Source organism: Mesoplodon mirus, assembly GCF_964341445.2.
Source record: "Mesoplodon mirus genome assembly, chromosome: 4".
In the NCBI taxonomy this organism is placed as follows: Eukaryota; Metazoa; Chordata; class Mammalia; order Artiodactyla; family Ziphiidae; genus Mesoplodon; species Mesoplodon mirus.
In genome coordinates this window covers 26,588,301-26,732,479 of record NC_138979.1, presented here as the reverse complement: position 1 = coordinate 26,732,479, position 144,179 = coordinate 26,588,301, and positions in this window count along the sequence as shown.

The window sequence follows — 144,179 nt, the reverse complement described above, 5'->3', positions numbered from 1 at the left end:
AGATTAGTCAGATAAATCCTGTTACCTGAATGCAGTAAGCTATCAGGCCCCCATAAATGACCAGCTAATCCAGATCTGTATTTACGGACATATAGCAACATACAGAGCACAGCGCTGCTTGATGAAAGGAAGCAATAGATCTCAGGTAGTCAGTCCCATTTCCGTAGCAAAACCACACACAAAAGGGACCAGAGAGGGAGGTGTGGGGATGGTGAGAAGCCAGGGGTGCAGTTAGACAGGAACTGTTCCCCATTGTGGAATTACCAGTGGTTTCACGTGTTTATAGCTTTTTAAAGAAACGATTTAATATTTTGAACCAAAGATTTATTTTTTTGTTGCCACTAGTGTGGCTGCGGTTCCTAAATGCCTGCCTCCAGAGGAAGTTTTATGGACATTTCCAATCGAATATTCATGAAATCTCCTGAGGTGGGCATCACTGTGATCCCACCTATAAATGAAGCAAAGTGAATTGGAGCAATTTGCCAAGTTCATCAAACTAGTGACCCCTGCAGCCGGGATTTGATCTGGCCGTCTGGTCTGACCACAAATTATCCTTCGTAATCAAAAAATGGGATGATAACTATATGTATAAATATGGATAAATATATATACGTGTATATATTTAAAAAGAAGAAAAAATGTATTCTCTAACCTTCATGAGTATTGGACAGAACTTAACCTCTTTATTCATAAACTGTCAAAAACAAATGCAAGTGAAACAGGGGTTTTGCTTTTTTTTTCTCTCCTATTGGCAGTTGAGCATGCATCACAGTTAATTGTCTGGTTATTAAAGATACCTTCAAACTGAACAGTCTTTCCTTACGAGGAATGATTGACTGATTTCTCTGTTTTTCTGCTCCGTTGGAAACATGCTTGCAGAAAGTGTCTTTCCAAATATACCCATGAACATATTAAAAAGAAGACGTGTTACCCTTACGACAGTGGGCACTGAGCAGGTGTAAGGCCACGCATATCAGGGGAGGCAGGTGAGGCTGGGATGAGGGCTCTGTGGTCCCTGGGTCCCCTAGGCCATGCCGAGATAGAAGCATGGATCAGCTCCACAGCAGCTCCACACCAGAGCATTTACGGTGAGAAACAGATATTTACTGTATCTCCAAGGACACGGAAAACATTGACAGATGCAGGAAAAAAAGTGCTTCCTGCTATTCATGAGCTTTCCCCCACTCTTGAAAGAAATACTCCACGCACGTGTACACACACAAACACACACAGATGCACACAAATATGATCTCATCTTCCTCCCTGGAATCAGAAGGCGCACAGCTACACCCCCATTTACAGTGAGGCTGGAAATGCAGGACGTGTGGTTACCTAATGATGGAGCTGGGATTAAAAGTGAGGCCTACCTCCTGCCAACTCATCAAGGTGAACCCTTCATGAAAAGAGCACAAGATAACCCCCAAACACAGAGTTAAAACAGGGGCAACATGAGCTGGACGTGCTCAGGAGGGAAGCTGTCCAGAAACCGTGGAGAGGATTGCACATGGACACACCAGGTGGCAAGTCTGTGCAGGGCACCCAGCAAGGATCGATAGACCACTGGAGGGAAGAGGCCACCTGGGGATCCCACCAGATGCCCCTTCTCATCCTCAGATGTTCATGACATTACTGGGACCTAACAAGGCCCTATGGACACTTGCCCAGAGATTGGCCATTTGAAAACTTGGTGTGTCCTGTGGGAAAGAGCCTCAGATTTGTATTTGCTTCACACTCAATTGAAAGATTTGAATCACCAGACACTATAGCAAATCTAAACTAATCTAATCTAAATCTATGGAATTATATGTGTATAAATAAAAATTACATATATATTTAATATAGTTAAATATAGAAGGTGACTAAAAATGTAAGTGAATAATAAGGACCCTTAAAAATAGACTAGCACATTAAGGATTAAAAATAGAATGTTAAGAAATGATAAATAAAGAGCTAAAATTAAAAATAATCAGTTTAATTCAATCTTAACTGTGAACTGCACAGCTGAAGAAGCAATGAGTGAACTGGAAAATAAATGTGATACAGTATTACAAATTGTAGAAATAGAAAAAAAATGGAACAGGGCAAAGAAAATTCAAGGGACCTAATGAAGAACGTGAGGCATCTTAAAATTCATCCATCAGAATTCTAGAAGAGAAGAGAGACTTTGAGGAGTGAACGTGTGAGGATTTCCCAGATTTGCTGAAAGACACCAAACCTCAAGTTCAAAAGTTCATTGTCAGGCAGGATAGAGTAAAAAAGTTCCACAGCTGGACCACTCAAAATGAAATTTCAGAGAAGGAAGTTACTGAAGCCTCTTAGCAAGAAAAGTCAGGGTCTCTTCAAAGGAATGACAATAAGACCCAGAGCTACTCTCAGCTACAACAATGGAAATCAGAAACAGCTGAAATTATTTTATATTTGCAGCAAAATAAAAATAATCAGCCTAATTGTATCCTCACTAAAACTATTTTTCAAGAATAAGTGTAAAATAGAGACAAAAACTGAGAGCATTTGCCAACAGAACCTAAATAAAGGAAAATTTTGACTCAAGAATTTTAAAAGTTTAGCTTAAAATACTGGACAAAAAGATGACAGACATTCCTTGTTGCTAAACCTTGGTATTGTACTGGAGGAAAGAAAAGATACTGATCACACTTTGACTTCTTTATGAAAATCATTTAATAACACTAAAATGATAGAAATTAAACTTGATAGAAATTTTTTAAATGGAGTGAGAAAAAAATTGCAATAAATTCAAAAGAATTCAAGAAAGAGGAAAAACAAACAAAATAAACTGGTATAGTGCAAGTGGTAAAAATAGAACAGCACAAAATCAGAGGGTAAGTTAAGATCACATGTACCGGTAAATGGAACATACCGGATGAGCCTCTTCTCTACAGGGCACAGAAGGGCATCTCTCTCTGTCCTAACAGTCCTGGGGGCCGGGGCAGGGCTGGTGGCAGCTCTGACCTCCTCTCTTCTTGGCAGCATCCCTGGCTCCAAGGTGCCCCCTCAGCTGTCAGGATTTTGGAGTCATCTAAGACAGGGGATGCAGTGGAGACCAAGTCTTCCTTTTTTGAGGCTGTGACCCAGCTCTTTGCCTGCTTTCCTTTGCCCACACCCTCTTTCCCTGGGCTCAGTCACACTCAGCTGCAAGGAAGCCTGGGGACAGTCAGCTCTATACAGGGATGAGAGAGGGTATCATGGGTCGAAAGAGGAAGTGGAGAAGGGATGCTGAGCGCACGAACTAGCACTCCCCACTGCAATAGTCAATGCAAATGGACCAAACATTCTGGTTAAAGTGTGCGTATTTTAACTGCATTTAGAAACACCTAGCTAATTGCTATTTACCAGAGACACATCCAAATGATGAGAATTTAGAAACTTTGGGCATTGAAAATTTTTCATCTTGTAAACTGATGCATGTATATATAAACTTCTAAATATGTCTATATATATATATACACATACATATATGTATATATATGTATATACATATATACGTGCATATATGTGTGTATACTATTTTTTTGCATTTACTTTAAGTCCACACACACACACACACACACACACGCAACAGACAGATACTTAATAAAAGAAAGCTGGTGTAATGCTATTTTATCAAGCAGAAGAAACTTGAAGTCCGAAAGCATTACTAAAGGTAAAGAGAGTCATTATACAACATAAATGTTTCAATTTCCCAAGGAAAATATAACTAAGCTTAGGTGCACCTAATAAAAAAGTATTAAGAGGAAACATTGTCAAAGCTACAGGGAGAAATTGACAGCTTTCAACATTATATTAGGAGGTTTTTCAGACAGCAGAGCTGGGTTCTACTTTCTAGATATGTGATATTTGGCTGTTACTTTAGCTGTCTATGATTATTAATGGTAAAATGGTACAATAAAATAATAAAAGCTTCCTAATGTGGTACTAAATAAACAGCATGGATAATGTACTTAGCAAAGTATCTAGTGGGAAGGAAATGTGCCATAAAATTAAATACTATTATTGTTATTATTACAGTGTTCTTGATGAAGGTGGAAACATGATAAAGCAATATTGGAGAAAAACAATTCTAACTGCATTGTGTAATAATAGACAGGAGATAGGAAACTCTGGAGGAAGGGTAACTGGAGCGGGGGCGGGTATCTGGAAGCTATTTCCAAATAGGAAATAGTAACCTTTTCATTTCAGGTTGTGGCCATGACTACAAAAAATAAATAAATAAACAATGAAGGCAATGATGAAAAACAAATAAACAAAGAGCTATTTGATGGTAGAGCTTATTGCTCTATTTGCCTTGGAGGCAAAACGTATTGCAAAAAAATGTATGTGTCCAGAGAAGAATAAGAATCCTCCAAATTCTTCCAATTTTGTCTTTAAATGTTTAAAAAGTTACCGCTCTGAAATCCTACTTTTTTTCCCTACCTGAAGAATATTCTGGAAGGCAACTCGCCCCTTGGTCCTGACTCGTTACCGTGAAGATTTTTAGGCCTATGTGGAGATGTACCAAAAAGATGTGAAAACCTGAAGCATGGCATAATGTCAGCTAAAATAAAACTCATCCTCCCCGTCAGCGTTGCCCATGGGATCCAAAATATGTTCCCTGATTTAGTGTGGAAACATTTACTCTGGTCACTGGCTTCTAAATTATCGTGTAAACAGGTAATTCCACGCTGATTCCTTAGGTTACAGCAGTGATGGTGCTGACTTTTCCGTTTGCTTTAAACGTCTGGGCGTGACAAGTGGGTTCAAAAGGAGCTCAGCCATCTTTGATTCAGTTACATGCAATTGTCTGGCTAAGGAACTAGCATCATCAATGTCACTTAACTTCAGATTGTTTCTAAGTATCTTTGAAAACCTTGAGGCACACAGAAACACTACTTCACGCCCGAGGTTTGTCAGCTAACAGCCTTACTGCTTTACAAACAGAAGGTGGTTAAACAAGCATTTTTCGAAAAGACATATTTGGTGGCTCTAAACCAGAGCAATAAAAATTGCACAATCTAAAGGAAGGAACAGTTTGTTTTGCCCTGTTTATTGCCAGTTAAATGCCAGAAGACTTTTAAAGTAACAGCAACCAGTATAAAGGAGGGAAAAAAATCAAATAAAAATTTTATGACCTTAAGAGAAACCTATTGCTCTCTCCCCTTCCAGAGTTTTACAAAACTTTCTACACCTTTTGGCACTAGAAACTATGTATAATGTTTTACTCTGCAAATGCCAGCAAGGCATCATATAAAATTATAGCTGTAGAATAGAGGTGCTGTAAAACTGAACAGGAAAACTGAAAATTTCCATGTAGAGTGAAACAGTTGATGCTACATTTGCTCCAATAAAGCAAAATTTATTCTAAGAGGAAAAGAGTGGAATTGAATGTATGCTTTATTTTCCCCTAGATAAAATGCTTTTAAAAGTAGCGTTATAGGTGGTTCTGGTTGCCTCTTGCAACCTGAGTCTGATGGGACACTTTCCTGTAGGTTTCAGCCATGGTTGCATCTATTCATCTTGGGGACCAAGGGGACCCTGACTTAATGGGTCTGGGGATTCTTCTTGGATTTTTCCTTCTGGAAGTTTCCAAATTTCTTCAGGTGATTCTGAAGGGCAGCCAAGGTTGAGAACCACAGCTTTAGAGCCAGGCCAACAGCAAAGAGTGCCCTTGGATGAGAAGGGGAGGTCGTAAAGTGAGACATCCCCCAGAAGCAGCCAACAGCCTGCTTGTTGACGGCCAGCATTAGTCCTGTGGCCCAGGTTCTAAAGCGCTCTAAAGCTGTCCCGGATCACCTGGCCAAGATTCCACTCTTCTGACCAGCCCCAAGTGAGCAGAGACCTGGTGATTTGGGAAGAGGGGAAATGAACATTCTGGTTGCCATCTTCATCCCCATCTGAAAAGCTGACCAACCCTCGAGTTTCTGGACTAGTCTCTGGGTGCCAGCCAGTGGGGTCTGTCTCACTTGCATTGTTTCATATTTCTGTTCACTTCTGCTGTGCAGCCAATTGTATCTTCTCTCCCGGCACCACAATTTTGCTTTGTTTGTGTTATGTAGGACTCACAGCAGAAAGGACAGACTGTGGGTGGAGGAGGTTGGGGAGAGAGGGGCGGTGAGATGGGATGCAGGGGCTCTGGGGTGATGTAAAGGCTCATCCTACCCAGGCCCAAGGCTGCGGTGCAGGCTGGCACAGAGTTGGAAGCTGATGCATATTTGTGACTTACTTTGAGCCTCATCTGAAACATGGTTCTTAGCATGCAGCAGACCTGGGGATATCAAACTGACTAGAGATTGGAAGTATTCTTAGCTGAAACTTAATGGAATACAGAATGTGTCTGTCCTGCATCTATCTAGAAAACTGTCATGTACAAACCAGAAATTAACTTGGCACCGGGTGAACTGATCCTTTCAGTTGAGAAATGTCACAGCTAAATAATAAGAGGTGCTGTTTGCTGTCCGATTCAGAGAATAGCATTTGTAAGTTATTAATAAAAATGGAACCCCAGAATAGTGATGATAAAAGCTATGACAGCGATCATCACGACAGTATTTTCTAGGTTGTGTGGAATCATCTTGATTTACTCATTCACTCCCTCCTCACGAATTCTTCCAACATGCATTTGTTACCTGGCTTCTAGGTGTTAAGCACTGTGAAGTGTGTTAGGTATATGACAAGAAAAACAGATACGGTCCCGTCCTCAGGGAGTTTATGGACTAGCAGAGGACAGGTATTAGACAAGTAAAAACCCGCAAGGATATATTATTGAAAAGTGTGTTAAACTCTGTGAAGGACAGGACGGGTGCAATGAGGTCCTTTACCAAAAAGTCCGCCTTTGATTTGAGTGTCCTGAGTACACTCGTTAAGGAAGGGACATTTAAACAGAGTCTTGAATGATGGGTGGGAATGATTTTGGTTAGTGGTGGAAGGAGTTCATTTTGTGCAGAAAGAAGAATGTGCTGTATGCGAGGTGATACAAATATTCTATAAAGGAGGCATATGGTGTGTTCACACAGGTGTCTGCTCACACAGACACTCCACCCGCTGTCTTACACAGGCCCAGCAGGGGAGCTGGATGTCACCCTAATGGTGCTGCCCCCTCCCATCCAAGATGGGACAAACCAGCTGGGTCACGGACCACGAGTTTCAAGACCAAACAGTGAATCACTGAGCATCCAGGCAGATAGCCTACCCTGTCCAAGGGCAGGTGAGTTCATTCCAGAACATTCACCTGGAGTGTCTCCCTGGGCAAGCGTAAAGTAACCCTGGCTGCACCGAGATGGCCAAGTCTAGACGCCCCCCTAGCCTTCCAGGGAGGAAGCGACACGACGGAGGTGGGAGGGAAGGGCCGGGTACGGGGCGGGGGCGGGGGGTGCGTCCCGAAGGACAGGCTGGCCCAGGTGGCCGCTGCTGCAGGCTGGGCTCTGTTCTCACCGGAGAGAGTGTCATGGCCTGAACTACAGGTTCGTACTGTGATTTTGGGTACGTGTTTCCTGGGAGAGACAGGCTCCTGAAGATTTCAAGGAAGATATGTGACTCTTTCTCTGCAAATAGCCATTCTGCTTATAATGACAAAAGGAGAAATGTCTCTCTTTGGTCACTGAGGATTTTGTTGTAATTTTGTTTTTCTGAAGTGTTTTAAAAATCATGTGTATATTTTTCAAAGGATTTTGAGCTGTGCTGTTTTCCTACAAGGAAAAGTTCCTCTCATCCCCAGAACCCTGAAGTCTGTTATCTGGATATGAAAAAGGTCGTTCCTTTGACCAGGAGAGAGGGCTGGAGGTGATGGCTTATCGTTAAACTGAACTCCATGCTCCATGGGCCACTTCATCTACTTTGTTTTATTTTTCCTGTTGGGAATACACGGCTGTCCTTTTCAAAAGATTGTCTTTGTCCAAATGCTAACTCATTCTCACCCCAAATCTACATTAATTCATTAGTTGTGACTGTCTCCTGCCACCAAGCCCATTCTCATTTCCTCTCTTCCTTGAGCCCTTCCTGGTGAATGTATCCCTAAATTTACCTTTGTCTTTGCATCCATGGCAACCTTAGGTCGCGTCTGGTTGGGGTTATTGGGATGGTTGCAGAATACGTAGGAGTTTCTACTTTTGCTGTGTCCACCCCAGGGTTGATTGCATTCCTGGTTCTAATGCCAGAACAGATGCAGTCCCTAAAACTGCCTTCAGACCTGTCCGCCCCACAGACCTGCTTCCTCCCTGTCCCAGAGCCTAGGAACTCCTGAGTGTCAAGTGGCTGACTGGCACCCTTTTGGCTTGAGAATTAATAAGGTCCCTGGGCTAGTTCTCATCGGATGAGCCCTATGGTGAGATCACATTTTACTCAGGGAATAGAAAGTGGCTTGTACAGAAAAAAAGCCTTAACTGTAATTGCTTTAGTGCAAACAAGTCTTAGGCTAAAGCTCTTTTTTACACATTAAATAATATTCCCAGCCTTTAGTTAACAAGTGAACATGCCTGAAAAAATTGGACACATAATTCAAGTTGAATGCCCTCCTACTTGTATGGGCCATGGACCAGTAGCCCTGGCATTACCTGGGGACTGATTAGAAATGCAGATGCTCAGACCCCACCCCTCCTACTAAATCAGAAATCTTTTTAACAAGATGGCTTAGTGATTTACACGCACGATAAAATTTGAGGCCCTCTGGCTTAATGCATGTTAAAGCGTCTTTATTTCTCTCTGAATCCCTAGCACGAAGCAGAGTGATTCTCCTTGCCTGTGGTCATGGTTGGGGCTGCGGTGGGGTGAATGGTTGTCTCAGAGGCATGAATCCTTATGGGAAACATGTTTTTGTGTTTTCTGTATTTTCTGGCATTTTGACATCTTGGGTGTTGACCTGGGAGAGACTGCCGCTCTCAAGTTGGTGAATTCTTTCTTTTATTAAAAATTTTTTTTATTGGCGTAGAGTTGATTTACAATGTTGTGTTGGTTTCTGCTGCACAGCAAAGTGTATCAGTTATACGTATACATATATCCACTCTTTTTTAGATTCTTTTCCCATATAGGTCATTACAGAGTATTGAGAAGAGGTGGTGAATTCCTAAAGGTAGCAAAAATCCCCCTTCCAGCAGAGGGTATCTTTCATATGCAAGCCAACCAATTGGGGGCCCCCTCCAATCCCCTCCTCTAGGGGGTGCTCACACTCATGGCTGCTGTCCATCTACCCGGGTCACCCAGGGCGGGTACCAGGCAGCTGGGGCGGCCCCTGTGCCTCAGAGCTGCTGGAGCTACTTAAACCAAACAATCCTACTAAGTCTGCCCAGCCGGCCTCCTGCAAAAACCATAATAAAGCCTCCTGCCCAAGTACCCCCTCCCTCTCTCTTCTAACTGGCCCCGCTGTTTCCCCACCTGGTCTCAAGTGCCTCCTCATCTTGAGAAGTCTGAGGGACAGGATATCTTCTCAAGGGCAGTTGTCTCCTGATCTGTTGGCCTCCGGTCCCTGAATTATAGTGAAACTTGCATTTTAAATCAGGTGGTGCCTGGGATGCTCCCTTCTAGGACAGGAAGATTCTGACTGCGGCAGGGACGTGACTGGGGTGGAGAAGGGGCTCCTCCCACACCCCAAAGGGAGAGGCTCCCGTAGGGTCACTAGGAGGGTGACCTTGTTCCTCTCATGTGTTGGGAGAGAATTAAATCTGAGAACAACTGACTAAGGGAATGCAAACTGTGAGGGATTTGCAAAGGAAGAGGGAGTGGTTGGGAACTTATTTTGGAGGATGGGATGGTACCAGAAGGCAGCTCAAGGGCCTGAGGACTGGAGGGCAGGTCTGCACCTGTAGGGTCTCCACCAGCTTCCCCGCCTGGAGCACAGAGGCTCTTTCTCCAGGGCTTGTCGTGTATGAGTTATCAGAAGGCAGGGACAGTTTTCATAGGTTTGAGGAACCTGTTCCTGGTACAAACCAAACAGTTTCAATGGGCCTTTCATATATGTACATATAATTCTGGGTGTGTATGACTTAAAGAAAAGAATGAAGAGTAAAGAATTTTTAAATAGAGACATTTTACTTGAAAGGGCTATCATCTGATCACAGGACACCGGTGGCTAAGAGCTACGGAATAATGTTTGTTTCTGCCTGGAGCATGTGCTAGCCGCCATCACATGATAAAATGCACCAGTAGCTGGGGGGCCCATCAGCTGTTTTTATCTATTTTCTTTGTCCTCCAGGGATTTGGCTGAAACTGGAAGGCAGACTGCAGACTGTGAATTTTTTATACCCTTATCATCTCTGGGAGCAATCATTACTTCTGAGTTAGGAAAAAGTTGAGTCATTTTCCTTAAAAATTTTAAATATGTAATATATATATTAATTTGAAAACCTATTTTAAAAGACAAGTAGATATACCATTTTCAGATATTCCTTTTAATGGAACAAGAGTCTGAAGGGGACAAGAGGGTCATTCTTCTTGGATATTCCATGTCTGTCTCCACTGGCTGCATAGATTCCAGTCATGCTCCATCCCAAAGTGTCTGCAAGGCTTCCGGGGGGTAGTTATTAAGTTTGGGAGAAGAGACTTGAAAGGGAATCTCTTTCTGCCTCAGAAACATCTCTCCTGGGTAAGTCCTTGGTGACGGATAAACAAGAGGCTCTGCCTTCCGGGAAATTGCTTTATTTTGACTTGAGAAGGACTCAGGGCGTGTGGCTATAAAAGCCTGGAAATTCATGACCTGTTTTTCTTCCGGCACCGATACTGGGTGATTTGAGCCCCTCACGCTCTGTAAGATGATGACAAACGTTAGATGTGTGTTACACCTTCACAGGATAACTCTCCTCCTCCCTCTCTCTCCTCTCCTCCAGCTTTCGGTCCTGCGACGTCCAGGGGCTCATGGAGCATCTTCTCTCCAGACGGGACGCGTCAGCCCCGTCCCCGCTCACGGTCACACCGTCTCCTGGGGGCCCAGTTCCTCTGCCTCCTTGAGGGTGAATCTGCTCCCCACCGTCCACGCATGTTTAGCAAATTCAGGGGGAGAGTGTAATGTGGCAGCCTGTGAGCAGGGCGCGTGTTCTGTGTGCAGGAGGTCGAGGGCACCGTGGGGACCGTGGGCATCACAGTGGACCTGCCTCATGTTCATAGTTTTAGTTATGTATGAATATGCCTTAGCTTATTTCACAAAATGTAGAAATTATAAGCAGGAAAACATAAGCACGCAGAGCCTGCATTTGCAGATCTTTAACCGAAATGCTTACATTCGAGTGTGATGCTTGGGTAAACATTAGACGTGTGACTTTGGCTGGTTCTGGTGAACTGTAAATAAGAACAGTTTTCAGCTGAAAGAGCACAGGATGATCATTTTACTACTTAATATCCCTGCTAATTTGACCTTTAGAGGTGTCAATGGTTGCATCCTGTATTCTAGCTTGCAGGAACACAGGAACGGTTTTCTTTCTAATTCCTTTGGTGGCTTGACGGTCTGTGTTCATATAACTGGATTGAGCTCTGGAACCTGGCTGAGAAATACTGGACCGTGATTCATCAGAGGCAATATCGTTGGGTCAAAAGTCCACGGGCTTCAGATTGAGAAGGATCCAGGTTCAAGTTCAAATTCTGCAGTTTACTGTCTACATGAACTTTATTGGACCATTTCTCTTTCCTGGTCCCTGAACCCAGGACAAATGAAAAGACTCAGAACAGGTAGTTCAGGGGTTGGTTGAGAAGGTAGAAGTACACCCACGGGGTAACAAGGAAGGTGCCACAGTCAAGTGGTGACACACGGGGCACACTGACTCAGAGAGAGAACAGAACACCTTGGGATTGTGAGGAAGCTTACACACTGCTCCTGAGATGATACATCCACAGCGGTTTGTACCATCTTTTCATCACTGAGACAGAAATGGCCACAATGCAGAAGATTCTCATATGCTGGGGCATTGCTAGCATTTTCCTGCATTCAGTATTAAAGACACTTGGTGTTTTAAGTAGACCAAGGACCCCTGAATATTCAGCTTCCTGCTTCTGGAGCGCTGGCCTCACTCTGGTTCCCTTGCCTGGGGGCCTTGGGCTCTCAGGGGAGATGCTAACAGTGGGTGTCTGCCCTGCAGAGGGAGTTCCAGCTAATGAGGGTCGGGCAGGGAGGGGTCTGGGCAGAGGAGGGGTCCGGGCAGAGGAGGATGGGATGGGGGCGTCTGCCTTCACTCCCTCCAGCCCCATCCATGCAGCCCTGAGCACGTAGAGAAGAGAGAGCCCACCGCCCCATCCTGAGGGGTCTCCAGGTTGGGGGCAGCAGCTCCGGGAAGGTGGTGGCCTGAGCACCGTGACCGGACACGAAGCCCCTTTGAGAAGTTGCCACCATCTGAGAGGACACCCTCCTCTGACCTGTTTCACAGCAGAGCTGACTTGCGGTGACTATTGCAGGACTCGGGGACTTCCTGGGAGAGAGAAGTCTCCAGGGCCGACTTCCCTGAGCTTCTGTTTTCTCACTGCAGCCTGGGAGGGGACATCTTTCCACAGGGCTGTGGTGAGGCTTGATCTCAGGTTCCCCTCCTGCCTTGGCTGCCTCACCCCACAGGTGCCTTCCTGCCCATCCCCAAAGCTCACCACCTCCTGCTCGCCCTTCCACGTTTGGGGTTCCTCCTCTGAGACCCCCAGGACTTCGGGCCCGACTTGGTTTTCCTCCAGTGGTTCCTGCCCTGCTCCACCGTGGCGCCCGTGGACCGCCCTCCCTACACCCACATCCAGGCTGATGGATTGCTTGCACCCTCCCGGCCCTAACCTCTGTCTCACTTCCAGAAGCCAGTCAAGGACACACCCGGGCCTGAGGGACTGCTCTCATTCAGGAAGGCCCCTTGCCAACAAGACGCCCTGTCCTCCCCGTGTCCTCCACGCCCTCACCGAGCACAGCGGCCACTCCATCCTGTGTCTGGGGCTTTGATCAGCCTGGTCCTCATCTCCACACCCCACGCATCTCACCTCTGTCCTTCCAGCCTGGACACAGAATATAATTAAAATTCACTCTCACCACCCCATCAATGTTCTTAACTCACTCACTCTACAAATATTTACTGAACGACAAGGCTGTTCAAGGCCATCTCTTCCACTTCCTTCTCTTGCTTCTTCACATCCACTTACAGCTCCCTCTCCTTGGCTTAGTCACTCGTTATACGCCCATGTTTTATGAACTCTAAGCAATATTGATCATAAAATGTACCATTACATTATGAGCCACAGAGAATGAAAAAAATGCTGCCAATAAACATTGAGAACTGCCATCATTGTAAGATGCGTTCTGTTTTCAGGGCTGCTAAAATATGAAAAAATAAGCATCTGATAACATACAAAGCAACGGTGTTTTTGAGATCAGTGCTGAGACACCTCCCAGTCTTCCTTTCCTTCAGACATTAAACTTCTAGAAATAGACTGAGCTGTCAATTTCTGCTTTCCTTCTTCCCAGGTATTCTTTATCCCACCACAATTTATCCCTCTCCTAATAAAATCACTGACTTAAAGGTCACGAGTCCTGTTATAATCACCAAATCTAAGAGACCAGTTCTTATAACACTTTAGTTCACCTTCCTCAGTTTTTCAAACTAATTTTTTTGCTGACCATTGTCTGTCTTTGTTCTTCAAGGTCCCATGGGTGATACTGCCCCTTCCACACCTCCCCTGCTACTTGAAAGCCCCAGACAGCCTTCCCCCAGCAGCTCTAGCTGAGGTCACATTTCCCCTCTGTCCCCAGTCCAGCGGTCAGCTCCCTATCACCTCACCTGACCTCACTGGCAGCGGGTGCAGACACACATGTCTTCCTTCAGGAGATGTATCCTTTCCTGTCGTCCGGGAAGCAGGCCCTCCTGTTTTTCCTCCCAGTTCCCTGGGCACCTTCCTCATACCCCTCGTTCCTTCTCACGTCTGACATCCCTGGCTCAGGCCTGGGGACTCTTTTCTTGGTGATGCCATCCAGTCCATGGCTTTAAGGATTGCCCGCCTCTCTTCCAAAGCCTCTAAGCCTCTATCAACAGCCCAGACCTTCCCTTGAACGCTCACGCCTTGGTACCCTCAATTCCGCTGGTTATCTAATTGGCATCCCAAGTGCATGATGTCAAAAGATAAATGCCCCACTTTCCAAACTTCTTCTCAGAAAATGACAGCTCTCCCCTCCTGTTCCTTGGGGGGTTACCTATGACCCCTCTCCTCACACACTCCAGATTCTATTCCTCCGAGTGAGTGGCTCCTACTATTAAACTATGCCCAGAATCCAGCCACTTCTCTCCACGTCCTCAGCTGGGAGAGGGTTAAGGGGCCCTCACTGAGCCCCTGAATTGTTGCCACAGCTCCGTCCTGTGCTTCCTGCTTTGCCCCTCCCTACACACCTCACCACCAACTTATTCTCAACATCAAGCCCAGAATAAGTGCTTTGAAACATAAGTGTGGTAACATGTCATTCGCTTTAACCTCTTTAACCACGTCGCATTACACTCAAGGAAAGCCAGGGTCCAGTGTGGAGCTGCCCCGCATCCATGCAGTCGTGCCCCCTCCCTCGCCCTCCGAGATGCTCTTCTCTCTGCCAAGAATTCGCTTCGTCCAGATTCCCTCCTTCATATGTACTTCTTATTTCTCCTTAAGCAGCACATTGTTTTATTCCCTGACTCTAACCGTTTTTATTATCTTTAGTGTCACAACTATCTCATCCCTTCATTTCTTGGCACTTATTTGAATCCTTGGTCATCTTAAACTTTTACTAGTAACTGCCTCTGGTCATGTTTTAAAGGTGTGGGCAGCAATTCTAAATGCAAATCTTTGAATAAGGATTCTGAACTGTGTCCATCAATGGACAGGGTAAGAATATGGCTGGGATTTTAAATTTGGGAGTTCACATACATTTTCAAAAAGAAATTCCATAAAGAATTCTCCCTTTCAACTGTCAAGTTTCAAATTTCAAATGCTGGACCTCACCCAAGGTCCTAAGTAGTGAACGTGGGAAAATATCCATTGAGTTTTTCTCTCCAGTGACTAAAAATGCCTCACTAATTCCATGGAGACCGATCTTAATGTTTTCATTAAAGCAAAGGATTTGTGAATAAAAACTTGTGATAGAATATATATTTAGAGAGTGGAGCAATTTAAAATCATACTAAGTGAAGTAAGTCAGAGGAAGACAGATATCATATGATACCACTTATATGTGGAATCTGAATAAATGAACTTATTTACAAAACAGAAATGGACTCACAGACATAGAAAACAAACTTACGGTTACCAAAGGGGAGGGGGTGAGATAAATTAAGAGTTTGGGATTAAAATATACACATTACTATATAGGTAACCAACAAGGACCTACTGTATAGCACAGGGAACTATATTCAATATCTTGCAATAACCTATATGGGAAAAGAATCTGAAAATATATATATATGTATAACGGAATCACTTTGCTGTACACCTGAAACTAACATGACATTGTAAATCAACTATATCTCAATAAAATTCAGAAAAATAAATAAATAAAATATTAAATACTGACAGATCAAATACCACTAAGTGGGAACTTTAAATACTGGAGGTGCTCTGACATTTCAGAATAGGAGAATGTGCCCAAGAAGAAAATCCTCCTTAAAGAATACATTCTGTTTTCCAGTTATTTCAGGTGATTTCAAACCATGTTTCTCTCAATCTATCCACTCTTGATGTAAGATGGATTTGGACACGTCAGTTTAAGTGGGGGACAAGCCTCCAGGGGTCACGCAGAGCGCTTGGCGGTGTCCTCCAGGGAGCCCTGCAGGGTCTTGGGAGAGGATGTCTCTGCAGACAGCCCGGGGGCCCCTTTCATCTGCCTCTCTCGATTCTGGTCGAAGACCCTTCACCACTTTCAAAGGCCAAGTCAGTGAAACTCTTAAGTGTTGACAAGGTCTTTAATCAGAGTATACAAGACATCTCCACCAAGCTTTGGAGGTGGAGCAAACCTCTAGAGCCACAAGTGACCATCTAAGCAACCCCTAAATCTGTGTCTCAGTCACGTGACTAACTGCCTCCACCTGGGGTCCCAGTGTGGACGGTGGGAGTGAACAGACTCCCTGACAACCACGTTCCCATCTCTCTCTGTGCTTTACTGACTGGCAGGAAGTTAAATGATCACATATTCCACTGCCCTTTCATCAAACTGTCAAAAGACTATGTAAGATTGTAAGAGTTACATAAAACACCCACATGTGTATTTTTAACATCTTTCTGTACAGAAAGCAGTGCAGGAAGGTATGTTAGTGTCATCACTGGGAATTCATAAGGTCTTAGCAGAAACCTCAGAATACAAAACAGACTGTTGGGAAATTCCAGAGATGTGAATTTCTTTTCCCACATTTTCTCTAGAGATGCTTTCTATGTTTACTCTGTGTGTGTGCGCGCGCTGTATGGCAAGGGAAGTTCAGTCTCCTTCGAATGACTTTCTTTTCTGTGCTCTGATGGAATGTCGGCCACTCATTCCCAACGTGTGCCCTGCTCTTCAAAGAACAGTAGAGAGACAAATGGGGAAACTTTCCATCCAGAAGAACGTTTGTCATCATGATGTCTGAGTTCTAGAAGCCCACGCATGGCCTTTCATCACGTCTTCTATGAGACACACCACATAGTCCTTGGTGGTCTCCTCATGATATTTAAAATTCTACAATACAAATCCTTAGCTGTTTGTAGAGCCAGAAATAGAAACCTGGCTGAAAAGACACTCCTTTTGGAGTTCTTCATTTTTTTTGCGTTGTATCTTGAAACATTGTCATCAAAGTTTGCAATTGTTCATTGTATTTGAAACAGTTTTCCTCCCCAATAATCCCACCCTCCACTATGACCAACCAAGAGACTCAGAAGCAACTGGAGCTCAGGTGTGCAAACCAACCTGAATAAATCACAGATGCGTGTGGCTAAAAAGGGATCGGAAATGACAAAGCAGGAGGTCCTACTTTCTAAAATCGCAGGCATACGCCCCATGCACCGTATATATCTGTACACGTCTCCACATTAGAAAAGAATCATCAAAATTTGTTTAAGTTCGACTTCTCTCACTTCCCCTCTTCTTTCCTCTCCTTCAAAAGGGCATCTGGTATAAAAGCCTGACGTGTGTTACTCTGTGTCCTGTTTATCTGACTGACTTCTTATTCATTTACTGTCACTCATACCCGTCCCCAAATTTAGAGGGCCCTTCTGGTTTAAAAAAAAAATCCCAGGATCATAATTAAGTTGTCTCATTAGTTCCATAATTTCAATCTAAAAGGGCTGCAGATAACAACTGAGAACATGTTTTTGTGAAGGTATCTTATATCGAGAGAGAAAATAACACAAATGTTAGCAGAAATGGTTTAATTTTCACTCAAAGAGAATCTAAAATATTTTTGTCATGTGCTCTTAAAATTATGTAACAATAATTTCCCCACTGATTTTCTAAATTTTAGCCACGATAACTGAGGTTCAACTGTCCACTTTTTATCCGGGACAGATTGGAATTTAGAATTCCGAGCTTTATTAACTCCCTGGTACCTGGCAGCCTTCTAAGTGAGAGGGGAAAGTGCCTCCACCTCCCATTAAAGTCAGAAATGCTTTCCTCTCCTCGCTCGTATCAGAGGCGGGGATAAATATTTATTTTGATCTGGTTCCCTGGGAAGCAGGCCTCGAGAGGCGACGAGAGACAGAGGTTTGCAGGCAATTTCCGCTGCCCCAGTAGCTTCGAGGCAGAGCTTGTGGGGGGCTCAGGAAGCGAAGAGGTAGGAAGGAGGTGGGATCCCCGCAGAAGGAGAAGTAGAACAGGGGTTCGGTCACAGCGAAGTCCCCACTGGTCCCACCGGCACTCAAGCCAGATGCCCTTCTGAGTTGCTCTCACCTGAGGCCCTTATGCCCTCGCGTTGGCCAGTTACTGGACCCGAGTTGTCCCAAATGGGGGACACATTCTTGGGCAAGGGGGCTCTCTGCAGCTGAGGGTGATTCTCAGAAAAGGACAAGAGGGATCACTGCCCCGGGGCGAGTCTGGTTAGCAGGGCTCTGGAGGGTGGGCATCTAAGGAACACACCATTGCATCTGTTACACATACACACACAGGGGTACCACAGATCTGTGCATACGTTCGTGTGGACACACGTGTGTGCTGTAAATCCATCCTTGTATCTGTTGTTTGTACTATTGCGCTATGGGACTGTTTCCTCGAAAAGAAGAGGATGTAGAAGGGATCAGATAGGCTTCTGGATTGTGCTGCTTGTTCCTTAGACCACATACTGTGGTCCCATCTCAGCCTCCTGTGGCCCCCCAGCCGCATCCCCCCCACCTCCTAGGAATGATCCATCGGATGGAAACTAGTCTTTAGGAAGAATAACATTTTTATCCTCGTGTGCAGACTATTAATAACAATTCCCAATGCCGCCGTGTTCCTCATCCCAGGGACGCTCTCTCCGGGATGTGGATTTGATCTGCTTTTGGCCTCTGCATCCCCTAGTTGTGTTCTGGGCCGTGACTCAAGCCCTGCCGTGTGGCCACTTTTCTAACTTCTGTTCTAGACGTGCGGGCCCACGGCAGCCGATGACTATGGGCAATTCAGTCTTATTCCATCACTGACAGATGTTTTCATTTGCTTTACCAAAACCCTTTTGTTTTACCTCTATCTCTTTCTAGATGACCTCTCCGGTAATAATCGATTCTCTGTAGTCCCCAGACATGCTTTGTTCCCATCACAAAAGACACGTAAAAATATGTAGGTTGGAGCGATTCTTTGTGTCCCGTGGAAGGTTGGATTCAGCTCCTTCATTGGAACCATTAACAGTGTTTATAATCAGGAGAACTTCAGCGATGACAAAGAAATACAAACGTCTCACAAGGAAAGTCAATACTTAACTATCACTGACTTATAATTTATAAAGCACCAGAAGCAATTTTGATGTAGTCATGATTTTTTAAAAAGATAAAAAGAATTCAAAAAAAATTCTGTAGTTGGTCTCAAGGCAGCATGAAATTGTGTTGAGGACCTTAGACTCTGGAGCCTGACTGCCTGAATTTAAATCTCAGCTCTACCCCTACTGGCTGTGTGACCTTGGGCAAATCACTTTACCTCTCTGGAGTTCATTTTCTTCAGGTGCAAAAGGGAGATAGTGAGAGTATCTACCTTATAGTATTTCTGTGAGGCTTATGTGCATTAATATATGTAAAGTGTTTAGAGCATTATGTGGCATAGAGTAGGCATGTAAAAACATTAGCTAATTTGTAAGAACTATTCTAAAACTATTCTAAACTATTCTTTTTACAGGAGTGTTTTGGCCTTGATAGACATATATCCCTTCACATTTCTTCTTACCCTGAGAATCTCACTGACAGCAAGGATGAAACAGCCATGGAAGGAAACCAGCAGGTCTTCAGCACGTGGTGTGTGGACGTCATGTATCCATAATAACTGAACTCTCACCTCAAACAGCCCTGCAGGCAAGCAGTGGGGAAGATCAGAGCAAGTGGCTTCTCGGAGAGCACGTGGCCTCTAAGCGGCAGAGTCAGATTTGAACCTACCTCCACCTGGCTCCAAAGTCACTTTATCAGATGACCTTGAACAGGCGGAGGTTCATCCCGGGCTGAGATCCCTGGGATGGCCCTGCTCCCTTCTCACCTCCCAAGTCTCCTCCGAGTCACTATACCAAAAAAGAAAGGGTTATCTTTGAACTAAGTGTGCCTCTAGGCTCAACATATTATGAAATTTGGTGAATTCAATGCTGTCTCCTCTGTCCTGCCCCCAAGTAGAAGGGGCGACCCCAGAGGCCCAGTGATGGCTCAGCGGCTTCCTGTTTTCTTGCTGCTGTTGTTTCCGAAATTAGCAAAATGCATGTTGACCATTTCCGTGTCAACACAAGGAGAAATGACGTCCCACATCCCGGCTTCTCTGGCGGCTTTCGGTTTTGTTTGTCTACCTGCCATTGTTCTGGTGACAGAATCTACCTTTTGTAGGAACTGCCTCTCACTGGTCCACAGGTTTTGCTTAGGTTGATTGGCCTCCAGACCCAGGGAAGCTGCCCACAGTCATGGCAATCTGCTTTCTGGTCCTCAGTTTCTCATTCTCGGATGAGCCCATGGCCCTCAGGGGTCATTCAAGGCCAGTCTTGGGGCTACTGCAGAATTATTGGGAACACTGGACTTTCTAATTGTGAAAAGAATAAAGACCAGCCCTGCCAGTGGCCATCTGGTGACCCTGTGAAGAAAGCACTTAGAGGAAACAAGACAGGAGTGTTTCCTGTTCTGAATCTAGTCAAAGACCCGAGACATCACCCTTCCCAGGAGGGTGGGAGTCACAGAGGCCTCCTGTTCTTCCTTTTTACCTAAGCTCCTTGAGTGAGATTTCCTTTACTTGCAGCCAGCAAAGGTGGGCTGAGCATCTTACCTCACCTGATGTTTTGCCCTCTTTGAATCCCTTCAACATTTAGGGCTGGGCCCCCCACCAGCTCATTCACAGTAAGAATTATGCAAGGATGTAAAATCATTACAACCACCAGGCCCCTGAATTCTCGTTTGGTAAACAACACCATGATATGTATTTATGCCTCATTCTTCCTTTTCCTTAAATACGGTTGAGAGAGATTCTTTGCAGGGGGTATGTCCCCTTCATAAATGAATGGCAGTAGGCTGACTGGCTCAACAGGGTGCGCCTTTCCTCTAAAAATCTCTATTTGAAGATTTTTAAAGGGTTACTTAAACCTCACTGATTTGGCTAAAATGGTGAGGTGTCTGTGTTGGCTGGGAGACATTGGCTTGTTGTTAGTGCTTGTTTAGTTGATACAGTTTTCTTATAGCTCCTTGGGAAACTGTGCAATATCAAGCTGCAGGTGCAGGTGACCTGTCTTGGTGAGTTCCCTTGTAGAGAATGAACACTGAGCAAGAGACCAGACACTGACTCAGGCAAAAGAGATAAAGCACAACTCAGAGGGGCCAATGGGAGTCAACACTCCAATTATTTCGCAAATGCAATCTGATAGTAAGTGGAATCATTTCCTTAATTGGAACTGGAATTCACTGTTCCCAAAAGTATGGTGAGTGGAAGGCTCAGTAGGCGACTGGGGCGTTCTCTGAGTGTGGCGCCTGCTTCGGCCTATGCAGGCTGCTGTACAAACACCATGAGCTGGGAACTCAAACAAGGCATGCCATTCTCACAGTTCTGGAGGTTGGAAGTCCAAGATCAAGGCACTAGCAGATCCAGTGTCTGATGAGGACCCACTTCTTGGTTCATAGATGGCAGCAGCTTCTCACTGTGTCCTCACCTGGAGGAAAGGGCAAGGGTGCCCCCTGGGGTCTCCTTTATAAGGACACTGATCTCGTCATGGCGTCTCCACCCTCATGACCTCATCACCTCCCAAAGGCCCCACCTCCCAACACCATCACATTGGGGCTAGGTTTGAACACAAGAATTTTGGGGAGACATAAACATTCAATCCATAGCGATGCAGATCAGCTTTGAACCCTGATGGGTGTTGGTCTGGGAGCTGCACCAGAAGTGAAGTGAGAGGGGTAGTTTCAGAGGACACATTGCCAGGAAGAGCTGCTTGCAAAAGCCACAGCTACGGATTCCAGAAGCTTCCACAGACAGCAAATACATTATGAGGCTGGCATGGGTGGGGAAGCATAGAGAAACACAAATACTGTAAAAATCAATATTAATTTCTTTCTAAGTGTCCTATTAGATGAGTTTTGACAATTGCATAATTCAAAGCCCAAAATAAGATGAAAGCTTCCCTAGAAAACTCTCTCCTGTGACCCTTCCAAACACCTCCACCTCACACCTCCAAATCTGATTTTATCACCTTAGTTTCTCCTGCATTTAGATTTCATATAAACAGAATCATGCAATATGGATATTTTTGTCCAGCTCCTTTCTTTTAAAAAATGTACTTGAGCTTCATCCAGGTGGTTGCATGTGTAAGAAGCTGGGTTTCTATGCGAGTTGTACCCCAGGTTGCCTGTCTAGTAACAAGTTGATGGCTCTCGGGGGTGTTAGTTTGGGGCTTTGATGTGTGAGCTTACATCCTGTTCAAACCTATCTACAGGATATCCAACACTGTCATCATCCACTAACCAGGCCCCGAGCCCCGTCTACAGATGGTTGGGGGAATCACAAAGATATTCCTTTTGGTACGAACAGTGTAAGCCACATCTAAAGCGCAGGGATGCTGCAGGGGCAGAGCAGGTGGGGAAAGCGTGTTCCTGGCGGAGGCACCAACGTGCTCCAGGTCAAGAGGCTGGACAGGTCAAGGCCCATGAAGCAGAAACTAAAACAGTCAGTGCTTAGCTGGCAAAGCAGGACTCAGGAGAGAGGGGGCTGGAGAGGAAACAGGACCAGGTCATAAAGGGCCAGTCAGCAGAAGGCGTGCAAAGGCATTTGAACTTTATTCTGAGGCAGAAGAGAAGTAACCCAAGTGCTTTCAGCAAGAAACTGCTTGACTGGATTTTCCATCATAAAAACCTCTCTGATTTTAGTGCTACTTTCTGTGTTTATTCTCCATTTTCTCTGGGTGTATAAAGGTGTTTTGTTTCTTTTCCTCCCCTTTCATCCCCCTCCCCCTTCCTTTATTTAGGATGACTTGAGAAGGAACAGCTCTCATGAATACAAATTCTCTGAAATGATGGCCCTTTACCAGTAATTATTTCCTGAGCTCCTGCTGTGCTCTTGGGACAAGCCTAGCCCCTTGGTGACTTCATGTGTTAGAAAGATATTTATGCTTTTAGGTTTTGAGCTGCATTGGAGAAAACATGTAAGATTTCAACGATGTGAACAGGTTTAATATTTAGACATAGCAAGTGTTTTTCTGGACAATATAGACCCCAGGAGACCTTAAGGTGATATTGAGTTATTAATCTTTACACAGATAAGTGTGAGGCTCAAATCTCCTACATCATATGCCTAACAATTGACTGTCCATCTCAACTGAAGTGTTCTTATGAAGAACTTGAGGCCTTCTGGAGGAATTTAATTTCATTTTCAGGTAACTCTACCCATTATAGAAAGTGCTTTCTTGTATTAGCCAGAAAATCTATTTTCTACAACCTGAGCCATGACCCCCAGTTCTGTCTTGTGGCCCGAGAACAAGCCTGACCCATCGTTGTCATGACAACCTGTCTGTTATCTAAAGGCACAGATCGTGTGCCTCTAAATCTTCTCTTTCCTAGATCAAAAGCTGGGATTTTCTTTAGCCATCCCTGGTGGCCCTGTTCCCTGTCCCTTCCTTGTCCTGTTTTTCCCTGGACATGTTTCAGAGTCAGGCTTCTGGTCAGAGTGTGCTGTTCATGAATGAACATAGTACTTCACTGGCTGGTTGAGCGGTGCTAAGTGGAGCAGTAATACTACTTCTCCTGTCCTGGCTCCTACATTTCCATTAACAGACTCTGGCCTGGACTGCGCATTTTGGAATGCACATCTCAAGGCTGACCTAAACTGATTTTGGAATGATTGTAGTAGAACCCAGACATAGATGTGCAGTTACAACTACAGAGGTAACACTATCTAGAATCTAAGAAGCAAGTCTCATAGTTCAGGGGGTAATTCAGCTGCTTGTGTACAGTAAAATAACTTCTTTATTTAATATTCAACCCATTCCTACCAAAAATCTAGAACAGGCTAGAACAGGGCTGTGAGGTAGAACTTTCTGCACAAAAGAAAACGTCCCATGCCTGCACTTTCCAACATGGCAGCCACGGGACACAGTAGGAATGAAAAAACTAAATTTTAATATTTCATTTAATTTTAATGAATTTAAATGTAAATAGCCGCATGCGGCTAGTGACTATTTTATTGAACACTGCAGGTATATAAAACCACCTTATTGCTAAAAGGGAGGTAGATGTTGGGGTGATGAGAATGATGGAGAAAGAGACGGAGAACAAAAGAGAAAGAAAAAGTGTTTCTGAGATAATTGACTGTGAGCCTATTTTGTAGAACAAAGAAGAAGAGAATGAATTCCTTACTTCCTAGTATTAATAGATCTCATAGGCTAATGAAGGAAAACACTATATCTATACAAATAGAATTATTTTTTACAAAAATCTGTGAGTTAAGCAGTGTTGATTATCTTCTTTATACATAAGTATAAATGTAAGAAAATTATCTAATTGCATGTACATATTAAGTAGGGGAACCTGGATTTTAACCCAGATTCATTCGTATGTATATTTGCCATATATTATATTATTTTAATATATATTTATTTATATATAATTTGTCTCACGCTGCTGATAATATCTAGTTGTCTGTGATATGCTGATCTTAATATAGTATATACCAGCTGTGTGCATAGACCTATACACATATTTATGTGTACAGATATATGTATTTATACACATACATCTGTATACATTTCCATGCATTTTATATCTATTTAACTGGGAGAGTTCATTGGTCAGGAAGAATATTTTCTAAATGAGAAGCCATCTTTCTGTTTGAAACTCTGATAGTGAGTGAAGTCCTATGATAAACTTTGATAAAGGTCTCAGAACAGCTATAGAAATGATGATATTATATGCATTCTTTTCGCTTTGGAAATTGATCATTAATTAGCACATTTTTTTCCCACAGCACTTGAGTACCGTAAGGTTAAAGAGTCGCCGACAATCCATCTTCTGTGTTTAATTCTGTCCGGTCTTTGAGCTTCCTTTTGGGTGTGGTCACCACTGGAGCATCAGAAATACCAGCTGATATTTTAATTTTGTTGTTTTAAGTGAAGACTTAAATATTGAGTCATGAATCAGAGATTGAAGGGATTAAATTACTCTGTAATTTAGAGATGAGGAAGCCGAAGTTCATTGCAGCGGGAAATGATTTACTAAGGTCTTGGAACAGCGAGCCTCTGAAAGCTCTGAGTCAGTCCTCAAGAGCTCACGTGCTGAGTTTATGCTTTTATGATATAGTTGATTTGCTTATCTGTTGGCTCAGATTCTTATACAATTTGTGATTGATATTTGTCTTCCTTGTTCAATTTTACTTCCTTCCTCACTAAAAGAGAAAAATAAAGTTGAAGAAAAATACCTCTGTAGATAATAATAATAAGATTTCTGCAAAAACAGGAAACGTTTAAATGTGACACCCTTTGCAACGATGGAATAAACAGGAAGTGAATAAAATAAGTTACGACGTGAGGGGCATGGGTCTCTCACCTCTGCTCGTTAAACATATATTTCAGGGCCCATGCCCTTCTGTACTGATGTAGAGGTGGTAATAGTAAATATTAAGATAACATCTCTAAATATTGAGAACATACTCTGTTTAAGGCTACGTGTTAGTTTGCTCAGGCTGCCATAACACATACCACAGACAGGGCCTTAAACAACAGACATTTATTTCTCACAGTTCTAGAAGCTAGAAGTTTGAGATCTTGGTGTGGGCAGGGCTGATTCCTCCTGAGACCTCTCTCCTAGGTGTGTAGACACCACCTTCTCTTGCATCTTCAAGTGGTTGTCTTTCTGTGGGTGTTTGTATCCTGATCTCTTCTTATAAGGGCACCAGTCATATTGGATCAGGGCCCCACACACATGACCTCACTCTAACTTAATTATTTTTTTAAAGACCCCATCTCCAAACATGGTCACATTCTGAGGTACTAGGGGGTTAGAGCCTCAACATAGGAATTTTAGGGGGCACAATTCAGTCCATAACAGTCTGTATTTATCTCTTATGTATCATTTTTACAATAAAATAGTAAGATACATAATATTACCCTCATTTTTCAGGAATTTAGGTTTAGACAGGTGACATGTCCAGGAGCACACGACTCTGTGGGTGGAGCTGGGCTTGAATATCACCTTTGTCCATTTTCTCCCCCATATCAGACAGACCACCAGGAGGGATGTGTATTTAGCATCCGACTGGGCAGATGAGAGGCAGAAAGTAAGCCTCAGGAGTGGTCCCTGGGGATTCTTCACTCTGCTTTAGAAGAGTGTTGCATCTTTTAAAGGACATCTCCACACTCCCTACGACTTCAAGGTCAGATTTTCCTCTAGTTAAAATTACATCTCTGGAAATTTTGCATTTATTTCCATTTTCCAAATAACATGTAGTCTTAATAATGAATTCTTAGAGTGTGAGGTGAGAGCCTTTGTGTGTGCTGTGGGTGTGCATTTGTGTCTGTGTGGATCCACCTGCCCATCATTCATGGTGTTTTTAAGAGGCATTTAAGGAGTAGACCTGATCCTGTCTCATCCCAGAGCCTTTAGGATCTTCATCGGTGACCACTGCACAGAAAGAAACCTTGAGATTTGGAGCCAGAAGTGTTGCACGACTTAGGTCAAGAGCCACGGAGTGAACTACGGTCCCCGACTTGAAAATCGGGCAGGTCTCTGGTCCCCTGCATCCTAATTTTCACATTAAGGAGGTTTGTGTGATGCAACTTCTATCTTTAAGATCTAATGTGCTTGCATTTTCATCATGATTAACAACATTTTATTTCCACTTAAGTAGTAGACAGAAAACAAAACCAGAAATCTTGTTTTAAAAATAAAACAGACAAAAACCTAAGGCTAGAAAGATGATATTTTTCAGAGTAGTATTTGGTTAATTTTAAACATTTGGCTATGAATTAGAAGTTTCATTATCCATTTTTTGAATAGATGTTTTATACTGTTTCTAGAAAACATTTAAAGTAAATTGTGATGGATCAATTATTCTAATTTCCATTTCAAATTTTATGTTCCCATTAAAGCTTCAGTTTAGATGGGTTCTCTTCACATATCTTTAGTTTAAAAAAACAAATATTTTCAAAATAAGAATTTTCCAGTGCTTATTTATTATAGGAAATTTGGAAAATACAGAAAAATGTACAGAACTTGACGAAGTCCACCCCAGCTCTCAGTGCTCTGAGATGAAAACCAGGCACATTTTGATGTTTGTAGTCTGTGTTGAGAGATACGGTCCTGTTATTTTGCTTCATCATTTAGCTTTGTTCTCTGTACGTCTTTCACTCTGAGTTTTCCCATCACAGACCCTGGGTCACATAGGCTTTGGCTCAGAACAATAATCATGCCAAAGTTAACATGCCCCCTCACCTACTTTTTTAAACATCCTTGATTATTAACCATTAGTCTACATGGGGGGTTGGGCGGGATGAAAATGGACCTTTTAGAATCAACTTTCCCATCAGTGGATCAAAGGCCTGGTGGAGAAAGGAGAGTTTAGGAGGACCTTCTTCGGTCTAGACAAGCAAGTCTCTCTGAATACCTTTTCCCCTGTGACTCTCCCTGTGGCTTCTGTACTTTTCTAAGCGTGTTTGATGGCTTTTGTGAGATGGAAATTAAAACTACTACAGACAGGGCAAACAAAGGATGTTAAGGAACAATAGTGATACGAACCTCGTCGTTATTACTATTTAAGAATATCACTACTATTCTTACTATCAACAGTAGTGATGGGGCTTGAAAATCGAGGTAGTGCCCCGTCCAGGCATGTGAGTCCAAGTTGAGTGAGCTTTTGCTGGTACAAGGCAGAGTGGCTGAGCACGGAGGCAAGAAACTGGCCGGCAGTGCAGACTTTGTCATCGACCCTGGAATCTTGGTTTTAGAAGCTGCCACAGTCATTTGCCGTTGACATCCAGATGAGAAACTGGCATGGAATGGCAGCTGACAAATCGCAGACGCCTCCGGAGTAGCAAATGCTGATATCTTGTGTTGATATATCTTTATGGGACTTCACAACATTCTCCAGGCAGAGGGCCAAGAGATAAGCCCCAGAGCCTTGACAGGAGAGTGGGACTGGGGTGGGCTGTGTGATTTTGAAGTGCATGTTCCTGGCACACTTAAGGGGTCCTTCTCACTCTGCCATCGGGAGTTCTAAGAGCTGGGCGTGGAGAGGAGCATGGTGTCCTGGAGGTTTGGGGCCGTGGGGTGAGATGAGCTCAGCTCCAGCCCGAGGACTCTGAGGTTGCTGACTTGCCCGGCACCTTCTCAGCTCTTCATAGCTCTTGGTGTATTTTGGTGTCATTGGTAGCATGGGAGCCACTGGCTTAGATAAACATGGGTGCTCCTGCCAGCGCAGGGATGTGCCATGATCATCTTTCACTCTCTTGGCTTTTCCCTGGACACTTCATCAATCATTTTGAGAGCTTTCGTAGATGTGGGCTGGGCTGACATTTTGCTGCGTCTGTCCACAATTACGAGATGTTATGGTCACAAAAGAAAATTCTCCTAGGACACCTAAGGTCCGCCAATTGCTTATAATGTGACAGTTTTTCACTTTATCATCACTAAATATTTGGTTGCTTGAAAACTTTTTAGACAACAGAGCAATGCAAATGTTACTTGAATTTCTTAAATTTCTTTGGCTTTCATGTTGTTGGTTTACTTCTCCCAATTAATTTGCAAGCCTCTTGGCTCATTTGTTGAATAATTAATGAAATAAGAAGTAGAGATTTGGGTAAGTTAGTGAATTTAGGGCTTATGTTTTTCAAGGCTAATAATTTTTTTCTCTTATGTTTCTTTATCATTCTATTAGCACCATGTCATGAAGAAAAGAAAGAACAGAAAAATACATTGGCTTAAAGAAGAAATTATGTTAATTAAAAGTGTCTTATTGGTCAGATATCCTTGAAGGGAATACAGATTTAGGATATGTCTTCAGAAGTAACCCAGCTTTTCCCACTATCTACGGCAGAAGAGCTCACCATAAAACACTTATTAAGCGTTTTCTCTATGCCAGATACTGTGAGAACACTTTCCATGGATTCATGCTCTAAAAATAAAATACAAAGAATTGAGACAAGAAAGATGGTATTTTAAGAGTAATAGGTGGTTAATTTTAAGCACTTGGTATGAATTTGAAGTTTCATTATCTATTTTTTACTAGATCTTGTACATGGTTTCCAGAAAACTGGTTAAGTGAGTCGCAATAGTGTCACAGGTTTGATGCTATTTACTCCTTTTTCAACTTGAGAAACACTGAAACCGAGTTTCAGAGGGAATCAATAATGACCCTATCCTCACGCAGGGAGGGGTATAGCAAGGGTTTGTTTCCTGCTCTGTGTCACCCCAAAGCCCTCACTTCTGTGTTTCCTGAGCTCTGCCTTGTGTGCTGTGAGTCCAAGGCTGGCAACAAACCTGATCTTCATTTGAGATGATGGCGCAGGTGAAGTCTTACTTGTAGTTTTAAATTTTATGCAGTAAAATGCATGAACTTGATATACAGAAATAGTTGGCTTTGAAATATTCCCTGGAGGGCTGTGGTACCTCGTCTTCCTCCTATAACCAAGGCCCTTAACAATGTCACTTCCTTCATTAGATTTAACGATGCTATAAAAATTCATGGAAATGAAAAATGCATCCATTCACGTCAGCCTGAGACTTACCAATGTTTATAAATCAAGTAACATCTGGAACTGGACAATTCAGATGATTTGACAAATATTTTTTGTGCGTTAGTGTTTGGCCATGTGCTAGGCATTGAGGGTTATGCAAACAGAACACAGAACTGTCACTGGCACTCCTTCCAACTATTCGGTCTTTTCTGAAGACTAATGTTTTATGAAGATTTTCATAAAATCTTCAGCGGTGTGTGATTCCATCCTAGAAGAGGAGGCGTCCCTCCAGGCTACCCGCACGGAGAGAAGGGGTGGGTGCACAGAGGTGTGGAGGCTGGGAGGATGGGGACAGAGCGGTGGCCAACAGTAGGACACTGCACAGGTGACTGGGGAAGAATGGCATGTGGACGAAGCTGTTCCTCTCCTGCTACCACTTCCCTTCTTGTAAACTGCCCCACGCTGGGCATTATTCACCATGCAGCCAAGCCTTAAGCAAAACTTTTCATGGGTTTGAAAATTCAACCCTCTTCCTGACTCTGGTACAGTTGGACCACTTTGACATTTCCGATCTTGTGGCAGATGTGTCCCCTCTACGTTCGTATGACTCCTGTTTGCTTTTCTCCCGCCTCCCTCTTCAGATCAACGTTCTCCTTTCCTCGCGGCCCAAGGTCGCTGTGGTCCAAGCTTTCCTCGTTCCCCGCTGCTACACAACCTTGGCCCTGGTCGTCAAGCTCCCATGAGTTTCTATTTTTACTTCCCCAATTCCCTACTTTCTGTTTCAAAACCATCTGCTTTCTGTCCCCAAATAACCTCCTTTCCTCCCTAATCCTCTTTCTCTAATTGTCCCTCACTCATTACCTGCCTCTCACCTGTCTCATCTCAGCCTTTTATTTCTTGTTTGAGCCTCAAAAAATCCTGAGGCTGCTCTGCTTACCTAAACTGCCCTTCCTCTTCCTTCCATCGTTATCATGTTTCTCAAATGGCTTTGTTCTCAGCCAAGACATTCTAGATCATTTAAAAGTGGGGTGACCATTTCTCTGCTTTTTTAGCCCATCTAAACTTGCCAATCTATGGCTCTCTTTTAGGAATCTCATAATTAAATGCACGAACTCCTCTCTCTCTAGATAGATAGATATAGATACATATAGAGATAGATAGATAGATTACATATTATACGTACCTATATCTTTAGATATAGATCTCTCTTTGTAATAGATATATAATAGATAGATACCCAATATATAGACAGCTGTATCTCTACTGATGAAAAAATACATAGATCTCCCTATATGGATGGATACATCTATCTATATATCTGCATATCTATATATCCATTACATATCTAATATATATGTATATATGTATGAGAGAGAGAGAAAGAGAGAGAGAGAGAGAAACAATAAAACAAAGTTTGCTTTAAGAAAACTGAAATACTTTAACTATCTGGTGGAGAAAGGGGACGGGTTAATAAAGCAAAGATAAGTAAGCTCTTGCGGGAATGGTATGTAGCAATTATAATTAATAGTTATAAAGACAGTGAGTAAAATGTTGAGAGACGAGGATGGAGCAGGAGAGGAAGCATCTTGGCTCCGACGTCCCCTTCGCTCGGGGACTCTGGGTCCTGATCGTGTAATGCCTGCTTCTTTTGGACAAGCCTGAGTGTGTCTCTACTGCCTGAAGTCCTGAGACACAAAAGAGGCCTGGCTGGAACAAGAGTCACGCTAAGTGAAAAATCATGACATGAATTTGTTTCTACACAATTTGTTCAATTTATGAAGGATGAGCACATGAAAAAGGAGAAACTCCTCCCTTGAGCTAACAGACCAGAGACAGAACTATAAGTTCTAGTGGTTTTGGAGGAAAATGGCTCTCTGTGTGGTCGTGAGCTTTTAGAAGGCAAAGATTGTCTTATTTGTCGCCAGCACCCAAAGGAATGCCAAGCATTTGATTGGCACACCATAAATTCTTCTCGAATGGATGAAAAAATGTAAAACGTATATATGTGCAGGGTACTATCAGTTCCTGTGCCCAACTCAGGCCACATTTATATTATTTCCAGAAAGCAGCCTTTAATGATAGATATTGTTAAACTTCAAATCTTGAAGAAGCCTTGCAAACACATAAATACGCTCTGGGAAAACTGCCATTCGAGAAACAGCTCAGAGTACCATGATTATACGGTCTAGAAAAGTGGAGACTCTTAAGAAGAGGATGGCGTCCTTCCTACAATGAAACTGGCTTTTCCACATCATCTATGTAGGTCTAGACTGTAGAACTAAACCACTGAGTAGAAATGACAAGGAAGCTTAATTTAATCATTGATAAACACTTCCTGATATTCAGAGTTTCCAACAATGGGAGAGGCTACCTTGTGAGGTAGGGAACCTCACTGGAAGTTCAATAAAAACTTGTTGCGAGTAGAGTTGTTGAGACCCTCTCGTGTCCAGTGGGAAATGGACTCCCTGCAGTAACAGGGAAACCACAGACACAGTGTCTTATAAAAGGAGTCTCTCCACTTCATAGCCATGTTGAGGTGGGCTTTCACTAAACGCACATTCTAGGAAAGGAATCGAACTTTTAAAAATAGTTATAATACATAGAAGTGCAGTTTGTAAGCAAGTTTAAGGTACAATGAGCACAAAAGAACATAATTTCAAAAGGGTCTTGGGAAGAGACAAGACATTTCAACTGTCGTGAACTGAGGGAAGGAACCTCCCCAGCCTTTAAGGAGAAACAGGAATATTCTGGGCAGAGGAAAAGTGCAAAGCCCAGAGACATGAGATAGCAGGATATACTTCCAGAAGGGAGATGAGAGAGAGGAAACCAGGTGGTGGGCGGTGGAGGGAAGCTGAGCAGCCGGGCTTGTGGTGTCCTGTGAGAGAGTTTTATCTTCAAAATGATGGACAGACATTCAGGAGACCTCTAAGCCGAATCAGGAAGGATTTGTGTAGATAAAGGTAGTGGAGTAAGGGGAGTGTCACTCAGGTGAGAAGGATGAAGATGTACTGAAGACAGAGAGAAGGGCAGACTTGCAGGAGGTTTTTGAGGCGCGATTGACTTGTGTTAGAATCCGTTGTCTCGTGGCCTTTTTGTGGCCTTTGTGTCTGTACGTAAACCCTGAGCTGGGGGTTTGAGACCTCGCATGACTTCTGTGCCCAGCGCGTTGCAAACCCAGTCAGTATATGCGGAATGACACTGTAGACCTTGCCCTTCTCAAAGCCAGCCTGAAAAAGTGCAATAGAAATAATCACTAGATAAGTAGGTTAAGATAATCCATATGAAGTTGCGAAATATGGGCCAAGTTCAATTTTCATAAAAACTTCATGTTGAAGTAAGTAGGATCAATTAAACGATATGTGTACCTCCCTCTCACAAAGTAAAATACCAGTTCGGTTCAACAAACATCTTTGAGCCCTTTTTATAGTCCATGCAAAGTCCGTCTATGACCCTGAACGTCCACAGCTTTGCCCACTTCTTGGTTGTACCTTAGTTAAACGCTGCATGGGACAAGCCAAGTGGATTTGGCCCCTTTTTCTGGTCAGATAGATCAGCATGGCTGAAGGAATGGGAAAACTTGCCAGAAGTCTAGCAGGGGTAGGGGTCGGGGCACGTTTGTAACCTCACACAGACAGCCAAGACAAAGGCCTCCTCCTCTCTTCTCCCCTCCCCTCCCCCCCCTCCCCAGAAGAGCTTTGCTTACCCTCCCGGCTACCAGAAAGCACGTCTCTCCAGAGGGGAGGATGGGCAGGTTTGCCAGCAGCCCCCCAAACAAGACTGGGGGGCTCATCAGCAGTCATGTAGAACCCCACATGTGCAGCACCCATCGGGACCACCTTGCATCCCCCTCGTGGAAAGTGAGGGCAAGAAGAACCTGTGGGGGGTGTGAGGCCCTTGCTGCCGGCTGTGCCCTGAGTAACAGACGGTCCAGCCCAGTCCTCATGGACTCCTGGCCCTCCCCCAGCTGACTGGATGGACCTGCAGAGAGCAGCTCAGCCCCAGCCTCCCCGAAGCCCAGGGCCCGCTCGACCCCTTGACGGCTCCGCACTCACTTAATTTGTGACTTTGCACAGGCTGGCCTCAAGCGACCACTGGGGGACCCAAATTTGTCATCTGTCAACAGGCGAGCAGCTCTTCATTTTTGACACAAGGAATTCTGCCCCCCCCCCAGGATTGTCCTTACCTTGTTACTGCTCAAATCCTTCAATCCCCGGTCAAGCACAACTCTCAGCCATCTCTACTAAAGGTCCTTTTATTCCAAAGGCTATTATTTATTTATCTCAGGATCAGAAAAGTATATCCTATCACTATAGACTGAATGTTTGTGTCACCCCAAAAATTCATATGTGGAAACCTAGCTCCAAAGCGATGATGTCAGAAGGTGGGGCCTTTGGTGGGTGATGAGGTCATGGGGGTGGATCCCTCATGATGGGATTAGTGTCCTTATAGGAGAGACCCCAGAGAGCCCGGTGCCCAGAGTGAGAAGACGCTGTCTGTGAACCAGGAAGTGGGCTCTCACCAGACAAGGAATCTGCCTGCACCTTGACCTTGGATTTTCAGCTTCCAGAACTATGAGGAATAAATGTCTTTTCTAAGCCACCCCATCTGTAGTATTTTTTAACAGCAGCCTGAATGGACTAAGACACCTATAATTATTCTCTTGCTGCCCATTCCACATGAATTAACTGAAATTTATCTTTTTAATGCAATTTTAGTTGCTCTACACACACACACACACACACACACACACACACATATATATATATGTCATGAATTTGTGCAAGATTTGTCACTATGAAAGAAACAGATGAATTTGATTTCAGTTTTTTTCTAAAATACATATAGAGCATCCCTTTACTTGGAGGTGCAATTTGAAAATTCTGTCTTATTAGAGACATAAAAACCTGTCGAGAGTCTGACTTTCGTGTGGAATCCCTGCTACTGTCATCTGAGTTTTCCTCAGAGGGCAGCTGTTATCTCTGTGGTGGTTCCCGCGTGTGCTGTCTGGATTCTCACTCTCCTTAAATGACATCGACCTGAAGTTTCCTCCTAAGAACTATGTGAAGGCAGCAGAGCAGGTGCCCATGGAGATGGAATGGAAGCCAGCCCTCTTTGCCTGTTTGTGCAACAGTCATGAAACCAGGACTTCCCAGGGGCGGGAGGCAGAGGCTGGCCACAGGGATGAGATGGACAGAGCCAGATTTTAGTTTTGCATTGCGTAGTATCTAAAACCTTGATGCTTTGCCTGCTGGTTATGTTTTTTAAAAATTTGATTTCTTATTCTACAAACATGAGATCTGTCCAAACCTCCCTACTTCACCAAGCTCTCATATTTCCAAATCCTTTTCCACTCTATTTTTTTCTTTTTGCCTGAGCACTTATCACCTTCTAACATACTGTATAATTTACTTGTTTAGTGTTTTTTGATTATGAACCGTCTCTCTCACCAGAAAGTAAGTTGGACGACGTTGGGATCTATGTCTCTTCCGTTCATGATACAACCAATGTGTCTAGGGCACTGCTTTGCATCCAGTAGGTGCTCCCTAAAAATGTGCTGAATGAATAAATGACTCCTGCTTTTATTCTGGGAGGCATGTAGAGTCATGTGCATAAGCAATGCCATTGATTAAGGGCATTCAATGATCAACTGAAGGTGGTATCAGCATTAAACAGAGCAGCCTTGGTTATTTCTCTCAGAGGGTTTCAACAATAGCATCTGTGGGACAGCATTTTATTCTGTGGACCCCTGTCCCCTACGGACTGGATCACAACCCAGAAGTTCATGGAAAACGGGATCCACAGTAAAGCGCTGGAGTGTGTCATGTGTTCTGTGAAATAACACCGTGGTGATGTTCTAGCCACGCCAGTACCGTCAGAAGGTACCTCGGCAACAGGGACTGTGACAGCTGTAACTCTGAGTCCCAACCTCGCCACCACCTTTGCTGCGTTAAGTAGTTCACGTGTGCCTTTGTCAATGTTCTTTTTCCCAGCTTCCTTCTCATTCAGCAGATCACAAGCAAGCCTGGAGCTTTCACTGGTTTCCAAGGGACCTGGCTCTCAGGACTGTCTGGACAAGAAACCCCCAGTGGCGTCCTAAGAGGAGGGTGGTGAGTTAAATGTGGTAGCAGAGAATTCCAACTCTATAAAGCCTTTCCCAGTAGCATGATTAGAGCTTGTGGTCTGGCAAAAATAGTGACTCCTTATTTTAATTTATTTTTAAAGGTAATGTTGATGCTCTGCTTATGGTGATTCCAAGGTCTACAGGAAATCACTTATTTATAATCACTTTCGTAATTGCCAAATGTGGTAACGAATAAGGTTCAGAAGAGGCAATATTGCCAAGATTTAACTTGGATAAGGTCCAAGATGACTCATGAGCAGGTGGATGAAATGTTTGTCTCTCCCACAAACCCCTCAACGTAACATGTCACTGCTTATTAGGTTATTAACTCAATAGTGGTTTTGTTTTACATAGTTTTGCTTTCAAGTCCAGTTCGGTAAATATGTCATTCAATAATCCACATTTTAAGAATGGGCTGCAATTGAGAAATAAAATGTAGAAAACCAACAGTGCTGACATCAAAGTTTTAATGAGATTTCTCATTCAAACTGGAAAAAAACAAGTGCAGACAGTCCCTAGAACCTCTCTAATTTAAGAAATTTTTTTGCTCATCACCTTGTCACTTTTCTGTGCTTTGAAATTTTGCATTATCTTGACTTAAAGACTTCATTTTTGCTGGACACATACCACTTGGTGTTGTTTTGGTGCCTTGGTTATGTGTAGCCACAGAGATTTGAGATGGGTTGGACCAATTCAGATCCTTTTTAAGGCTGTAACTGAAGCCCTCCTCAATTTGAGGACGGAAAAACGTAAAAGTCCCTCAGAGGTTTTGATTCTGGCTTATGGTGCCAGAAAGTTCTAATGGTTCTAATATTTTTCATAGGAGTATTTAAAAAATATTGAAATAAAATTTCATCTATTTTTATTTTTTTCCTTATCATGGCTAAAGTGTCCAATTAAATAAGAAATAAAAATTCCAGAAAATAAGAGAGCCCTTTGTTAACTTTGGAAAAAAATTATTCTGGGCACTTTCTCTGAGATAAAATACTTTTCTTGAACCAACATAATTATGGGGAATTTATTGGAACTTGAGAATTAGAGAGATGTAGATTTGAGGTTCAAGACCCAGTGAGTACAGCAACTTGCAAACTATCTCAGTTTCGCCTCTTAATAGGATCTTCTGAACCTTACTAACTTCTTTCTAAGCCTCATATTTTGCATTTTTCTCATAAGTGGTACATCTCTTACACGGGTTCTTGTGGGGATTAAACGAGATGGCATATGTGGCGCGTTTACCACGATTCTTGGCAGAAGGAATGCTCCTCTTCTTACCACTCCGGAAAGTTGTTTGATAAGTTTATTGCAAGGTATTTTCATTATTGTGAGGCTATTGTTATAATACGGTAAAGATTATAACAGTATAAACATTTCCAATACGTTTCCCAGTGGCCACAGAGGAATAATAAAATGACTTTTATGCCAACATATAGGAAAAATATTGATTTTTCTGCATTTATTTGGCAACTGGCCATCTTACTGAACTCTCTCATCACCGTTTCTATCATTTTCAAGTGCATGCTTTCTTCATATTTTAATGTCTCTGGTTTATAATTCATGTCAACCATAGTGCTCTCTACAGCTGTCACCGGGGGTGGGGTGGGGAGGGGGGTTGGTGAGCCCCAGCAGAGCGGTCATTGCTGGCAGATTGCTTTCATCTGGGCTGAGATGACATCAGTCCATTTGGCTGTCACATGGGCTCTTTGCATTAGTAGCACTGGATGCAACCGAAATTTAAATTAAATTTGGATCAGCAATTGTCAGTTGCCTGAGAAGTGGTTACAGGTGATAGAGTATAGAAACATAAACGTATTAGTATGTACAGACAATGCTTCTACATACCACTTTAATGTGGTATATAGTTTTTAAATGTCTCCAATAGATCATGCAATTCTTCAACTCAGAGAGGTTGTGGTAACAGATTCATGCATCATGAGAGATTATCACTAGGTACTAAATACCAGTCTGAAGTTTCCATATGTCTTCCAAGAAAAAGTTCATTGACTTTTATCCTTATGTAAATAAATAAAGAAAAAAACAAAGCAACTATACTCCAATAAAAATTAATTTAAAAAAAGAAAAAATAAAACCACAATTATGACCAAACTGGAAGTATAAACTCTGATCTTCTCTATAATCCTTGAAATTATAGTGTCAGCCTGCAAATGATGAGTGCAGCTTATCAGAACCAATGAGTCCCCATGAAGACATACATAATGGCCAAATATCTTTCAGAAGAAAATCTAAACTATGAAATGAAGATCACTAAACTTAAATACAGATTAAATCTTACAGAAGGACGCAGTATATAATTGTATGAATAAAAATGTCTTACTGCCTCCTTAGAAAAAAGTATAAAATTATTTCAGTGTTCTGTTTTTTCTGTAAATTGCTATAAGTAAAGTGATTTTAAATATTCCAATTGATTACATTTTAGAATCAAAGAACAACAGCAGTTTTAATAGCTTTCTTTTTTATTCTCTTCATTTCTGCAGACAGATTGTCACAATATCAGCAGGGAAGCAGCAGCCCTGCAGATAGTTAAAAACATGGACTTGGGAGTCAGAATGCTTGCATCTGAATTCTCTCTCCTCTCTCCATTATTCATCGTCATGTGCCATAAGCAGGTCATGTGTTGTTTCATATGGTTCGTATCCCCTGCTACCTAGTGTTGGTGACTCCTATGTCCTGGATTACTGAGAGGGCAAGTGAGGAAATGTCACATCATGGGCACTCAGTAATTGCTGAGGACTTTAAATATTTTTATCTACTCTGGATTTTCAGGGGTCTTCCAGTTTCAAGAAACAAAAACTGTCTATCTATTAAATGAGCTCACAGGAATCTAAGAACCAAAAGCTGAGCAGAGATTTTTATTTCCCAGGGACAATGGAAGATGTCAAGAACAAGGACTGCTTTCTCAGAGGGGCACCCCCATTTTTCTCTGCCTTTCTCTGCTCACAACTCCCTTCCTTCTAGTTCCTCTTGCTTCTTTATCTCTCTCCACTTTTAGTGAAAAGAATCATCTCTATTTTCCTGGGAAGCAAATACGATTGGCGCAATTATTTTTTGAACAAAGACACGTAAGTCAGATGCTGCTAGCGAGGCTGTGGGTGGCTACTCTCATGGCAGGTGTTCAGTACACCTGATCAGTAACTAGTGGTGTCAGAATCAGGCTCAGTGGTGGTGTCAGCGGGTCAAATGTCTTATAAAAGAGATGTTTGAAAGATGGCCATCAAAATGTGTTTATAATATCTCCTCTCTTTTATTTACATTTAATTTTTCTTGTCTTGTTGCATTTACTATAACTCCAAAATCATGTTAAATGATGACAGGAAATGGGTGCTCTTGAGAGGTACTTTTTCTAGGTCATGAACAGACATTCACTATCATTGCTTCACAATAGAATGCCCTTTTTGGTTCCAGAAAGATTTAGGTCAGCTAGATTTATTATCTTACTCTCTGGCACGGTTGTACAAATACCACAGTAGTTTTATTTCCTGAATCTTCCTTGTCTAGTCCCCATAGTGGCCACCCTCTTTTTACTAATTGAAGATTTCACCAGGTACATGAATATAATTCATTAGATTGTCAGCTATGTGAGTTTTTTAAATAAATAAATTTTATTAGATTTTTCAAAGCTAAATCTTCCTGTTTCAGACTTGTGAGAAAATAACTTGGGGTAAATTTTAGAGATAACTAATCTCATTCTTTTTGTGTGTGTTGGGGGAAGGCATTATTTGGATTAAATGAACTATCAGAAGAAAACCTCATGCCAATATTCCTAAGAAGAACATTACCATCACCCATTTTCTCCCTTTTTTGGATAAAAATACCACTACACTAATTGGGAGGAACATGGGAGGTTTTGTGGGTAACAGACATTCTACCTAATGCCTCACCTCATCCTCCTTCGAACTTACTCTTTGGAGGTACTAAGCTGTGTTTTTTAACTTGTGTAGAAGGAAAAATAGAAGGAAGTCAGTCATTGTCAGATTCACACACAGAAAAGGTGTCATACTCCTAGAAACATGGACTATAACATTTCTTCTCCCACAACATAATATGGTATCACATAGTCAAAGCACTCTTGTGTGTATATCTGGATAAATTAGCCTGTAGGATATAAGTGTATCCTTCATCGTGGCTGAAACCTCACCACTTTCATAAACAAAGATAAAACAGATGGGACTGCAAGCCGGTGAGAGTAGAAATATGACAGGCACATTACTGCATCATTCTGCTGGGTCGGTTTCATACAGCAAGTGAAGGATAATAGCAGGGACCCACACACAGTGGCGCTTAAGTCATTCTGGGCTCTGGGATGACATCTAGCCACCTGAGTAATCTGCCCAACGCAGGACAATGGTCAGAGCTGAGCTGGCCCAAGCCTTGACCAACGGTCCCCGTCTTTATCACGTGTACAACTTCTAACATGTGCCTTGCAGGTGCCAGCCTCCGGCATTAAGAACCAGGAACCTCCACTCCCATCCTGCCTTCAGCATGTCACGTCCTCCTCACAATACGCTAGGTGGTCCAGGAGATGCAGTTTCTTGCTTTTGTGGTGTTCATCTCTCTTGTGAAATTCAAAGTTTGGCAACCACACTTGCTTGGGTAGCACAATTTTGAATACATCTTACTTCTCTCCATTAAATGCCTCTGTTTTTCTCAATATAGAGTTATTGGCAAGCTCTTACTCTCTGCCAAGGGAAGAGACCCCTGATTATATGTTGCACCTCAAAGAGACTCTTATTACTGAGTGAACTGGGTAAAAATCGATTGAATCAGATAATCACATCATTTCCTTCTTTTTAACGTTTGCTATAAATATTTTATATTACACATTTTTATGAGCTTATATCTGAAGTATGAAACTGAGATAGATTTCAGGTTTGAAACAAGAAAATGTTACAAATATTCTTCAAAGTTACATCAATATGCCAATCCTCCATAGAGTTTCACCAGTGTTTTTGAACTAAAGTTGAAAGGGAATTGCATTTGTCTGAGCTTTCCAAATTAGGTTATCATGTCTATTTATGACCGTCAGTTCCTGTCATGTAACATGATTACGTGGGCTTGATCAGAAGTGACACATCGGTTGATTTATATGATGTGTCAGCCAGCAAGATACAAAGGCTGATAATTTCCTGTAATTACTTTTAAAAGAATTTTGAAAATGGACTTTAAATAAATAGTATGGGGCTTCTATTTGAAGTCATGTTTAAATATCATTCCAAGATATTACAAGGAATGAAATAATCAAAGATGCAGAATGTTAATAAGAGTTTCCTAACTGAAAAATTGAAGACTGGATGTTGTTTTTTTCTGGCATCTTCTTATGGCAAGAGGTTGGTGGGTATGACCTGGGAATTGCTCCACCCTCAACCAAAAGAGAGGGATTTTGCTGCATCTCTCACTTTCCCGTCTTGTCACTGTTCCTGAGATCCCTGAGTCATTTGTGCCCTTCGCTTTGAATTCACCTCTCTGCTCATTTCCTACCCAAATTCTTTACATCTTTCACAGCCAAGGGGAAGAAAAATGCTACTGCCAAGAAACCTCTCTTGACAATACTCACTTCCACAGATCCCTGTCATTTTAGTAACCCCGCCTGGGGATCCATGCCAGTCTGTCCCCGAGGCTCTGAGTCACCGTGACTGTGCCATCCTACACTGCCCGGCGGGGCTTGGGCAGTCATGGGTTTCCCACGTTCAGATGTGATTTCCTGTTACAACACGCATCAACGTGCTACGGCCTGTTTTGCAGTCTATTCCTTGACATTTCCTTGGTCCTACCTTTTGACCTGGTGACTTATTTCATTTTATAGTTCATTTCTCCATGAATCTGGCATAAAGTCAGCACAGCAAGAAGGGGAGACAACAGGGGCTTCAGAATGTCTGACACATAGGCCTGGGTTTAAACTGAGTTCACCCATCTATTCTCTGAGGAATTCTGAAGAAGCTACGGACCCTGTGTGAGGATCGTTTTCTTAATCTGTGAAACGGCATCCGTAGTGCTTACCTTGCAGGGCAGTTGTAGCTGGCCAAGCCCCAGTCCCTTTTCACTCAAGGACAGGAACTTGCACTCAGTACATTTCCAGATGCATTTGGGGCTCAGAAATATCAGGTGATGAAAATATTGGCTGGGGTGTGATTTTTACTTCCATCCTGGACTGTAAGTCAGACTTCTCGCCTGACTGCAATGCCTCCAGGGGACCTGAGTTAGCATTTTGCCCAGTTTGACTGGTTGCCCAAATCCTTTACCGACATTCAGCCTTCCCGTTCAGTTTATTGCTTCATAGCAGAATCAATTTATCACTAGTCAATTTAGTTATACCTTTCCTCCATTTTTTCCGTGATGTACATTTTTTTTCCCAATTAGATGATGATTTCTTGGTGGTCAGCAACTGTATTTTTTATTGGTCAAGTGTTCACATTGGCAAAGCCAGTATGCTTAGCACATAGAAAAATTCATTGTTTATTGGCTAAATAGAGTGATGTACAGTTGTCAGAAAATTTTTTTTCTATTCCTGTTAATCTATAAAGATGTTGAAGAGGGAAAGAAAATTGATGAATTGATGTTTCAGTGTGTGTGTTTCATAAGACTGAGCTTCAGGAGGCAGGGCTGGAGTTTTCTCCATCCTTGTGTCTCAAGGTCCCAGAATCCCAGGGTCTTAGCACACATTATGACATAAATGATGAATGAATAAATGAATGACTTCATAGAAATTGAAGTAAATAGCCATTCTTTTGATGTATAATATCATTCCTGATATCAGAATATCTATCAGCAAATGCTTTGTCAGAAATTGTCCTGCCATCAGAAGGCTGTCATGTCTTGAAAAGCAGTTTCCAGCAAGTTAAGAGCCTGGCTCTTGGGAGCTTGGCTATAATTTACATTCGCTGGATAAGTTCATTGATTTATTGTAAATCTCTATGCTTGTGGAAGTGGGTGTGTCAGACAAGGTAGTCTTTTCTAAGCTGGTTTCAATGCCAGAAGATCCTTTGAAACCAAAGTTAATTTCTATCTATTTCTTGCCTGCTCTACACACAAATGTCAGAAGTTTTGATAAATCTCACCAGGCAACTGACACATTTCAAAAAACAAAGACACCACTAAGCTAAATATCCTTAGTAGGACCACATATTTTTTACCAAAATTCAAAGATTCTCTTAAATGTGGAGCCATCCTGGGACATGAGACAATAAATCTTGAGACTGTCCTATGTGCAAATGTCCAAGAACACTTGGATGCTCTCGACTTAGGGTAAGAAATAGTCAAAATTGTTTCCTAGGAGAAAGAGAATTCCTTCTTTAAAAAGGGTAATTTCTGTACCATATTAAGAAAGAACTGTTTTTTTTGTTTTTTTTTTTTTGCAGTACGCGGGCCTCTCACCATTGTGGCTTCTCCCGCCGCGGAACACAGGCTCCGGACGCGCAAGCCCAGCGGCCACGGCCCACGGGCCCAGCCACTCCGCGGCACGTGGGACCCTCCCGGACCAGGGCACGAACCCGCGTCCCCCGCATCGGCAGGCGGACTCTCAACCACTGCGCCACCAGGGAAGCCCGATCGAACTGTTTTTAATTAACTCTTTTTATCCTAACTCACTAAACCACCAGAGGTACACTATTGAGCTTGACCTGGTCGTGATGAGATTCTGAAATATATCATTCTGCCGGCCTTGGACAGCCTTATGTAGCAAGAAGGATCTATGTTGGATCATGGAGAATCCTTCTTGGGTTTCATTTGTGGAAGATCAGCACTCTCCCATGACTGCTGCTCCTCCTACAGAATATTACAGAATGCCTTTGCCCAGCTTTGAGAATGTGTAAGTGCAGTCATCCTAAAAGCATTCTACACCACGCTGGCCCAAAGAGCACTGCATCTAATACATGTTTATTTTATTTATTTAACCTTCAAGATCCTTATTAGCAGTTGTAGAAAAGTAAAGATTTATTCATCAATAAAATCCAAAGACTCCATTTACCAAATTTACATTCTTTATTTTAATGAAATTTGTCTGTAGGGCTTTTAAAGTTCATTTATAATGTTAGAAATATATCCAGCTCTGCTGTCTTGGAGATAGATGGCCACATTATTACTTGTCTGTCAACTATAAGTAGGGCTGTTAATAATGTAAAGACAGCTTCTAAAGATTCCAAACATGGGTGTTTCCTTTAGAGGAAATTGCAATTCTAACCTTTGAGTTCCTTTTGGAATCAATTACCTGACTTTGCAAGTATTATGAGATACCTTACCTTTTAGTTGGGAGAAAAAGATATAAGTTAATAGTCTTCAGAATATTTACCAAAAAAGTCAAATGAAGCTTATGAATATTAGCACTAAGAGGGTGGTGAATATGACACGTTTCAAATTGGGACTAACCTATTCTATATATTACATAAAAAGGATAGTCTGGACTCCCTTCTGACTGGCATATGGATTTACATGTGATGCCAGAATTGGGGCAGGAACCAAAAAAGTGAAAAATTATCAACTCTTGTAAGAGGAGATGCCTTCTTAGCCTACATTTAATGTGGTGATATATATTCAGAGATGCCTTCCTTTTCCTTTACCTCCACAAGGAGTCCAAAGAGAATATAATAAGAGAACCAGTGTTAGAATAAATCTGAAAATGGATTTTCTGTATTATACCATCCAATTTCTTAAATATCCACACAGAGTTACAACTAAGTCCATCTTTCAGCTATCTTCTTCCCTCTATCTTAGGATGAACCAGTGTGACAGTACAACCCTACACTTCCCTGAATATGAACTGGAGACATTATACTATCCAACAGTTAGTATTTTCAAGTAAAGAATGTTCATACATTTTACCAGTAAATATGCATTTATCAGGCACTGTTCTTGCTGTAGTAGATGGAACAGGAATGCATGACTATTTTCTTTTTAAAAAAAGCTTAAAAACTTGAATTTTAAGTTTAGAATTTTTAAACTAGAATTTAAAGAATATTCATTCATGACTGATCTTTATTCACTTTTATCAAGCTTTGAAACCATGAGAACGACATCTAAAACACCACTGAGTGCTGTGAAGCATATCTGGATCTCTGAGAAAACAGAGGTCGCTGTGGATTTGCTGCCTCAGCAGACTTCACACAGAAGTGGATGAGGAGGTACCCCCGGAAGATGGGGTTGACAGGATAGATTGACAAGGATGGGAGAGAATCTAGAAACACTTCAGTTACACATTCTCTGCGGAAGGGTTGCCTCATCAAGATCTAAATAAACGTCTTTATTCATTTAATTGTTAAAAGAACAGGGTTGGCTTTATTGTGAAAATTTCCTTTCAGAACCTGTTCATCTGGACAATTTTCAGACAATGGGTGATTTAAGACTTCACTGGCAAGAAAATAAACAATAAAATGTACGTTCATTTTCATAAACTTCAAAAGATAGCATTGAATAATACCTTGAGATTTTGTTTTTTCCAGTTGGGGGAAAAGCTGTTAGGATTTTGAAATATGTGGACGTGGATGTGATTCAGGAGTGTGGCTGACACAGCATCCACGTTAATTGTTTTACGAGATTTCAATTTGTAGCTTCTACATGATGACAATTTCACTTGTCTAGTGCACACTTGGGAACTGTGTGATCCACGACTGTTCTCACCAATTGGTGTGTCCTCAGGGTTGAGAAACTGCTTTGCTAAGGAACAGCTGTGAGCTGGACAACAAAGAATTCTAGCAGTAAGAGACACTCTCTTACTCTTCTTTAAAATTCCATATTCTGGCAGGGTTTCACTGCTCTGTCTAGGGGCAGAGGAGATGTCGTGCCAGAAGAATAGTTGAAGATTTTCATGTAATTCTTAAATGTACAGTATCTATGTTTGGTGAAAGAGAGAATACCACCCTGTTAGCATATGTCCCTGAGAAGTGTTACATTCAGCAAGCTCTCCTTAGCACTGCTAGAAAAGCATGCGAAAGATATGTCTCCTCTGGAATGAAATCTCTTTTGTCCTTGGAGAATTTAAAGAATATTCATTCATGACTGATCTTTATTCACTTTTTTCAATTATTTAGTTGTTAACACGAGTTAACTTGACTGGTTAACACAACACTTTCCAACACATTAAGGCAGCAATGTAGCTTAATAGTTAAGAACATTGGCTTTGAAAATTTAGCTGTGGTTTAAATCCTCTCCTTCATTTATCAGGAGAGCATCCTTGAAAAGATCATTTAAACACTTTGGCTCTCATTTTCCTCATCTGAAAAATGGGACAATAATTGTCCCGGCCTTATAAGATTGTCTTGGAAATCAGGTATAGTACCCAGACCAAGGCCTTTGTTTAACCAATTATTTATTGGTCTCTGACAATATTAGAACAGGATGCAGGTGTGTTTCTTTTCAAACATGATCGAGAGCTCTTCCCCTTCCTTTCTCACTCTTTTTCCAGAAAATAAGGGAAGCATGTCTGTTATTGTTCCCAATGAGAAGACAGCTGGCATCGTAAGGGAAGGTGCAGGCAGCTATGGGGACCATCCTGGATGCTATGATCCCCCTAATTTATACGTCAGTGTGTACCTTGAACAATGGAATTTGACTATAGCTTATTAGTAACCCTAGAACTTATCTCCTTTGATTTTATGAGAGTCTTTGCTAAGCTGGGGTTTCAGAATAGAATTTTTCTTAACTTCTATCATATTTAGGTTATGGGTAAACACATCAGAATGAGATCTAATTTTGTCCTCTTGTTCCTGGCATCATCAATATGTAGATATTATGTTTCAACATTGTTACAATGACAAGATTTTTAAATTCACCCACGGAGGAAATATAATTTTCACTTGCATAATTTTCATATTCATATATAATGGATATGATCTTTATATTATTGTTGATGTGCTTGGGAACATACTGACCAGCATATTTGTGGAACAGCTGAAATTTTAAAGATGTTGACCAAAAAAATGTGTATTTCTTGGACAGGGTGCACACTGAATCATCTTCACATATCTTTCCTCTACTATAAGCTGAAATCACGTGGTTAGTATTTTCCAGTTAATTGAATTATAATCTAGTTTTGGAAAATAAAATGCACTAAGACACCAGGCAAGGCAGGGATCTTGAGATACTAACACACACACCCTGTTCATTTTCCTATTTGTCTGAGTCAATATTTCTCTCTCAGCACTTGTCTTATTTTGGGCTGTTGTAACAGAATACTGCAGACTGGGTGGCTCAAACAATGGGACTTTATTTGTCACAGCTCTGGAGACTGGAAGTCCAAGATCAAGGCCCCTGCAGATTCGGTGTCTGGTGAGGACCTGCTTCCTGGTTCACAGAAGGCGTCTTCTCCTTGTGTCTTCACAGGGCAGGGAGCAGAGGGCTCTCTGCTTGTGTCTCTTCTTGTGTCTCTTCTTGTAAGGATGCTAATCCCATTGTGAGGGCTCCGCCCTCATGACCTCATCACCTCCCAAAGTATCCACCTCCTGATACCATCACACTGGGTGCTAGGATTTCAACATCTGAATTTTGGGGGGACGCAGACATTCAGTCCATAACAGCTCTCGATACTCTCTTTATTTATATTTTCAGTAATGTATAATTGGTACCTTTTCCCCTGGGTACAAACTCAGCATTCATTCATTCATAACATACTATTTAATTTACTAATTATTCCATGTTTGTGCTATAGATGTGGATCGACGCCCTCTAAATTGATCGTCAGACACATGAGGATAGAATTCCAATCAACACTGAACCGCAATGTGCTTGTCGAAAAAAGAGTCGAAAGACTTCCAAAATTTTAACTTCATGATTTGAAAATTTTAAACAGAATTTATATTTAATTATGTTGAACAAAGATATATTCCATACAAATACTTTTCCTGTTGACCACTTTTTAACTTCAACACTCAAAATATAAAATAAATATAATTTTCTAAAATATGTTAAAAATAATCTTCTCTAAATGGTGTTTGGACAGATTTTAAGCTTTTTGATGATGCAACTGATTATTAGTTAAAATCCAGGGGCTTTGTTGTTGTTGTTGTTATCTGTACAATATGATTTGAAATTATTTTTTTCTCTATCTGACCCTGCTTTGATTGGCAAAAACCCATCACTTTTCATTCTAAGGTTCCGCCTAACATGATTACTTTAATCTCAAATGGTTTTTCTAGTTTGCTGCTTCTAAACTGTTGTTAAGTAAAACGTAGGTAACAGACAATAGTATCTACCTTACATTGTCTTGAAAATTATATGTAATATTTACACATAATGCCAGAAGGTGGCTTTTGTTTACCAAATTATTTGTTGGTCTCAAACAATGTTAGTTGGTACCATAAAACTTTTTTTTAAAGGAATTTATTACCTTTTAGAGACAATTGGTTTATTCTTCTTTTGCATCTGTTGTGTTGTAATTACACAGGCAAGAGGAAAACTTATTACTAAGTGAAAAAGTGATATATTTCTAGTGGAAATGGAACACTGAAGGTAGATAGTAGATCTCTCTGAGTGACTTTCATTGTATTTTTTTCAGAAGTAGAGAAAGGAGAAATTATTGAGTAAAATGTGAGAATTAATTTTACTGAATTTATTAGTTAAAAGCACATTAAAATCAAAAGAATCTGCATAAAGTCTATGCTTTCACTAAAAAAAAGAAATCAAAGGAATTACTTTGTTTAAATCATTTGTTTTGCTAATAAGCCAGGCAAAAGTAATAATCAGAGACTTAATAAACTAATTAAAAAATTTAGAAGACACAGGAAAGCAAATATTTAAAAGAGTTTTAGTGACCAGAAGTAAAAAAGGTAAAAGTAAAAAAGTAAAAGAAGTAAAAAAGTAAAAAAGGTGAAATGAGTATTCTCATGTACTGTACCATTGTAAATTGGCATCGCTTTTTTGGAAAACCATCTGAGTCATAAAAATAAATATCTCCTTTGACTCAGGAGTCCTATTTCTAGGAATCAATCCAAAGAAAATAATTGAAATGAAGGCAAAAGCTACATGAACAGGCCATATTCATTGTAGCCTGTTTTCTAAGCATAAAAAGTTAGAAGTTGATGAATATACAAAATCAGAAAACAGATAAATAAATGATGGGCAGGTTCTGAATGGAATATTATGCTCATTAAGAGTCACGGAAGATACTGAATACAGAATGCTCGTGGGAGGGGTGTGTGTGCCTTTCTCTATGATCATGTTAGCAGATGGGGTACACGGAATTATTTCCTCTCCTTCCTAAAATCCCATTAAAGTAACAGTAAAGAAGCACAAAGAAGAATATACATAAAAGGTCTGAGAGGAGGAAAGGTGAGCAAACAGCCAGTCAGTAATACTGATCAACGTGTAGAATGTGGAAAACATTTAGACACATTTATTAAAAAAATCAGAGCTAACCCTAGGCTGGATCGTGCATAGGATATAGTGAGAGAGGAGGGGCAAGGCCCTCCCTTCTGAAGTGTCCTCGAGAAACCCTCCTCTTGCTTCTTAAAATTATGGGAAGTGAGAGTGGGAAGTGGGGCAGAGACCAACGTCAAGAATTGCAAAACTGTCAATGGAAGAGCTCTGCAAGTCATTGTAGACAGACAGACAGACAGACACACACACACACACACACACACACACAGGCTTTCTGGGGTGGCACTTTTCTCAGGTTTAAATGAGATGCTCACCCACTGAACATGGGAAGGGTTAGGGCTGTGCTTGCTGGTGTTGAAGCTCAGAGTCAAGCCTTCTTCCTCTCTCAAGAATGGAGAGGACCCAGATGTCCTGCCTGCTTCCCACACAGCCATCCTACACTGAACCCTTCCAGTCACCACAGCTTCCCTGGGTGAGCAGAGGTTACAGTCAACCTGAGGTTACACTCAACCTACCCACTCAAGGGAGGACTGTGTAGAGATAGACCTCCAAGGCTTCAGAAGAAACTCTGAGCAGCCTTCTGTAATTAACTAGTCCTTCAATTCACAAACATAAGCAGACAACCAAGGGGCACCACACACCAGAAGAACACCAGTAGTGCCCTGTGAAAAAAATTGCTAGGATGAATAAATACTGTTACCAGTTGTGTAAATCACATAAAAAATCAAGGAGACGGTAAAGATTTAAAATCATCTCCTGTTAGTAGTATCTTTAGAAAGATTCAACCAGATAATGCTTCTATGAAATAAGAAGAGACTGTGATTAAAAGGGATTTTAAAATCTCCAAAGAATTCTTGGATTTTTTAAAATTTAAAAGCAATAGTTGACACTGGTTCCCAAGGAAGTTTCTGCTCATAGGCTTCTGCCCCAGTAAGTGTGATTCTCCATAACAGCCTGTCTGTATCTTCATTTTTGGGGGTCAACAGTTTGTTCTGTGACCGCAGCTCTCTGACGGATTTAAGAAGAGCTACTGATTTTCAGTTTAGCTTTTTTTCTTGTCTTATGGATGAGATTGACAACGTCCAAGCTCCTTACATGCTGGCCCAGAAACCATTTCTGTTCACATTTTTGGAATTTTTAGTAGAATGTACTTTAGAAATAGAAACGTAAAATTCCATTGAAGGGATTAAAGACATAGACAAAGAAATCTCTCAGATTTTGGACAAAGAGATAAAGAAATAGGAAATGTGTGAGAAGAGACGAAAAGGTCAATCAGTGAGTCAGTATGAATCTAGTCCAAGAAAGGAGAGAATCCAGGAAACAGAGGGAAAAATCTAACAAAAGAGAGTAGAATTTGCTGGAACCGAAGAAAGGAGGGTCTTTAGATTAAATTGTGCTGACAAGACCATGAACAAGAACTGACATGCAGACACAGCTTTTCGAATTTTTAGCACACCAAGGATAAAGGGCATATTTAAAGACTCCAGGGAGATGGAGGGTGAATTTGCATTACTTGGAAAGGAAAACAGACTGGCACTGGTCTGGTTTCTTAATAGCAGCAGTGAAGTTGGTGGAACCTTGCATCAAAGTTCTGGGCGTAAATAATTTGAACCTAGAATTCTGTCATCACAATGTCCATCAGCTGAGAAAGTGAGAAATACTACGTTTCACCTGGAATTGTAAATGGGAATGCCAACAACAACAATATTAAAAAATGAACCAGATCACTTACAAGACAATAAGAATTGTTGGGCCCTGGAGGAAACTGGAGGATGTACAGGCTCTGCCTAAAGGTAGATGCAGCCAAGAAAGCACCATGAAACCAAATCTAACGAACCCCATCTGCCTGCCTGCCAGGGGCAGGTGACTTCCAGTTCACACTTCCCATAGACCAACCCAAAAGAATCAACTGCAAACACACCAACCACAATGTATGCAAACGAAGAGGAGATGGGGTTCAAGAAATCATGGACCTAACCTCAGAATGAAAGAAAAAAACACTTTAGGGTCCAACTGTGAGGGAGGCTTAGAAAGCAACTGGGTCATATTAGGATAAGATGTCAGAAAGATCCAAGGCAGTATTTTGAATTGAAACCTCTGAAATAAATAATATGAACATACTGACGAAATGAAGACATATATTGCTTTTGTTAAAGGAGACAGAACAAAGGCAGGAAGGGAGAAAGAGAAAAAAAATAAACTTACCAGAAATTCCAGGTACAATAAAATCCATACAAGAAAGTCTGAGTCCAAATATTAAAGGAAGATGTGAAATGGTCTTTAAGTAATTATAAAATTAAAATACTTTCTGATTTTGTTGCTGTACATATCTTCCTTAAAGTGTCACAGATATGGTCATTAACAAAATGATATGATCCCTGAGCGCTGGAGGTCTGGAAGGGGGTGTGTTTGTACTTGATGGTGCTGGCGGCGATGGCGTGGGGCGGCATTGGAGGAGTGAGGGGTTGTTGGTAGAAGGCTGAGTTTTATATCTGGGTTGACACAGGGTAAAATGGGGCCATTATGTGTTGGTGCGGGATTTAGAAGTAGGAAATCTCATGAAGGTGCTGGGCCCCTACATTCAGTAGGACTGGAAGTATTGAGAGAAGTTACCAGGGGGTGGAGCCCCCACTGGTATTTGTATTACACCAATTGATGTGCATTTATATTACACCAAATATATGCAGATAAAATGTTTCCAGATAAATATGTCATTTGCTTTGGTAGCCTTGTGGAATTACACAAACAAAGCCGTTTCCCTAGCTTTGTTTTCTGTAGTAATATAATTTCATAATAAAATTGACTTTAAAATTAAAAATGGTGGAACAGCTTCTTCTAGATGTTAGAGTCATGGACCAAAGTTAATTATCAGGTTTACAGCAGTCACACCTGTCATATCGTGTGGTTGCCAAGAAGTATCTTAAAAATATGAAAATTCATCCACTGTCATGGTTTGGTCCAAGTGCCTCTGAAAGCCTTCAGGATAATGACCCCCCAGTTCTATTATGATGACATGGGAGCTGGTGGAGGTGGGCTGATCCCCAGGAAGACCTTCAAGGCAGATGTGACTGAACCCCTCTTTTTGGACCATCGGAAATATCAAGCGAATGGTTGGGCAAATCATATCATCCTTTCTTTTTTATTTTTAAATACTGAAAATATTTGGAGCATATATTTCAAAGACTAAAAATCTACTCCTGGTCCTCAGCAAGATGAGGAAAGGACCTGACCTGCATCTTTCCCTGTTCTTTGGCAGGTTTTCAAGAGGAGATTATTTTCCTTAAATATGGTCTCACAATAAAATAAGGAAATACTTGCCCAGTGGGAAGGTATTTTGAGACTTGTGATTTAATTATGTGTGCTTTACTAATCATCTATGCAAGACTGGGCAAAAGCTTAATATGGTTTGCTCTTGGGGGGAAAAAAAGGATGGTTCTGGCAGCTTTCTAAGGGACTCTCAGGTGTAAATTCTGTGAGTCTCTGAGCCAGACCGAGGTCTGGAGCGGGGGTGGGTTCCTCTGAACTTGGCATTCACAGCCCATCTCTTTCTTGTTGTCGAGATGGGTGGCTGACCTCTAGGAGCACCCTCCTCTGGCCACTGTCCTTCTCCTAATGCTGCTCCAGCGGCCAGTAGGAGGCCATCTGTCTGGCTGTGCCCGAGTTACTGACTGTTTACTAATCAGCACTTCCTTGCTCATCTCCATCTGGAGATGGATTATTTTAGGTGAGGTCGGAAGTGCTGAGTGAACAAGGTAAACTAAATGGCTTCAGCTTACATGTGAGATCATGTATGTGAAGATGCTCTGACAATGGTAAAATTCTGGACAGAGACCTGAAATTATTATTACTATGATTAAAATCACCATCTTACTATCAATATGTCCTATTTTTCATTACAGTTAATTATATAGGAAAATAAAAATATATTAGACCGTGTTGTAACTGAACGTGAAGATAAGTAGCATTTTCACTTGAAGACAATTTTTTCCAGAAATGTTGAAGTGGCATTGGATAACCCAGTAGTATTTTCCTGAATAACACATCTGTTCTAGACTAAAAGCTATATATATATACACCCTTATTCCTTGCCCTTCTGTGTGTGTGTGTGTCTCTCTCTCTCTCAAAAGACAGTGTTAGATCCTAGCCAAGAAAACAAGCTGCATATTTCTGAAAATAACTTGAAAAATTCTGGACAGTGTATGGATGAGAACTTTTGACTATTAAATGATTGAATTGTAAAGAAATGGAATCTACCTTGTTTTCCCTATTGTTCATATTAATTTGACAAACTCTCTAATAAAAATTTTTAAAAAGAGTAACGTATTTCAAGAGTAATGATTTTACTTAAGATTTCAACCAGAATCAAACATAAAAATATGCTTTGTTGGGCTTCCCTCATGGCGCAGTGGTTGGGAGTCCGCCTGCCGATGCAGGGGACGCGGGTTCGTGCCCCGGTCTGGGAAGATCCCACATGCCGTGGAGCGGCTGGGCCCGTGAGCCATGGCCGCTGGGCCTGCGCGTCCGGAGCATGCGCTCCGCGGCGGGAGAGGCCACAACAGTGAGAGGCCCACGTACTGCAAAAAAAAAAAAAAAAAAATGCTTTGTTGTTTGATTTTATTCTTAGCATAGTGCAGGTTTTAGAACACAAACACATTCCAACATTCAGAACAAGCTCTTATGGTGGAGCAGGTGTGCTGATTCTCGCAGGGGAGAAGCATGAAGGAGCATGGCACTTGGGAAGACACAGATCTGGTGTCATATCTCAGCTCTGCCACTAACATGCTGTGTGATGCTGGGCACATTACTTAACCTCTCTGAATCTCATATTTAAAATTTGCCTATTGTTAAAAGTAATTGAGATAATATATGCAAAGTCCCTAGAGAGAAGTGTTCAATAAATGTTATTCTTTCTTACCTTAATTACCCAAATCTTTTTTTTTTTGCAGATAAGCAACAAAAACACAAGAAAATTGATTAACACCATAATAAAACTCTTTTCAAATCTTCTTTTTTTTAACTGTCAAGTAAATATTCGTTTTAATCGTTCTCATTGAAATATGTATTTTTATTTATTTATTTTCAATTTTATTTTTAAAGGGAATTTTAAAAAATTGAAATAAAATCATTGTGCAGTATTATATAAGTTACAGGTGTACAATATAGTGATTCACAATTTTTAAAGTTTATACTCCATTTATAGTTATTATAAAATGTTGGCTATATTCCTTGTGCTGTAAAATATATCCTTGTAGCTTATTTTATGCCTAATAGTTTATACCTCTTACTCCCCTACCCCTATGCTGCCCCTCTCCCCTTCCCTCTCCCCTCTGGTAATTACTAGTAGTCTCTATGAGGCTGCTTCTGTTTTGTTATATTCAGTAGTTCGTTATGTTTTTTAGATTCCATATGTAAGTGATATCATACAGTATTTGTCTTTCTCTGTATGACTTAGTTCACTGAGCATAGTGCCCTCCAAGTCCATCCATGTTGTTGCAAATGGCAAAATTTGGTTCTTTTTATATGGCTGAGTAATATTCCATTGTATATATATACAACATCTTTCTTAAAAAATTTTTATTGGAGTAGAGTTGCTTTACAATGTTTTGTTAGTTTCTACTGTACAGCAAAGTGAATCAGCTATACGTACACATATATTCTCTCTTTCTTGGATTTTCTTCATATTTAGGTCACCACAGAGCATTGAGTAGAGTTCCCTGTGCTATAAAGTAGGTTCTCATTAGTTATCTATCTTATACATAGTATCAATAGCGTATATATGTCAATCCCAATCTCCCAATTCATCCCACCTCCCCTTTCCCCCTTGGTATCCATACATTTGTTCTCTATGTCTGTGTCTGAATTTCTGCTTTGTAAATAAGATCGTCTATACCAACTTTTTTCAGATTCCACATATATGCATTAATATACGACATTTGTTTTTCTCTTTCTGACTTACTTCACTCTGTATGACAGTCTCTAGGTCCATCCACATCTCTACAAATGACCCAATTTTGTTCCTTTCTATGGCTGAGTTATTCTATTGTATATATGTACCACATCTTCTTTAACCATTCATCTGTTGATGGACACTTAGGTTGCTTCCCTGTCGTGGCTATTGTAAATAGTGCTGCTGTGAACACTGGGGTGCATGTATCTTTTTGAATTAATGTTTTTGGGGTTTTTTGGGATATATACCCAGGAGTGGAATTTCAAAAGATCTTCTTTTTAATACCTTCAAGGCATCATTTATACTAATTAACAATTAAACAGATTACAATAATTTATATATATAACACTCTATAAGGGATTTTCAAAAAAATATATTACTGTCTTTATATCTTCATATGTTGGACATAACAAAAAAGTGTTTAAAAAACACTCAATTCCAGAAATTTTATTTAATCATCTTTATTTTTCTAGTCACTCAATTAGTCTAATAGAATGATTTTTCCCTATGAATAGGAATAAAAATTATTGAGGAGTAAATTTGTAAGGACTGGAGTAAATACTGTATGGAGTGTTTTCATCTCTTCTGGCAGAGTTACAGAAGCAAAGGATTAACGTTAAAAATGGCATCAAATTATTCTCCAGTGCTCTGCTTTGAGTGGTCACTTGAACCTCCTTTCCTGCAGAGATCAGGGCTTCAGTCACTCCCTTTCTCCCTCTCTCTTTCTTTCCATCGGCATTTAACGTGGCTGCTGAACTCAATTTCCCATAACCTTAATGGCGACGAATCAAAAAGGAAGTAAATGTTTGCATTAGTATGGGAACTTTGAAAAGAAATATATGTGGAATCCAGCTGATGCTCCACTTCCTGGTGGAAAGGGCTCCAGGCTAGAAGTGCCCCGGGGCTTAAAATGCATGAAGTGAGCACATGAGATATTTGAAAAGGGATTACATTTTGTCATGAATCATATGTTTAAGGTCGTTTCAGACAAAGGCAGCTAAAAATAGACTTTAAATACAGTATCTTTCATCTTGTTAATAACTCATTTTAGACAAAATCCTATTCAGCGTATGGAGAGGACCCTTTGACATTGTTATCTAAGAATGGAATTCCAAGCTCATTAAACTTTCCTGAGAAAGCTTATCCATACATACGAGGGCACTTTGGTTTGTTCACATTAACACTTATGTTAGTATATGTTACCAATACTCAGGAAAACTCCATTTTCTCTGATTAGCACTTGGAAGGGATTAATAGCAAAAATTCCACCTCCTTAAAAAAATTTTAAAATATACATTTATCAAGGAATAAGAGGCTGAGTGTATTACTCTGCAAATAAATGTGAATTGCTTATGACTCCAAAACTCCTGAAGGACTAATAAACTAGAAGAAATAAATGAATATAGGTATGTCTCAAAAATTCCTGAAAGCATACATCTATTAAAATTTTATTTATTTTATTTACTACTCATTAAAATTTTAGATGATCATTACCCTGTTTTTCACAACTCTTTATACTTATACATAACATTGTAGCAGTGATCTTCTCACCTTACATTGTGACTCAGAGTTGATACTGTTAAATGTGAATGAAAAATGATGGTTAGATTTTTTGTGTCTTCTCTTGTACTGTGAGAGTGTGTAGATGTTCAAATCCCCAGCACGTCTTTGACTGAAACAGCAAATGCATCTGTGTTTTGTTTTGAAAATCCTCAGAACAGACAGGTTTCTATGTTACTTCTAGACAAATCAGTTTGTCAGTTCCGACCAGAGGAATGTTCCAATTAGCTCCTCCTGGTAACACCCCCCGCCCCCCCACGATGCAGAGGCTTGCAGCAGTCTGGGAAGGGCTTGTCTGGCATGAGTCCTCACATATCTGCAGTCCCAGGGCAGCGGGTGCTGGACCACAGGGAGGAGGAACCTGGGGGCGGGCTGGGAACCTGTCCCTTCTGCAGCCTCAGAGTCTCCTCCCAAGCAGCCTGGTCTTCCTCACAACATGGCGGCCTCATACATCTCAGATGGTGACCAACACTGCAGCGGGCAGGGTCGTGAGAGACACAGGCAGGGTAGCGTGGCCTTTTCTGCCCTAGAAGCTACTGTATCACTCAGTTAACTCAGTTCCATCCCAAATTCAAGGGGGTGGCGGGGAATAGGCTCCACCTCCAAATGGGAGGGGAGTTGAATTCACAGGACACAAGAACATATGGGACAGGAGGTAGTGCTGTTGTCATCTTTGGACAATACAGTTTACAATCTTCTATGGGAAACATGACTCCATTCTCTCAGAAACAGAGAACTATTTGAAACTATTTCCCTAACGTGTATTAAACCTGTACGTTTCCCCTGAATTACAATTGGTATGGTATACAAGAATGCTCCCTTATGTTAAAATACAGCATGAGAGAATGGAGACAGTGACACATTCCAGGAGCAAGAACCAAAGAATGGAGCATTTCAAATTATAAGATGCCTGCAAAGTTGTGGGCTAGTCAAAGAGTCATCTGAAACCTCACTGGTCCTGGAAAAGACAACTCAGTGATTAGTGGAAGACCGTGTTTCTTGGCCTCTTCTCTGTTTTAATCAAATTTTTCACGGAGAACGGCAGAGACTGCTGTCATTCCTTTCAAGCACTAATGATGAATGAAACCACGCACAGGAATAATCTCTGGCAGAGCCTGCTGGCTCTTCAAAAGAGTCTGGGTCCCAGGTTTTAAGCCACCCAGAATGAAGGCCATATTTCCTGGACTACTGTGGTAGGCAGAATTCTAAGATGCCCCAAGACTCCTCCCTGCTGATCCAAGCCCCATATAATCCCCAGGATTGTGAAAATGATGGGCTAGCTCTCCCGTGATTACGTTAGGTTATACACACCTTGATTTTAAGAGAGGAGGATTATCCTGGGGAACCCCACATAATCTAGTGAAGCCTTGAAAGGAACTGGGCCCCTCACAATAAACATTTGCAGCAGAAGAGACTGCAAGGGAAATTCTCCATGCCTGGTTGTGAAGACGGAGAGGGACACCCGGGACGGGACTTGGGGGATCCAGAGCTAAGAACCAACACCAGCTGACAGCCAGCAAGGAGGTGGGGACCTTGGCCCTACAACTGCAAAAAGCTGAATTGTGCCAGCAACCTGAATGGGCTTAGAAAAGAATGCTGAGCTCTAAGTGAGAACACAGCCTGCCCGGCCTCTTGATCTCAGCTTTGTGAAACCCTAAGCATGAGACCAGCTAAGCCAGGCCAGACTTCTAGCTGGAACTGAACTATTGATAAGAAGTGGGTGCTGTTTTTTTTTTAAAATTAATTCATTAATTTATTTATTTTTGGCTGTGTTGGGTCTTTGTTTCTGTGCAAGGGCTTTCTCTAGTTGCGGTGAGCAGGGGCCACTCTTCATCACAGTGTGCGGGCCTCTCACTATCGCGGCCTCTCTTATTGCAGAACACAGGCTCCAGACACACAGGCTCAGTAGTTGTGGCGCACGGGCCTAGTTGCTCCGCAGCATGTGGGATCTTCCCAGACCAGGGCTCGAACCCATGTCCCCTGCATTATCAGGCAGATTCTCAACCACTGCGCCACCAGGGAAGTCCAGAAGTGGGTGCTGTTTTAACTGTTAACAGTTGTGGTCATTTTTATGCAGCAACAGAACAGTTATGCACAACCTGGCAGTTAGGCTTGGTTAGCGTAAGAGACAATTGGAGTGAACGTTTTGCCCTCCTCCTCTGTTTCCTGCTCCCCTCTTGCTCCCTAGAGCGCACAGAGCATCACTTTGAACCATGAGGATTTGGCCCACGCCTGGGAAAGGTAAAGAGGAAGCTGGAAGGAGGAGCAGAACGGCCGTCACAGCTCTGGGCCCTTTGCTTCTGGATTTAAATAAGTGAGAAAGGATAAACTTCTACCTTTTTCTAAGCCCATTCTTATTTGGAGTCTGTTGACAAGCTGGATTTTTCCTAATGCAGATGATCCTGCTCCAAGTCAAAGAATCCACTTTTAAATATGTACGTTATGATATTTTGGTACCTAAGTCAGTATTTACATGGTATTCTTTCTTCTAAAATCTCCATACACACACACCCTATACACTGGATTCCACGGTTTACAAACCATGGTCATTAGCAAAAGACAACAGAGGGGAAATTCATGGTTCCTATCAGAGAATTATTAGCCCAATGAATAAACCCTATATTTGAGGTATTCTAATGTAATTAATTGCCTCTGCAAGCTGAACAAAAGGAGGCCGTTATGCAAATAAAGAAGCTATTAATTTTAGAGGAAAGGACTTTAGCTTCCTGGTTCAACAAAGCAGGCAAGGGGGCTGCCAACCGGTTGGACCATTTTGCTACCATTGGGTCACTGCAAAGTCTGACACATCAATACCTGTAAACAGATCCTGCGTGTCACCAGACGTGGACACCTGGTTAATATTTACTACCACTTTCCAATTTAGGGATTTAGATAAATAAAATACATAACAATAGAAGATTCTCCCATGGAGTATTAATAGGTGTGTCACATGATTGTTTTGTTCAAAAAACTTATATCTCTATGGAGAGCTGTAGTCACGTCTTTGAAGATTTCATAAAGTAACCAGCACTGACAGAAAGACATCTGCTTAACTTAAAAAAATTTTTTTATTAGAACACAATATTTTTAGAATAATTTTGTTTACAACAAAATTGAGGGGAAGACAGACAGGCTTCCTATTTACTCCATTATCCCAAACATGCATATCCTCCCCCATTATCAACATCCCCACCAGATAGTACATTTGTTACAACTGATGACCCTGCATGGACACGTCATCCTCACCCAAGGTCCGCAGTAGACACTAGGCTTCGATCTAGGTATACATTCTCTGGGTTTGGACAAATGTATAATGACATGTATTCACCATTATAGTGTCACACAGAGTAGTTTCTCTGCCCTGAAAATCCTCTGTGCTCTGCCTATTTTTCTCCTCTTCCCCACAGCCCCTGGTAACCACTGATCCTCTTACTGTCTCCATAGTCGTGCCTTTTCCAGAATGTCATAGACTTAGAATCATACAGTATGTAGCATTTTCAGATGGTCTTCTTTCACTTAGGAATATGAATTTAAGTTTCTGCCCTGTCTCTCCATGGCTTGACAGCTCATTTCTTTTTAGCTCAGAATAATATTCTATTGTCTGGATGCTCCACCGTTTACTAATCCATCACCAACTGAAGGACAACTTGGTTGCTTTTCCAAGTTTCACAATCATGAATAAAGCTGTTATAAGATACATGTGCAGGGCTTCCCTGGTGGCTCAGTGATTGGGAGTCCGCCTGCCGATGCAGGGGACACGGGTTCGTGCCCCGGGCCGGGAGGATCTCATATGCCGCGGAGCAGCTGGGCCTGTGAACCATGGCCGCTGGGCCTGCACGTCCGGAGCCTGTGCTCCGCAACAGGAGGGGCCGCAACAGTGAGAGGCCTGCGTACAGCAAAAAAAAAAAAAAAAAAAAAAAGATACATGTGCAGATTTTTGTGTGGACCTAAGTTTTCATCTCCTTTGGGTAAATACCAAGGAGCAAGATTCCTGGATCGTATGGTAAGAGTATGTTTAGTTTTACAAGAAACCACCAAACCTCCTTGCAAAGTGGTTGCACCATGTTGCATCCCCACCAGCCAGGAATGTTGTCAGTGTCCCAGATTTTGGCTATTCTAACAGGTGTGTAGTGTAACAGAATCTTATTTTTGTTTTGTTCAGGTTTTCCTAAAACTCATTTTCACAATTCTTTTTTGATTTGGATACATTTCCCATCCCCAACGTCCAACCCCCTTCACCCAATGTGCACCATTAATACCTTGAGGAACACAAGTGTGGGTTTACTGCTTTGAATCACAAATTTCTGCTCCAGGGTAAATCCACAGCCACATGTCACTGAACAAAGGTCATCATAGGTGAGTTTGTTTCCACTGATGGAGATGCCTTCCCTAAAATTGTCCACCATAGAAGTAAAATTCTTCCCATGCATGATAAGGGGAAACAAACCAGTAACCCAATGTACTACCACCACTTCGGTGAACTCCCTGTGTTTATTGTTACTTTTGGAACAGTTTTCTTCACAAAGGGAAGAAAGTACAAGAGGGAGCATTGTCGAACTTGTGGGTTATAATGAGATGATAATAATCCAATAAGGAAGTAGTTGGATTATAAATCAGAAAGTAAAGATTGTAGGATCTGAATGGAAAACTTAAAACATGTATTTTGGTGCTTTGACTTAAAAATGATCTAAAGGCAAAATTCAATTTTAACTCTGTGGTGTGGGGCTCACAACCCCTTGTAATTTATCCAGTGCTCTTGGACATTGATTAGCAAACTGCTAGGTGACCTCAGTGAGTCATGCCCCATGGAATTCTGTCCCCTATATGTGGGTAGGACCTGTGATGTGTATGTAACCAAGAGAGAACAACACAGATGACGAATGTCACTCTCTCAATTAGGTTATGTTATGTGGCCAAGATGGTGAGGGGCCTTATTCTACAGGACTTGGTCATGGACTGGAGAAAGACCATCCTGCTGGCCTTGGAGAAAGGAGTTACCACATGTCAGGAGACCACAGGCCGTCGCCTCTAGGACTTGAGGGCAGCCTCTACCTGACAGCAAGTTAGAAGCCAGGGGCCCCCCAGTCATACAGCCAGAAAGAAAGGTATTTTGCCAACAGTCTGAATGTATGAGTCAGGGTTCTCCAGGGAAACAGACCAGTATGATATAGAGAGATATAAGAGGAGTTTTATTATGGGAATTATCTAACGTGGTTTTGGAGGACAAGAAGTCCCAGTATCCACCATCTGCAGGCTGGAGAACCAGGAAAGCCAGGAGTGTAACTCAGTCCAAGTCAGAAGGTCTGGAAACCAGACCAGGGAGGCAACAGTGTAACTCCCAGCCTGAGGCCTACGGCCTGAGAACCAGGAACTCTGATGTCCGGGGCAGGAGGAGATGGATGTCTCAGCTCCAGCAGAAAGAAAATTAGCCCATCATCTGCCTTTTTGTTCCATTGGGGCCCTCAGTTTGGATGACACCTACCACATTGGGGAGGGCCATCTCCTTTCCTCAGCCTATGGATTCAAATGTTAGTCCTCCCGGAAATACCCTCCCAGACACACCCAGAAATAATATTTTCCAATTTTCCAAGTAATAATTTTGCTTCTTAAACTAAGTTTACAATCTTTTGCTCTCAGATGAAAATTGCAGGCTGTTGCATTTTGTAAAGCGACTACCGTCATGAAGGTGCCTAAAAGCCAGAGCCCACTTACATGTCAAACACCGTCCCACAGAGTCTGGGGGGAGGTTCCTGTGGTGATCTTTGGGTCATCTAAGTACCCCACCCAGCGGCAAAGCAGCCTGATATGCAGGGCCTATTATTTTCTTAATCTTTGTTTCTCAAATGCACTCTTGTGAAGGGACCTCAGGATACATGTCAGGAAGAATTCATGGATATTTAGTGCAAATCGATAAAGAATTTTAAAATGCTCTCTCTCTACGTATATACATATGTGGAACATTTCAGCTTTCTTTCCTCAGTTTCCAGTAAGAATACTTAGTTATGGTTTTTACCCTGAGATTTATTTTTAGGCAGTATTAAGTTGCCTTATGATTTTGTAGCATATGACAATAAGTAAAGAGATGCAGAGTACAAAAGTAACTTTATTTCTGAAACACCTTTTGTTGTAAATATATATCTGTTTTCCTGGAGGGCCAAAGGACATGGGTTCATTTGTAATATCGTTCCAGCATTCTTTGTGTTTTGTCTCCAAATCCGATGGTTTTGAGACCTTTGTTCTTACTTAGTTGATGGTGCAACATTTCCCGAATGAGCATGTTCTATGAAGTCAACTCAGATTTTATTTTATGTACTAAATATGTCTTAACAGGTACTTAATGAAAGTGTGGTAATTGTGACAGATAGGAAAAGGGAACAAGAAAATTGCAGTTTAGTATAAGTTTCATATAACCATATCAATATTAGGCTTTAAACCAACAGGAAAGCTAAATTTAGGACACCTAATACATACCAGCATTGATATGAGTCATTTCCCTTCCACTAAAGCAACCCAAACCCGAACTTCCTATCTTAGGCTATATCTGCACAAAACAGCAGATTTCAGATCTCAATTCTGCGTGCTTGAGTTCCTCAAAAAAATCTCATTTCAAGTTTGTGCCTTCAATGGAATTTTAAATAATTCCAAGAATGAGAGTAGTTAACACCAAGCATCAGATATTAGTAGAACAGTTTCCCTTTCAACAATGAGATTACATGTCAGTTAAAATTTGCAGATATTGTGAGAGGAAAAGTGAAGTACTTGCATCTTAACAAAATAAAAAGACCTTCACTGAACTAAGACACACAAACACACATAGACAGATGCACACAAACACAGACACACATAGACAGACACACAAACACAGCAACACAGAGAAACACAGACACACATAGACAGACACAAACACAGCAACACAGCAACAGACACACACACATGTAGAAACACATCAACACATACATACACACACGTAGACACACATAGATAGACAAGCATAAACACAGCAACATAGAAACAGAGACAAACACAGCAACATACAGACACATATGCACACACATAGAAACAGACACACACATATGCACAAACAGAGCAACACAGACATACATAAACACATAGACACACATAGACAGACACACGAACACAGCCACACACAGAAACAGGCACACACACTAACCTATGATGATGAATGTCCCTCCACTTCCATTTCATGGTAACATTAATAACCTAGTACTTTCTTCAACACATTAGCCCATTTTATGTTCAAAAGTGAAAGGAAAAAAATCGTCATCTAGTTTCCTGCTTTTAAAATTCCAGGACCTTTTCACTTTGGCCTTAATAAAACTGCTTTCTCTGCTCTCTTTTTTCCTTCCAGGGAAGGATCCTGTCATGTTTAGGTATTTTCCCACAATTTGTACCTTGCTTCTTTTGCTTGACTTGTCACATTATTGACCTGTGGGTGGAGCCAACTGACGATGGCACGTGGCATGTGACTATGTAGGCTCCTTTAGGGCCACTTGCAAGGAGGTTTTCCAGAGAACGAGTTTGGATATCAACCAGAAGTGATCACAGCTCATCTGTGGACCAGCCTTAGCTGGTATTAGTTACACAATATGCTAAATTGGGGTCCTGGTGGATAGAAGTGAGTTCAGTGTTTTCAAATAATAATTAAGACACAGACATTTATTAGTCATCTATTATAGGCTCTAGAAATGGAAGAACACAAATATGAGTGTTCTGTATCCCTCCTTCAAGGAGTTTAATAATTGGACTGAAAAGACATATACTTTTTTTTCAACCTCACAATGAAAACATTGGGAACAAACAAGGACTAAAGTACCAGATGGTCAGGAGAAATAACCCACTGCTGAAAAATTCAGAAACTACACAATGACTGCAAAGATGCTTTCTCACAAAGCTATTCAGTAGTTTACATGTTTTAAATTTGGCATGTGGGCACCATTTGAAAAGGCTTCAAAATATCATATGTGATTGATTCTGAGCCCAAATGGCTTTGATAACCCTGTGGAAGATATAATGATTCTTACTTTGTCAAGGAAATAGGAAGCATTTGCAGGCAGAATATATCCTAATTCTTCAAGGGTCATGCATTCTCTAAAAGCTAAAAGCCTTCTTTTGTCATTAGGTAGGATCAATCTAAGTTTTCTATCACTATATCCAATCCTTAGAGATACTTTTAAACTTGGGAATTTTTTACCTTGAATAAAAATTACCCATGTTTGTGTGCATGTGTGCTTGCACATGTATGTACATATGGTTTGGTGTAGTAATATATATTGGATTCTGGCATTAATTTTTCTCTTCAATAAAATTTCTGACTCTCCTTAAATCATGTGAACAATAGAACTGTCTCTATGATGATACAACTCGAACCCTCTTCTCTATGCCCCAGATGACCTGCCCGGAATATGTGTTCATTCAACAAATATTACTGAGCAGCTATTGGTCTGGTCTTTATTCTAGAAACTCATGGAAAAAAAAAACTAGTAAAAAAAAATAGACAAAAATCTCTGCCCTCATGGAGCATATATTCTATACAATTAGCTATAAACATAACTGACATGTAAATTTTATGATATGCTAGAAGGTAATAAGACCTAAGAAAAAACATATCCAGGTAAGGGATTTCTGGAACGCTGGCTATCGGGGGATTAGGTAGCAATTTTGAATAAACTGTTCCTGGTAGATCTCATACTTGAGGAGACACGTTTTTGCAAAATCTCCAACAGGGTGAAGGAGTGAGCCTGGCACTCTGTCTGGGGAAGAAGCGTCCTGGGCTGAGGGAAGAGGGTTTGGCTCTGATACAGAAGGATGGCTGAGATCAGCAGGAGGAAGATCTGGGAAGAGTGAGGTGTGGGAACAGAGCGAGGGAAGGAGGGGGAGTATGAGAGGAAGCCTGAGAAATGAAGGGAGTCGGTCAGCTCCTCCTGGGCTTTGACTCAGAGTGAAGCACAAGTCATCAGAAGGTTGGAGGATGGGACCCCAGGACCTGACTTCCGGTTTAGGGAGCAATTGGTTACTTATTGAGTTGGAGAATGGGGCAAGGGTGGAGGCTGGAAGACCACACAGTATGGTCCCTGGGGAGGTGGTGGGGTCCTGGACAGGAGCAAAGACTTCCAGAACATAAGAAGCATTCAGATTCCGAATTTAACTTGAAGGAAAAGACAACAGAGGTTTCCAACAGTTTGGATTACACAAAAGTGAGAAAAAGGAAATAAGAGAGACACCTCGGTTTTCAACGTTATTATAGGAAGAACAGAACAGAGTTTTGATCGATGGAGTGTGTGTGGCAAGGGCTACAGAAAGGGCAGGTAGAAGGGACAGGTGGAGAGTTCAGCTTTAGATACACTGAACGTCTGTTAGCAATTCAGGTACAAAGTCGCCCAGAGAGTTGGAGTCCATGTCCAAGAAAGAGGTCTAAGATGGAGATGAACTTTGTCACTGGTGTGTGGACGTTCTTTAAAGCACGAACGCAGGTGAGATCTTGAAGGGTGAGTGTAGATGGAAAGGGCAGAGGGAGAAGGTCCACGCCTCGAGGCCCCAGCACTCAAGGGCCTGGAAAGGAAAGCAAGAACAAGCAAGGAAGACAGAGAAGATGAGATCAATGAGTTCGGGGAAAATATGCCAGAACTGGGTGGTGCCCTAGAAGCTAGAGAGAGAAGGGTTTTAGGTAAGAAGGGGTAAGCAACTCTTCAGATGAGGACCAAGAAAGGCCCATTGTATTCCACAGTGAGGAGATGGTGGTGGCCTGGACAAGACCCTTCTGGAGGAGAGTGGGGGTGGGCGAGTGAAAGCCTGGTTGGAGAAGGAAAGGACATGAAAAGCGTAGGCGATCCTTTTCAGGAATTCTTCTGCAAGGGAGATGCTAGTCAGAGGGTGGTAGGAAAAGCAGACCTATGTTTTCAAGATGGAATAAATAATGGCTTGTTTGCATGCTGCTGGAAATGACTAAGCAGAGAGAGAAAGTACAGTGTTGTGGAGGAGAAAATCAAGAATCCTTGGAGCCATATCCTTGGAGGGGCAAGAGGGGATGAGAACAGGTGAACAGGTGGGCTGACTGGCTTAGCCCAGGAGCACAGGTCACTTGTCTGTAATAAGGGATGGCTGGGGACCAGAGTGCGTGGCCACAGGTGGTGTCGGGTGGGTAGTTATGATGGTGTGGGGTCCTCTTCAGATTCCTTCTGTTTCCTCAGTCAAAGAGAAAACACAACCATCAGTGGAGACTAAGAATGGGGCCTGGAAGATGGTGAAGATGGAGTAGAAGGGGAGGTGTAGGTGTAAGCCCAGATGGATGGCAGGAGGATGGATGAGGGAAATGCGGTATATTATTATAACATTATTACCATGATGGCCCGGCAGCCCTCAGGGTGCATCGTGTTTGTGATCGTAGGTTAAAGATGACACCACTCAGCCTGGTTGTGTGTTTTCCTCAGTGTCACAGCTGCAGGGGGGGTTGTTTCCACCATGGTTGTGGTTTTCCCAAGTGAGTACCTCAAAACATGGGAGGAGCAAAGGGATGGAGGGTTTAGACGGTCAGGGATCACTAGACATTGTGTATATCCTCTTAACGAGAAATAGAGTGGTCGAAACAAAACAGAAGAAAGCACTATGGAGGATAGAGACCATGAAAGTGAAGAAAACTTGGACAAACAAACCAACCAGTTCACTGAGTATAAAAGCATCTACTTGATGCCTTAAGAATAACTGAAGGAGATTACATCATAGCCCATAAAAGACAACACTGCCACGGCCCTAAATTTCCCAGGCCACTTGCTGGGGGCAGTGGCCCCCCTCTTGCTCAGGGCTGTGGCGCCATCTTGCTCGGGCACCATTTCTGGTGAAACACCCTCATTCTACTGTTTCAGGATACCCATGCCCTGGATTCAGCCCCTCGGGGGAAGGCAGGATAGCCTTGTTGATGATTATGCAGAATGATACTGCTCTCGTTTCTCTAAAACGTCTACATTACCTATGCCAGGAAACCTGCCTCTCATTACCAGTCAGACCAAGTAAGGTGTTTTGCTCAAAGCACAGTTTTAACACAACCATTTCCTTTTCTCATTATAGTATCACTTAGAAATATCGACTATATATTGTAATTAATTGCTCAATTGTCCACTTCTCTCATTAGAAAGCCGAGTCTCTGAAGTCAGGCACTGTGGTTTATTCACTATTACTTCCCTGAAATAAAACCCATTTTGACTATATTTCATATCATTCATAAAAATGAATTCCACATGGGTTACAGATCTAAATATGAAAGGAAAACAACAAAACCTCTAAAAGAAAATATGAGGATATCTTCATGACCTTGGGGTGAGTAAAGAGTTCTTAAAAAGAAGGCCAAAACACTGAGTATAAAGGAAAAATTTATAAACTGGCCTTTATTATAATTAAGAACTTTCATCAAAAGATGCCATTAGCAGAGTGAAAAGACCAAGCCACAGACTGGGAGAAGATATTTGCAATTCAAACGGCACCAAGGACTTATGTCCAGAATATATAAAGAAGTTCTACAAATCAATAAAAGACAGACAATCCCATGGAAATACACTCCAGACAACTGAACAGCCACTTCACAAAAGAGGCTATACAAACAGCCAATAAATACATGAAAAAGTGTCCACCTCATTAATCACAGGGAAATGCAACTTACAGTCAATGAGATCCCACTAGTCACCAACCAACTGGCGTGGCTGAAACACAGGTTGGCTAGCAGTGGGAGTCAGGGGGAGTGCGGGACCAGCTAGAACTCTCAGCCACTGCCGGTGGAAGGAAACATCCACGTGTGCAATGTTCTAAAATAGGACATACACATGAAGTGCCACCAGGAGTTCTACTCCTAGGAACATATCCACCGAACTGAGGACAAACGTTCACCCAAAGATATGTCCAAGAATCTTACACTGAAACTCTTCATGACAACTCAAAGGGCCAACCAACCAACTCATCTAAAGTGTAGGAGGGATAAGTGGATTGTGGTCTATTCAAACATTGCGATAACTCCCTAAAAGTTTTAAAATGCAAAGGCTCATCTCAAGTGTTAAAGTCAGGATAGCAGATGCCTTTGGGAGAGGCCAGGGGCTGGGAGGCATGGGAAGGGTCTGGGGTGATGGTAGTATTTTATTTCCTGCTCTGGGTGGGGATGACACAGATGCATTTGCTTTGTCAGAATTCTTCACCTAGTGCACTTCAATTGCGCACATTTTTACGATTTGTACACTTTTCAGTTTGTGAGCTGTACTACAGTAAATTTCACTCAAATTATTCGCTTGTGTTCAAGGGTAATTAAAATTCTAGAATTATTGTCTAAATAAAGAAATGACAATGCCATGAGAAACCAACTGAGTTGGATGTTACGAACGAGAAAGAAGAGAAAGAGCTTGGCGATCTCCATCCCTAAGCAATACATTCCCCATCACTCTGGAGGGATGCAGCGAGGGTTCTGTGCTGATTAGATAGACCAGTCTGAATGTTTCTGTGCTGTCATAGCTCCTTTTCATAATGATGTATTATAGGACTTCCTTTGCTTCTTCTATGGCTGTTAAAGATGCTGACCTTAAGAGACTACATTGCAGTAGTAAAATGAGCTCTAAGATCTCAGGTTGGCTGTGAGCTACCACAGGCCCATGACCTTACTATATTTACCAGTCATAGCACACCTTGGTCATTAATTTGCCAAGTGCTTGGAGCCATCTCAGCTATGAAACCTGCTGTATGAGCCCAAATTCTATTCTCTCATATTTGATTAATATCATCTGAAATATCATTAAAATTTTTTAATGCAGATGTGTGGATTAAAGCTACTCTAGAGCTTTCCTGACATAAGCATTGACAAATTACCTGCAAATTTCAGTTTGCACAAGTGATTAATCTGCTCTTCTGCAGTTGAAATTAATTATTACTTTCATATTTACATGACTTGCTCTGGTATGTCCAACCATTAACATGCTGCCATATGCCCCAGATCATTTTTAAACACAATATATATTTAATGTACAACAAGGACAAAGAACAAGAGGGAATCAGATGAGAACTCTCACATTACATGTCTTAGATTCAGGTTGAGCTGGATAATTCTTTTTTTAAATTTATTTGGTGAAGTTATTCAAATATTTTATTATTCTGTCTTCACAGAAGCTTAATAGGATAGTATCATTACTGTAATTAAGTGGACCAGTGTATACTTTCCCCAATATATCTGTAAATATTAGCATGATTTACTTACGAACAATATATTTGGAGGTTTCCACTTTCTCTTACAAGCTGTCTTATGGGAGTGAATACAGAGGAGGCTTTTAGAAGGTTGAATATGTGGGACTAATCCAAGGGCTGGAGGGCTGAGAGCCACCCGGACATGATTTGTTCTGTCTTCCTGCCGGTGCGACAGTTCACCTGCACCAGGTCAGACAGATGGGTGTTTATCTTGCTCTCCAGGGAAAGAGACTTTGTAACTTGCATACAGTTTGTGATGTTGAGGCACCCTTAGCTGTTTGAGAATATGAATGCATAATAAAAATAACTTCAGTCAAAACTAGAGCAAGAGTGTCCATTTATTAGGTGCTGATTCAGTTCCGAGCATTGTTTAGGTTCTTTACATACATTGTCTTGTGAAGATATTTATTGTAATTTCCTTGTTGTAGTTAACAAAACCGAGGCTTACATTGCCTAAGGCCAGAGCTGGAAAAGGTCTCAGTACTGGTGAGGGACGTTTGGAAAGTAGAATCTGCATGTGGTTAAGAATGTAAGTGATGAGTATAAAATATAATATATTCATGTAAATGCCCCCTCGCTTTTTCTGTGTGGGCGCCAGAAAATTGTATGCTTTGTTCCTCGCCTTGGCAGACATGAGTAGGCAGGATCTATATTGAGTGTCTTCTAGCCTTTTTTGGTTAAAGCTGATGCTTCCAGGGTTCCTGTTCAAGGCTGTCAGTTCTTGTTATGTGCAGTTATACTCGGGCATTGGTGCGAAAGGGAAGAAATGTCCAGTGAGACACTGACTGACACTGAGGCCCGGAGAGGCTGATTGATGAGGGAACAATCATCAAATGATACCAACTGGATTTTCACTGTTGCTCTCTCTGTATTTCAGTTTGGCTGATGTCCATTGTCCTGTTGCTTCAATCAACTGGTTCTCTCCTTGGTGGTACTGAGCCTACTGAAGACTCTGTTAGGTGCATTCTTCATCTGTGTTACCCTGGGATTTGTGTTTGTTGGATCAGTATTGTATGTGACTCTTTCTTACAATTTCCGTCTCTGCTGAAATGCACCGTCTCTTCACGCCTTTTCCACCAGAGCCTTTAACACACTAATCACTGTTATTTAAAGATACCTATCTGAGGGTAAAAATGTCTGGGCCACTTGAGTCTGGTTCTGTTCACCATGTTGTCTCCTGAAAATGGCATGTGTCTTTCTTCCTTGCTTTTTTTTGCCCATTACTTTTAACTGAATACTTGATATTCGGTGTGGAGAGGAAGACTGAGACAGGGCACACCCCTTCTGCCTGGCTGTTGGGACGGGAGGTAACGGGATTGAGCTGTGCTTGGGTCCTATTGTTGTTCTGTTTCCTTCTGACCACTAACTCCGAATTCCTCCAGAATTCCCCTGAGCTGAGGGTGGGACCAGAGGACGGGGAGCTTTCCATGGTCCTGCTGCACCCTCAGCTTGAAGCTTTCCCTGTGCGCCTGAGCCATGGCTGGCCTCTCCAAGCTCTGGCCCTGTCTGGTGGTGGTGGATTGTTCTGCTTTTGTGTTAGTGTTTGCTGGTCAGGTAGTGGGGGCTGTGCAGGGGCTGGCGGGCCTCTGTGGTCCTGGTTCAGCCTCAGTCTTGGGTGGGCCTGTGTGGGCCTGGGTCTCACAGGTGGGAATTTCTCAGTGGTCCTCTGTGATCCCCTCACGGCAGCCGATCTCTGCCTCGCATATTTGTGGGGGGTCTCGTGCCAGGGAGGAGTCCCTGCCCCTCTTGCTGTATAGGAGACTTCAATGGGGAAGGGCTTGGCCTGGGGCCATTTCTGGCCCCTCCTCCAGGGTATCCTTCCTCCACTCTCGGTGGGTCTGCACCTGCGCTGAGTGACAGCTCTTGCTACTCCTCCGCCGGCAGCTGTGTGACATGCCCTTCCCACAGTGGCGGCCACTCTCCTCCAGGGAGGAGCCCTTCCCGGCCCCGCCCACCATCTTTCTCATGAGCGCCCATGGAGGCCATGGAGACATGCCTGCGAGTGCCTGCAAACTCCCCCTGAGCCCGGGGCCCCGGCAGTTCTCTGCTTTGAGCCAGCCCACGTTCACACTCAGTACAGTGTTGGAATGTAGGGTCCTCTTCCCCACATGCCTGGCCCTGGCTTCCTCCTCCCGGGCTAAGCCACCCTCCTGTGCTCTCTGTCCTTGGATGGCCTCTTCCCTCAGATTTCACGCTTCTTGTTTGTCCTACGATCTCAGCTCTCTGGTAGGTTCAAGAAAAGGTATCATTTTATAGATTGTGGGGTTTTTCTTTGTTGTTACGTTCAGAGCAGCTTTTTTCCAGCTTTCTATATCCTGTGCAGAAGTGAGTTCATGACGAATAGTACGACTTGGATTTCTCTCTTGAAAGTATGCATCTCCTCTCCTCTCTGCCTCGTTCCTAAGGGTGACCTAACCAAACGCGGCCCTCCATCCGAGGTGTTTCTGTGCTGGGTCTAGACCACTCGGCTCCTGGTTACTCATCACTCATCAAGCTGTAGCCTTCCTCATCTTTTCTTCTCCTTTTAAAAGTTCTTCACACACACAGCCTTACATGAATCTATAAATGTGATCTTATCATGAACTGTGACTTTTTTCAAAAAGCTATAACAATTTACATTTTATGTAATATATGAGGGTGTCCACTTTCTGTATCTCTGCTGGCGGCAGTGGTTACTTTACCCTGTCTACCAAGTATAGATGGTAGTTCATTGTCACCATAGTCAGCATGTCTCTGATGGTAAGTTTGCACATATTGCCATAAATTCCCAGGTCATTTAGATTTGCGCTTCTGTGAATTGCTTCTTCACAATATTTGCCCATTTTCCTATTGGGTTGTTTTTCCTCTTCAGATGGATTTGTCACATCTTTGTATGATTTATATTATTAGCAATTTCCCCCCAAATAATAGTTGTTCTATTCACATTGTTCATGATACATTTTATCATATGAATATTTTATTTCTGTAAAATAGGATATGTGCGTCTTTACTTTATAGCTTCTGAGATTCTAATAGTTGTTTAATGAGCCTGCCCAGTCCTTAGATGATACCTGCCAAAGTGCACAGACACAGTTTGTTGATGCAGCACAGAAAAGTAGGGGTTGTTTAATCATGTAATCTGTAGCTCACAGAAGAAATGGGGGGGCACCACTCCCCTGCCATACTGCAGAGCTGGGGTTGGTGGGGTGTCTAAGGATCCCTGTCACTTTACATGTGCAGGGGGGTGGGTAACAGCTAAGCCCTGGTGTCACAGGAGCCAGGGGAGCTTGCCCCTTGTGAGCCCCAAGGAGCACTGATGTCCTGATAAACTGGGAAAAGGGGGATGCTGAGCTCCCCAGGCCTCCTGAATTTATCTCTACTCACTTAGGTTCTTCCAAAACCATGTTACCTCATTGTTTTATTTCAAGTATTTCCTCACTTGGAATCCATTTTTATATGAGGCAAAACAGTGTTCACATTTTATCGTTTTCCAGATATGTAACTATTTTTGCCAGCCCCGTTTACTAAAGAGTCTATCCTTTTCTCACTAACTAGAAATATTATCCTTATTATATATTAACCTCTCAGGTTTTTCATTTATCTATTTGAATATCTCTATGCTAATGACATATTCATTTTATTTTAATGGCTTTCTAGTTTTTTTCGTTCTGATATCTACTAAGTCACATCATTTGCCTACTAGTTTACATAATTCAAAATTATTCTTGGCTATTTTTTGACATTTATTTTCTCATAAAAGTTTGGTCATGTAACTTAAAGGGAATTTGATGTAATAATTAACATATATTACATTTGAAATATTTAACATTTTATATATCAAAGAGCTCTCATTCCAGAATATTGTATATCTTTCCATTTGTTCATATGTTATATTGTTCAAGAAGATATTCTGTTTCTCTTGATGTACATCCTGTTTCCTTCTTGCTAGTTTATACTTAATAAATATCTCATGCTTTTCTCATTATTATGAGATTTTTTTTCCATTTTCCTCTAAGTTCTAATTATTAAACTAAAAAAACCCTAATGGCTTTTATATATTTATCTTATATCCATTCACCTTACTGAATTCTTCTATTAATTCCAATTATTTAGAAAGAGCCTTTTGGGTTTTCTAGTTGTAAAACTGTCTCATAAAAAAGGAGGTATTTTTATCTTTTGAAAACTTCACACCACTTATTAAACTCTTTAATTATAGTGACTAGATCCCTGAAGACAATATTTAATTATAATTGTAATAGTAAGGATACATATCTAGTGTCTAACTTTAATTAAAATAAATTTTGCATTTTACCCTTTAAAATAATAATTACAATTGTCTTGTAGAAATAATTATTATTGTACTTAAGCACTTCATATATACTCCTTTTTTAAACAAAGTTTTAAAGAGGAATGGCTAAAGAGGAGTTCCATTAAATATCTTGTAGCACTTTACTTTAATTTTCTCTTTTATGTTTGCATAATGGATCTTACATGACGGAGCAGTGACTCATCTTTCTGTCTGCTGCATGCCCACACCCACCCAGCTGCATGTGGCTGGAGCAGAATAAACACACCTTAGGTGAATTCTCAGAGACGCCCACTGTCATCCCGTATTGGTAGGGTCATGTCGCTCTCCCACTCCCACTCTCCTCGCCCCTCAAGCTCCTGCCCTTCTCCACCATTCTCACCTGGTTGGTGACATCCCTTTCGGTCTCTCTGAGGAGATGGAAGCAGTCTGAAGAGGATGTTCACAGACTCACCCCACCACACACACACGCACTCACACTGACCACCTGCAAGCATATCCACGTCCTCTCCCGTCACTCTTAACCCGAGCCACCTCCCCTCTACCATGTGTATTAGATCCCTTTCCTCCAACTGGTCCAGGGACATTGCTCCAGGAATGCTCCCTCTTTCTTCTCATTAATTAATCTTCCCCATCAATATGTAAACATGCTGTTATCTCTCTGATCATTAAGCAAATACAAATCTCTCTTTATTCTATCTTCCTGTCCAAGTTTTGCCTCATTTTCTCTGTTCCTCACAGTGAAACTCCTCTGAGTTGTCTGAACTTCCTTTCTCCACTTCATGTCTCCCTCTGATTAGGTTTCTGACCTCCAGGGCGCCACTAAAATAACTCTTTTTTTTTTTTTTTTTTTTGCGGTACACAGGCCTCTCACTGTTGTGGCCCCTCCCGTTGTGGAGCACAGGCTCTGGACACGCAGGCTCAGCAGCCATGGCTCACGGGCACAGCCGCTCTGAGGCATGTGGGATCTTCCCGGACCGGGGCATGAACCCGTGTCTCCTGCATCGGCAGGCGGACTCTCAACCACTGTGCCACCAGGGAAGCCCTAAAATAACTCTTGACTTTGGAATACCTCCTCGGACTTCCTCCATCTCTATTTAAACCGTCTTGGAAATCTCATCCAATGTCACAGCTTTAAGTCACCAGTATAGCTCAAGACTCCCAAACTTCCATTTCCAACCAGGAACTCTCCCCACTAACTCAGGTCCCATGTTTCCAACTTGTGTTTGATACCATTTGGATGTCTAGTAAGTATCTTAAACTTGAAGTCTTCAAAACTTAGCTGTGACCTCTCCCTACCATCACCTAGATGTGCTGATCTCACAGTCTTTTATGCTCACTGTATGGTTATTTTTAATGCAGGCTTCTCAAGCCACAATCCTTGAAGTCATCCTTATCCCTTCGTTTTCTTCCTCCTGTCACAAATTCAATCCATCAGAATATCCTTTTGATTCTATCTTAAAAATGCATCCATGGTCACATCACGTCTCATCATGTTTACTGTTACTACCACAATCTAAGGCGCTGTGAACTCTTGCCTGGGTCAGTGCAGAAGCTTCCTTCCTGGTTTCCAACCTCAACCCTTGTCCCTTTCAGTTCAACCCCAGTGCAGCAGCCAGAGTGGCACTGCTGAAAGAGGGGTCAGATAACACCAGCTCTGCATTGAACGCCTTCTGATGGCTTCTTAAAAGGCATCATCATTACTGCCTGTGATGCCCCATTACTGTAGTGACCCTACAGAGAGAACTTATGGGGAAAGAGAAAGACACCTGAGGAGCCCCAGCCACACCAGCCTCAAATATTTGAGGTCTTCCTGAATGCTGAGCTTTTGGTTGATTACCATCTCCTGCCTTCAAGCAGATGCTGAGTGGAGTAGAGACAAGCTGTCCCTGTGAACACTACCTAGATTCCAGCTTCATAAGTAAGATAAATGTTGCTGACATTTTAGGCCACTAAGTTTTGGTGTGGTTTGTTATGCAGCCATAGATAACTGGAACATAAGGGTATCACATCTTTTGTACCCTCCTCAGGGGTTATTTTTGTCCAGACAACATGTCTTCATGTTGCCCCTCAGGATTTGCACTGGCATATTCCTCTTCCAGAGTCAGGCTCCCCAGACATCTCCTAGGCCCACATACTTGGTCTGGTCTTTACTAGCAACCTGAGAGGTGCCTTCTCTGACAAATCCAAATAGATCACCCTAAGTAGCCGATTCCTCCCAACTAACCTCTCTGTCTACATCCTCTGTTTAATATTCTTCCATTTTCACTTACCACCCTCTAACATCATAGGTATATATCATCCATTTATTTTGTTTGCTGTCATGAAACAGGTTAGATGCTCATCAGAAAAAATTTTGATAAATTAGGAAAATAATGCAGGAATACAATTCTAATATTTTACTAATTTTTTTGTCCATCTTCATAAATCAGACCTAGCTACAATGTCCCTGAATTGTTCTATCTTTATCAGATTTTTAAAAGAGCTATGTTGCCTTTGTAAAGTGAATTGGGAGGCCTTTCATCTTTTTTCTGAGGCCTGGAATAATTTAACTTTGAAAAGCTCTCTCTCTTGAAGGTTATATAAATTCATGTTACATAAACCTCAGCTGGGACTCCATCTGTCCTTGGTGCCTTTTTCAATGGTAGATCTCTAAGTGTCTTTTTCTAAACTTTCTTATGGTAACTGATGTATTTAAGTTTCCCCTTCCTATCTTCTTGGGTGAATTTTGGCAATATATATTTTGCTGGGAAATCATCCATTTCCTCTAAATTTTCAAATGTCTTGTCAGAAAGTTTCATATACACGTATATTTTTATGACTGCTTTAATCACTTCTATATCTATAGTTATTCCTTGGTTCTCTCTCTTAGAAAAACTATTTTTTTTGCCTTCTCTCTTTTTCCTTTAAACAAGCACATGAGGCATTCATATAAATAAACTGACCTAAATTAGACTTGAATTTTTAAATTTCTGCTACCTTTAAAATTTTTCATTAATTTTAGCTTTTGTTATGAAATTCCATTTCCTGTTTGCTTTTTGTTTAAATTATTTTATATATTCTTAGGATGGGCACAACCCTTTTTATTGCTTAACTTTCTTTGTAAATAATGATGATGTTTCAGGTCAATTTTCTCCCCTCTGCTATGAACTGCTTTCATTTTGACCCACAGATTTAGCTATGAAGAACATTCTTCTTCATAACTTTTTACATAGTTGTAATTTTCCTTTTGATTTTCTCTTTGATCCAAGAGCTATCTGTCTAGGAATATTCTTCTTAATTCCTAAGGGATTCTGACTTTTGGTCCCTTTATATTATTAATTATTTCTGATCTTATTAGTTCATGTTCACAGAGTGAACCCAGTAAAGCTTTTATTTTAAAAAATGTACTTATTGTATGGATACACAAAAGACCCCAAATAACCAAAGCAGTCTCGAGGGAAAAAAACAGAGCTGGAGGAATCAGACTCCCTGACTTCAGACTATACAAAGCTACAGTAATCAAGACAATATGGTACTGGCACGAAAACAGAAATATAGATCAATGGAACAGGATAGAAAGCCCAGAGATAAACCCACACACCTATGGTCAACTAATCTATGACAAAGGAGGCAAGGATATACAATGGAGAAAAGACAGTCTCTTCAATAAGTGGTGCTGGGAAAACTGGACAGCTACCTGTAAAAGAATGAAATTAGAGCACTCCTAACACCATACACAAAAATAAACTCAAAATGGTTAGAGACCTAAATGTAAATAAAACTCTTCAAGGAAAACATAGGAAGAACACACTTTGACATAAATCACAGCAAGATCTTTTTTGATCCACCTCCTAGAGTAATGAAAATAAAAACAAAAATAAACAAATGGGACCTAAAGAAACTTAAAAGCTTTTGCAAAGCAAAGGAAACTACAAACAAGACAAAAAGACAACCCTCAGAATGGGAGAATATATTTGCAAACGAATCAACGGACAAAGGATTAATCTCCAAAATATATAAACAGCTCATGAAGCTCAATATTTAAAAAACAAACAACACAATCCAAAAATGGGCAGAAGACCTAAATAGACATTTGTCCAAAGAAGACATACAGATGGTCAAGAAACACATGAAAAGCTGCTCAACATAACTAATTATTAGAGAAATGCAAATCAAAACTACTGTGAGGTATCACCTCACAGAATGGGCATCATCGGAATATCTACAAACAACAAATGCTGGAGTGGGTGTCGAGAAAAGGGAACCCTCTTGAACTGTTAGTGGGAATGTAAATTGATACAGCCACTATGGAGAACAGTATGGAGGTTCCTTAAAAAACTAAAAATAGAACTACCATATGACCCAGCAATTCCACTACTGGGCATATACCCAGAGAAAACCATAATTCAAAAAGACACATGCACCCCAATGTTCATTGCAGCACTATTTACAGTAGCCAGGTCATGGAAGCACTAAATGCCCATCGACAGACGAATGGATAAGGAAGATGTGGTACATATATACAATGGAATATTACTCAGCCATTAAAAAGGAACGAAATTGGGCCATTTGTAGAGATGTGGATGGATCTAGAAACTGTCATACAGAGTGAAGTAAGTCAGAAAGAGAAAAACAAATATCGTATATTAATGCATATATATGGAACCTAGGAAAATGGTACAGATGAACTGGTTTGAAGGGCAGAAACTGAGACACGGATATAGAGAACAAACATATGGACACCAAGGGGGGAAAGTGGCGGGGCGGGGCGGGGGGAGATGGGGATTGACATATATACACTAATACATGTAAAATGGATAACTAATTTAAAAATAAATAAATAAATAAGTAAAAATTTTAAAAATTAAATTAAAAAAATGTACTTAGGCATTCTTTTGGGCTAAGAAAGTGACTTATTTTATAAATGTTCCATGAACATGGGCATAAAAAATTGTCTTTTCAAGGAATGTGATATTTGGTATATACCAATTAAACCACACATATTCATTTTATTATTATTTAATTATTTCATGGAATTTTTTTGTCTTTTAAATCTGTCCAAATTCCAAAAAAGCAGATTAAAATATCCCACTCAATTTATAATAACAGTTTAGTTTTTGCTTTATTTGGTTAGGCCTGTATGGCTTGGTACATATGAAAACTAGAATGTTCCTCTTTATTTCTTTGTGCTTTAAATTCCAAAGTTAACATTTTCCCAGATTGTCATTCTAACTTTAATTTTTGTTTCCATTTGTAGACTATCTATTTATTGCCCACCCTGAGCTTGCTATTATAATGCATTTGCTATTTGGCATCAGGATTTCCCAAAGAATTCTTTCATGTAGAGCGTAAGGCTGATATATTTTCCAAATAACTGCATATTCATAACATTGTTGGTTTTGAAAGCTGGTAGATATTTCTCATATATTATCTCAAGATGTTACTCTAGTATCATGTAGAATCCCTTTGCTCAATAATAGATTTAAGATGTTGCAATGTCTTATATTTATTTCTCTATTTGCTTCTTTATTTCTTACAACTCATATTATTATTTTCCTTATCTAAGGCATACCTGGAAAATTTTTCACAAGTCCATTAATTTCTTCTTTTCCTTCTAGAACTCACGTTTTTCTCACAGTCTTCTCTGAGGTTTACTTTCCTGGTCTCTCATATTCTGTCCATGATTCTAGCTCTACAATTTTGTTCTGTGCTTAGAGATATTTCCTAGAATTGGTTTTCCAGGTTTCTAACGTGGTACTCAATGGTAACCATCTTCTTTTCCAGATCATCTAGAAGATAGTTTAGATTGTAGCTTCAGAGACTCTTCTTTGAGTAGCACTTGGATCTCTTTCCCTGGAGCCATTGTCTGTGCTCTGGTTCACCAAGAGGATGTGTCTTGTTGTCACTGCCTTCCCTCTTTCTCGGGCTGTGCAGACCTCTTGGGTGTGCGCTACTTTGCTTGCTCACGGCTGCTCACATCTGCTTGTGTTCTGCCCCACAGATCGTGGCGATGCTGGAACTGGAGACAGGCGAGATCCTTCCTCCCTCCATGGCCACCAGTGAAACCACCTCCTGAGATGCCTGGACGAGCCTCTTCCCACTCATCTGCTTCCTGGTTCTCCCATCCAGGAACAGGTAGGGCTCTGCCCCCTGCAGCTGTTTCTTCACCTTTAAGAGGTCAGGGCGACTGAATGAGCTCAGGCAGAGCCTGCTGCAGTGACCTCCTCCCCAGGGGTCTCCACTTCTCTGCCAACTAGGCACTTCCCATGACTCACTGCTCTAAGTTCTTGACTACTGAGGACCCCAGTGTCAATGGTACCCAGATTACTGCCCAGCTTATGGAGGATTGAGCCCATGCCAATTTCCCTGCAGGGCTTCCCACAGAGCCTGCTGCCTTACCAGATTGCATTCAGGGGTCTGCCCACTGCTGCCTTAGACATGGGACAGCAGTCCCAGGAAGTCGTGTTGGTGATGGAGGGAAAGAGACATATTTAGGTGGCCTCTTCCCAGACCCTCTGCTCAGTGTCTTCCTGATTGTCTCCCATGAATGCCTTATGGATTCTTTTTAAAATCACTACTCTTTTGTCCTCAATGGAATTTCTTTTGTTGTTTTCCATATACTTCCAAGATGTTAAAACTCTAGTTTAAATTAATCTTCAAACTTCTCTTTGTAGTACTTAAAAACCGCCATCTATTTTATAGTTTGTATTTTTGCTCTACACATACTTAAAAAGTATTAGATTAAACAACAACAACACAAAGTGTTCTAAACTGAATTCCTTTTCTGAACAAATTTCCAGCCAGCTCTGATCATCATCCTATTTGGGTTCCTATCATTTGTGGATGGGGTTTCTATTTAGATGCCCGTGTTGACATACTGCTCAGAACAGACCATTGACGGGTGCATCGGGACACAGCTCTAAGTCAGATGACCACTGGTGATGACCATATGGGTAAACAAATGCTCTGACTGAGTATCCACCTATTCTCTACGATTGTTCAGTGTGGTCCTGAGGCGGTGAGCTTGCATGAGGTAAGAGGTACCTTCAGGGAACGAGATGCTGAAGTCAGGGCCTCTGCTGGGCAGTTGATCGGAACCAGTTTTCTTCATAAATGCTGAGAACGCAGGCCTGGGTGATTCAGTCCCAGAATGTACTTGGTTCTGATTGCTGGAGTCCAAGCAGCTGCCCTGAGGATTCCCTCCTGGCCTCCCTGACAAGGGACTTAACCGTGCTGTGACAGTTGGCTCTGTTTAAAGTTGTGCTCCTTAATATTTTTTCATCAGCTTGGCTCTTTTCAGTGAAAAAATCTTCCTCATTGTTGAAAGCATGAATGTAGGAACCAATCAACCTACCAATTTTAGGATAAAATATTTTCATCATCTGGTTCAACTATTTCTCAAGTGTGCTAGGTGATTTTGCTTGTATTCACTCTTCTTTTTCCAAGAAGGTTACACTTACACTGAATACATGTTAAGTGCCTGTATTTGCATGTTGGTTTTCTCCTTTAATGTTGGGTACTTTCTATTTCAGGATTACCAGTGCGTCACTCATGCCTATAAGTGAAGTAGACCTTTTTTTTTTTTTTTGCAGTACGCGGGCTTCTCACTGTTGTGGCCTCTCCCGTCGCGGAGCACAGGCTCTGGACGCGCAGGCTCAGCGGCCATGGCTCACGGGCCTAGCCACTCCACGGCATGTGGGATCTTCCCGGACCGGGGCACCTGCATCGGCAGGTGGACTCTCAACCACTGCGCCACCAGGGAAGCCCGAAGTGGACCTTTTGATGGGTCTCCCTGGAAGCAGCACGGCCCACCTCCAGCACATGCAAATGGCCTGGTGTCTCATCATCTGCTAATCTGACTGCTTTTCTGTTTCAGCTGCACTAGGTGACAACCAAGGCTCTCAAATATTCTTTGAATTGTTATTTCAGGATTTCATACTTCTCCAGGCCCTCGCCTAACAGCCTAGTAAACTGACAAGGAGGGAAGTGATGTGCCTTACATTAGGGACAGGCTGATGAAACAGGGAAGCTTGAACCCCTCCTACATCCAATGCATATTTCTTTTATCAGTGCCTCAGGCTGCCTGGTTTTAATATGTAATTAAACAAAATAAAACAACAGAAAAAAATCTGTACCAACTCATTCTCTTTAAAACGATTGCATTTCAGTAGCATAAACAAAGTGCCTTAATAGTTATAATTCCATTTAAAAAAATCCATGTTGCTCCCTGTGGACTAGACTATGGCACCTGGAATAGCTGGGGAGAAGGCTGTGCTGTGTCACCATCGACAGAGCACAGACCCTTCCTGATTTCCCCGTGTGAACTGGTTCTTACGAGAGAGAGTTGTTGCCAAACTGTTGAAAGAGGGCTAAGTGAGCTAAATACACTGAAGGTAGAGAGAGTCATTAAGAGCAAGCTCAGGCGGAGTCCCTGAGGGACAGTAACCCTGGGTGCCCAGGGCAGTGAGAGGAATAAAACCATTTTAGGAGAATTCCTCTGTAGCAAAAGGGGAATTTTAAAAAGTTTACATTCTATTTTGGTTTGTTTCTGTTTTGTTATTTTAATGCTTTATTATCTGGAAAATTAAAGGCCATAGCAAAATGCTGCAAAGGGTATAGAGAAAAGGGAACCCTCCTACACTGTTGGTGGGAATGTAAGTTGGTGCAGCCACTATGGAGAACAGTATGGAGGTTTCTCAAAAAACTAAAGATAGGGCTTCCCTGGTGGTGCAGTGGTTGAGAGTCTGCCTGCCGATGCAGGGGACATGGGTTTGTGCCCCGGTCCAGGAAGATCCCACATGCTGTGGAGCAGCTGGGCCCATGAGCCATGGCCGCTGAGCCTGCGCATCCGGAGCCTGTGCTCCGCAACGGGAGAGACCACAACAATGAGAGGCTCGCGTACTGAAAAAAAAAAAAGAAACTAAAAATAGAACTACTATATGATTCAGCAATCCCACTCTTGGGCATATAATTTGAAAACAATAATTTGAAAAGATATGGTCACTATTTACAATAGCCAAGACATGGAAGCTCCCAAATGTCCATCAACAGATGAATGGATAAAGAAGATGTGGTACATATATATATAGATAGATAGATAGATAGATACAATGGAATATTACTCAGCCATAAAAAGGAATGAAGTAATGCCATTTGCAAAACATGGATAGACCTACAGATTGTCATACTAAATGAAGTAAGTCAGAAAGAGAAAGACAAATACCACAATATCACTTACATGTGGAATCTAAAATATGACACAAATGAACTTATCTACAAAAGAGAAACAGACTCACAGACACAGAGAACAGACTTGTGGTTGTCAAGTGGGTGGAGGGTAGGGGAGGGAAGGATTGGGAGTTTGGAGTTAGCAGATACAAACTATTATATATAGAATCGATAAACAACAAGGTCCCACTGTATAGCACAGAGAACTGTATTCAATATCCTAATAATAAACCACAATAGAAAAGAATATGAAAAAGAATATATATATATATATGTATAGCTGAATCACTTTGCTGTACACCAGAAATTATCACAACATTGTAAATCAACTATACTTCAATAAAATAAATGTAAAGATATTAAGGCAATAGCATATGTTCTGAGTATGCTGGTCAGCTCGGACTGCACCTGATTCAGTGGGTTACATCTCCACCCTCTGACCAGAGCAGGCAGGAAGAATTAAGTGAGGGCAACCAGTCTGAGATGATTTGAGAACTTCTCAAGGGGCTGAGCCACTGCTGCCAAGACTTTTCCAAGGAAATAGACAACCGAGAGAGGTGGATTACATGGTTATTGTCCTAGAAGAAGGAGCTCAATCTTTTAATAAAATATGGCAGAGGAGACATTCTATAGAGACTATCTGAAACGTGGCTTAGAATTACCTGCCGGGACAGCTTCTGAGGAGCCAAGAATGATTGAAGGCAAAGAAACGATCCGTTTTTAAAGGACTCATAGATCGTCAGCATACTTTGAAGTGGGTGGGACTGAAATGAAATAGTGGAGATAAACCGTAAGTGAATTCATCCCTGGCAGGAACAAGATCCTGTTCTGAAGATGAGAAGCTGCACTATTAACAGCAGGTCAGAAGAGGAAGAAAAGCAGGGGAAGGCCTGTAATGGAATGAACCACGTGTTCAGCCTGCAAAGGCAAAGCCAGGAGGAGGGTATCTGTCCTGCTAACTAACTGCCTGGATGTCTTGCATTATTCTATTTTGCACAAGCCATGCCCACAAAAACACCACTGCAACTCACTTTGTGTTGATGTGAACATTTTTAAACATGACTTCTTGTTGTTGTTGTTGTTGTTTTCTTTGTGATATGCGGGCCTCTCACTGTTGTGGCCTCTCCTGCTGTGGAGCACAGGCTCCGGACGCGCAGACTCAGCGGCCATGGCTCACGGGCCCAGCCGCTCTGTGACACGTGGGATCTTCCCGGGCTGGGGCACGAACCCGTGTCCCCTGCATCAGCAGGCGGACTCTCAACCACTGCGCCACTAGGGAAGCCCTGACTTTTTTTTTAATTGAAAAAAATTTTAGTTTCAAGTGTACAGCAAAGTGATTCAGTTATATATTCCTATATATATATATATGTATACTTTTTCAGATTCTTTTCCCATACAGATTATTACAAGATATTAAGTCCCTGTGCTATACAGTAGGCCCTTGTTGGTTATCTATTTTAAATTTAGTGGTGTGCATACGGTTTTTATTTTGGCGGGGGGGGGGGGGGCCATGCCGCACAGCTTGCGGGATCTTAGTTCTCTGACCAGGGATTGAACTCGGGCCCCAGGAGTGAGAGTGCAGAGTCTTAACCACTGGACCACCAGGGAATTCCCTAGTAGTGTGTATATGTTAATCCCAAACTCCTAATTTACCCTTCCCTCCCTCCCCTCTTAGGTAATTGTTAGTTTTCTATGTCTATGAGTCTATTTCTTAGACATGACTTTTAATTGCATGGGGGTTTTTGTTGAGGTGTCTCTTCAGATCTTTTGCCCATTTTTAATTGAGTTTTATGTTTTCTTTCTGTTGAGTTTTAGGAGTTCTTTTATATTTTGGATAAAGTTATTCATCAGATATATGTTTTGGAAATATTTTCTCCCCGTCTGTGGCTTTGCTTTTCATTCACTTAACAGTGTCTCTTATAGAGGATATCTTTAAAACTTTAATAAAGCCCCACTTATCATTTTTTTCTTTCCTGGATCTTGCTTTTGGTGTTTTATCTAAAAAGTCATCACTTTTTCCAAGGTTACCTAGGTTTTCTCCTACATTAACTTCCAGAAGTTTTATAGATTTATGTCTTACATTTAGGTCTATGATCTGTTTTGAGTTGATATTTGTGAAAGGGTCTGTGTCTGGTTTTTTTGTTTTGTTTTGTTTTTGTTTTTTGCATGTGGATGTCCAGTTATTCCCACACCAATTGTTGAAAACACTAAGTTTTCTCCACTTAATTGCCTTTGTTCCTTTGTCAAAGATTAGTTGTGTGGGTTTATTTCTGGGCCTCTGTTCTGTTCCATTGATTTATTTGTCAACTCTTTCACCAAAACCACACTGTCTTGACCAGTGTAGCTTTGTAGTAGGTCTTGAAGTTGAGTAGTGTTAAGTTCTTCTTCAATAATGTATTGGCTATTCTGTTTTTTTTTCCTTTCCATACAGACTTTATGATTTTATTACTCTACTCAATACTCTGTAATGGCCTATATGGGAAAAGAATCTAAAAAAGAGTGGATATATGTATATATGTAAACTGATTCCCTTTGCTGTACACCTGAAACTAACACAATATTGTACATCAAATATACTCCAATAAAAATTAAAAAAAAGAATGAGTTTGTTAATATTCACAAAGTGTCTTGGTGGAATTTTGATTGGAATTATATTGAATCCACAGATCAGGTTGGGAAGAACTGACATGGTAACAATATTGAGCCTTCCTATCCATGAATGAGGGATATCTTCATTTCTTTAGTTCTTTGATTTCATTCATTGGAATTTTATAGTTTCCCTCATATAGATCTTGTACTCGTTTTGTTAGATTTATACCTAAGTATCGCTTTTTGGTGATAAAATAAATGGTGTTGTGTTTTTAATTTCAAATCTAATTATCATTGTGGGTATATAGAAAGCCATTGGCTTTTGTATATCTAAACCTTGTATCCTGCGGCCTTGCTATAACTGGTTATTAGTTCCAGGAGTTTTCTATTAATTCTTTGAGATCCTTTTACAGAGGCAATCATGCCACCTGTGAACAAAGACATTTTATTTCTTCCTTTCCAATATGTTTTCCCTTTATTCCATTTTCTGGTTTTATTGTGTTATCAGGGATTTGCAGTACAATGTTGAAAAGGAGTATTGAGGGCAGACCTCTCACCTGTTCCTGATGTTAGCAGGAGGGCATCTAGTTTCTCACCATTTTTATGACAGTAGGTGCAGTTTTGGTAGGTGTCCTGTATCAAGTCAGGGAAGTTCTCCTCTATCTCTGGTTCATGGAGGTGTTTTATCATGCCTGGGTGTTGAATTATATCAATGTTTTTTTTTATCAAGGTTTTTTTTTCCTGTATTTGCTTATATGATTTTTCTTCTTTAGCCTGTTGATGTGATATTCTTCTTTCTCTAATTGCTTTAGGTGTAAGGTTAGGTTGTTTATTTGAGATGTTTCGTGTTGCTTGAGGTAGGATTGTATTGCTATAAACTTCCCTCTTAGAACCGCTTTTGCTGCATCCCATAGGTTTTGGGTTGTCAGGTTTTCATTGTCATTTGTTTCTAGGTATTTTTTGATTTCCTCTTTGATATCTTCAGTGATCTCTTGGTTATTAAGTAGCATATTGTTTAGCCTCCATCTATTTGTACTTTTTACAGATTTTTTTCCTGTAATTGATATCTAGTCTCATAGCACTGTGGTCAGAAAAGATACTTGATATGATTTCAAGTTTCTTAAATTTATCAAGGCTTGATTTGTGACCCAAGATATGATCTATCCTGGAGAATGTTCCATGAGCCCTTGAGAAGAATGTGTATTCTGTTGTTTTTGGATGGAATGTCCTATAAATATCTATTAAGTCCACCTTGTTTAATGTAACATTTAAAGCTTGTGTTTCCTTATTTATTTTCATTTTGGATGATCTGTCCATTGGTGAAAGTGGGGTGTTAAAGTCCCCTACTATGATTGTGTTACTGTCGATTTCCCCTTTTATGGCTGTTAGCATTTGCCTTATGTATTGAGGTGCTCCTATGTTGGCTGCATAAATATTTACAATTGTTATATCTTCTTCTTGGATCGATCCCTTGATCATTATGTGGTGTCCTTCTTTGTCTCTTGTAATAGTCTTTATTTTAAACTCTATTTGGCCTGATATGAGAATTGCTACTCCAGCTTTCTTCTGATTTCCATTGGCATGGAATATCTTTTTCCATCCCCTCTCTTTCAGTCTGTATGTGTCCCTAGGTCTGACAGCATATATATGGGCCTTGTTTTTGTATCCATTCAGCTGTCTATGTCTTTTGGTTGGAGCATTTAATCCATTTACATTTAAGGTAATTATTGATATGTTTGTTCCTAGTACCATTTTCTTAATTGTTTTGGGTTTGTTATTGTCAGTTTTTTCCTTCTCTTGTGTTTCCTGCCTAGAGAAGTTCCTTTAGCATTTGTTGTAAAACTGGTTTTGTGGTGCTGAATTCTCTTAGCTTTTGCTTGTCTGTAAAGGTTTTAACTTCTCCGTCAAATCTGAATGAGATCCTTGCTGGTAGAGAAATCTTGGTTGTAGGTTTTTCTCCTTCATCACTTTAAATATGTCCTGCCACTCCCTTCTGGCTTGCAGAGTTTCTGCTGAAAGATCAGCTATTAACCTTATGAGGATTCCCTTGTATGTTATTTGTTGTTTTTCCCTTGCTGCTTTTAACATTTTTTCTTTGTATTTAATTTTTGATAGTTTGATTAATATGTGTCTTGGCGTGTCTCTCCCTGGATTTATCCTGTATGGTACTCTCTGTGCTTCCTGGACTTGATTGACTATTCCTTTCCCATACTAGGGAAGTTTTCAACAATAATCTCTTCAAATATTTTCTCACTCCTTTATTTTTTCTCTTCTTCTTCTGGGACCCCTATAATTCGAATGTTGGTGCATTTAATGTTGTCCCAGTGGTCTCTGAGACTGCCCTCAATCCTTTTTATTCTTTTTTCTTTATTATGCTCTGCAGTAGTTATTTCCACTATTTTATCTTCCAGGTCGCTTATCTGTTCTTCTGCCTCAGTTATTCTGCTATTGATTCCTTCTAAAGAATTTTTAATTTCATTTATTGTGTTGTTCATCATTGTTTGTTTGCTCTTCAGTTCTTCTAGGTCCTTGTTAAACATTTCTTGTATTTTCTCCATTCTATTTGCAAGATTTTGGATCATCTTTACTATCATTATTCTGAATTCTTTTTCAGGTAGACTGCCTATTTCCTCTTCATTTGTTAGGTCTGGTGGCTTTTTCCCTTGCTCCTTCATCTGCTGTGTGTTTCTCTGTCTTCTCATTTTGCTTAACTTACTGTGTTTGGGGTCTCCTTTTCACCGGCTGCTGGTTCGTAGTTCCCGTTGTTTTTGGTGTCTGTCCCCAGTGGCTAAGGTTGGTTCAGTGGGTTGTGTAGGCTTCCTGGTGGAGGGGACTAGTGCCTGTGTTCTGGTGGATGAGGCTGGATGTTGTGTTTCTGGTGGGCAGGTCCACGTCTGGTGGTGTGTTTTGGGGTGTCTGTGGCCTTATTATGATTTTAGGCAGCCTCCCTGCTAATGGATGGGGTTGTGTTCCTGTCTTGCTGGTTGTTTGGCATAGGGTGTCCAGCACTGTAGCTTGCTGGTCATTGAGTGGAGCTGGGTCTTGGCATTGAGATGGAGATCTCTGGGAGATTTTCACCATTTTATATTATGTGGAGCTGGCGGGTCTCTTGTGGACCAGTGTCTTGAACTTGGCTCTCCCACCGCAGAGGCACAGCCCTGATGCCTGGCTGGAGCACCAAGAGCCTGTCATCACTCAGCTCAGAATAAAATGGAGAAAAGAAAGAAAGAAAGAAAGAAAGAAGAAGATAAAATAAAATAAAATAAAATAATAAAATAAAAAATAAGTATTAAACATTTTTTTAAGTAATAAAAAAAAGAAAGAAGAGAGCAACCAAACCAAAAAACAAATCCACTAATGATAAGAAGTGCTAAAAACTATACTAAAAAAAACACAAAAAAAAACCCAAAACGGACAGGCAGAACCCTAGCACAAATGGTAAAAGCAAAGCTATACAGAGAAAATCACACACAGAATCAAACACATGCACACTCACAAAAAGAACAAGGGGAAAAATATATATATCCTTGCTTCCAAAGTTCACTTCCTCAATTTGGGATGATTCGTTGTCTATTCAGGTATTCCACAGAGGCAGGGTACATCAAGATGATTGTGGAGATTTAATCCGCTGCTCCTGAGGCTGCTGGGAGAAATTTCCCTTTCTCTTCTTTGTTCGCACAGCTCCTGGGGTTCAGCTTTGGATTTGGCCCCGCTTCTGCATGTAGGTTGCCTGAGGACGTCTGTTCTTCGCTCAGACAGGATGGGGTTAAAGGAGCAGCTGATTCGGGGGTTCTGGCTCACTCAGGCCGGGGGGAGGGAGGGGTACGGAGTGTGGGGCGAGCCTGCGGTGGCAGCGGCTGGCATGACGTTGCAGCAGCCTGAGGCGCGTCGTGTGTTCTCCCGGGGAAGTTGTCCCTGGATCACGGGACCCTGGCAGTGGCAGGCTGCACAGGCTCCCAGGAGGGGAGGTGTGGAGAGTGACCTGTGCTCGCACACAGGCTTCTTGGTGGCGGCAGCAGCAGCCTTAGCGTCTCACGCCCGTCTCTGTGGTCCGCGCTGTTAGCCGCGGCTCGCGCCTGTCTCTGGAGCTCCTTTAAGCAGCGCTCTTAATCCCCTCTCCTCATGCACCGCGAAACAAAGAGGCAAGAAAAAGTCTCTTGCCTCTTCAGCAGCTCCAGACTTTTTCCTGGACTCCCTCCCAGCTAGCTGGGGGTGCACTAGTCCCTTCAGGCTGTGTTCACGCCACCAACCCCAGTCCTCTCCTTGCGATCCGACCTCCAAAGCCCGAGCCTCAGCTCCCAGCCCCGCTGGCCCCGGTGGGTGAGCAGACAAGCCTCTCGGGCTGGTGAGTCAGCACTGGCCACACTGGCCCTCTCTGTGGGGATCTCTCCACTTTGCCCTCTGAACCTCTGTTGCTGCACTCTCCTCCGCGGCTCCGAAGCTTCCCCCCTCCGCCACCCACAGTCTCTGCCCGCAAAGGGGCTTCATAGTGTGTGCAAACCTTTCCTCCTTCACAGCTCCCTCCCACTGGTGCAGGTCCCATCCCTATTCTTTTGTCTCTGTTTTTTCTTTTTTCTTTTGCCCTACCCAGGTATGTGGGGAGTTTCTTGCTTTTTGGGAAGTCTGAGGTCTTCTGCCAGCATTCAGTAGGTGTTCTGTAGCAGTTGTTCCACATGTAGATGTATTTCTGATGTATTTGTGGGGAGGAAGATGATCTCCACGTCTTACTCTTCTGCCATCTTGAAGCTCCTAGCCTGTTGATGTGATGGATTACATTAATTGATTTTTCAGTGTTGAGCCAGCCTTGCATACATGAGATAAATCCTATTTGTTCATTTGAAGTAATAACAACTGAGAATTTTCTAAAATTAGTGTGTGATGCCAAACCACAGACCCTAACAATACTGCTCCAGTGGGTGGGCTTCTGCTCCTGGGCTTATCCCCAGTAAGCTATGATTCTTATTGTTCACCTTTCCAGTTTTCAGGACAGTGTTCTGCCCTGGGACCTCAATTCTCTGAAGGATTTAAGAAGAGTTGTTGACTTTTCTCATCTTTTTTCTTGTTGTGAGGATAAGGATGACAACTTCCAAGCTCTTTACATGTCAGACCAGAAACCACTGTTATTGTTTTAAAGACCATTTAGAAATATGCTAAAAGATGTCAAATATGAATCACATAAGGAGTTATTATTCAGTGTGGTAGCATCAATTTAATTCTATCTGCTGCTAAAAACATCTGCAAAAAGCCCTATAAGCAGAGTCTTTGAGATTTTGGTTCACTAAAGTAAGGCCTGAAGGTTTAGGTCGTTATGTATGACAAAACATCAAGACTAAACCAAAATCCCTAATATTTAATATGATCTTTAATATAATCCCATCTAATATCATCTTTAACTTGTGGTTTTTTTCAAGATTTTTCAGGAATAATGTCTTTGTTTTGAAGCCTTTGAATAATTTCTGAGCAAAGAACTCTAAAAGGGGGGTGCTTTGTTTTTTAGTACTATACTTTTGGCTGCGTTGGGTTTTCACTGCTGCGCGGGACTTTCTCTAGTTTTGGCGATCGGGGGCTACTCTCCATTGCAGTGCGTGGGCTTCTCATTGTGGTGGCTTCTCTTGCTGTGGAGCACAGTCTCTAGGCGCGTGGGCTTCAGGAGTTGTGGCTCAAGGGCTCTAGTGTGCAGGCTCAGTAGTTGTGGCGCACGGGCTTAGTTGCTCCATGGCATGTGGGATCTTCCTGGACCAGGGCTCTAACCCATGTCCCCTATATTGGCAGGCAGATTCTTTTTTTGTTTTTTTTTTCGGTACGTGGGCCTCTCAGTGTTGTGGCCTCTCCTGTTGCAGAGCACAGGCTTCGGACGTGCAGGTTCAGCGGCCATGGCTCACGGGCCCAGCCGCTCCACAGCATGTGGGATCCTCCCGGACCGGGGCACGAACCCGTGTCCCCTGCACCGGCAGGCGGACTCTCAACCACTGTGCCACCAGGGAAGCCCAGGCAGATTCTTAACCACTGTACCACCAGGGAAGCCCGAGAAGGATGCTTTTTATTTTGCCTTTTGTATCACAGATTTCATACACTTTAGGAAATTTAGCTTGTGAATAATGAAAATGCACTTGAATTCTTTATTGTGACCCTAATTGTCACCTATCTGGCTCCTGGATAGTGTGGATCAATATTGTGCAAGACAAGAGCTTATTCTTTTATCTACAAAATTATAAATTTTAAGTAATAAATGAATAGAAATTCTACTACATTGCATTCTCAGTTATTTATTATTTTCTTCTTTTCTTCATAGTATTTTTTTCTATGATGAGAAAAAAATAGTTTATATTACTTAATCACACACACACATCATTTGATCTAGATAATTCAGTGCGCTTCAACTCATCTATGTGAGAAATTGACATCCATACCCACACTGGACAGCCAGACTTTTGGCTTACAACTGCTACTATTGTCAACAGAATTGCCTTCATACTATTATATTTCACTTCATTTTAGCAAAGCAGTGTACGTGCAAATGGGAAGTGATTCGTTTGCTTGTGGCCTGACTTATGATATAAAAAAAGTAAAGTTTTTTTAAAGACACTGAAATCATAGTTTTATTGACCAGCCTCAAATAAGACTAGCGAACATTACAGAAACATCAAGCATTTCTTGCTAGAGCTTTCCCCTCAGCTGATATGAAACATACATAAAGCCACCAGAATTCAAGAGGCCCGATTAAAGATACAGGAAGAGCATCTTTCTTGTTGGATGTGCTCTGCACGCAGCTGCGTGTCTGCCCTCCGTGCCCTACCTGGCCTACCCTCTACTTGCCAGCTCCACATCCAAGCGGCCATTTCTCCCAAGTTGGTGCAGAGACAACCTCGACCTTCACGACCCCACACTTCCTCCTGCTCTCAGCATGGGTCCTCATGGGGGCCTCCTGACTCTATTTGCTCAGTCCTGTCTGCTAGAATAGCACAGGTGAAGTGATGGGGTGCTGGGATATCCCAGACACAGGATTCTGCTTCACTGGGTTTGGTCTTGCCCAATGTGCATGGTCAGCGTGAGTCAATATTTAAGTCTGCATAACTCAGAGCTGAAGGGGACTTGGACTTTAGGGTAAGCTGCACGTTGCCTGTGTATATCACTTAGGATCCATGCCGAGGTGAGTCATTTGGGGGACACGGCAAAAACACAGGAGTAAGGAATGTAAAAATAGGCCCAAGGTCAGCTTAAATATCAACTAACACTATGCATGGGTAGAGTGGGAAAGAGAGCTTTTGTCATGTGACACAGGGATCACGTGTCTGTAACCGAATCACTCCCTCCGTGCAGGAGGAGGGACAGAAAAGCATCTCGAAGGCCAGGAAGAGTCCAGGAAAAAGCAGAGGGAGATGAGGGTACAAGGAAAGCGTGGAGATTTCCTTACTGAACTGGGGAAGCTTCAGCTCCCTGTTCCATCACGAAAACAACGACTCCAGAACCTTTTCCAAGGGAGTGTCTGTACCCTGGCCTCCTAGATGAATCAGAACCCCAGCTGAATTTTTGTATGTTTAACCTGAAATGTAGAAACATTCCATTCATACCTCATTAGCCATTTGGAAAATATTGATCAGAATGTCCCATTTAAAAAAAAAAAAGGATTTTCAATTAGTGTTCCAATCACTGTATTATTAACATGGTCTCCATGAAATCAGTCTCCTTTAGGCTTCAAAGATGTCAGCCTGATTACTTGAAAAACAATTAAGATGAGTTGCAATTTTTATCAGTCTCTGAGCCATATATGGATGGATGAATGTTCTCAAGTCATCATACTTTAAAATGCAACCAAACAGGTAATTATCATATACCATCAAATATAATTATACGTGCTAATCTCCATAAAATCCTATGAGTTAATATCACATATTGGCAGTTAATCATATAGTTTAAATGGGTCCATGATGCATTTTTATGAACTCTCTAATCTGCATCAGTAAAGAATGCACACAGCAAGGGACAGATGAATGCAAACGAATGTTCATGGGAAAGAGGATGGATTTTGAAACGTGTTCCACTCCTATAGGAAAGAGGGCTCCCAGGACTGCCAGATCAGAGGACTATCTCACTGCCGACCCCCATCCCCCTGAGTTTCCTATCCTCCTCCCCCTCTTCCCCACCCCTGAGCAGCTAACAGCAAGGACCTGAGGAAGCATTTCTTAGTTGGTTTCCTTTGGCTTAAGAGCCCTGGCCATGCACAAATATTCAGCCCCATGACATAATCCTTCTGTGGTTCCTAAGAATTACAAGTCAGTCCATCTGAGGGTTCTCTGGAAGGATGCTTCTCTCTCTGCTTTAGCACTTGTTGTCTTGCATCTCCTCTGTTGAGCTGTGAGGTCCCAGCTGAAAGTTTCTGCTGAATATCCTTCTCCACCTGTTCTTAGATTCAGTGTGAAAGCTATGCTCATGTTATAATTTTCAGTCATTCAAAAGAAGGGTTGCTACTTAAAAACAAGAAAAGGAGCAGCTTGGATAGGGGAGGAGACCCAGGCTGATGTGATGTCTTACAAAGGATGTCGATTGTGTCCTCAAAATAGGAGGGAGGTTAGAGCTGGTGATGGAAACAGAAGTGCCCAGATGGCAAAGCCATTAAACTCCTGATCTAACTTTGAGAAGTCAGCCGTGAGACTGGGTCTGTGAGCAGTGGATCAGAGGGAAGGGTGACCCTCCCCCAGGGGTCTGCTCACCCTGGAAGGAGCTGCACACACGCTCCAGTGACTGGAAGGCAACGGCATGGGAAGCCTTCGTCATGGTGGGGGGTGAGGAGCAGAGAGAAAGGCGAAGCAGCAGGACTACCCCTCGGTTTCAAGAGCCCCAGAATCGAAAGGCTCTGGGGTCCTCTCTCACGCCGCTGCTGGTGGTGACAGCGACAGTTTGGACCCCATGATGCTGGAGAAAGTAGAGTGTAAGACCAAGTCCAGCTCTGAGCGTGGAACTGCTGCCCATGTTCTCAGGAGTCCCAGGGCCGCTTTTATTCCTTAAGAAAGAAGAGGTCGCATCTGCTTGCTGAGTGTGCTGAGTGTTCACATTTCATCTTGCTAATCACATGCAGTGAGTAGGGGTGTGGGGAGGGTGGGACCGCAAACACAGGAGGACAGGGGAGGGTTGGAGGAGAAGTTTTTTGGGAGGAAGTGACCTCCACTGGTCTTGCAGAAAGAGCAGAATTTTGACAGTTATTGAGGGGAAGCACTGCAATTCCAGAACAGAACACCTGTGGGTAGGACACCAGGCACCATTACATGCCGGAGGGCTTCTAACATTGTCTCCTAAGATCCTTACTTTATTGCAAAATAACGGTCATGCAGTCAAATATATTTGGATGATTCTGATGTCCCCATTTTTGGAGCTGCATCATTGGAGTTCATACATAAAAGATTCAGAGAAGTACAGGAAAGAACCCTGTTTTACTGTCCTGCTTGATCAGACAACGCGTTTCTACGTAACGGCTGTGAGTTTACCACGTGCTGCGCTCCCCCAGGGTCTCTGTGCTCTTCATTACTGTAGTAAACATCTTGGGGTACAAGCCCCGCCCACAGCTACTTCCCTGGAAACGGCCCCTTCCCCCTTCCTTGTGACTCAGAGTCCCGCAGTCTTGGCCAGTCTGGTCACATCAGGGATGAACACCTCAGCCAAGCTGGGCCATCGCTCTCCTACTCCCTGCTGTTTGGAACCGAAGCCAACAGCATTCAGTCAATCTCGAAGGGTTAGAACTATAGCAGGTAAGCAAGTCGGGAACCAGGAGGGAGCCAGGTCCTGTTGTGTAGAGCAGTGAAATGGGACAGGAGAGAGAGACAGAGACGAGATGTGCGGAGAGAGCCAGCTGTGCAGAGAGAAGGAGAACGGGAGCCAGAGGCCCAGCGCCAGTCCCTTCCTCCAGCTTATCTGTGTTCAGATTCATTGGTTCCATGAGGCGTCCTGTGTCCTTACAGCAAACTCCCACTTTAACCTAAGGTCTGTTTCTGTTGTCTGCAACTGAAGACTCCTACCAACACAACAGCGAAGCAATATGCCTGAGCTCTGTGTAACATGATAATCTGATAACAGTTTAGGGATACATTAGAACAGGGGGAAAAACTAAAAGCAAAACACTTTTTTTTGGCGGTACGCGGGCCTCTCACTGTTGTGGCCTCTCCCGTTGCGGAGCACAGGCTCCGGACACGCAGGCTCAGTGGCCATGGCTCACGGGCCCAGCCGCTCCGTGGCATGTGGGATCTTCCCGGACCAGGGCATGAACCCGTGTCCCCTGCATCGGCAGGCGGACTCCCAACCACTGCGCCACCAGGGAAGCCTGAGCAAAACACTTTTATGCAGTAAAGCGCAGTCGTTAATTTTCTCCTGACTTGGAACCCACAATGATTAGGACGCGGTCTGCGGGAGTTTGCCTTCACTCCACCCGCCAGGCGTGCAGATGTGGGCGGATGTCAGCCGAGGCGGACGTCAGGCCCACAGCCCTCACTCTCCTGCCACAACAGAACTCGGGCATCCTTATCCAGAGCCCTGGCCGCCGCTGGCTGGCAGCATCCAGGCGTTACTTTTTCCTACTTATAGTGTTGTACATTTTAGGCTTTGAATTAATTCAGATTGACCTTGCCTTCAGTGTTCCTTCTCTGCTCCAGTCATGAGAAAGAAATGTCATCCATTTGTCATATACGCGCTTAAAGATTCCAGAAGAACCCCATGGAGGTGGAAATGGGAAATAAAGGAGCTAATATTTGAAAGCCCTTGGGATCCCGGCCATAGGAAGTGGATCAGTGAACGTCTCTTCACTGCCTCTGGAAATCCACGTGCTTCCTGACACTTACCAGACACCTTGCCCCTTGGTGGGGACAGGTGGCCATTTCTGGTCAACGTGCTGGGAAAGACAAGGTGTGAGTCACCTGTAGCCTGCAGCCACGGACGGTGGGTTTGTGTTGGCTGTGCACTTTCTTTGCCAGCCTGGCCACCCTGCTTTCAGGGACTTGTGGTCCAGGAGGTGGAACAACAGGACGTGGGAGCTTCCATCAGACATGGTTCTCTAGTCATGGTGAGGACCAAAGCCATCCTCTGGTGCGTGATGTCCAGGTGAGGCGGGTGGGAGATAAGCCCTGATTATTAAGCCTCTCTACTTTGGGGTTCACAGCACAGAATAATCTCTCCCATCAGGACAAGGAATGTTATCTCACGACTCTTGTATTTTATCTACCAAACTGAGGCAGGCAACATTTCATGCAGAAGCAGAATTATAAAGACTCATCCGTGATCCCTGTGCCTTTGTGCATGTGCTCTTCACCTGGAATTCTCTGCCTTCCTTCCCTGTTGACGTCTTCAACCACATGAGCGTAAGGGGTGACTGTCCTGAAAGCGTGTTAACAATGAGACGTGGGGCTCCGACAGCTCTGGGTTTCCTGTCTTGCTGCCTGAAGTTGGACCCTGGATGGTCTATTTAAATTATCTTCAAGAGCCTCCCATGGATGTGGCAATCAGGAAGGTACCTACCTCACAGTATTGTAAAGAGAAAAGAGTGGGACGTGCGTGACCCCATAGTGCCTGGAATGTTTGATTGACATGAGCTACAGTGATTAGGAAGTGGATTCACCGATGGCACTTGTGAAATGGGTGAACGTGAGACCCCAAGGCAGTGGCCGGGACATGGGGTTGGATACAGCCCCTGGGACCCCCGCCCTCATGTGGGGATGTCCCTGGATGCGCGATTCCCCAGGTGGTGCTAACATGAACGTGAGAAACTTTTCCCGTGTTTGCAGGTGTCTATGTCTTTGAGTCCCTCTAGAGGGAAGACCAGTGAAAGCAAGGAACAGTTTAATTATCTCCTTTGTAATTTGCCACTGGCACTAGCAGAGTCTTATTAAAAAAATCTTTAAGTTCTCTTTAGGCAGCAAAAATAGAATGAGCTCATAAACCATTTTTTTTTTCGATACCGAGTTTGTGATTTTCCTGTATGGCGTGATTTAATCCACCTGCTCATCTCACCAGCGAGGCTGAGGTGGCAGAGACAGCAAGTCCAGCTCTCCTCTCCTGCTTCTGAATGCGTATCACTTCTGGCTATGTACTGGGAGAGTGCACGTTTTATGGGTGTGCTGAGAAAAAATGGCAGGAATCTGCCTGCAGGGAAGTGAGAACTTAGCAAAATGACAAATGACCTCATGGAGAGCAGTTAACCAAATGTCCTTGGTGAGGAAATGCTGGGGCTTTGCCCAGAAACCAGATCTTAGTGTTTTAGGTTTTGCTAATTTGCAAGAAGAGTGAGGCTGGGTCTTGTTGCTAAAATAAAGACCAGCTTTTCAATGAAACCTTTTTTTTTTTTTTTTCTCCTGAAACTAGAAGAGTGGTAGAGTGTGACAATGATCTGACTAGTCTCAGGTTAAGTGGGTGAGTTAGAAGGTCAGAGTATGTCAAAGAGGTGTGGCCGTGGAGTGAGACAGAAGTCAGAGATCCCACTTGAACTTGAAGAACAATTTAAAGCAGTTTATTTCTTAGATTCCAAAAGCCACTGAGGTCAGTGGTAAAAATGTGTTTCCATCACTGATTAGGAAGCAGAGACAGAGGCAAAGCAGAAGCAGGGTAGAAGCTAGCCTTTCTCCCTATTCTGCTATGTGCATAGAATCTGTCCTTATCTAGACTCAGTTCTTTTTGTTCTAGATGAGTCTAGGAGTCTGTCATGTTTATTAATCTCATTTATTGTTATTACTGGTGAAAGATTGAATAGGCTTCTCTTTCCAAATATGCGCATTAGCCGAAAACCTGGTTTTTAGGAACATACTCTGCTATTTATTATCCTACCCCAAAGACTTGAAAATAATATGCTGTGATTGTCTATCTCTTGGGATTCTCCAGTCTCCATCTCAGACTCACCTCATTCACCCCAGCTTTGTTGAAAGTCTGTTTTGAGTGCTCCTCGTTTAGGAATGGCTCAGGGAGCACGAACCTGCTTTGCCCTCCCTGGAAGTAACTTCACAAGTGCCAAAGATTTTTCAGAATTTGAAACATGTACAATTTTTTTTCTCGATATGCCTCATCAGTAAAATCAGTCGAGCATCTTAATATTTATGTCATTATTTCCAACGAGGTAATTGCCACACAGGGTCTGCTGTTCAGATACGACAAATATGTTGTGATGTCTGTTCTGGGTTTCATCACATCCTGTTGCCAATTTTTAACCAGATAACTCAGATGGGATGAGTTGTACAGATAAGAAACAGGATCTTCAAGGGACCTCAAGGATCTGGACAGCTGTTAGAAATCTCATTCTACTAAAAATAGAACTGGTTTCCTTTCATGCCTGTCCTGGCTTGGGAGGTAGAGAGAACAGTAAAATTCGATCCCATCGTGTGTGTACGTTGCCTGCGCTCTCATGAAAGCAGCCTCACAGTCCGTCTCCCCCAGGGCCCCGAGATCCTCGGAGGGGGAGAAGCTCCTTCCAGGAGAGACATTACTGGAGGGTCCTCAAGAGTAAGGCCATTGGAGTCAGAGTGGCCTTGCCCTTCATTTCCTGCTCTTCCCCTCACTGCCTCTGTGACTTTAGGAAAGTTGCATAACTTCTGTGAGCCTCAGTTTCCTCTTTTACAAGAGGGGGCGGTTATGATGTTCACCTCTCAGGGTCTTGTAAAAATTAAGTGTCACGAGAAGAAAGGAAATGATAGGCATTCCTTATTGCCCAATGAAGGAAACGTTCCACCTTCAATCTTCCCTCCACTAACTCTCTAAATCAAGTTGCATCTTCCGCGCTGTTGCCCTGCTTTCCTGTGACGACCCTCAAGGGAGAGCCCCTCCCCCAGACCTTATCCCCTCCTGTCCTCTCAAGGAGCCATGGTTCCAGGGACCTGTCTCTCCTGAAATGTCAGCCTCAACAACGAACAGATCCTTCTCATATACGGGAACCACAACTTACTGTTTTTCGAACAAAACAAAACAAAAGCCAACAAACTCCATCTCCTCCAGGTCCTGCCCCATTTCTCCACTCCCTTCTCTGAAAATCTTCTTGAAATTTTGTCCACAGCTGTTCCTTCCATTTCCTCACTCTCTCCTTTTCCCCTGGAGTTCATGATTGTTCTGTGATTATTTTTGGTGCTGTGACGCTTAGTTTTCTAAATTCTCCTTACAGATTAATTTCAAACCCATCTCCAAGGTTGTACTTCTCCTCTCAGTGTATTCAGATAATCGGGGTGCCTGGTGGGTGAGCCTCTGTTGGAGCTTCTGGACTGGCTCAGTCTGGGCTGGTGCTTCTGTTTGTGGTCCGCAGTCCTCGGCCTGGGATCTCCCTTTTAGCATCCCACTCAGTGGGTCCCTTCATCTGTCTCCTGTCGTGGACCATGGTTTCTCATTTCCAGAGCTGCCTCCTTCCTAGTTTATACCTTCTAGAGTAGATTCTGTAAGCAGTACCCAGAGACAAATGCTTAGAGGATCAATTTTTTGAGACATTTTAGCATTCACAAGTAATAGTTGATTATGGGCTCTTATAAGTATCTTTGTTTGTTTTGTTTTGTGTTTAGAGTAGTAAAGGGCTTTATCCATTGTTTCCTGGCTTTCAGAGGCATTGTGAAGAAGCCCAAAGTCCTCTGGTCATTGATCTTCTAAATACAATCTATTTTTAGTTTCTTTTATTCCTTTGGAAGTTTGGTGAGTCCTCTCTTTGCTGAAATTTCACAACAGAATTCTTTGGTATAAGTCTATTTTTCATCTTTACTGTGGCTTTCACTGTGTTCTTTTTCTCTAGAAATCCTCCTATTCCCAGAGAGATTATTGAAATACTCTGTTAATATTTATTTACTCTGCATTCTTTTCCTTTATTATTTTTTAAAAATTTCTTTTATTGAAGTATAGTTGATTTACAATATTGTGTTAATTTCTGCTGTACAGCAAAGTGATTCTGTTATATATATTATATATATATTCATGCTTTTTCATATTCTTTTCCATTATGGTTTATTAATTTTCTGGTATACTTATTAACTACACTTGAGCACCACACCCTAAACTGGATCTCCAGCTTTTTTTTTTTTTTTTTTATCTTCTTGTCCCTTTCTTCTGTTCAGCTGCTCTTTTTTTGGTGAATTTCTTCAACATAACTTCCAAACATTCTGTCCATTATCTATTTTATATCATGATTTTAATTCCCAAGTGCCCTTTTCTTGGTCTCTGAATATTGCATATGTATAAATATCACATATTCTTGGTTCATAGATGCACATTTTTTAATCCCTGAGGATACTGATGATTTGTTTTTGTTTGTTTAATGTTTGTGAGTTTCCCTCTTCCTTCATAATCTCTGCTTCTTCCAAGTGGCTTTCCTTTTTTGTTTGTCATTGATTTTCTTTTCTTTTCTCCTTTTTTCTTGCAGTTTATTTTAGTTTGGGTCTCTATTATTTTCATGTTAGAGGCTTTTCTCAGATGTCTGGTGATTGCTGTCTGATCATAGTTAAATAAATTATTAGCCAGATGATTTTAGATTCTGTTTTCTTGGAATGGTAGTTTCCCCCATCCACTTGCTCCGAAGCTCCTAAAAGTGTGCTGCCATTCTTACCTTTCACATTATCCTTTTTGTTTAAAGTAATAATTGACACATAACTTTATATTAGTTTTAGGTGTACAACACAGAGATTTGGTATTTGTATATATTGTGAAATGAATGCCACAATACGTCTAGTTAACATCCATCACCACACATAGCTACATATTTTTTTTCTTGTGATAAGGACTTTTAAGATCCATTCTCTTAGCAACTTTCAAATATGCAGTACAGTATTCTTAACTGTAGTCACTACGCTGTATGTTACAACTTCAGGACTTATTTTATAACTGGAAGTTTGTATCTTTTGACCCCTTCACCCATTTTGTTCAACCACTTCACCCCCCAGCAACCATCAATCTATTCTTTGTATAATATATATGAGTCCATTTTTTTCTTTTTTTAAAGATACCACATATGTTACATTATTCCTTTAATTATGGGTTTGTGCCTAATAAAATCCCTTTACAGCTGTATAATTTGTTTCTGATGGGAAGAGAGGTAGAAGTCTGTGTCCTTTCCCACCATCACCTGGCAGGCTCCTTCACTCATCCCCTGAAATGGCTCTTCCCAAATTCACTGAGTTTCCATACTGCCACATCCAGTGGACACCTCTCCTTTCACCAGCTTCTAGAGCGTAGCCACTCCCTTCTTCTTGAAACACATTCCTCTAGAGATCACTCAGCTATGACTGTCTGGTCATCACCACCCTAGTCACTGTGGCCACCTATCCCGCTCATCAAATCCAAGTGCTTTCATGTATGGCAGCACCCCAGCCCCGGGGTCAGCCTCAGATCCTGATGTTCATGTCACTGTAACAGAACCTCCCTCTCCCCTCCTGCCACCAACCCCGCCATTGTCTAGTGGTGATTTTCAGCTGGGGAGAGGGAGACCCCAGTGTCCTGAGACCATTGCTGGGAGTCAACCCACACAATGGAGTGGGACCCGCAGCCATGCCCCACACTGGCTGGCTCTGAGCTAAGCATCAGAACCAAATCTTAAACAATATTCTCAGGAGATCACTGTTGTGTTTCTGGCTTTGCTGTCAGAAAGCAATGATAGCTTGGCGCATATTTTTAGAAAAACCTGCTGTTTTTTTACAAACTCCAATAAAGAGTTTTATGTGCGCTAATAAACTGCTGTAGTAATGTACCAGGAAAGAACACGATGATTTCTCCTGGAAAGTCAGGGGACCAGCCAGTCTGCAACAGGCCTCCCATTCACGAAGAGTCCTCAGTGGTTTCCCATCGAACCGGGAGGATCTTAACATCAGTTGTTGGCCACCAGGACCTTGTGCTTCTCACACATAAGAAATATGCACCCTAGCTCTTGGCCATCCTAACAATTTACCTTTTCCAATTTGGAGAGTATTCTCTTTGGGGGAGAAGACTGAAAACCTTTTCAGTCTTTTGCTTTCTCTCTGTCACGTGTCACACATCTTTTTCAAAGTGGTCTCTCCACGAACCTAGAGACAACAAAAATAAAGTCTGTTTGGTTCTTCTAGCATAAAAACTGTCATAAAAGACAGGGCTCCTGTTTCCTGCAATATTTTCCTAGGTGCATGTCACCCCATGGTTAAAGTAAATTTAGTGGAAACTCTGTTTATATACACTGGTGTTTTAAAATATGTCCCCCTACCCGTTCTTCCTCACTTTGGATTTTATCTCATTTTGAATATTTTTAAAGCTTCTTATTTATCTCATGAGGTTATTAGACCATTTTCAAGGAGGAAGGACCATTCTCAAAGAGGATAATCATATCGTGACAAAGTCACCATGCTCAGAAGTGGCAGAGCAGGAATTCAAATCCAGATGTGTGTGTCTCCAGCCCGTACATGCTTGTAGATGTTGAGAATGAGAAATGAGATAGGGATGCATTTCTTCTGTCTTCCTGCTGGGGTTCCTATACCTGGTGGAGTTTGAGAACCACTGCCCTGAAGCTTCTTAGGCCATCTGAAAGCAGAGGGTCTGGTTTAAGAGGAGAACATGATCGCTCCACGGATCTCAATGTGAAATGGAGGTGCAACTTGCCACCTAAGAAAGAAGGGCAGGGCCGAGGAGGCCCTGGTCTTTGACAGAAATGAGTGACCACAGCCTCAGCCAGCAAACGTGATTGGTGTCAGAAATGAATGTCCACGGGGACTCTAGTCCAGCAGGATGGAGTGAAGGAGACATAGAACAAGAAAACAATAAGGCAACCTTGAAGGGACTGTGTCGCTGGGTCTTGGAACACAAAGTACTGATGGATATTTTGGAGACTCATAAGCAGAAATCTCAACGTTGGAGGAAATTGAACACCATGAACATCCACCAGGGCCCTGTTTTGCCCAATTCAAAGAGCCTGCTGGAGGGTGTATCAGGTGCCTTTCATTGCTCTCCTTCCCATGTGTTCGCCGAGGCCACAGGACCACACAGATGCCCGTGGAGCAGAGAATTCTCCTTCTCAAGGGAGAGAACACTGTTGCTTTGCAGGTTCTTTGGTGCAAGGACACAGGCCTCTGGGACCCACTGGCAAGAGAGAAGGCACAGTGGCTGGGGTGCTTGTTTCTGAGGAACCCCCAGACTAAAGTCAACGGGGAATGGACTTTTTGAAAAAAGAGACTTAAAAAAAAGGATGCATCATGAATTTTCCATTAAAAATATTTTGATGAAGAAGCCAAACTGGGTGGAAGAAAAAGAACTGTGTCCTTAATGACCTGGAAGTAACTGTAATAAAATGCCTTGCCTCGGACTCTCTGTGTGTGCACATGTGTATGTGCATGTGTGCATGAGTATGTGCATGTGTGTGCACGTATACACACGTACACCCAAGTGTCATCTCCTCCCAGCGGCTAAGAACAGGTGGCCCCATGCAGTGTGGGCAGATCAGGGCTGGTGGAGCATGCTCCTACAAGGAGAGGGGGGCCAGGCTGGGGCACAAGCTTGCCCTGTCCCCTGTGGTTAGAGGTACGTGTCAGCGTCATGAGCCGAGTACAATTAATCCCATTTTGTAAAAAATACCCTCAGAATCATTGCATGTTAATCTTATGGTTATGCTTGTCTCTGTAGGTATAATATGTTATTTTCTTGTTTAGGAAGGATTTGCCCGGATCTATGGCAAATTATTCTACATTTTGACATTTGAAACCAAACATCTCCAGGTCTACTGTGAAAACAGATGTCCTGAGACGCTCAGCAGAGCTGGGCTTGAAATAAGAGGATCTTTACAAAGAGATCACAGTCAGCACGACACTTTTCTCTGAAGACACTGTTTCTGAAGCCATTCTTTTAAAATACTGTCTGATCTCACTCCCCCACTTAACGTTATAGAATGGATATAATATTTATACAGGACAGGCCCACAAGAGTCATTCTTTTCTCTTTCTCTGCAGTGACATTGTATACATGAGCTAATCTAAGTGGGGACTGGCCATCCATTTCATGTGGATGGCTGAAGCATTTGATGCCAAAATTCCATGACTGCCATTTATTACTGACATAGATAACATTTTCTTACACAATCAGAAAAGCACTTTCCAAAACAAACTCAGTGGGTTTATGAATTGCTTTCAAATATGTAACTGATTTAAAAAAAAAAGAAAATTAGAAAATCTCTCTGTACTGCCTATTTTGGAGTAAAAGGAATTTTTTTCTTCGATTTTAGAAATACATTAAAGTAATAATAATCTGATGGCTCTAATTAACTGAAGTTCAATTCTTTAAAAGCTGAGTACTGCTTTCCTGATGAAAGAAATATGATGTTTTTTTGGAAATAGGATTATGTGTTATTTAAATTTTAGAAAGAAAAAAATGAAATATGGAATTTAGCAATATCTCTTGCAAATATGATGTAAATGCCAGAAATCTTTATAACACTTTTTTATACTAAGGATGCTACTTCACATGACATTATTTGTGTTATAAAAACATTTCTGTATCATACACAAGATAAAATTCTGTAGTTTACTCATGTTTTATACTAAATGTACACAAAGCATCCTACATTATAAAAATAGAGTCTATCTTGATTCAGAACTATTCAATGCTTTGTGTAAATTTAAAAATAATTCAGAAGGAAAAGCAAAAAATAATTTCATCATGAACAAATTAAAAACAGGACAACATAAAATTATAGTGTCATTTGACAATAAAAATAAGAATTTATGCATTGGGGAATTTGTGTACAATTTTTCTTGAAGGAAATTGGAGTGTTTATAAATTATATTTTATAAATTAAAAAGTGGCACCAACTTGATATGTTAAGTAAGAAGGAAAAAAAACTCACTGTATTAATATTTTGCATTCTTACTGACTTTTTTAATGCATGTGTAAATGACTTCTAATCCCTGGGTCAATTTCTGAAACATGATCACTGATATTTCACTTTATGGTCAAAAAGCATTTGTACAAAGATCTATCCTTGCGTTACAGCCTAGGCAACAAATTGGAGTTAAATAACTCAAGGGTAGGGTCAGAGCAAAGTCAGTCAATGAATTATTGTTTCTCTAAGTGCTCCTTCAACTATTTTTCTTACATTATCCATCATTTCTAATCAAACTCTCACTGCACATGTGTATGTCATTCAAACACCAAACTGTTATAATTTACCCATAGTTCATTTCTACCAAGTTCTCTCTGTGACATTTACCACAGATTATATCTATACCTATATATCTATATCTATACCTATATATTTATCTATACCCATATCTATCTACCTACACCTATACCTATTTTTACACCTACACCTATATTTAAAAGGGTATTCACTGTATTACAATTTATACTGACAAATATTAAATACTGTAATCCTTTTAAAGCAGTGGAATTATTAAGGAATTTATAATGCAATAATAATCAAACAATGGTATATTATATAGCCATTGTTTTAAGCCAAATTAACATGGGAAACTGATGATATACCATTAAGTAAAAACAAAAATAAAGTTGAAAACCAAACTGTGATACAGTACAGATAGAATTTTCTTTAAAATACATCCATGTAGGGCTTCCCTGGTGGTGCAGTGGTTGAGAGTCCGCCTGCCGATGCAGGGGACACGGGTTCGTGCCCCGGCCTGGGAGGATCCCACATGCCGCGGAGCGGCTGGGCCCGTGGGCCATGGCCGCTGAGCCTGCGCGTCCGGAGCCTGTGCTCCACGATGGGAGAGGCCACAGCAGTGAGAGGCCCGCGTACCGCAAAAAAAAAAAAAAAAAAAAAAAAAAAAAAAAAAAATACATCCATGTATATATCTGTATGTTTTTAGAAATAGATATAAAAATTGAAAGGAATATATCTAAATATGAACAGTAGTTATGGTAAAAAATTATGGGTAACTTTTTTCATCTTTGTACTATTTTCTTTCTTCTCATGTTTTTCTATAGTAAATCTTTTATTTTTACAATCAGAACAATATTAGAATATTATCTTAGGTGACAGTAAAACTCAGAAAGTAATGGGGAAGTCTGGCTTTAATTGTGCCTTACTGTTTCAGGGCCTTCCTGGATGTAGTTCTGTTTGGGATCCTGTGCCCTGGATGGTGGCATTTGGGCCTTTATCAATGATGGCCCATGTCGGAAGTGAGCCTTCCCAATACCGTTATGTAGGAAGTGACATCAAATAAACTTGACCCCCAGAGGGCCAGTCTGTATTACGCTCTGTTCATGGCTGTCTTTGCCCTTCCATATGCGTTTATGCTCTTCAAACATGTAGTCTAAATATTCATTTTCCAGTTATAACTTAAAGCACAATTTACTCTGCAATTCACTGAAGGACTTGAGGTCAAATCCCTTTACTTTGCCAATTTAGATACCAGAACCTAAAGAAATTCAATACCCTTGTGCTAGTGTAACTCAAGTTCTGTCTCTTTTTTTTTTTTTAATCTTGAATGCTTCCTTTTTGCTTACGTTAAATCTTTTCTGTCTTCTCTGCTTCTGTACAAATGCATGACAATTCAATAAAGAATATATGTACATAATCTGCAAGACACATAGATACGTAGATATACTCTGTATATCATGCTGGAACACATGTCTTTTGAAGTCCCATACATCTGCCAAGACACATAGCTGATTATGTCAGGATCAGAAAACTTAGACACTGTCCTATAGAAACGCATCTCTTCCTTCAGTGGTTCTCCTTTGGAGTATTGCATAAAGCCAGTGTCTAAGTGGATGGGAGGAAAGAATTAGCAACCACAGACCTTAATCTTCTGATATGTTTCTGAGTTAATCTTGTTTCTCCTGAACCCCAGTAAAATGAGGAAACAGCTCAGGTACAGGGGCAGCCTTGTATGCTCTCAGGCCTAGACCAGAGAGCATCTGGCCATGAAGAGGGCAGACCCACAAACCACATCCAGTGAGGATTTTATTGACTCCAGGTTAGATATAAGTTTGATAAGATATTATGAGTGGCGTGCTTTAATTCTCAGGTGAACTGGAACGTACAAAGGACAAACAGTCTCTCTCTGCTCGGACTGGCACACTAGCCAGACCCATCACAACAGGACGTCCATAGCGATGGGAAGCGGGGTTCATTCCACTTGCTCCCTCAAATTAGTACCATTTTAATTTGGCTTTCGTTCTTTAGAGCTGGTGTGTAAGAGTCTATTGGGAGTGTTGAATTAGAACCAGATGGGTTTTTCAGCTCAACTCTCCTCCCTTTCCTGTTATTCTGAGAAAACAATCCCAGATCATGGGCGTGACCGAGAGGAGACCATTTCAGTGCTCAGCGAGGACTGCTTTGCCCAATTCTCATCTTGTGCAGAAAATCCACGATCTACAAGATAATTTTTCTGATGAACTCATAATGGTTTTCTTTTAAGTATTGCTACTTAAAGAAATTCAGTAGCTTCTTCCATTTTTTCTTTCAGTTCTTGTTTTGAATTTTCCTGACTTTGTAAAAAGCTACAGTGTTATCTTCTGGACTTGTTGAGCAAATGGTTTCCCAAGCAGGATGTAAGAAGCTTTATCAAGCTAAATAACTTTTTAAAGTTATTGGTTAGTGAAAATATTACTGAATCACCAGGAACATTTCTATAATAATTTCATCTAGAGAATTTTTGCAATTTGAGTCATTTGTATTTTGCTTCTGAGATTTCAGTCAATGCCTAAAATCCAACATTCTCTTCCTATTCCACTTCAATAACATTTTAATGATTCAAATACTTTACACTTTCTGATTAAAAAGGAAGCAACTTAATCACATTGAGATTTTTCACAATGATGGTCTTCATTCCTATGCATATGTAGATTTACCTTTCTCCTAGGTAATTAATATATTAATAATATATTTTATATATAAATACATAATAAACTAGTATATAAGCTAATATATTTGTTTGACTTTTTTCTTGTTCTCGCTCTCTTTTACCCACTAAATAAATGAATTACGATATGTCACCTCTGTGTGCATAAGCGACTCTACTGCTGAAGTTAACTGGGGAATTAAAGAAAACTATACAGCATCCAAAGCGCTGTCCTGCCCTCTCCCCGCCAATCACACCAGATCACATGGTTAGGGGATTGCAGAACAGTTGTAAATTCCTGATTATACTGTAAGAATTTCCAAATCAAGTTCCACTGAAAGCTTGTGACAGTATTAACCATGGCCACAGAGCTGAACCTGGGCTGAGAGCTTGGAGTTTTGCAAATAAAAGCATTTCTGTCATAAATTATCTGAGTATATATGCTATATGTACTCCAGTCAACATCTGTTGACTGAATGAAGTTATCCAGTTTAGTTACTCAGACTAGGAAGTCTTTTCGTGATTTTTAAGGAATGGGGCTGTAGAATAGTTATGCTCTGCTTCCCAGAAGAAAATGGTGCGACTGCATTGCGCAAAAGCAGGGAGGCTGCTGGTTGACCATTCACAGCGATCCTGGGTTTGGCCTCTCTCGATGTAGGTGACCCTGGAATGAAGAAAGTGGTCTCCAGGGCTTCCCTGGTGGCAGTGGTTGAGAGACCACCTGCCGATGCAGGGGACGCGGGTTCGTGCCCCGGTCTGGGAAGATCCCACATGCCGCGGAGCAGCTGGGCCCGTGAGCCATGGCCGCTGAGCCTGCGGGTCCGGAGCCTGTGTTCCACAACAGGAGAGGCCACAACAGTGAGAGGCCCGCGTACCACAAAAAAAAAAAAAAGAAAGTGGTCTCCAACTCTGAACCCCGTGTTCTTTCTGAGGTGAAACTTAGCCTCCTAAGGATACAATCTTGAAGGTTTATTTGCAAACACCCATGTGTACGTACCAAAGTAAACCCTAGTAATTGCTTCTTTGCGAACACAGAGTAAGTCTCTTGATAATTTAGGGAGTTGACTGGACATAGCCATTTCACTTTGTCTCATTTTGCTGTCTAATCATTTCACAAATAGGCTAGAACTTTTCAAACTGCTGCCTTAAGCCACAATCAATAGATGATACCCATACTGACCTCTTGAAAAAAATGGAATAGTGTGTTTGCCTCCAGCCTAGCAAAGAAAAGGTGTGTTTTATTACTCCTGGACTGCATTCTTTGACAAAGAAGCTACACCACAGTTATACTGTTATACAGTTATACTGTGGTGTAAGAGTATAACAAAGAGTATAACAAAGAGACTAAAATGCTGGTGAGGCCAAATACCACGCAGAGTAACTTTCAATAAGACTCGTTGATTTCTTTCCTAATAGCTCTTTATTTCTCAATCCAATACTTCTGCAAAGTCATAATTCTACCACCAAATCTCCCTCATTACCAGGTTCTCTTTTCTCCCCAGTGATGGAAGATGGATGCTCCATCGCTGCCTTTTTGGTCTAACATGTATGCCAGTGTGTACAACTGTATGCCTTTAAAGGCTACTTTGGGGGGACAATCCAGGGTAAGCATGGCTTCAGGCCCAAACTGATGGAATCTGTGATTCTTGAGAAAAACAGGATTGAATTTCTTGCTAGTTTTTCTTGCCGAATTTCTGATAGGATTTTGAGCAAAGAAAAAGATCTAAAACTGTGCTAGCTCCCAGCAACTGAATAGCTCACCGAACAAAAGGGCATTTGTTTATGACATATCTCTTTACAAAATTTTCCCCTCGGTGATCTTTCCTAGTTCCAATCCATCGCAATGCATGCCTGCCTGACTGCTGTCCGTATTTCCTTTAAAAATAGAGCTGCAGTTTAGTTCTTTTAGAATTTTTAAAAAATTTTAACGGAGAGAATAGAATTTCCTCTTTCATGATGGCACCATAGGACTCTACCTCTAGAAAGCTGCAAAAATAAACTTTGAAGCTCCTTCTGTGGTGACCACATGCGGGTCCCCATCTCTACCACACACACCACAGCTCTCCGTACCATGTGCACCTTTAGTGTCAGAGACTCAGCATGTGACTAGGGATGAAAACTCATCTCTGCTAAGTCAGAGGAAACCGAAAAGGTCTGGTTACAATGGCATGTTTTCAGTATTTGCTTTTTGGAAGGTTATGATTTCATTTAACCAAACACCCATGAGCAGATGTGATCCAGCCATGCCCTCAAGAGCTATTGTGATACTGAAAGGACCAAACAAAGACGAACACAGAGTAGACTGTGAAATCTTCTCACAGATTTCAGAGGCAAAGAGAGGGAACTTATGAGCTTCAAGATTTTTAACTGTTAGCTATTTAGACGTGAAATATCCCCAATTGGTTGTGAATTTGTTTTAGCAAACCATGGGTTCAATTTCCAGTTTAAAACTAGATTATAGTAGATTTTTCACATTTAACCTCTAAGATGTAAAAGATAGGGTCATGTTTAATCAGTAATATTTTTCAATTCCAGACCACATCTCTCATATTATGTCAACCACACAAGAATTGGTCTTTTTGAAAGCAATTCTTTGGTTTAGCTACAGCCCAAGAAGATACCTTTCTTTATTTCTTTATTTCATTCATCCTAATGTTCTCAAAAGTGTGGTTTTTTTTCAACCTGGACTTCTGCCTTTCTTTTTCTTACTTTGCCTTTGAGATTAAGCATTCATTAACAAGCCCAGTGTGCAAACACTGATTTCTGTTAAGGGATTGCATCCTTATTGATTGTCCTGTTGTCTCTGCTTATATTATATCCTTGCAATATCACTGCAAATTACTTGATCAAACAAACCTTGCTTCTAACTCTTTGGATGGTCCAAAGCATTGAGTATAAATAGCTTCTGAATTCCTCAAGCAGGGAAGAGAAAGTTTTCTTTTACTGAAAGGGCACCCCTCCCATTAGTATTTTGATGAAATCAAAAAAAGTTGCCTGGAGATGGGCTCCAAGGAGAAGCAGACCGATGTAAGGTCAGTATGAGGCATATTTGTATTGGAATTTTATCTGTGAGTATCTTCATGTACATTTATTTTGTGACCACTTTAAAAATCTTTGTATGTCTTGCTCATATGAAGTTAATGTTTTCCTTTATACTATATGTGAATTTCACCAAAGTGACTGAAGTCTCAAGTGTTCGCTGGAGCACAATCCATCTCAACGTTTATCCCTAAGCCAATCTAATTTGGGAAGTATTCTGAGGCATAAACCTATATAAAACACTCCAATAGACACTGTGAAGTTATAAAAATGATTCAAACTTTTCTGGAAGATCATCATTTGATTCTAATAGATTTAAACAATTACAAATCACATTCACTCTGGTAAGTGCAAACATCATGATAGCAAGTGGTTTTGGTAAAAGCATGGGGAAGGTGGGCATGTTCTGTCCAGCTGCTTAGGGAAGGAGTCTTGGGGTGGAGGGAGATGGAAAGTCTACCTAGAAGGTAGAGTAGGACTGGGGTCGTTGTGTGTGGCGAGGAAGCAAAGTTCAGTGGAGGAACTCTTATGCAAAAGCACAAAGAAAGACGGGCAGGGCCATTTTGCTAAAGGGCAACAGTGATTCCCGTGCATCTGAAATGTACGGTAGACGGAACAAAGGACACAGTGCGAGTACGTGGCTGGAAAAACAGCTGGAATCACACTGGGAGCTGTTATAGAAAGCTGAGAGATTACATTTTTTTTTTTTTTTCAGCCAGAAACCACCAAGAGAGCTTCCTGGCAGTGATCCACCCAGGAGTGGAATTCTACCCAAGGGTGGTTAATCTGAGCTGCAATCTTATGAGCATAACCTTTATTTGGTTGGGAAACCATCAAGGATCTGGGTACTCAGGTCCTAAAACTGTCAGTCCCTTCCTTTGACTGAGGGTCCTGAGGACTCTCAAGTCTTTTTCTCCAGCTCCTGGGGTCATCTGTCCATCTCAGTGGGTTTTGCTTTAGCTGCTCCTTTCTTTTGCCTGTGTCATTATGCTCGCCTCAGCTGGGTGCCTCAGCTCCCGAAATGGAGGGACAGGATATTTCTCCCAGTGTTTTTTGCTCATTCATTCATTCTTTCTTTCATTCATTTGCTGCACAGCACGCTTAGCCAGGCATCAGGCCAGATACTGCAAAGACAACAAAGGTAAATAAGGTTCCTTCCTCCATAGGACTTGCTGTCCGAGGGGAAGTGAGACACCACTTCCTCTGCAGGGATGCAGCTGCATCTCTGAGCAAGCCAAGGAGAAGCAGACAGGCCTCACCCACACTGTTCAGCGAGTAATAATGAAAGATGCTGGGAGGAACAGGTCCAGGTGCTTGAAACCATTACCTCTCAACCCTTACTGGGCACATAGTTCTCTGGGAGTGCTTGTTGCAACACAGATTCTGACTCGGTCAGTCTGGGATGGGGTCTGAGAGTCTGCATCTCTAACAAGCCTCCAGACCACACTTGGAGGAACCAGGGCTCACAGTATGTGACCAGGAGCCCTCGCATGGGCTGAAGGCTCAGAGGAGATACCATGTGAGTGTGATGTTTAGGCTGATACTGCAGTGGGGAAAATAGGGCTCCGGTGAGGGTTGTTGATGTGCAGGGTGGTGGATGGAGAACTCTTGAGGCAAAAAAAATGACATATTCACAGAGAGAAAAAAAGAGGAGAAAAGATCCACATTAGGGCCCACAGAGTAAATTTCCTAGGCTTGGTGTGATGCCATTCCAAGCCCCAAAGCATTCTGTGAACCTCAAAATGGAATGGCGAGATGGAGCATGTTTTCTTTGATTCTCTGAAATTCAACCCGAGTTTCTTCCTCATTGTTAATTCTCTTCTTTTCTTTTCCACTAAGCTTGGGCAAAAGGATATTTTATGTAATTAGCATCAGGAAACCGAGGCCACGTTGCCCATTCCATACTCTGGGTTTTGTTATTGCAAAGGAAAAACCTACAGCTTTTTCCTTCCCATGTAGGTAAAACCCGGCTCTTCCAATGTGTCTTCCTTTCCTGCGAGGCTCCTTTACTCTTCACACAGAACACTCACAATTCTGATATTTCTGGTCACCAAATGTGTATGTGAAGGCTTCCCTCCACACCAGCTGGGTGTCAGACCAGTTCTGACACCTTTTGTCTGGAGATAATGTCAGATCCCCCAGGTTAAGGGCTCAGTCCCACAGGACTATCCCCACCACACACACACACACACACACACACACACACACACACACACACACAGACAGAGTCTTCAAATGCCAGTTGCAAGTCCATGTTGTCCCCTGTCCTTCTGACCAACTGGCTATAGATCGGAGGTTCCAATGACACCCTCCCCGGATGTGATTAATTTGCTAGAGTGGCTCACAGAACTCAGGGAAGCACCTATGCTTACCAGTTCATTAAAGAACATGGTAAAGGATACAGATGAACATCCAGATGGAAGAGATACACAGAGGTGTGTGGGAAGGGGTGGGGCTCCCATGTTCTCCAGGTGCCACCCCCCCAGCACCTCCACATGTTCACCCAACTTGGGAGCTCTCTGAACTCCTGACTTTGGGGATTTTATGGCGCTTTCATCACATAGGCACAATCCACTGTTAACTCCATTTTCAGCCTTTCTCCCTTCTCAAGAGAATGGAGGCAGGGCTGGAAATTCCAAGCTTCTAATCAGAGCTGGTCTTTCTGGCGACCAGCCCTCATCCAGGAACCCACCCAAAGTCACCTCATTAGAACAAAATACACTCCCATCACCCAGGAATGCCAAGGGTTTCAGGAGTCCTGTGTCAGGAACCGGGCAAGAGACCAACAACCATTTTCCATGATCTCACAGTCACGTTCCAGGAGCAGGGGAGCTGGGATCATGGATTAATGGTGGGATGAGGTGCAGAGGGCGGCAGGGTTCATGACTGTCCTGCTTCGTGTTCATGTGACAGCCTCAGGCTTCACTCCGGCCCCTCCTTCCTTAGCCATGAGCATCCATCCTAACAGCACGAGCCTACTGTGATCAGACTCAGCTCATTTCATCTGTAACTTATCACCCTTTGGATTTTATAAAATGAATTTCCATTTGACAGCAGTCTGGACAGTACCATCAGCACTTTATTTTATTTGTAAACCTAAATTGCCAGTATGCATATTGCTGTCCACTTATTATTAATCATGGGCTTATTTCATTCCCTAAATATATTGTAGAGCTCCTTGTAAGCTAGAATCATGTTTTAAATCTTTTTATTTCACTTGTTGGACACAAATAATGGATCTTAAGAAATTAATTGGTTGGTAGTGTCAATGTGTAAATCCATATAGAGAGTAAAAACTCAGAAAATAAATAATATAGCTCGATTGCTCTAACATCAGCAAGGAAAAAAGGTAGAGGCAAATATAATGACAATGTTTTAGGCCTTTAAAAATTCAATTCCTACTGCACGGCCAAAATGTTATGGGATTTAAGTAGCGGAGGTGAGTTTTCATTTCTCGTAGACATTTTAGCCCTATACTGATGCCTTTATTACCTCATGTCTGAATATGTAACACTTTTAATTTTGGCAATGATGACAGGTTTTACAATAGCTGCAGGCTCCAGATTAAACACTGAAAATTCATTTGAGTTTTGCTATTGGAATGAGTTCAACCAAATGAGGTTTACCTTTGAATGCATGTGAAAGGTAGGAGCAGCGATTTGTCATCATTGCTTCTCTTGGTTGTCACATTTGGACCACTTAAAAATACACTGTAAATATCAAATTCAGAAATGAATGGTGGGGAATGCAGAGTGTAATTGGCTGGGTCGGGTGTGCTTTTTCTGGAATGGAATCAGGAAGCTTTGAGCTGAGGGCTTCAATGTGCTGAGTGAAGAGGTGGTTACAGCAGATAACTGTGCAGGCATTTTCCAGAGACCTGGGATTTGGAGCCATGTCGAAATCTAATTTAATGATTAACGTGCCTTCGGGCAGTGTCTATGCCTTTTAAATACCCCTTATCACATTACATGGTTCAACTTTTAAACAATTAACTTTCTACCTGCCTGTACTTAATAATACATACTTTGGAATGTAAATGCACTCCATCCTCATGTCAAAGCCGGGAGAGATATTATTTTCTCTATTCAACTGGTGAGGACATGGGTAGTAAGGCAATTTATAAAAGTTACTCAAGACTATATATAGCAGATGCGTAGGTAGAACTAGATTCCAGAACCGTTGCCACATTTTCTAGAAACCTGCCTGACTATGGCTCATGTCTGGCTCATCCTCCTGCTGTGTGGACACAGAGAGAACCAAGGGTTCCCATCCTACGAGGCTCGATTTGCAGAAACCCAGTGGCATTTGTGACTGTCTGATGGGCTGGGCTGTGCACTGCCCTGCCCTTCTAGAGGGAAAGTGAAGAAAAAGCCATAGGAACTGAACTGTGCTCTCTGACCCCCAAGCTCCTCCCACCACAGAAACACTGTCCCCAGCATGAACATCGCACCCACCCACCCCCGCCTCAGAGGCTGCAGCGTGATTTCACAGCCGGCTGGACGGTCCTTCACTGCATCCCGATGAAAATGGACCAATTCCTCGACAACCCAGGTTGTGCTCTAGCGTAATGACCACGCTGTCACACACGCATCGATCAGCACTTCGGAGAACCACCCTTTTGTGGAATATGTGTCAACCTGGTCTGTGCAGGCAGAATTCTCATCTTCCAGGAATGGAGAACAAAGAGGGGCACCAAGTCCCACTAGGGCAATGCTGGCACACTGGCACATCAGTTCCCACTGCCAAACTGAAACGGTGCTCTCCAAAACCGAAAAATGTAACAGGAACACTCTCACATAAGGGTTAATTTTCATGAATTAATTTAAAAAAAAAGAGCAATCGGTGAAAACCAATGAAAAGGACCCAGACTCATAAAGCTGCTGAAATGATGGCCACAAAGAGCACTTTCAAATCTTCAAAGAACATTAGAATTAATGCCCAATTAATTCTCATCAGATTCACGCAAGGTAGGTTTTGTAAAGATGCAAAGCAGAGAATTGAGAGACACGCCCACAACATGCCTGGGAATCATCATGCAAGTCTCAGCCTCTCTAAATTCCAGGCATAGGTGTGCATGCCCCTCCTGAGCTTGGGAGAAGACGAAAGCCCATAAAAGGTGATTACAACACAAATACCTGATGTTTCAGATATTTCTCATAAACTCGCAAATAAAATCCATCACCCATAAAGAGGGGTTATTGCAGTAAGCCTCTGACAATGATGTGTTTGCCTCGGGTGATGCTATATAGCATGCCTTTGACACTCTGGGTTTTTAGCAGCTTGTGAAATACAATAACCTTCCTCCAGTGAATGGACGGGAGTGTGATTATTTATACACATGGAAGTTTAGTCCCAAAGCAGGAAGGCAGCCCACCAGCTAAGGATGTCAGACTCAGGTGGGTCTTCCTGACAGCCAGGCATCCAGTGCTTGCTGGCAGTCTGTTAAGGGTACTGAGGGTAGCAAGGGTGAGCAGTCTTTATCAATGGATTATGAGACAGAAAAGGGTGGCACTTCTTTATTGGCATTTGCCAGTTTCATAACTCAGAGAAAGCAGGGTGTTTTATGAAACCACAAAGGAGAGGTGACTGGAACGAGGTAGTTTGTTAGGAGGAAAATAAGTGTGAGTCTTTAAGGATCACCAGGAAAGGCCATCCATACCTGCCTCTACACCCCACATCCCCCAGCTCATGGCAGGAGGGCGTATGGTGCCTGTTGCTTTCCTGGCCCTCAGCCAGAACAGGAGCACTAAAGCCCCATCTTACAGGATTTGAAATTTCCTGCTGGTGTGCCAGCCACTTTATTCCTGTGTTTCTAAAAGGGAGAATTCTAACAGAACCAACTGAGTGACTCCCCATTTTCCTTCCTTTTATATCAAGGTGATTGGAGAGGGACTATAATGTTGGGGCGGTCACAATCGGTTCTGCCTCGCTTGTCCTGCCCAAACCATTCCACCCTCTAAACTGGTGCAGCCCCCGAACTGCCATAGATGCTGCTGCTCCCGGGCCTTGGGGAGAAAGTGGGCACAGTGCCCAGGGGGCCAGAACGCTGCCTCCTTGAGTAGAAAAGATATTTCAGTTTTGTCGTACTTCGTTCAAGCTGCAATAACAGAGCACCATAGACTGGGTGGCTTATGAACAACAGATGTTTATTCTCAGATCAAGGCTCCGGTAGGTTCAGTATCTGTCAAGGACCTGATTCCTGGTTCACAGACGGCGTCTTCTCTCTGTGTCCTCACCTGGAGGAAGGGGTGAGGGGCTCTCTGGGGTCTCCATTATAAGGGCACTGATCCCGTCATGGGGGTTCCACCCTCATGACCTCATCATCTCCTGACACCATCACTTTGGGGGTTAGGTTTCAACATGAACTTTTGGGGGACACGAACGTTCAGACCATAGCAAGTTTCTTGTGAGTCCTGTAGATGCCATGGATAATAGCTAGAATGTAAGCTGTCATTCAGGCCCCTGACAGGGTGTGGTTAGACCATACCTGCTGGGCCGACTGGGGAGGTGGGAAGGATTCTGGAGAACTTCTCAGGATAAAATGAGACCAAAATGCACATCTAAATAAAATAATACCATAAAATAAGAGAGGGAGAGAGAGAAAGGAGAGCCAGCATTTGTACACATGTTTTAAGAACAAAATGAACTTAATGCCTGCATGTAACTCAGCTGAGACTTAAACTTGCAGCAAACACCATTTTGTTCACAATGATTAAGATTTTGAAGGATGGCATATATTGTTCTGGGAACAGCTAGGTTGGCAAATTATGAAGCAGCCCTTAAAATCCAGGCCCTTTGCTGGAAGTTGGGATATAAAGTTGCTTGCAATAGAGGAGCGGGCACAGGAGAAGGGACAGCCTGGGAGCTCCCGTGAGGAGGTCACGGGAACCACGTCCCCTTCCGTAACCCCAAGTCCAAGACACCACTTTCCCTCTCCAGCTCTGTCTTTTCACTTGAACTCCAGCCACTGACACAGTCAGTTCTGCTGTCACACGACACATGTGTCCTAACCCTTGCGGCACGTGTCAAATCGGGCAGGCAAAACACAAGGCTTCTGGGGCAATGGGGTGAGGCCCAACTCTCAAACGAGTCATCAGTGACGCATAAAGAGGCTAGAAAACTCATCAAATGTTAGCGGTTTTGCGCAGGCTAAATGGCTGAGGATGCACAACGACTACAGTAAATCAGGAGCTTTATTCCAAAGAAGACACGTCCTCTGCTTTTGGAAGTGGGTGTCTCGAGGCTGCAGCCATGACTTAAGGTGAGGTGGGGGGAGTGAAGTCTGCGCTGTGTGCATCCTGGGTGGCTCAGTTCGGCTGCCTGCAGTTTTCCGAGATCGCGTCCTGTTTTTGGTGGACAAAATTGTCCATAAGCAAACGTGAAATCTGAGAATTCCTGTTGTGCCCAAATTATTCCCTGATGTATCAATTGCACTGGAACAAACCTGCGTTCTCCAGACATTATTGTTTCTGCCAACTCAAAATCTCCTTTGGTTGTTTAATAGCCCTTTGGGGTATTAAAGATGCTCAACAGAGGTGATTCTCCCCAACCACTTCCCTGTCTACCCACATGCATGATCCTGCAGGCCATCACTACAGAGGAAAGATTATGATCGTTCACACAGTTCCTCAGCCTCAAACCTGCTGTTGGTCCACATTTTTCTCTCTCTCATTCCCTACATCCTCATACCACATGTCAGCAAATCTTGTTGGGCCCTCATTCAAAGTATACTTTGAATACATTCCCCCAATAGATACGATCACATAGTACATACACTGTGTTTATATCCATGTATGTTTGAATATATCCCCCAACCTGTTGTCAGGACTGTAGCTTCCCTCTGGCCATGTTCTCCTCGCAGCCGTCAGAGAGTTCTTTTAAAACATGAACCAGAATATCTCATTCCCATGTAAAATTCTCTCATGGTTTCACATACACTAAGAATAAAATCCAAATTCCTTTCCACAGCCTAAGGCGCTCAGTGGGTCTGGCTCTCCCCCCTGCCTCTCTGACTTCACATTTTCTTGTGCTTTCGTATTTTGAGAGGATATCAAGCTCATTCCCACCTCTGGACCTGGGAATATTTTTCTCTGCATTGGCTGATATTTCCTTATATTTTCATGTGTCTAGTTTTTTTTTTTTTCACATTACTCAGAATTTGCTCTGTGAGAAGCAAGGGTGCTGAGAGCAAGCACATTGGAAAGATGCTAGATTCGAAGGACGAGAAGTCACAGGACTTGAACGCAGAGGTTTCCACCAAGCGAAGCTGTGAGTGAGATGAAAATCTCCGCATCACCATTTCTACCTCCAAGGCCATCTCCATCTCAGCCCCATCCTTAGTTAACGATTCTGTGTGTGCCCAGTCCCATTCCACTGCGACAGCCAACTAACTTAATGACCCTTACTAAAAGCTCATAGGTTAATATCTCACCTTAGACACATATGTGGAAAGGTAACGCCTTCCAATAGTCTGGCACGTTCCACCCCATGAGGCCACAGTGAGAAGATGCCTTCTCTGAACCAAGTGGGTTCTCACCAGACATGGAGTCTGCTTGATCTTGGACTTCCAGCCTCCAGAACTGGGAGAAATACATGTCTATTGTTTGTAAGGCACCCAGTCTGTGATACTTTGTTATCACTGCCTGAACAGCCCAAGACACAGCCTTATTTGTATCAAAAGCACTAAGTCTGGCTTCCACACGCAGGACAGCAGGCGCTCAGCTGTGACAAGGATAGATGGACAGAGCCTGCACCAACGTGCTACATGCCAAGGGGAGGAGTGAGGATCCAGAACAGCCTCAGCACCTCTGCCTGGTCAGGGTGTCAGGGCCAGCCAGGAGGCTGATGCTTTCCATGGAGCCTGTGTGGATGTCATCCTGAGTCACGCAGGAATCTGCTGATTGTGCGGTTACTTCCTGTGTCTTCCCATCACAGCATCCAAACATAGCAGCATAACGGTGGAGTCAGAGGCAGAATGGACTCCTTGGCTTTCTTGGAAATCAGAGCCAACGGTTAACTGAATGAGTTAACAGCAGCCATAGTTTTTCAAGCACTCATATTTGCACAGTAGTTTCCCTCTGAGGATGTAGAATGTGGATGCATTTTAATGTGCCTCATGCGATGGGTGGATTCTGTAGTCTAGGAAATGTGCCTGGGGTTTTACCCATCTTGAAGTGGTCCATCTCTGTATGTTCTCCCTGTTTTATAGATAAAATTCAGTCCACCTGGCTTGAGTAAATGAGTAGAAAACAAAGCCATACGGTGGTTTCTTAAAAACTTGCTCCCCTGGAAATGTGTCAAACCAGCTGTGCATAACAACTTATATTAATCACAATTGCTGACTTTTCCCATAGACTCACTGTTAAATTCCTTGCTCTTCACAGGAATTGGGTAACTAGGTATTGTTTTCTTGTTCCTTTTCTCCAGTCTGACTGTTTCCACTCCCGTTGATATTTGCAGATGGATCCTTGCCGCCATAGAAAAAGCACTGTACTAGTACAAGAAAGCACATTCATCCCATTTCTGAATTTAGCTAACTGTGGGGCAATAAATAAGCAACTTGACTCTTCTGACTGTAATTCCTTCAACTGTGAAATAGAAAAAAAAAATGTGGAATAACACTCTTTCTAATTTCACTTGCAGCTCTGACATTCTGTGTGTTTTTTCTCTCTGCCTGTATTCCTAACACTTTACTATTTTAAAATTTCAATCATGATCATAATTCTCCTCTTTCCCAACTTATCCTCACTCACCCTAAGTCAGATGAGCCAAAACAGGGGTACAGCCCTCCTCCAGTAATTTGAAAAGAGTTAACCAAACATGGAAGCATTACCTTGTGCTTCTGGGGATGCTTTCCCTCCTATTAGATGTTCTATATTAAGACTGTTTGTCTAACTGTACTGGTGTAATAGACCTGTCATCCTAGAATTAACTTAAGCCTGGTGGGACCTATTTTATATTTCAGCCTCTTATCTTTTTTGATGAACTAAGTGCATACTAATCATGACACATTGTTTGCCAGACCTTCCTATCCCCAGAACAGAATAAGTCAGTTACAGCCATTTCCAAAGGAAACGTCACCGTTGACGGAACTGTTTTTGCTAAGCAGAAATGCTCACGGGCGTACTTTCACCGCATTTGTTGGCCCTTGGGTACATCAAATAATTATTTGTTTTAATAAAAGTTCAGGATATGCTTGTATAAGAAGTACTGTGAAGGAGGTATAGATGACAGAACATATAAAACAGAATAGCACATAGTTTTAATGTCACTATTATGAAAATGATGCTTTACCTGTAATGAATCACAGTGGAGACACCCTTGGTGAAATACAAAGCTCTTTCTCATTCACCAGATGTCAGTGTTTTAATCCTTTAAGGAAAATGTTCAATGCACATCATATTAGGCACCGTGTAGCCCATCAATCAAAGCCGGTGCGTGATAAAATGACACAGGGCAGACCAAGTGCCAAACCACTATTAACAACTTGTATCTGTGTAACTGGATTCTGGGAATTTGCCTAGCAGCCCTCTGCTCATTTAAAAAAAAAAAAAAAAAAAAAAAACTGACTTATTTCTTCAGTACCCCTTGAGTTGCCTTGCTCAACTTTCATTTAAAATTCTGAATTCCAGCTGGAGGACACTCAAGGAAATGAGCCTTTGGGATGAATACAATGAAAACATGAAGAGATGAAATTATACTACAAATTGCTGGATATTACCAGGCTGACTATACAAAAAAATTATGGCACAAATAAGCATAGCAGATTACCAAAAGACAGGAAAAGCACGCTTTTCTTGAATTTGCATTGTTCCTTGTACTTAAAATGCCCACGATTTAGACCTTGAGAACTTTACATTATCTTGATATAAAGTGATGAGGTTTGGGTCCTAATTTAGGATTGGTTTATACTGCATTGAGAAAATATGATTTGCTTTAAATGTGACTGTTACTGAAACAATATAGCGCAGTGTCATAATCAGAGGGGCTCTCGTACTGAATGGGAGGACTCCTTGGTACAAGGCATCTATTGATTTTTCTGTTAGGAATATTAAACAGTTCTTTGCAAATTTTTGCTTAGAACACAGAAGTAATACTTCTTCAGAGAGTAGAGGGAGGGGGGAAGGGTATTTCCAGAACGGGAGGGGTCTGCACGTGACTTGAAACACGAATGGTGGGTTTGCCAGGTGATCAAGGAGAGGGCGGCTAGTCTAGACAAGAGGGAGTAGCTTGCATGAAGGCATGGGTGTGTGAAGCAGCAGGCTGGGTCCCGGAACTGAAAATAGTTTGATATTATCAGAGTACAAGGTGTAAGGGAGTGTGGAGATGAAGCAGCAGGTACAGAATAATGGCCAGTCAGATCATACATTTAAGGAATTTAGGTAGAGACAAGATAGAGCTTACTATCCTAGTGAGAGTCCACAGTCATTTATTTCTAGATATACCTGCCGTTTATCAATACAGCAAATCAATAATTGGAGTCCATCGTGATGTTCACTGACAGATCTGAGAATACTTTCCAGAAGGTTAAAGACAAGGGCTTGATTCCCCCGCCTTTTGTGAATGTTTCCTGGTGACTTGATATTATTTTCAAGTGAAGACAACTTCCCCCGGTCTTTCCCTTACATCGACCAGAAAAAAGAGAGTTTAAGGAATTTGTATGTGTAGACCAGATGGCTGTATTGACATAGACGGGGAGTAGGCTTCACAGACTGTTGGCTCTGAAATCTTCACCATTATCACAGTGAAAGGATATCGATCAATCATTCAAAGTACCTTTATCAAATCTGGCCAGTGTTACCCAACATTTAACCGAATGAGTATAGTTAGCAGCTTTATATAGGGACACGGCCACTGAGTGATTCTGACATGCATTTTGCAACCAGTGGATCCTGGAAGGTATGAGTTCTTAAAATTAAGTGTCTACAGTGAATTCCTGTGGTCTTTCTTGTCAATTTTTGTTTGTATTGTAAAACTGAGGATGATTCGCAGTCACACCCCCCTTAAAATAATCACTGCCCCTTTGCTTGGCTACGGACTAGAACTCTGCATCCTTGGGGGTCCATTAGTCTGTAAGCAAGAGGGGTCTCCATGTTGCTTCTCCAGGACTCAGGCCTCCGTCCCTTTGCCCCCTTGCATGAGTCAGGCATTCAGCTACCTACAGAGTCCTATAGTCCTGTCAGGCACCTCTGCTTCCCTAAGAGACTGTAAATCCAATGAAGGCCCTGCTTCTACATTAAGCCAGGGCCAGAGAATAGCTGCATTCTGGGTATTTTCATATAACCTGTAGCTGACTGATGTACATTATTTATTAAGGGGTTCACCTAAGAAAGATTCATTGAAAGAAATTCATGGAAAATGGCCTCAGGCATCTAGTCCATCCTGAAATCCAGGATGCTCCATGTTAGACCGGGAGGGAGATGCATTACAGGACAGAACCCTTCAGCCTGCCAGCGGCTCTGCACCCCTGACCTCCACCCACAGCTTTTCCTATAAAACTGTGCTTTGGGGTCCTGCCCTTGCTGTACCTTGAGGGGCAGGATGAAAATCCCTGCTGTGTTTCTGGGGAGGCTGTTCTTGTGAATGATGTTTTCTATATTGTGTGCTGTCCTTTCTAGGGAGACCAGTTGGGAAAATGTTCCAGTGAACTAGAAATAGATGTACCTCTCCTAAGTGAAAAATTTTCTTTTCCCTCATGTAATCTCCAAATCATTTGACTGATCATGCTTTTTATTTGTCTTCATTACAATTTCTAGTCCAATCTGTGGCTCTCCGATATCACAGGCTGGACTTAGGCCACTGTGGCATACATTTTATATACTTCCTTCAACATTTTCTCTCCAAACCTTATTTTCCATTATCCAAATATCATCACTCACTTTAAAAAATAACATTTAATCCTTATATAATGCATATATTTTTATCTTAAATTTGCTATGAAACACTGTGTTTGATTTAGTTAATACATAAAATGTTATTTGTATACATACAAATAATATATAATAAATGATAATATAAAATAATGAATTTATTTTATATTACTATAAATATACTTGTGAATATTATTTAATTTTTATTATTGTATTATATTATTTTATTATTTATATAGTAATAATAATATATTCAGTGATTAAATAAACTGCCAGTGATGTTTGCTATGTAGAATGATCTCACCATTGAAATTGAATTGAGACTTTTCTGAACTCACTTTTCTTTACTTATATGGATGACTGAGTTTAAGTCAAACAGAAAAAAATTAACCGGACACCTAGCCGTAATGACAACTGACACAACCACCTTATGTCATTCCCAAAATTCCAAATTAAGAGAAGATAAAACCAAATGATACAGGCTTAACATTTGAAAATGGAGTCATGAGAAAGGCTGCTGGTCGTTTAAATATTTTTCTGAGATGAAAGGAAGGAAGGAAGGAAGGAAGGGAGGGAGGGAGGAAGGAGGAAGGAAGGCAGGAAAGATGGATATGGATGATAGATGGATATGTCAGGTAGATAGATTTGTATACATTTACTATATATTTTTCATTCTTCCGTGTCTATTCCACCAATCAGAGAAAAGCAAATACTCCACAATTTTAAAGTCTTACATAAACAATCACACGTGTTCAAATACATACTGCAATTTTGGGGAGCACCAAATTAAAGGTTGGGGGCCTAATCCAAAATGAAAGAAATGGAAATATAATAACTGTCTCAGACAGTGTTTTAGATGTCCTCCAAAGCATAAGGCATAGAAATCATTATATAGTTTCATCCTAAAGTTTAGTTTAGACACCTAGAAACAACAGGGTGTGAAGTTTTGGGGTTCCATGTGTGGATCACATTGATGGGTCCCCATGCATCAAAAAATGGAGACTGCATTCAGAATAGTGAGAATATTGTGGACTCTGATGGAATTCTCTTTCATGTGTTGGCCGACTCACTTCACTCACATCCATTTCCCCCCCTTATAATCATCTGCAGTAAAGATCCAGAAGATTCTGCCCATGACCTTGGAGGCATTACATACAGGGAAATAACATCACCAGGTCCTGGAGTGACTGGGAGAGTTGACCGGTGTGCTTCCTCCCTCGTGCACGTTTGTACCATTTGCTTAGATGAGGTGCATCGACTCACCCAGGGGTTGGTATTATACTCCTAGTGACAGTCCACAAGGTAGCACTGCAGGAGGAACTGAAACCATCGAAGAGCTTGCCATCCATTTGAGCAGGCCAACAAACACACAAGAGATATTAAAAGACAATGCAAAAAGTGCCAAAGAATAGGAAGTATTTATATCATCAGGTGCTGGCTAAGTCTGAGAGTTCAAAAATAGACTATTTGGACCTGGAGCAGTGAATAATCATAAAGTAATCCTAATTACAACTCTTTGTCAAGAGCCACCAAGACCACCAAGTCTGGTCCAAAAGAACTCTCTTAGTGTAGACCACTAACACCCAAAGACCATATCCCCATGAGCACGAGATTACTACAGTAAAGTAGACGAAATAAGATGACTGATCAAATACCAAATATCTTTGGCTTTCTTAATCTCATGTGTCTCAATCACTTGTTTTTCATATTATGAAGAAAAATAAAAGTTTGATCCATGTTTTGGGAAATATGTTTTACGGAACATTCATTGAAAAAAAATTAATAAATACTACTTTAAAGTTCTTTTTCTGATTACTTCAGAACAAAGTTAAACTGTTTTCCTTACAGTAAGATTTCTCAGAGTCCTTCATATGTTAATTACATCATTAATCTTTTAAAGGAAGGAAGAAGTTTTCATTGTTTCTCTAAGATAGTTAACCAACCAACACTGTTTTTCAAATTATATTAACGCCTCTTGGGAATAATGATTCATACAAGCTTTGATAAACACTGCTTTAAAGTCAGGATCACAGCTCCTACAATCATACACCTCGTCAGCTGGAGGGAGCTGATGAGATGGTTTAATCCAAACTCCTCATTTTTAAGATAAAGGAACTAAATGTGTTACCCAAGCCCAGGACGATCAGATACACGGATTGGGAGCCTGGCTTTTCCATATAAATGTGGTCTGTGGCAAATTATTTAACTTCTGCTAACCCAAGTTTTCTCCCCATACAGCAGTGACAGTGACATGATTGTGTTGGTGCATAAGGCACTCCAAACAGTTCCTGGAGCACACATTTTGCCATCAGGTGCTGGTTCCTTCTCGCCCCCACTGTTCCCACATGGCAGAGCCAAGGACACAGTCCAAATACCCTCACCTGTGTTCTTCTAGCTGCTAGATTGTAATTCACATTCGAGTACGCTTAGAGTTCATAGTTTAAAACGAGGCGCTGGCTTTCTTTCAGAGATAGTGATGCCCACTCAATTGTCCCCCGACACCTGCCACCTTTATACACAGAAGATGACAGATGGGATCCTTCCCTATGCTCCTTGAGAGCTGAATCTCGCCTGGCCTGGGACCATCTCACAAAGAGGCTGGCATATTGTGCCATGAATGCCCTTTGGACAGAAATGTCTCTTTCTTACTAACTGGCTGCAGTTCCTTATAAATGCCAAGATTAATATTCCTCTCCAAGGGTGTAATGAACCATTTCCCTCTGAGTTAAAGCATTTGTAGGATCTGAGAAGAGTTTCAGGTGACACTAGTTATTAACACCTATAGGGGAGAAAACAAACTTCCTTCTGCCCTCTTAGCCCTTGTGATTGGCCTAAAAATGAAACTGACATAAGACAGATTAACAAGAGAAAAGCATACAAATTTAGCTAATATTTTTACAAGTACATGGGAGTCCTCAGAAGGAAAATGAACACAGAAGAAGCCATTAGGCCCCCAAACTTATGCGCCTTTTACACAAAGAATGATAAATCATGGGGATGTCACAAGACAAAGAGACTTGGCGTAGGGCCAGTAAACTGTGGGACAAGGATTAGGAGATATAGGGGGGTGAATGAAAGATTGGGCTTATTTTCGTAGGTTGCACAGATCCATTCTGGCACGGACAAGAGTGTTCTGGTCGTCCTTGTCCAGGGAGGACACCCTTCTCGTGGGAAATTTGATGACCTGCTTTGCGGTAGAAAGAGGAGGTCAGACAGCCCTCCCTGCACCTCCTGATTCTCAAATGCCTTCAACGCAAAATAATCAATATGCCGATTCCACATATTTTGGGGGTAGCGTTTAAACCCACTGTCAATTTATAGCTGCTCCAAGCTCTGGGGGGCGGGGTGGTGAAAGACATAGTTCAGGAGCTTTGGCCTATTTTGGGAGCAGGAACTGCCCCCCAGGGGTGGGGTGGTGGAGCATCCAGGGCAGTCGAACTGCTCTTAGAGAGATTGTGCTGATAGCTCGGGAGTTTTAAGAAGCAGTGACATGACCCTAAAAAGATCACACAAAGATCCAATGGAATAAGGATCTGGATAGGTTTTATTAACTGTAGCATGTCAGATAGTTTGAAAAAGCAGGAAAAACATTTGCCTTGAGTTGGCAGAAGGAGACATTACATGATGGATGTTACACTAGGTAAAGAGAAAGTCTTAAAAATACTCCCCAAAGTCACATTATTTTTGATTTTTTGGTCAAAAGATGATGTAACAGTGTCTTGAGAGAGCCACAGATGTTCGCAGAATGTGACGAAAGTCAGATAGGCTCATGGTTCTCCTGGAGGAATATTCCGGCTCACATCCTGTGTTCTGTCATCTAATGACAGGGGTTAGAGTCTAGCATGCTGCAACAGAAGCAAGCAGGCAACAATGACGACAACAAAGCACAAAGATGGAATCATCATGTACACTTCGGGTTCGCTGAGGTTGGGGCTTCGGGCTACGGGGTGTTGTCTTAGCTCGGGCTGCCCTGGCAAGATACCAAGGACGGGGGTTCAACTCTTTATGGCAAAGACAAAGCTGGGGTTTACACTGACAAGCAGAGTGAGGGGGCCGGTGGATGGATGTGAGTAAGAGGAGACATGGGGTGGGGGGAGGATTCTGCTTAAACCAGCTTAACAGGATTCTTGCTGAAGGCAGGCCATAGGGACCAGGCATCCAGGGTGGCGGATGTACAGGGTGGGATCAGATGCTGGGGGCGGAGGGATTCTTGATAAAGTGACTTAGCAGAATTCTTGCTAAGGCCCAGCAGGGATGGGGGCCAAGGTGGAGGCCCAGCTGAGAAGAGGCCCAGAGGCCCTGACTCTCCTCTCCTTTGGTCCAGGAGAGGGTCTGTATCATGCCCGAGCTTGGGATGAAAACTTGACCCGGAGGTCCCAGGCTGCCCTCCTGATGCTGAAAAAACTGAAAGGTCCCCAGAACTTGAGTCCCTGATAATAATACTGGGCCAAGGGACTCCTCACCCAAAGAAGTCTCCGGATGACCCCCTAACTGCTTTGCACTTTTTTTCTAACTTTTAATCTTCTACCTAAAGTAGATTTCGGACAACTCCGAGTAGGTTCAAACCCATCTTTCCTGCGAGTCCCCCTCTTCCTCCCCCCATCTTCATGCCTGAATTAAGACCTCCAGCTCTTGGGTCTGTTATCTGAGCAAAAAGTCTTGCCAATTTTAAAAGGCTATGACCTTTTAACAGCCATTTCTGCTGTTTTCTGCACACTTTCTAGTTTCTCGCCTGCTTCCCCTGGATCCGATGCTTGATTTGGACACAATTCAGTCTTCCCTCCTTCTAAAGACAGCTGCTGAATGAATGCTTCAAATTTAAATTCTGCCTTTAGCTTACACTTCTCCTGCTTCCTTAAAAATTTTTTCTAGAAAGCATATACAATATATCCTGCGGTGGACTAACCTGTTTTTCTTCCCCCTTAATCCTTTGACCTGCAGCAGAAAACTGCTTCCAAGTGAGAAATTTCCAAAATAGTTACATTTAAAAATAATACCTTTAAAATACATTTGTTGCAGAAAAGGCACTGAAAAACCCAAAATCATCAGGAGAAAACTCCCTCTGGTTTAAATCTTTTGGTGACTAAAGCAATTTGCCTCAAAGGGTTTTTAAAGCAGATCTTATGCAACTTAAGGACCCTAGATAAGTCAGGCTGGAGAAGGCAGTGAGCTTCCTGTTCGGTTTTGGTCCCTCCCCGCCGATGTGCTGAGTGGTTTACACACCACACTTCATCAATTCTCCCAACCATTCTGGAATAGTCCCATTTTACAGAAGAGAAAATAGAGGCTGTGAAATGCGACCCAAGGTGCTCAGGGTCACCCAGCAAATAAGACAAGAGGCTGTCGTCCAGGGACAGAAGCAGTGCTTCTGAAGGGAAGCTGCCGACACTGTGCACCCTGTGTTACTGGGAGATGCGGAGTTACAGTAGGATTCTGGAAACTGGGGTTTGGGGAAACGGGGGATCTCAGAAATCACTTAGTCCCGAGGTTTTCAAACTATGCGTGCAGAACCCTAAGCCCTCAGTTTACAAATGGAAAAGGGTCTGCAGCACAATGCATGTGAAAACTATTGACTTCTCCCCAAACTCACACTTTCCGGGTGGGGAGACAAGGTCAGAAAGGCTCCTGGGATTGCTTCTAGCTGTGGAGGGAGACTTTGGGGCTGATGCTCTTGCCACCACACTAAGACGGTACACGATTCATTAAAAATATGTTTGAGGGCTTCCCTGGTGGCGCAGTGGTTGAGAGTCCGCCTGCCGACGCAGGGGACACGGGTTCGTGCCCCGGTCCGGGAGGATCCCACATGCCCGGGGCGGCTGGGCCCGTGAGCCATGGCCGCTGAGCCTGCGCGTCTGGAGCCTGTGCTCTGCAATGGGAGAGGCCACAACAGTGAGAGGCCCACGTACCGAAAAAAAAAAAATTAAAATTAAAAAATATGTTTGAGATCAGTTTGGTTTCCAGATTTTTGAGCTTCTAGTTAAAAAAAAAAAAAAAGAAGAGGAAAGCGTGATGTGCTAAGCATTTCTCCAGCGGCAAAATCCCCTGGAGGCAACCACGGACACTGAGATAAAAAGTGCCGCTCAGTCTCAGGGCCACTCAACAGAACGGTGGACTGGGCCCTACCAGGAGGACACCTGGTGGGCCTTCCGCTGCTACAGGAAGCCCTCAGCACTGCCAGGCACTGGGGTACAGTAGCTGGCAGGTGAAAATAACCATCCAAAGTTCACCAAGAGAAAAACTGGAACCCAATGCAAAGTAAAATCCTGTTCTGGCCTATTTAGAGAAAAATACAATGTCTCAAGGACTTTCAGTGAAAAGCAGGGAATCGTGGAGAGCAACTAGGGAGAGGAAAACTCCAAGATAATCAGAAACCCTCTTTTGCATGCGGATTTTAGAGTAAAATCAACAGCTTTAATTGGCCCCAGATGTTAATAGGTAGCCAGGAGCATACTATGGGAGCACAGATGAAGAGAGCTCCGTGTTCTGTAACAGAAATATTTTGCTTCAAGTGTTGAACTGCTGTAAGCACAGCTGCAGATGTGTAACGGCTGATGGTTTTCCTTTGCTTGTCCTGGGGCCGCCGCTTCAGCTCTGTCTGTTACAGAGGACTTTTCCTCCTCTTGGTGTTTTTTAAAATCTAGGAGAGGATAGATCCAATTTTAAAGATGTTTCCTTGGGTCAGCTTTAGAGACAAGTAAGCAAGGTAGGGCTGGAGGGTCCACCTGGGCCTGCAACGGGGAAGGAGATGGCCCAAAAATGTACCTAAACAGGCCTGACGGGCCCTGTTCCCTGCCCCATCAGCTGTCTGTCTCCTCTGCTGCTGGCAGCTGATCCCAGCCCCCTGCGGGGACACAGCCTTTGCCCAAATCCGAATTTATCTCAGACTGACCTTGGAAGTCAATTCCTATGGAAGGGCTACTTGAGAGCCGGTTCATGACTTACTCTTCCCAAAGTAATTTTCATTCGCATAAGTTTTCCCCAAACCATAAATCCTTTCAGACCTGCAAAAGAATAAGTCTATAATGCTGGAATTTCCCCCAGTGAGACCATCTGTGAAGGGAGAGAAAGAGAGATTTGGGGAACAGCTAGCTTCCACAGGGCCTCTTCTCAAGGTCGGCGTGTTGGCCCAAGAAGTCCCGTGTCGTGAAGTCCCGTGTCGTGCAGTCCCGCACGACCCTGCTGTCATGCAGTCGTGCAGCAGGTGCCCATCGAGAGAGCGTCCTGCTGCCGGGGCCCCAGGTGCACCGCCCAGGGGTCAATGCGTGTACAGCCCTGCTCTGCCCTCGGAGCTGATGCCCAAGTACAGCTTCTGCCAGTGCCCTTTCAGAAGGCGTGGCTTTCACCCCCCGTGGGAAAAGAGCTATGTCCTGCGGTCATCATGAACAACGATATTTCCCCCCTCACTGTTCCTAAGCAGCTCGCAGGCAGGGCACGCTTCCCCACCAGCCGTGGTCCTGAGCCAGCAGCCCTGCACGTGGAGGGGTCCAGAACACGCCAACCACCCCCCAAATATGCTGATTTGACGTATTCTTTTGAGTTAAAGGTTCTTGAAAAACAGCAGGTGCAAGCAGGGCCCTCTGACCTCCTCCTCCTTCCTGAAAGCAGGAGCTGAAACTGCCCAGTGAAAGGGCACCCCCTGTACCGGGAGGAAGAAAGCCCAGAGAAACAGCTAAGCTTGGAAAACGAACCCCATCTTCGTAGTGACTAAGTCACCGTCCACTGCCCTGGCCTGGACCCATTTCCCTTGTCAGGTTTTCACAATTACTACTCTTCGTCCAACCTGGCATATAAGCATTCAGCTCTGACTGCTTCTTTGGGTCTTCATTTCCTTGTGAAGGCTCCTATATCAAGTAAAACATATTCAATAAATTTGTAGGCTTTTCTCTTCTTCATGTGTGTTTTGTTAATGACGTCCCATCTAAGGACCAAGAAGGGTAAAAAGAAAAAAGATTTTTTTCCTTCCCTACAAATGGTTAGGGGGGAACCCTTTCTCTCAGCTTTGCCCCAAAGGGCATCCACATCACAGCAGCCGTTCCCTTGATTTTGCACCACCCATGAGTGAAGGGGAGAGACCCTGTTTGGTGTGGCAGGACTTCACCCGCAGGGCGGCTGGGCTCAGTCCGATGCCCTCCAGCTCCATTCCAAGCTCACCTTCATTTACTCAGACAGTACACACTGGAGTCCTCACTTCCCCCTCTCACACCCGCGTCTAATCCACGGCAAATTCTGCCTAACTTCCAGAACACGTCCACGGTCTGCCTACTTCGCCCCATCTCTGCCGGCACTGCTCTGGTCCACGCCACCGCAATGTCTTGTCAGGATCACCGCACGGCCTCCCAGCTGGGCTCTGGTTACGCCCTTGGTCCCCACAGTCTAATCAGTGAGTTCAGATCATGCCAGTTCTCCACCCGAAATACCCCATGGCTGTAAGCCCCCTGCTTCCCCTAAGACCGCATCTCCACCGACATCCTCACTGGCTCCCGCCCTTTGGACTTGCTCTTCTCTCTGTCCACCTAGGACGTTTTCTCCCGGGATTCACTCTGCTCAGGACTTTGCTCAAATGTTATTTCCTCTCTGGGTCCTTCTCCTCCTCACCCTTGTTTAAAAGGGGCCCCTCCGCCCAGCAGGAACCCGGCTGCAGCCTCTGTCCTTCTGCTTTTTTCCCCTGTGGCGCTTACCTTCATCTAATTTATTATACATTCCATTCATCTACATCATTTCTGACTTTAGGTACCAAAATGGGAACCCTAGGAAGGCAAGGATTTCTGGGTGTTTTGCACTGCTTTATCTCCACTGCCCAGGAAAATATGTGATACTGAGTCAACATTCAGTGACTGTTTATCAGCCAACTGGTGGAATGAAAGGGCCATCAAAGCCAAGCTCTCGGCCCTTTTCCCTGTGGGCCAGCTCCCCAGTTCCTGTCTGTGTACCTGGGTCTCCCTCTGGCAGAAGCCTCCATGTGGATGCAGCCTGGTCATGTGCCCTTGAGGAATGCGCCCGCTCTGTCCACCCAAGGAACCTCATGCCCTCCCATGGCCCGTCCACGCCTGAAAGCGGCCGTCAGGAGTACTTCATCTTCCATGTAAGCAATTTTATCAATATAAATCTCCATCATTATCAGAAAAAGACATTAGGAGGAGGACATTCTGTTTCCTGAATTACCCAGGATTAGATTTTAAAAGTTCATTTATTATTAAACCAAGCTACCATAAGACAGGACTGGCTTATGGAACACTAAATGATTCAAAAAGATTGTTAACCCATGCATCCTTTAAAAAACTCAACATTAAAAACACTGTGAAACTCTTTTCAAAGAAATGAAAGAGGAGTAGAGATGCCATGTGCTTAAAACATTGGAATTAATTTATGACTTTTTAAGGTAAAGGTCCTCTGTATAAAGGCATGTATTGGGGGTAACTGCAAAGTCTCTGAAATGCAGTTGTGTTTATCTACCCTCAATGACTAAATTTGCTGGAAGTTTGCCCACAAGGAAAGGGAGCAACCAATTATCCGTTCCTCCTGCCGGGCAAGATTATAGATCACTCTTCAGTGCATGGGTGCCTGTTACAGGCTGTGGTGCCACTGGCTTTAACACATAAAAATCAGCAGTGTGTTTAGTAAGACCTGCCTGTCAGAGGACAGCTGGGCATCCTTATATGACTGAAGGAAACCCAGTTGTTCTAGAGAGACAGAGACACTAAATATGGTTGGACTATAAAAGGAAATGGCCTTTTAGCAGTGACCCTACAGGGCCTACACCAGTATACTGAAGGCACGTTGATAGCACCATCAGGCAGAGGCACGGGGATGGCGTACAGAGTCAAAGTGAAGACACTTGGCCAACACGGAGAAGGCCGCCTCTCACACCGAGCCTGGGCCTCAGCGCAGGCAGGCGCCCACCCTCCCTGCCCTCCACTCCTCTGACTTCACGTGACCTGGGGTCCCATCACCTAGGCAACTTCCACCAGCACAAACCAGACCTCCACAAGCTTAAACAAGCATTAGAAAGTGAAGTCTCCAAGCCACCTCTATCTGAAATGTTACAGCTGGAAGGAAGCAACCTAATCTCTCAACTGAATCCAACCTTTAAAATCCCATGAAATGCTTAATTTGGTGAGACCCGTTTGTGTGTGTAGCCACACCCTTGGATTGAGAGAAAATGGCGCAAAACAGAATGGCAGCTTCAGCTCTCAGAACAGTTTGGGCATAGCGCTCCCGCACAAACAGAATTAATATTGTCCAGTGCGTTGCTTGAATCCAAAAGAAGTTGACCAGATTCTGAAATTACTGATCTTTAGAAATGTTTTAAAATATCTCCTTCATATCATTTATGATTTAATATTCCACCATAGCTACCAGTTCAACGGTAGACTGAGTCCTTAAGAGATTATACAAACCTCGGGACTTCTCTGGTGGTGCAGTGGTTAGGAATCTGCCTGCCAATGCAGGGGACACGGGTTTGAGCCCTGATCACGGAGGATCCCACATGTCACGGAGCAACTAGGCCCATGTGCCTCAACTGCTGAGTCTGCACTCTAGAGCCCACGAGCCACAACTACTGAGCCCAAGTGCCACAACTACTGAAGCCCACACACCTAGAGCCTGTGCTCCACAGCAAGAGAGGCCACTGCAATGAGAAGTCCGCGCACCGCAGTGAAGAGTAGCCCCCGCTTGCCACAACTAGAGAGGGCCAGCGCGCAGCAACGAAGACCCAATACAGCCAAAAATAAATAACTAAATTTATAAAATACTTAAAAAGAAAGAAAATTATACAAACCTGGAGAGGCTTTCAGGAATCACGTCCAATAATGACAGAGATGATAAATAGGATGGATAGGTAAATACATACATACAGAGGACGGATGGATGGTTTGATGGATGGATGGTTGGACGAATGGACTCGATGTATAGATGATAGATAGATGATAGATGGATAGATAGACAGGCATAGATGGATAGGTAGGTAAGTGGGTAGTTAGGTAGAACATAAAGGAGAAACATTTACCTGCCAGACCTACAAGGATGTCAGACACCCGCCTGCACTAACATCCTCCAAGTGGAAATTCTCACCTCTCTTTGCACATCTCCTGTATATTTACAATTCTGTGCCTGACCCCTGTCCTTCCTTTTCCCAGAATGCCTTGCCCTTTCACTGGTTCCCTGAACTTCACATTTTACAGTCTCCTCATACTTCAAGACCCAGCTCAATATAAGTCTTTCTCTTCACCTGAAAGCAAAACTATTTATCTTTTTTCCGCTCCATAATACTCTGCAAATATTTCTATCACGGCAATGAGCATACATTAAATATTCACTTACAATTATAAATTAAATTTTATATCTTTAGGAGATGTACTGAATGAAGCACAATATTAGGTTAACGATTTAATGGGTATGATCATGCTGTCTTTGATCATCTTGCCCACACCTGTTCCCTGGGTACCAGCTTAACGACACAACTCCCTCTATGCATTACATGTGCATGTTCCTGGAAAACCTCAAATCGCCTGTGTCTATGTAACTTGTTTTAAATTCATTAGGTAACCATCATTAAACAGTCATTATACGGTGCTGTATTTTGTATATTTTTGGACAGACTGAAAAGCAAAGGTTATTTTATTCACTTTGTAGCTTCAAAAAGCCCGGCATACAGTGAGTGCCCCATGTGTTTGACGTGCACCATGAAAACTTGAAGATCATTTGCGGATCTGAGAACTCAGCTTGACCTAAGACCACCCAGCAGTTATTTGGCTGTCCTTGAAATGCCCTCCTTTGTTTGATAGCAAAAGCAATTTTCCACATCCCTTGAAATACTGTTTGATAGTGTCTTAAATCTCTCTCTCTGTCTCTCTCTCTCTAGCTATATATATATATACATATATATATATATGCCAATTATTTAATACTGCTATTAAGATTAAAAAGCTAAATGGTGACTTACTCTCTAAAACATGCAAATGTAAGAGCCTTCCATGTAGTTCAATAATATAGGTGTATTTGGGGGGATTCTATGAGACTGGTCACAGTAACTGCATTATTTCAAGTTTCTAGTAACAAAGAACTCGCTTGCCTGCCACCTGTATGTCAGGTTGAAATTCCTCAAAAGCCAACAGGTTATCTGGATATCTATGTTAAATCACCTGAGAGATGTTTAGACTGCATTTTGCCTAAAGACATATTTCAAGAAGAAAACTGCTTGGGAAAGTTCTAAACAAGGTATTCAAGAATCTGGGAAATTGGACCCTCCTTCCAAGCCCCGCAGATGGTCCTGCAGGGAGACTGGTGCCCGCCAGCCACTGCACCCCCCTCTTCAGGAAAGAGGGGCTCACGTTCCTTTGGGTGGGGATGCGGAGGGGTAGGAGAGCTGGCACCTCCTGGCTGTGCGGAATTCCTCCTGGGCCTAGCTGGCAAGTAGCCTCCATTCACTCCTACAGAAGGCATCTGTTATGTGTCAGCTGCGAGCCCCGGAGAGTTCATCTTCAAGCTAAAGTCTGGGAGACGTGAAAAGAGAGAATCCCCAAGACAGAGCAATTTGGCCCAAGTTTTGAGACAAGTATTGGCATGTAAGGTATGCGTAGCTGAGTGTCAGGAAGTGACTCAGAGATAACGGCCATGCTGCTTATGAAAGGTCTGAACCCTGGATGGAGGCAGGAAGCCGCAGAATATTCTAAGACTCAGCGCCAATGGGAAGTGCTGCTGGGGCCACGACCCATGGAACAGCCTTTCCAAAGTGGTCTCCGTTCTTGGGCAAATCTAGAAATCAGCTTTCCCACTCATGCTCTGCAGTTGAGAGTGAAAACTATCGGGCCGGACCATCTGTTTTTAGCCTGGAGCTGCACAGTGCTTGTGTAGTGAGGGTTCAGAAGCTGCTTTTCTGCTCTGTTCCATTTTGTCTCGCCATTTGATGGTCTTTCCTTGAAAAGGAGGAGAGGGCATTGGCTTTATGTAGGGGTGGGCATGCTTGTGTGTTTGCACATGTGTACGGAGCAGTCTGGGTGGTGCCCTCCTGCATGTGCAGGGCAATGGGGAGAGCCTGGACCCAGCTGCTGGAAGGCACAGAACACGGAGTCAGGCCGACTATGAATGTCCCCCTAATAGCTCCGCGTGTCTTTCCTCACCAAATCCACTGGCCAGTTGTGTCCAACTGTCAATCAAACAAGTCGGTAAGGAGCCACCTGTGGTCATCAACTCAAGGTAGTTATGTTATTTAGAGGAAATAGTCATAGAATATATTTCACTAAAATTTAAAATGACCCTAGCTCACTTTTACTGAGCTTTTATCTTGCTCCTGGCATGTTTCCAAGCTTCTTACATTTATCAGTCCATCAACCTCTTAATGACCCGATATTAGTGTTTTTAAGACTGCTGTAACAAAATACCACAGACTGGATGACTTAACAACAGAAACTTATCATCTCCGAGTTCCGAGGCTTGAAGTCCGAGATCATGGCGTCAGCAGGGTGGGGTCCTTCTGAGGCTGCCAGGGGGAACCTGTTCCTGGCCTCTCCCCCAACTTCTGGTGGTTTGCTGGCAACCCTTGGGTTCCTTGGCTTGTAGACACATCATCCCAATCTTTGCCTCCATCTTCATTTGGGGTCTCCTGTCTGTGTCTGTTTCCAAATTTCCCCCTTTTATAAGGACACTGGTCATATTGGATCAGGAGCCATCCTACTGACCTCATTTTAACTTGATGACCTCTGCAAAGACCCTGTCTCCAAATAAGGTCACATTCTGAGGACTTTGACATATGAATTTTTTGCGGGGGACACAATTCAACCCATAACAAACGTTATGAGATAAATTCTAAAATTGTTCCCAGTTTGCAGATGTGGAAACTGAGGCACAGAGAAGTTATGCAACTTTCCCCAGTTAACAGATAATGAAGTGGCAGAGCCTGTCCACCAATCCAGCTAAATTATACACTGAGTACTACTCTCTCCAAACCCCCTGTTGGTCCAGGGATTAGGATTTTAGAAAATTGGTCAAGAGAGAAAAGAAAATATCCTAGCTAAATTTCTCATCTTTTGAGATCAAAGTTAGAGAAAATAAACTGAGGCTGTTTGAAGATTTTGAACTTAATGAAACATTGGTTTCATTTAATATTATTTTTATGTTCTCTTACTGTACCCCATAGTAACTACTTTAAAATGGTTAAATTTGAATAGGGATTCCTATTCTGGGTTTGTGTATGACTTAAGATTTCTTATAGAATTGAATATCGTCTCAGTAATAAGGCTGTGGTCTCTCCCTCTCTCTCTGTCTCTCCCTCCCTCCCCTCGTTTTTTCTTTCTTTCTTTCTAGAGTATCTTAAAATGTAAGAGTCAGGCCAATTTCATATATTGTAGTTCTGGGGCTTAGACATAATTACCAGATGCACAAATTTGCTGTTTCACTAGTTCATTTATGCCAACTTGGGATAAACACAGGAAAAAATGAAACAATAAGGAACACTAGGGAGTGTCTTTCAAGTTGTGCATGAGAAGCCGTACTCTGTGTGCCTTTCAAACAACTGATGTTAGGGATAAATTCTCCTGCTGTGTCTATAATTCCCAAGGAGAAGAAAGAGCCTGCTGACTCTTCCTGAGTTTTTTTTTTTTTTTTTACATGTTGTTATGAGTCTCATTCAGTAATCCACGGTCGGTCCACAGGGTCAAGAAGAAACCGACTTCCTGCCAATCTTCAGAGTGATTTCCATGTTTCCCCTTTTCTGTGACCTCCTTGTCTTTTACTGCATTTTAAGCACATCTTACCCACTCTGAGCTATTCTGCAATGATGCAAAGCTTGTCTGAGGAAGCAAGCAGGCTTTGTTTTGCAAATAAACCAGGGTACCTATAGCCTGCATTTTGTTGGATGTTCTCTAAAATGGGAGATTCTATTTTTAGACTGTGTGGTGAGAGCCACCCATTCCATCTCTATTAGATGCCAGAGACAAATTACAGAGTTATTTTGAGGGATGCAAAGACAGTCCCAGAGATCAGCATGAGAGGCATTGCAGGGAAGCTTCTGATTTCATATCTCAGTGAGAGCATTCGCTGTGCTGCTCTCAAGTCCTTCATTTTTCCAGCCGCTGAGAGGACATGAAATCTTTCCACCATCAACTGTTTCTCTCATTCATATTCTCAAATCCGGAGGCAGACATTGAGACAATGGACTTGAGCAAACCTGCCTTCCACAGACTGAGCTGCTTTTTCCAGCCAGAGTCACAGCTCTGAGATCCTATTAATAGGTTTCACATAAGCGATCCTGAACTAAAAAGACAGCGCCGCCGTAGCACCGTCCTTTAGTTGGTTATAATTTGGGCTTTTATCCTGCCCCTGCCCCACCCATGTGTCCATATCACATATTCACCCAGGTCATTTCCTTATTCCTCCTACCTTTTTTTTCGCAATCATATCTTATCTGATTACATGCAATTCAGTTACTCAACAGAATTAACTTTGTTCATAAATATCTTCATTCTTTGCACAGAGTGGAACAGGAAGCAAAATGGATCACATACTTCTTACAAGCTCATAAGAAGCAGTTGATTTATTCTAATGTACAGTCTCTTTCCAATGGGAGCAACCATCTTATTCCAATTACCAACTTAATTGCAGTGACTCACAAAATGGGAACTTTATATAGATATGAATTAGAATTATTTTAAAGGATTATCATAATAGTGTATTTCGTAATAAAAATGTTGACATATTTAAGAGTGGTTCACTGGATACAAAACAGATCTAATTGCATATCCTTAACTAATAATCTCATTAAACATGGTTATTTTAATGTTTCCCCCTAAAGTTACAGGCAGTTGTGGATGGTCAGATTTAATAATCTAATGTTCTTTTCTTGAATAGGATGTAAACTGTGTCTGTCCTTTGCCTACTGGTAAAGCCCCTAAACAGCACCCATTAGAATCTAAAATTTCATGTTAATGATGTTATTCATTAACATACATCTTTTAAATGAATGCCATTTTAGATATGCAAATACATGGGTTAGCTCCAAGACAGAGTCAAGAACACACATCTTGATAGCCAACTAAACAGTCCATTCCACTAGAAAGTGTCATGAAAATCCTCTCAAGCTAGTGCACACCACAGCCAGAATTTAAGGAAGCGTTTTATCCCTTACTCCTCCTCCAGCCTAAGTCAGCTCACACAGAAAGGACAAAAATGCCATCCTGCACGGCGGGGTCCAGCTGCTCTACTCAACAACTCCTTCTGGAATAACTGATGATTGTTGGCATTGGACCAAGAAGAAGGAAGGGAAAAAAAAACAGTTAGAGGTGCTCTTAATCAACTTTACGGTTTTGCCCGATCTTTAAATATGCATTTTGGTTTTTTTTCATGTTGATAAAATGGATGGTGTCTGCAAAAGAAAAAAAAACCCATCCATCTTTCTCCCTAAGATGAATCTTTGTGAGGTTTTATATTTTGCCCTCCCTAAGAAAGGAGAAGCAAATAGGCATAAGATAACGTTTTCATTCTGTGTTTTAAACACAACATTTCACATTTTTCACCATCAAAATAACCATCTTCCAAACATGGGTGATATTAAAGATTCAAAAAAAATGTAGTGCTTGAATTTGCCAAATTTTAGAAGTTGTGTTAAGATTCACTCGTAATTTCCTAGTATTTCACTTTGATGCTGGGAGTGTGGGGACGCCTGAATTCAGCAGGGTGTTTTCCGTGCTTCATGAGTGGAGACAGTCGTAGGGGAAGGCAACTTGCCAATATTATGCAGCAAACCGACAATAAATCCATGACTGAATCTTTCCTCAAACATTTATGGAAAACGTCTTCTGGAGGAATCCCTGCCTAAGTGCACATGTTTCTGATGCACAGACAGCTGCAGTTTTCGTGGGGGCATGTTCCCCATCATGCTCAGGGGCCTTCGTGCACAAAACCAGTCTCTGTCTTACAGACAATCAGAAGCTTCTCTATTCAGTGCCGCCAGCTGACATTCTCTAAGTCATTAGCTTTTCTGGGTTAAACACATCTCACTGACTTGGAAGCACCTTGGCCATCAGAGATCAGGCCCCTTCAACTGTGCTCCATCATTACAAGTTTTCCTGGGTCATTATATTCTGACCCTTGACCCGTGAGTCTGTGCAATTGTGATGGAGAGGAACTTTGTTACCAATATCAGGTGATTTATTTATATTGTCCTCCGGGTTGAGAGAGAAATGATAGTTTCCTGGTTAACCTTTGGATTTTTAAGCATGCAATTTAAGTCTGATGTTTTTGTTCATGCAGTTGAGGCCTTGAGCTGGATGCTTCTGTGGGTCTGTGTTGAACCCATTTGTGAATCAGAGGCAGAGGTCTGCAGCTGGTACTGCCCTTGTCCTGATGCCCGTGCTGGAGTTCAGGGTAAACACCAGGACCTCCCAGCTTGGGAAGGACGTGAGGGAGCTCACCTGTGCTTTCTTCTACTGGGGGTTCCGTCAACAAGAAGGAGGGAGGCCCTTGAAAGTCTCCACACAGACCATCGGTGCCTGCGGTGAGAGTAAAGCAGTGCTAAAAGTTCTTACCATGAGGGAAAATACATTTTGTCTTTTTCTTTCTGTTTTTAATAACTGTACAAGGTGATGGATGTTAACTAAACTTCTTGTAGTAATCATTTCACAATATATGTAAATCAAATCATTATGCTGTACACTGTAAATTTATACAGTGATATTTGTCAGTTACATATCAATAAACAAAGAAAAAGTATATATACATGATTTCTATCTTTAAAGAAAAGCAGTGGAGGAGGACTGTTTCTTAGTACTTTGCCTCCCTCTCTCATTTTCCCGCCACACACATCTCAGGGTGAGACGGTCCTATGCTCACACGTTCCGGCCTTGCCTGGGTCCCCAGGCCAAGCAGCTGGCCGCTCAGGAGAGCCTCACAGGTCTGGTGGCTGTGAGGTGCCTATGCAGTCACTGCCTTGAGTCCAAGGCCACTGTCCACTTGGTTGCTTCCAAAAAGACCCTTATTGCTTGGCACGTCGTGCGGAGACTGAATTTTATCAGATACGAAACGAAACCAGCTTTGTTTCAATCTTGATAACCCCCAAAGGGACTGGCAGCAATGAATTAATATCTTTAAACCTTCACTTTTACTTAGATTTTCCATTTTAAATTGTTCTCAAAAACCCTATTTTTTTCCTCCGTCTCTCTATAAGAATATTACTTCTTCTATTGATCCATTTTTCCCTGAAACATAATATGGAGGGGACTGATATTTAATCATAGGACTGATGTTGTAAGAATTATTTAGTTAATATTTGTAAAGATATTCAAAGATAAGATATCCATTTGAATACTAAGCATGCCTCAATTATTATGCATGATTATCTTTAATATGTTTTCAATTGACCCTTTACAGGTGTCTACTGGAGACACACAAACCTGTATTTGTAGGCAGTTTTGTTGTAATCCCAATGGGAGATATAATCTTTCACTCTTGTTTGTTGGAAGTATTGAAAGTCAGCGCGAACTCTCTCTCTCTTTTTTTTTTTGGTTTGTTTGTTTGTTTTTGCGATACGCGGGCCTCTCACTGTTGTGGCCTCTCCCGTTGTGGAGCACAGGCTCCGGCCGCGCAGGCTCAGCGGCCATGGCTCACGGGCCCAGCCGCTCCGCGGCATGTGGGATCTTCCCAGACCGGGGCACGAACCCGTGTCCCCTGCATCGGCAGGCGGACTCTCAACCACTGGGCCACCAGGGAAGCCCTCTCTCTCTTTTAAAACGGCAACTTTCTAGGCTTTTTGGAGAAGAGAATAAACATACTCACTTTGCTCCATTTTATTCTTTATTTCCTGAGAAAAATCAGGTACTCAGAAAAAAACCCATATGGTAACTATTTGCTTAGGATATGTAATTACTGTAGCTTCAATGCAAAAAAAAAAAAATCCAAAATTCCATGAGAACAAGAAACTTGACTGACCTATTCTCAGTGCCTGGTATGTAGTAGATGCTCAATAAATACTTTTGAAACAATAAATTTTAAAATGAATGAACAAATAACATGATCTACTGATTGATTCTGAGCTTTCTGTCTGAGTGCATGTCTGTATCCAACATTTCCTATGATGGCCAAAGCTTTGCTTAATCATTCATAATTCAACTAGACTAAAGAGAATAACACAAAGCAAACACATCGTTACTCACCAAATTGCAAAACAGCGCCACTAGAGGCACCCTAATGACCGGGGGCTTCGTGACATTATCAAGCTCCACTCTGTAGGATGGGTTTTCAGTAAATGGGATTATTACTGTGAAAAGTCAAGGAGGGGCTGAACAAGGTTTTCCAATATGTACTTAGACATAAGCCCAAGCAGGGCTGAGAGACATGTCCGATTTGGCACAGATCATGTCATTAAAGGAGAAACTTGGGGCAGTCAAGATCTTTTCTTGGCACTAGAAATTTGAGAGTAAAAAGGATACAATTATCAAAAAAGTGCATGTTGTATCCACACTGTAAGGAAGAAAAGTTGGTTTAACTGAAGCTGGATTAAACTACACTGACATCCCTCTTATTCATAACTTTTTTGGCTTTTTGTTTTCAATAATGTCTCAGACTAGTCATTTTATTTACTTTTAAAGAAAATTGTCCATCAATCATGGCCTAAGTTTTTAAATATATTATCATCTGCCACTCGCCCTCCTTTGGCGTAACCAACAACAAAACCTCATTTCACTATTAGGTTCTACCAGAAAAAAAGAAGAAACAAATAAAAATATGTTAGATTTCCAGATATTACCCAAAATTCTAAATAGAGGAAGATATTTTATAAACAAACACTAAGCTACAGAATCCGTCTAAGGAAACATCAGCATTTTTGTTAATGTGGCAACAGTTCATTGAGATGTTACCATGGATGTGGCATAAATATCACATACACAATGTACCATTTAATTAACAGGAGAGCCCTCAATATTTCATACTATTTTCAAGTGAGTCTTGAATTTGAAAAATTTTGTCATGTGAGACAATACATGTAGGATGAACTCTAGAATCCATCAAAGGGACATGATTAAACAGAAACAGTAAATTGGAAGAAAACTGACAAATTCATC